This window comes from Delphinus delphis, chromosome 3 (genome assembly GCF_949987515.2).
Source record: "Delphinus delphis chromosome 3, mDelDel1.2, whole genome shotgun sequence".
Classification (NCBI taxonomy): Eukaryota; Metazoa; Chordata; class Mammalia; order Artiodactyla; family Delphinidae; genus Delphinus; species Delphinus delphis.
Genome location: NC_082685.1, coordinates 5,222,417 through 5,343,135, shown reverse-complemented (window position 1 = coordinate 5,343,135; position 120,719 = coordinate 5,222,417). Strand labels below are relative to the sequence as shown.

At 49.7% G+C, this 120,719-nt stretch overlaps 3 protein-coding genes and 2 long non-coding RNA genes across 9 annotated transcripts; 3 read left to right on the top strand and 2 right to left on the bottom strand.

Annotated features, from left to right (window-relative positions):
* Positions 1-4,216: 4,216 nt before the first annotated feature.
* On the top strand, positions 4,217-27,936 carry PLIN3 (perilipin 3). 3 transcript variants are annotated; one of them, XM_060007509.1, is made up of 8 exons: positions 4,217-4,278; positions 6,848-6,929; positions 10,722-10,920; positions 11,087-11,169; positions 15,897-16,194; positions 22,146-22,345; positions 24,143-24,268; positions 27,130-27,936. In XM_060007509.1, exons 2-8 carry the CDS (start codon positions 6,864-6,866, stop codon positions 27,469-27,471), a joined length of 1,314 nt encoding a protein of 437 aa, XP_059863492.1. In that variant the 5' UTR covers positions 4,217-4,278; positions 6,848-6,863; the 3' UTR covers positions 27,472-27,936. The 3 variants fall into 3 exon arrangements, with proteins under 3 accessions (XP_059863492.1, XP_059863490.1, XP_059863491.1); XM_060007507.1 differs by having other exon boundaries at positions 27,127-27,936; XM_060007508.1 differs by lacking the exon at positions 4,217-4,278 and adding an exon at positions 6,687-6,711 and having other exon boundaries at positions 27,127-27,936.
* Positions 6,943-10,710, top strand: LOC132422665 (uncharacterized). Its single transcript, XR_009518872.1, has 3 exons — positions 6,943-8,081; positions 8,988-9,023; positions 9,311-10,710. It is a non-coding gene; the product is annotated as an uncharacterized lncRNA (long non-coding RNA).
* Positions 27,937-32,682: 4,746 nt separating the features above from the next.
* On the top strand, positions 32,683-60,493 carry TICAM1 (TIR domain containing adaptor molecule 1). 3 transcript variants are annotated; one of them, XM_060007523.1, is made up of 3 exons: positions 32,683-32,814; positions 46,793-49,062; positions 60,432-60,493. In XM_060007523.1, exon 2 carries the CDS (start codon positions 46,935-46,937, stop codon positions 49,056-49,058), a length of 2,124 nt encoding a protein of 707 aa, XP_059863506.1. In that variant the 5' UTR covers positions 32,683-32,814; positions 46,793-46,934; the 3' UTR covers positions 49,059-49,062; positions 60,432-60,493. The 3 variants fall into 3 exon arrangements, with proteins under 3 accessions (XP_059863506.1, XP_059863505.1, XP_059863504.1); XM_060007522.1 differs by lacking the exon at positions 60,432-60,493 and adding an exon at positions 54,509-54,789; XM_060007521.1 differs by lacking the exon at positions 60,432-60,493 and having other exon boundaries at positions 32,683-32,818; positions 46,793-51,321.
* Positions 60,494-68,569: 8,076 nt separating this feature from the next.
* On the bottom strand, positions 68,570-72,318 carry FEM1A (fem-1 homolog A). The gene has a single exon (XM_060007506.1). The coding sequence runs from the start codon at positions 72,190-72,192 to the stop codon at positions 70,198-70,200; it is 1,995 nt and encodes a 664-aa protein (XP_059863489.1). The 5' UTR covers positions 72,193-72,318; the 3' UTR covers positions 68,570-70,197.
* Positions 72,319-90,555: 18,237 nt separating this feature from the next.
* On the bottom strand, positions 90,556-92,737 carry LOC132421739 (uncharacterized). Its single transcript, XR_009518767.1, has 4 exons — positions 92,711-92,737; positions 92,540-92,631; positions 92,015-92,272; positions 90,556-90,884 (listed from the first exon to the last, which is right to left on the bottom strand). It is a non-coding gene; the product is annotated as an uncharacterized lncRNA (long non-coding RNA).
* Between the last annotated feature and the right edge of the window lie 27,982 nt (positions 92,738-120,719).

Here is a 120,719-nt window from a genome sequence, read left to right as displayed (position 1 = left end):
AATGAATAACCATCACTGTTTCTGGAACAGCCTCCTGCACACCCCCCTTCCACCTTTCAAGACTTACCTGAAGCAGGTGGGCTCGTGTTCCTCTCCCAGGTTTCCTTTATCCACAGGATGGCCCAAGATAGCTTTCGAATGCTCCAACATGCCCCTGCTGACCTTACTGCAGAACCTTCTGTGGCTCCCCAGTGCCCACAGGACTCTGTTAGCCTGGCCCTTGCCAACCTGTCTGGATCCATCTCTCCCCCACCAATACTCCCCATCCCCTGGCCACGGTCTACCCTCCAGCCTCACTCTGCACCTTCACCCTCTCTGTTCCCTCAGCCTGGAACAGCTTCTCTAGTACCTTCACCTGACTTCATCTCTCAGGCCTCAGATTAGACATCACCTCCTCCTAGAAGCCTTCCAGGACCACCACCCACACCTAAGTCCAGCACCTCTTCTGGGCTCCACCATGCCTGAGCATCCCCATCACAGCCCTGACCACTTCTATTTTAACCACCTGGTCACCAGAGGCAACTTGTCATCAGACAAAGGAGACCCCGGGTCCACAGCACTTTCAGGAACCCACAAAATGGCTTCATTTTAATTTCTCTTAAAATCAAAAGAAACAATGAATAAAATAATACCAATTCAATTGTAAGAGATCATTTGTAGTATCTTTTCATGAAGGGAGGCGTCAAGTGCCTCAGGCCCGTGAAGGTTTTTTGTTGCTGTTGTTGTTTTGTTTTTTGGGGGTTTTTTTTTTTTGGTCGCGCCACGTGGCATGTGGGATCCTAGTTCCCTGACCAGGGATTGAACCCTGCAGTGGAAACCTGGAGTCCCACACACTGGACCGCCAGGGAATTCCCCCCGTGAAGTTCTTAAAGGGGCCCTGCTGATCCCATGTGGGTCTCCCCACTGGACTATGAGTGCTGCAAAGGCAGAGGTCGAGACTGGGTCCCCACGGCTGCCTGGCAGTGGCCTGGCATACAGCAGGCACTTAATAATTGTTGTGTTGAATAACTGAATATCCAGTGAATCGCTGGGTCCTCACAGCCAGGCCTGGCTCACACATCATAGGAGATGCTTGATAAACGGATGGATGGATGGATGGATGGTGGATGGATGGATGGATGGATGGATGGACGGAGGGAGGGTCAGAAGGCAGATTGACCAGGACACCAATCTGGGACCAGCAGCGCCGCCTTGTGGCACACTGCTTGCCTGCCTCTCCCTCTCTTAGGTTCCAGTGGAAAAGTTCTGGGGAGTTTTCAGAGCCTTTCCACTGGAAGGGGATGGAGAGGAGGAAAAGGAGGAGGAGGAAGCAGCAGGCAGTGAACTTAGAAACAAAGACCTTGGGTCCAAATCCCGCAGCCACCTGTTTGTGGCTGTGTGTCCCAGGGAAAACTACATCACCTCTTAATTCTTCAGCTTCCTCATCCAGAAAATGGGGGAAATCCAAATCTGGCCTCTGAATAACGTAATGAAATAGCTCAGAAACAGCAGCTATTTCTTACCTCCCACCCTAGGACTCCTGGACAGGTGCTGTCCTCAAGGAGCCCCCCAAGGCTGGGAAGTGACAGAGTTTTCATGAAGACATGGCTGGGGCAGAGAAGTGGACATGGGTTTGGGGGTAGGGTTGTCAGGTTTAGTAAAAACAACAAAATAAATAGGATGCCCAGCTCAATTTGAATTTCAGATCAACAATGAATAATTTTCTAGTATAAGTATATACCAAATATTGCATGGAATACACTTAAACCCCCAAAAGGTATTTGTTGTTGACCTGAAATTCAAATTTAATCAGGAATTCTGTATTTTATCTGGCAACCTTAGCCTGGGGGAGCCTGGGGAGGCAGGCAGGAAGGCTTCCAGGAGGAAGGGGCAGTGGTGCTAAGAGCTGATGGTGTGGCCACCTTTCCTTCCCCTCCCCCACCTACACATGCACCCTTGACTGGGTTCACAAGGGACTGGAGGTGGGGTTGATCTCCACACCAGGGAAGAAGGTGAGTGAGGCTGCTCTCGTTTTGTTCAGAAGATGTGGGGCAAAATCATCAGGACTTTATATTCCACATCAAAATTGAGTTACATCCCCTTGACCAGGGATATTTTGACCACATCCCAGCACTGAAGGCCACTTGGAAGCTGAAGGCTACCAGGCATATCTCCTGGTGACTTTCCAGCTGTGTGACCTTGGACAAGTCACTTTACCTCTCTGAGGTCTACACATCGCAGACCTGTTCTCCTCCAGTGCTCTCCCTACCTCTCACTCTGCCTCAGCCACATAGGGTTTTGGCTGCATCTCCAATTCACCAGGCGTGGTTCAGCCTCAGGGCCTTTGCACGTGCTGTTGCTATCATGAGGAATACTCTTCTCCGGATCTCTATGGGTCTCCCTCCTCTCCTCCCTCATTTATGTGCTCAAACGGCACTCTGAAAGGCCACCCTTGACCACCCTACTAAAAAGTGTAGCTCCCAGGGCTTCCCTGGTGGCGCAGTGGTTGGGAGTCCGCCTGCCGATGCAGGGGACACGGGTTCGTGCCCCGGACCAGGAGGATCCCACATGCCGCGGAGCGGCTGGGCCCGTGAGCCATGGCTGCTGGGCCTGCGCGTCCGGAGCCTGTGCTCCGCAGCGGGAGAGGCCACAGCAGTGAGAGGCCCGCGTACCACCAAAAAAAAAAAAAAAAAAAAGTGTAGCTCCCACATTCTCAATCCCAGTTCTTTGCTTTTCTTGGTAGCATTTACTAACACCAGACCCGTTATGCATTTCACTCATTTATCTAGTTTATCATCCATTTCCCCACTGGGTGGTTAGCATCACAAGGCTGGGATCTATTTTACTCACTTCTGTGCTCCCCTCCCCAGCACAGCAGCTCAGTAAGAATTGTTGAATGAATGAGTAGGAAAAATGAATGAATGAGTGAGTGGGAACAAAGGCCTGCCGCAAATGTGAAATTTGTATCTGCTATAATTTTATATAATTGCTTTAATCATTTGGGGGTTTCAGAGTCACTTAGGAATCGGACAGGCTGCATGTGGTTACTTAAATATGTATATTCAATTTCTTAGTGGGCAACAGCCGTATGGTGCCAGGGGCCACTATACTGTGTGGCACAGAGTTCTAGAACATTCCTCTGATCTCAGAAAGCTCTATCACACAATGCTAGTATAGACCCTTTCAAAAAAAAGAAAAAAAAATGCACTAGTCACAGACACCCCATTTTTTCCATGTTCTTTCCGGAGGTTCCAGAATTCCCACCCCAACACAAATAATTTAGCAGAGGCGGCAAACTTGTGGCCCCTGGACTGGATATGGCTCCATTGGGTTTTATTTGGTCCAGAGGTTTTTTTTTTAAAGAGGCAGGACACTTTGTCTACAGTCTGGAATCCCCATGGATCTGTGAATACGTGGGTGGGTCTCCCCCAAGGTAAAGCTCTGCTCCCTCTAGGCAGGACATGCTGTCACTTTTTTAGCAGAGGCATTTACCTCCTGCCTGGCCCTTGGGGCCATCTGAGTTTGAGATCTTGGTTTATAGACGAAGAGAATAAAGGATTTTTTTTTTGGTGGGGGGTGGTGAAAATCCAAGTGAGCACCTTCAGGAAGGGGTTGATCCAGGAGTCAGAGATCCAAGAGTTGGCCCCTGCACTGTCCCTGGATGACTGTCTCTGGGTCTCGGTTTTCTCATCTGTAAAATGGGGATGATAAAGGGATATACACAGTGTTGGGAGGATAAAGTGGCGTGACGCTGGTCTGGGCAAGTTGCTCATAATGCTGGGTCCAGGTTGGCTCCATCACCCTCTCGCGGAGTGGGGAGAGGGGGAGGAGGGGCGGAGGGGGAGGAGGGGGGAGGGCTGGCCCCTGACACGCAGGAGGCATCACGCAATGCTCTCTGAGTTCCCACTCCTTGATCTGGCCACTGGAGAAAGAAGGGCGGGGGACCCCAGGATCGCACTCACCTCCCAGGGCCGAATTCCTAGGGTCCCTGGCAGGGAGGGGCGTCCCTTGGCTGGATCCAGCGTCGTACAGGTTTCGCCCACTGGGTGCACAGTTGGCAGGGCGCGCGCCCGCGAAATTCCAGCCCTTCCCGGACTTCACTTGTTGCTCCAACGTCCGGAGCCGGGCGAGGGGCGTGGCCTAGCGGCGGGCGGCCCCCCCAACCAGATTGGTCCTTCAGCCCGTCAGTCCCGGGTGCCCGCCCCCAAGCATAAAAGCCTGCCTTGGGCTGGCCCAGGACGGTTTTGGAGCTGGCCTTGGAGTAGTGGTGACCGTACCCTGGACGTCCCGTTGACCACGGTGAGAGGCGAGGGCCCCCGATTAAGTGGGGGCGGGGGCCACCGAGTCCTGGGGTGCCCCAGAGGAGGAAGGGCAGGAAGGGTCTTCCTGGGGGCTCTGCTTGTCTTCGCGGCCTGGGGAAGGGTCTCCAGCCTGGGCTGAGCACACCTCCCCCCCCCAAAAAATACAACTTCTGGAACAGGCTCAGACTTTCAGACTCTCTTCTCTCAATATCTAGGACTTTCGGGGTGGGGTGCGCGAAAGAGCCCCCTAGAAGTGGCAGTATCAAGCGGTGGGGGAGGGTTAAGTCTCCAGTCCCAACCACATACTCTTGCTTTGCAAACGCACTTTGGAGGCAAGCCACAGCCCATTCCGCCCTCTCTGGGTCTTCAGAGCGGGCCCCCTCCCTCCCCGCACCAGGGGGCAGTCCCTCTGCCTAGCAAAGCCCTTTCCCTTCCAAATAGTTTTGCCGCCTGGGGACTCGGCCCCTCCCTTGATCTTCTGACACACCCAGCTGACCCTGGCGAGGTCTTGGGGCAAATCCCGCCCCCTTTTCCTGGGTGGGTATGGCCAGTGGATTGCACAAAGTGGTGGTGGGAAGGCCTATCCCCTTATCTGAGTCCTTGGGACCTTTGTAAAACCAGAGCCTAGGCCTGGGGTCCGTCCCTGGGAACTTCGGAAGTTGGATCTTCACATTCCCTGGCTGCAGCTGGACGACTGCGTGACTCCAGCCAGCTTCAGCCAGTTCTTGCTCTCGCTGCTGGGGCCAGCTGCAGGCAGGTTGCTGACCCCAAGGACTTTAATGGGGGTGCTGACATCTGCAATGGGTGTCCTTGGTTAAACCATTTCCAAAGGAGTTGATGGACAAAAGGGATGGGAGGGAGGACCTCTGAGCTGCCCAGGTGAGCTCAGGCTGCAGGGAAGGTAAGGGGAAGAACAGGGGTCAGGTGATGATCACTAGGGGTAGGTGTGCCTCCTTGCCCCACTTCCCAGTTGGGGGACCTTTGTACCAAGCAGAAGCTCAATCCTGGCTAGTTTCACCCATTTCTTTGTGGCAGGCAGAGTGGTGTGAAATGGATCTGTTTATTGAGCACCTACTGTGTGCCAGGCACCAAGCTACGTTCCAGACTCTCCTCCAGTCTACAGGGACTCTGTGCTAGGAACGGTTATATCCCCATTTCATAGACGTGGCAAGTGAGGCTGCGGGAGGGGGTGCTGCCTTCCCAATCTCCCACAGCTAGGGAGTTGCAAAGCTGGGATTAGAACCCAGTTTGGACTGTAGAACTGGTGCTCTCAAAGCATCAGTTTGCTGGGTTCCACTTGGGGGATAGCAAAACACGGTGTCTGGAAGGAAATGCTCAAACCCAAGGTCAGGGGTTCACCACAGGCTTATCCCAGAATGATCTGGGGTGGGCTGGCTTCCATGGCAGTCCAGTGGTTGAGACTCTGTGCTTCCACTGCAGGGGGCATGAGTTCGATCCCTGGTCAGCTAAGATGCCATATGCTGCGTGGTGCAGCCAAAAAAAAAAAAAAAAGGACCTGGAGAACCAGACTTAAGGCAGGTTTAGCCCCATTTTACAGATAAGGAGACTGAGGCTAGGGGCGAGGAAGCTCCTTGCCCAACATAGCACAGCATGGGTGGAGCTGGGACTCCTGAAATCTAATCTGACAATGCTCTAGGTGTCTCATCTCATTTGGCCAGGAAAATGGAGCATACCTGTGGCTGCCATCTTGCCTGCAAATGTGTGCATTAGATTCACCCAGGGAGCCTCCCTTGCCTTCCCCACATCCCTGAGACTGAATTGACTGTCTGCAGAGGGGCCAGGAATAGTCTCTCTTTTTTTTTTTTATTTAACTTAAAAAAAAAAAAAAACTTAACTTTTTTTTGAACAGGTAATGTTATCTACCTGGCTCAAAAGTCAGAGGCCTGCCCCAGCTACCCGATCTTCCTCCCTGAAAGGTGGCCACTGTAACAGTTTCCTGTGTCTCTTTAAAGATTCTGTCAAATACAAGCAAAAACTTTAGCCCCACTCCCACCTTTTTGTCTCTTAATATCTTGGTCCCAGTCAATTACATGTAAGCTTCCACACTTAAGCCACTGCCCTGGGCTACCACTTTAGTCCCCTTCTGTTGGGCCACCAGATTGTTTCCAGTGTCTGTGGCCAATACAGGTACACACATCTCTGTCCACGTGGCAGTACCAGTGTGGGACTGTCCCCGCAGTGAGGTTTCTGGGTCAAAGGCAAGATGCCTCTTAAAACCCGGTAGTAATCGACAAATTGCCGTCTACAGGGGTTTTGCACCATAGTATTGATAGAGGTGAGCCCTTGGAGGGCCGCACACAGGCCTTGCCCTTTAAGGTGTGGCCCCCGGGATCAGATGCATGAGCAGCAGCTGGGAGCTTGTTAGACTTTTGCTCTGCTGAATCAGCACCTGTTTTGAACAGGCTCACAGGTATGTGTCAACAGTTGAGAGGCAGGGCTCTAGGAAATTGGGGGCGGGGGTGGTCAGAGGGCAGGTGTGAACCCGGACATCCCCCTGGAGGGAAGAGAGGAGCAGGCTGTACCCTGACTGGTCCTTCTGTTCACAGTGCCTGCTTCTGAGAAATGTCTACCAACGAGACAGAAGCCACTGCCAGCACCCAGGTGTCAGCGGAAGAACCGGTACAGCAGGTGAGGAATTTCTGAGATCTGTGGGATGAGGCTTCCCACCTGGTGGTGCCTTGGCAGGGAGCTGATGCCAGCACAGGGCGGGGGTCAAGAGACACCCTTCTGAGTGGGTTGGGCAGAGCCATTATACTAGCCCCTAACAGGTGCCCCTCTAATAGGTGGAGGTGGGAGAGCTGGGGATTCCAAGGGCTCTTGGGAGAGCAGGGGTACAGCTCTGTTTGAAACTGCCTGGCTCCCCCCAGGCAGACCTTCCCTGTCTCTGCAGGTTCTCTTAGGGTCCTCCTTTTAGGAAGCCAGTTTCCATCTCACCTCCTTTCCCCAGTTTAAATAAAAGCCCATTTTAATAAACAGCTTTTCAAAAGTTAGGTATCATTCACATACCATAAAATTCACCCTTACGAAGAGAACTATGCAGTGATTTTTCAGTAAACTGCCCAGTTATGCAGCCATCACCACCACACCGGAACTTTTCCGTCTCCCCACAAAGAGACCCCATACCCGTTAGCAGTTGCTCCCCATTTTCTCTCCTCCTGGGAACCCCTGGGTTCTGTCTCTGTGCATTTGCCTATTTTGGACATTTCATAGAAATGAAAACATACACGACGAGACCCTTTTGTATCTGGCTTCTCTCACTGAGCGTCATCTTTTTGAGGTTCATCTGCATTGTAATGTCTGTGGTGCTTTGTTCCTTTTTTATTTATTTTTATTTTAAAATTAATTTTTATCGGAGTATAGTTATTTTTACAATGTTATGTTAGTTTCAGGTGTACAGCAAAGTGATTCAGTTATACGTATACATAGATCCCCTCTTTTTTTAGATTCTATTCCCATTTAAGTCATTACAGAATATTCAGTGGAGTTCCCTGTGCTGTACATTAGGTTCTTATTAATTATCGTGTTCCTTTTTTAAACTTGTGGTAAAATACACATAACATAAAAATATACTATTTTAACTGTTTTGAAGTGTGTAGGTCAGTGGCAGTAAGTATATTCACAGTGTACAACCATCATCACTATCTAATTCCAGAACTTTTTCATTACCCCAAATCAAAACCCCATATCCATTAATAGTCACGCCCATTCCCCTCTCCCCCAGCCCCTGGCAACCACTAATCTGCTTCCTGCTGATGGGTTTACCTTTTCTGGGCATCTCATGTAAGTAGAATAAGTGGAATCATTTTATAAAAGTAGAACCTTCTGTGTTAGGTGCCACGTAAGTGGAATCATACAGTAGTTGTCCTTTCGTGTCTGGCTTAGTTCACTGAGTATAATGTCCTCAAGGTTCTTCCACATTGTAGATCTTGTCAGGAGTGCCTTTTTTTAAATAAATTTGTTAATGTATTTATTTTTGGCCGTGTTGGGCCTTCATTGCTGCCCACGGGCTTTCTCTAGTTGCGGCAAGCAGGGGCTACTCATCGTTGCAGTGCGCGGGCTTCTCATTGCGGTGGCTTCTCTTGTTGCAGAGCACAGGCTCTAGGCGCGCAGGCTTCAGTAGTCGTGGCACACGGGCTCTAGAGCACAAGCTCAGTAGTTGTGGCACACGGGCTTAGTTGCTCCGCAGAATGTGGGATCTTCGCGGACCAGTACTCAAACCTGTGTCCCCTCCATTGGCAGGCGGATTCTTAACCACTGTGCCACCAGGGAAGTCCCTACTTTTAGTTTTTTGAGGAATCACCATAATGTTGTCCATAATGGCCGCACCATTTTGCATTCCCACCAACATCATACAAAGGTTCCAATTCCTCCACATCTTCACCATTACTTTTTAATTTCTGTTCATTTGATAGTGGCCATCCCAGCGAGTGCGGGGTGTGAGGTTGTAGCTCATTGTAGTTTTGACTTGCATTTCCCTAATGATCTGTGATGTGGAGAATCTTTTCTTGTACCTGTTAGCCATTTGGAGACTATATATTTTTAAAAACATGCTTTAGACCACATTTTCTTTATCCATTCACCAACTGATGGACATTTGGGTTGTTTCCACTTCTTGGCCATTGTGAATAGGCAGCTACAAACATTCATGTACAAGTCTTATGTGGACGTGTGTTTTCCTATCTCTAGGGTAGAATCTTAGGAGCAGAATTGCTGGATTGTGTGGTAAGTTTGTCATTCATTTCTGAAGAGACCTCCTGGGCAAACACTGGAGGAGGACTGCCTGAGTCCAAGGTCCAGCTTTGCCACTGGCTTGTTTTGTGATCTTGGGTGGGGGGTGACTTCGTTAGCCTCTCCATGCCTTAGTTTACCCTTCCATAATGTTGGAATAATATTCCCAGTCTCCTGGGACTGGCGATTAAGTGAGCTAAAACAAATTCTACAAATAGCCCCTGTGAGAGTTAAGTCTTCTGCCTGCGTCTTCACACGGGTCATCTTTGCAACTCCTTCAGGACAGAAATGACTTCCCATTTTATGGATTGGAAACTGAGGCTCAGAAGGCCTGTCCTGAGTACTCAGTCCTGCTCTTGTAGGGTAAGAGTGGCCATATTCAATATGTAAATGAATGGGTGTGGCCATGTGTCAATAAAACTTTATTTACAAAACCAGGTAGCATAGGATATTTTTCAGCCATGTAACAGAATGAAGTACTGACACACAATGCAATGTGGATAAACCTTGAAGATATGGTCAGTGGGAGAGGCCAGACACAAATGGACAAATCTTGTGTGATCCCACTCACAGGAGGTCCCTAGAGGATTCAAATCCATAGAGACAGGAAGTAGATGGTTGGGGGCCAAGGGCTGGGGGAGGGGCTTGGGAGTCAGTGTTTCATGGGGACAGAGTTTCAGTTTGGGAAGATGAGGAAGTTCGGGAGACAGATGGTGGGGATGGTTGCACAACAGTGTGAATGTACTTAATACCACTGAGATGTGCGCTTAAAAATGATTTGAATGGTAAATTTTAAGTTACGTGTACTTTGCCACACTTTTTTTTTTTTTTTTTTTTTTTTTTGCGATACGTGGGCCTCTCACTGCTGTGGCCTCTCCCGTTGGGGAGCACAGGCTCCGGACGCGCAGGCTCAGCGGCCATGGCTCACGGGCCCACCCGCTCCGCGGCATGTGGGATCTTCCCAGACCGGGGCACGAACCCGCGTCCCCTGCATCGGCAGGCGGACTCTCAACCACTGTGCCACCAGGGAAGCCCTGCCACACTTTTCTTAAAAAAGGAATGAAGCACTGAGACACGCTACTACGTGGTGAACCTTGAAGATGTTACTCGGTGAAAGAGGCCATACACAAAAGGCCACATGTGTGATTCCATTGTGTGAAATGTCCAGAACAGGCAAATCCAGAGACAGAAAGTGGATTCCTGGTTAGCAGGGGCTGGGAGGCAGGGGCGTGACCGCCAGTGGGGACAGGGTTTCATTTTGGAGTGATGAAAAAGTTCTAGAATTAGACAGTGAATGTTGCACAACCTTGTGAATACACTAAAAACTTCTGACTTGTGCATTTCAAAATGGTGAAATTTTATGACGTGTAAACTAGATTTCAATAGTGCTGCTAGGAAAAAAAAAAACAGGCAAGAAGAAAAAAATCAGGCGGTGGACGGGACTTCGCCCCCAGGGGTCCGTAGTTTCCTGGCTTCAGTTGTAGACCCTGAGCTCCAGGACAATGGGGTTCTTGCGTCATGTCACTGCCTGGCGCACGGTGGGTGGCAAGGTCATGTTCAAACAAGTGGGCTGTGGGGACCAAGATACAGGAAGTGCCTGGCGGAACCCCAGAGTTCCTGACTTGTGCAACCGCGTGGGTGCGAGGGAGGGGAGGCGAGCTATTTCCCTGGCCTGAGCTGCCCTGCCCGTAGCCCAGCGTGGTGGACCGCGTGGCCGGCATGCCGCTCATCAGCTCCACCTGCCACATGGTGTCCGCCACCTACATGTCCACCAAGGAGAGCCACCCCCACGTCAAGACTGTGTGCGACGCGGCCGAGAAGGGCGTGAAGACCCTCACAGCGGTCGCCGTCAGCGGGGCGCAGCCCATCCTGTCCAAACTGGAGCCTCAGCGTGAGTGAAGCCTGGGAGAGCCTGGACCCGCCCCTCCTGGCTATTTCCCAGGCCGGGGTGGGGGGAGGAGGAGGCAGGCGGTAGGCTGAGGACCTTCCCACCCTGGAGGGATGCGCATGCGCGGTAACATCAGCTGTCTGTCTCCCCGCCCCCCGCTGCTCCGCAGTCACATCGGCCAGTGAATACGCCCACAGGGGGCTGGACAAACTGGAGGAGAATCTGCCCATCTTGCAGCAGCCACCGGAGAAGGTGACCGCCAGTGGGGGAAGGTGAGGGGGGGTGGGATGCTCAGCTGAGACGGGGGCCTGCCTAGGTATCCAGTCTGTGGTCCCACCTTAACCAGAGCAGATGAGTGGGACAGCTTCCTCCCTGACCCCTTCTTTGTCTGTCCCCAGACCCCCACCAGGCAGCTGCAGGAGCATTCTGAACACCAGCCAGATGGGCCCTAAACCCCCTCGTGTCTCCCAGCTGGTGCAGAGCAAAAGCTAAAGCCTTCCTCATGGCCCTGCCAGATCTGGCCCCGCTGCCTCTCTGCCCTCCCTGCCCACCTCACTTGCTCCATTCCATCTGTGCTGGCCTCCATCCTCCTGTTAGTCACATCAGCGCCCATAGGTACCAGACACGGTGATGGAAACAGAGTCCTTGCCCTCATGGAACTTTCATACCAGGGAAGCAGGGAAAGCAAATACAGTGAACACACCCATCTCAGTGCTACCCGAGGATCTCTGCACCTGCTGTTCCTTCTTCATGGACCAGGATTCTGGGACTCTGTTCTAATCTCACCTCTTCAGAGGCCTTCCCTTCCCTCTTAAAGAAGGTCCTTCCAGTTCAGCTCTGCCCAGTAGAACTTTTTCTGTACACCTTCTTTCTGTGCACCATCCAATATGGAAACCAACAACCAGATGTGGCTTCTGGGCCCTTAGAATGTGGCGAGTGTGACTGAGGAACTCGAATACTAATTTTAATTATTTTAATTATTTTTTTTAACATTGAGATTATTCTCTTTTTTTATTTTTATTTATTTATTTTTTTGCGGTCCGTGGGCCTCTCACTGTTGCGACCTCCCCCATTGCAGAGGACAGGCTCTGGATGCGCAGGCTCAGCGGCCATGGCTCACGGGCCCAGCCGCTCCACGGTATGTGGGATCTTCCCGGACCGGGGCACGAACCCGTGTCCCCTGCATCGGCAGGCGGACTCTCAACCACTGCGCCACCAGGGAAGCCCCATGCATTAACTTTTAAAAAACGTTTCAGATAGTGTGTTACATAACTGCTTATTTGTCTCCCCAGCTGGGATGCGGGCACAGACTGTCTGTTGCTGTGCCAAGTGCCCATCATACAGCCTGGCATGTAGGAGATGCTTATTAAACACCCACGTACTTCATCGCCCCTTTTTCCTGGTGGGACGGAAGTGCCGCACTAAGGCAAATCTGTTCACGTTGAGAATCTTCCCACCGGAAATAGGTCGGGGGCAGTGGGACACGCCAGCCACTCCTCCGGTTCCCTTAGGCTTTCTGCTGAGACCACCTACTTTGTCAGGCAGCTTATTCACTCGCTAGCTCTCAAGCGCCTCCTGTCTGCCAGGGACCACGATATGTCCCCCAAGGGCAGCCCCGTTACACAGAAACGGAGTGGGCTGGGGAGAATTGGAACAGAACCTGAACCCATGTCTTACCACAAAGGATGTTAACAAGTTGGGCATGTGGAAGGTGAAAATGGCCACATCCAAAGAAGGATGGAGAATCATCGCCCAGGAGCCACCTCCTTAGGGCTGAGTGCTTGCATTCTCCTCCTGTCCTGCCGGTGTCACCAGGCCAGCATTCCTTCTGTTTATAGACGGGATGAGCTCAGGGTGACATTGGACAAGGTTGTCCAACAGAGCGGGAGCTCTGAGCTCCTGACTTCCTGGGAGGCTCTCTTCTTTTTCTTTTTTTTTGGCCCTGCCTTGCATTTTGTAGGATCTAAGCTCCCCAACCAGGGACTGAACCCAGGCCCTTGGCAGTGAACGCCCCAGGTCCTAACCACTGGACCGCCAGGGAATTCCCATCGTGGGAGGCTCTCCTGATTCTGGGCCTTGTGAGGTTCCCCTTCAGAATGAGGTAGCTCTCCCTGGTCCTGTGGGACAACAGTGTTGTCAGAGCTGGGATTTGAACCCGGGCCAGCATGAGCTACGTGACAGCCCCACTGTGTGCTCAGTGAGCTTAGGGCTGGTGTTCAAATCTGACAACCGTGCCCTCTCCCCCCAAAAAGTGACTGATTCCCATGAATAGGAGGGTTTAGGTGTTAAGAGGGGCGCCAGCTTAGAAGGGTAGGATGGGAGGGGGCATGGTTTTTAACTTTCCAGAGTGCTCTGTGGGTAGAGATCTATTTAAAGACTTAGATTCAAGAACACCAGGCATGGATCAAGCAGTACCCACTGTGTGCTGAAGCGGCTTCTCCAAGGATGCAATGCAAAGCTAGTCCAGAGGAGGGCAAATCTGGCCTTCTGCCCGCTTTTGTAAATAATGTTTTATGGGCAAACAGTGGCTTACGCATCGTCTCTGGCTGCTTTTGCCTGAACACCGGCAGGTTTGAGTCGTTGGGACAGAGACGCTCTGGCCTGCAAAGCTGAAAATATTTACCATCTGGCCTTTCCTGGAGAAAGTTGCTGACCCCTTTTAACCAGTCAGGGTTACAGGCAGGAGAATCAAAATACCAGGTTAAAATTCAGGCTCTGCTCCTTAGCAGCTGGACAGCCCTCAACACAAGCTGTTCAGCCTCTCTTGGCCTTGCTTTCTCTTCTGGGGAATGTGTACACTCCTGTGTCTTGGAGATTTGCTGAAGTGGGTTCATCACCTGAAGGCCGAGAACATACTAAGTGTTGGTTCTTTTTTTTTTTTTAATTAATTTTCATTGGAGTATAGTTGATTTACAATGTTGTGTTAGTTTCAGGGGTACAGCAAAGTGAATCAGTTATACATATATCCACTCTTTTTTAGGTTCTTTTCCCATATAGGCCATTACAGAGTATTGAGTAGAGTTCCCTGTACTATACAGTAGGTCCTTACTAGTTATCTGTTTTATATATGGCAGCGTGTATACGTCAATCCCAATCACCCAATTTATTGCCCGCCACTGAGTGTTGGTTCTTAACGTCTTGATACGAGCTTCGGGGTCCACAAAATGCTCTGATGTTTTGGGCACGTCACCAGTTTACAATGGGGAGTTTAAGGTAGTCAACGTGTTAAATTGGCAGTTAATGGAGACAAAACGTTTGGTTATTTGGGCCTGTGCATAAAATCCCTCCTGTTGCTTTATTTTTGTTTGTTTGTTTTCTTTTGGGTTTTTTTTTTTTTTTGCGGTATGCGGACCTCTCACTGTTGTGGCCTCTCCCGTTGCGGAGCACAGGCTCCAGACGCGCAGGCTCAGCGGCCATGGCTCACGGGCCCAGCCTCTCCACGACATGTGGTATCTTCCTGGACCGGGGCACGAACCCGTGTCCCCTGCATTGGCAGGTGGACTCTCAACCCCTGCGCCACCAGGGAAGCCCCTGGGTTTTTTTTTTTTTTTTTTTTTTAGGTTGCATTGGGTCTTCGTTGCTGCACGCGGGCTCTGTCTAGTTGTGGTGAGCGGGGGCCACTCTTCGTTGTGGTGTGCGGGCTTCTTATTGCGGTGGCTTCTCTTGTTGCGGAGCACGGGCTCTAGGCGTGCGGGCTTCAGTAGTTGTGGCTCGTGGGCTCTAGAGCGCAGGCCCAGCAGTTGTGGCGCACACGGGCCTAGTTGTTCCACAGCATATGGGATCCTCCCAGACCAGGGCTCGAACCCGTGTCCCCTGCATTGGCAGGCAGATTCTTAACCACTGTGCCGCCAGGGAAGCCCTGCTTTTGCGGTTTTTTTGACCGCACCATGTGGCTTGTGGGATCTTAGTTCCCCAGCCAGGGATTGAACCTGCCTCCTCGGCAGTGAAACACGGAGTCCTAACCACTGGACCACCAGGGAATTCCCCTCCTGTTGCTTTAGTGTAGCTCTGAGCGTCTCACTCTAAAGCGGGGTCCCTCTCCCTCAGCACCACTGACACTGGGGCCAGTCATTCTCTGTGGGGGGCCATCCCAGGAGCTGTAGGGTGTTGAGCAGCATCCCTGGCCCCCACCTGCTCAATGCCAGGAGCCCCTCCCCCCGCAAGCAAGTCGTGAGGACCACAGATGTCCCCAGACACCGCCCAATGTTCCCTGGGGGCAGAAACACCCTGGATGAGTAGTGCTGTCCTGAGGGACTTAACATACTGATTACCTGTTCAAACAGGATTGCAGTTCTTAGTACAGGATTGGAGTGGTCCCTTCTAGGGATGTCGCTAGTTTCCGGTGTCACACAGGTTCAGTGCTCGAGCCAAGCACTGTCTAACCCTGTGATTTAGCCGATTAGGGCTGCTGTAACAATTACCCCTAACAACAGACGTTCATGCTTGCACAGTTCTGGAGGGTGGAATTCCGAGACAAGGTGTCGGCAGGGCTGGTTTCTCCGGGGCTCCTCTCCTTGGCTTGTAGATGGCCATCTTTTCCCTGTGTCCTCACGTGGTCATCCCTCTGTGCGTGTCTGTGTCCTAATCTCTTTGTATAAGGACACCAGTCAGACTGGATTAGGATCCACTCTAATGGCCTCATTTTACCTTAATTACTGTTTTAAAGGTCTCATCTCCAAATACAGTCACATTCTGAGGTCCTGGGGGTTAGCGCTTCAGCACTGTTCAGCCCATAACACCATGGGGAGAAGAGGTGGAGGCCCAGAGAGGTCGAGTGACTTGCTTGAGGCCACACAGCTAGGATATATCAAGCCAAGGACTCTAACCAGGCTGTCCGGCTCCAGAGCACATGATCTTAACTGCTTTCACCCTTCAGGGTCATCCTGGAGCTGGAACTCCTCCCTTCGGCCGAGGGTGCAGGGTGGGGGTACCCAGGTACAAAGGGAGGACGGAGATACTGATGCTGTCCTTTCTCGTAGGTCCTGGCAGACACCAAGGAGCTCGTGTCGTCCAAAGTGTCGGGAGCCCGAGAAGCTGTGTCCAACACCGTGTCCAGCGCCAGGGACACCATGGCCTCCCGGGTGACCGAGGCGGTGGAGGTGACCCGGGGTGCTGTGCAGAGTGGCGTGGACATGACCAAGTCCATGTTGACCAGTGGCGTCCACTCGGTCATGGGCTCCCGCGTGGGCCAGATGGTGCTGAGCGGGATGGACACGGTGCTGGGCAAATCGGAGGAGTGGGTAGACAACCACCTGCCCATGACGGACGCTGAGCTTGGTGAGTGCAGCCCACAGGGCTGGGACCCTTCCCCAGACCACCCGACGTGTGGTCCCTCTCAGCCACGAGGAGTCAGTCCATCACATGCTGTCATCTCATCCCTGCCCCCTCTTCCCGTGTCTATCTTAGCCCACCTGGACCAGCTCCGTTCCCTCTGCCCTGGTCTGTGGTGCCTGTCCTCCCTGAAGCAGCCTCCAGAGGGCGCCTGTGAGCACTCAAGTCAGGCCCCTCCAAGCCTCCCACCTCCCGTGGATAAAAGCCCAAATCCTCCTGGAAGCTCCCTTGTACTTACCTGCTTGCCCTCATTCATTCTACTCCAGGCACACTAGCCTTCTTGCCCATCCTGGACCGTGTTCCCACCCCAGGGCCTTTGCACTGGCTGTTTCTTCTACCAGGAACTCTGCCCTGACATCCAGATGTCTCGTTCTTTCTACCTCCAGCTCTGTGCTCAAATGCCACCTCCCAATAAGGCCTCTAAAATTGCACCGTCCCTCATGCATGTTGTGTCCTGAAACCTCTCCCCAGGCCCGGCTCTGATTTTTCTCTTCAGCACTGGTCGTCAGTTCCACAAAGCAGAAGCTGTGTCCTTTCTGAGTCTAGAACGGGGCCTGGCACTTAGCAGGTGCTGAAATCCCCAAATAAAATCACTCAAACTCTTCTCTATCATTCCCCCACCACACCCTAGGCATATATTTGTTTGTTCAAATGTTCCTTGAGCACTGGCTGTATGCCAAGCCCTGTCTAGGTCCTAGGGATACGTCAGTGAACAAAGTTCTGCCTTCATAGAACCTAAAGTCTAATGTGTTCAGAAATCAGATTTAAGGAGATGTTTCTGAGGAGGTGACTTTTCCCTGTCGTGCATGGAGGGAGGGAATGAGCTGTGCAGATGTCAGGGAAGAGACACAGGGAACACAGACCCGGGTGCAGGGGCGTACCTGGTGTGTTGGAGGGACAGCAAGGAGGCCCGTGTGTCTGGAGCAGTGAGCGAGGGGGAGAGAGGGAGGAGGGGAGGGCAGGGAGGGGATCGGGCAGGTCGTGCAGGGCCTTGTGGACCACGGGGAGGACTTGGGCTATTACCCCAGGGAGGTGGGACCCTGGAGGGCTGTGGGCAGGGGGCGGGGGCGGCGGGGCCTGACTCGGCACTCACTCACGCCCTCTGGTGGCTGCTTTTGGGAGGATAGACTCTGGGTGAGGAGAGGGTGGGAGCCAGGGGAATCCGGGTTCAGGTGAGCTGTGATGGGGCTGGACCAGGTGGTGGTAGGAATAAGGAGAAATAGACAAACTGGGGATAAAAGTGTTGAGACAAAGCAGCCAGTCTTATTCATGATCTCATACCCATGGCTCTTGGGGTTGGCCTTGACCCCGCCTTCTAGAGACGGCCTTCCTTTGCATACGTACTGGGAACTTCCAGCCTGGCCAGCAGCTGCAGACTCCAGTGCCCACAGCAGCAAGGGCCCACGAGGGCCACGTGTAACCAGACACCATGCTCCGTCCAAAGGGAGCAGCCTCTCGGCTCCGGCCAACTTTACCCAGAGCTGGTTTGTTTGAATGAGATGCCAAATATTTGGGATGACTGGAAAGAAATGACGACAGACTAGATCAGGATTTCCCAACTGTCATTGGAGTCAGGTCATCCTCTGTGGGGGGCTGTCCTGGGCACTGTGGGGTGTGGAGCAGCCTCCCTGACCCCACCCACTCGATGCCAGGAGCACCCCCAATTGTGACAACCACAGATGTCCCCAGACATCGCCCAGTATACCCTGGGGGCAGGATCACCCCCAGGTGAGAACCAGTGCTTTGCCTGTTCTAGAACTTCATATAAAGGGAATCATGGGAATTCCCTGGCGGTCCAGTGGTTAGGACTCCACGCTTTCACTGCCGAGGGCGTGGGTGCGATCCCTGGTGGTCGGGGAATGCTACAAGCCACGCGGTGCAGCCAAAAAAAAAAAAAAAAGGGAATCGTGATTCCCTCATGGGTAGACAGCGCCTAATCATTATCTCTAATCTCTTTTCCCATTGGGATTGCAACGTGTCACTGTTCTAGCTGTTAGCTGGAAAACTTCCATGGACAAAGTTCTCTGTTGCAATCTTGATTACCCCAAGGTACGGTTTATAGAGGAAAAGCAGGGCAAGTAGTTAACGTTCCCCCTTTTTATTTATTGTGGCATCACAGGCTGGTTCACCAGCACCCTCCAAGAGTGCGTAGTGAGTCTTTACATTATAGGTTTGAACACGAAGATTAACACAACGTATTGCGATCCGAGGTATTTATTTTATTGACGCTTCACTTGTCCTATTATTTTCGATTGCTTGGAGCCCTCCTTGAGCTGACTCTGAGACCCCATGATTCTCCCTGGGAATCCTCGGCAGAAAGTCATGGTCCCTTGCTCTCTGGAGAACCTCGATGTTCTAGGTGGGGTGAGGTTCCTGGTGGGGCAGGATGGGACAGTGTTCCCAGTGGGGCGACGTTCCAGGCAAAGGATCTTAAGCCCTGCAGTGTGTGGCTTGAGCATAGCGTGTCGCTTGTCCTTTGTGTTTTCAATACCTGACTCCAAACCTCTTGAAGGAAGGGACCTGGCTGATGTCTTCCGTCCTGTATCCCAAGTTCAGTGCCTGCTGGCTTCTTGTAGTGCTCAGACCAAGTCACACTTAGCTATGGGTCTTGGCCCCCAAAAGTAGGGGGAGAGGCAGGGTTTGCTGGGAGGCAGGTTGTGAAGCAAGCCTGGGAGCCACTTCAGAGAACAGGTCTGTCTGAGCAGCTTTGACTTTCCGCTTTCCTTTGTGTCCATCCACTAAGGGTGAAATCACTGTGCACAGTGGTGCTGGAGGTACTGGGGAGGTCTGTGAGTAAAGGTGCCATGTTAGAGCTAGGATATTACTCGTGGGCTCGGGGCGGGAGCACAGCCCTGCTCCCCCTCTCTCCCAGTTCTCCCCTTTGCCAAGGGCACCGCCCCCTCCAGGGGCCCTGCCAGCTTGCTCTGACATGCCTAGGCTCTGCCAGACATCCTTGGCCTAAATAACAAAGCTGCTTTCACTCACAAGGGCAGAGCTCCCGGGTTCCCAGAGGGCCGTGGAGAAGTTCTGGCCATTAGGATGGGTTCAAAATGTTGCTGGTTTGGGTTTAGTCTTTGCAAACCTGCCTTTGGTGGGAGAATGGGGCAGAGTCTGTTTTTCCCAAGATTCCAGCTTTTATTTTCGCTGCCTCTAAATGTCCCAGGTGTTCGGGGGTTTTGTTCAGTTTTTAATTTATTTTTTAATCTTTTTGTAATTCATTTTTTTTAACTAAAATAATTTTTTAAATTGAAATTTAGTTGATTTACAATGTTGTGTTAGTTTCAGGTGTACAGCAAAGTGATTCAGTTATATCTATTCTTTTTTAGATTCTTTTCCATTATAGGGTGCTACAAGATATTGAATATAGTTCCCTGTGCTATACCGTAGGTCCTTGTTGGTTATCTATTTTGTTCAGTTTTTAAAATGTCATCATGAAATGACCCTTCTGTGACATCCTTGTCCCCCAGTCGACTATGTTAGACTACCTCCGGCCCACCGCCTGCTTTTGTAAATAAAGTTTTATTGGCACACAGCCACGCCCATTCATTTACATTTACTCTATGGCTGCTTTTGAATACCAATGGCAGAGTTGATTAATTGCACAGTAGAGCCTGCAAAGCTGAAAATATTGACTGAACTGGCCTCTTACAGAAAAAGTTTATTAATCCCTGGATAAGAGTATGTTCTTCCAAAATTTTTAATGTTTATAGTGTCAACGAAAATCAATAAACAGCCAATAATAAGAAGAGAAAAGAGTTTAATTTGAGCCAAACTGAGGACTATACCCCGGAAGCCTGCTTCCCAGATAACTCTGAGAAACTGCTCCTGAGAAGCAGAGTTTTCAGCAGTTTTTTATCTTGTCAGAACAAAAAACATTAAACAAGTCAGGGTTACATTTCTTCAAGGTTTCAAAAAAAGAAAGAAAAAAAGGAACAGACCAGCATGTACACGAGTCAGTATGGCCTTGGCACCTAGGAAGGAATCTTATCATCAAAGGAGGACCAGCATTTTGGTGTCCCAGGAAGGGAGGCATTTAATCTTGATTTTGAACATGGACATTCTTTACTTCTGGCCAATGTGCCCTTTTCTTTAATAATTGAAGCAGATGCACAATGTAGGTTTGATAGGCCACAAACAGGCTATTTTAGGTAGCATCAAATTCAAGTTAACTCAGGTATAAGCCAGAATGACTTCCCTATCTATATCTTAATATGTGAAAATTTCTTTTTATCAATAGAAACAACCGAATTCCCCTGACTGAAGTCTTACCTTGATCGAGCAAGGGGTCGATGGCACCATGTGGGATTTTGTTGCGTGATTTTCCCCTTTCTTTCATTTCTGGAACAGTGCCCAATCCAAAGGAGAGGCATATTTAGGTGGCTAAAGTGGAGATCTCACTCATCAGACCAGCCCCACTGTTCCTGCCTGACCAGAGCACATTTCTTGCGTTATCTTGGTCATGTGTACTCCCTGTTCTGTTTATTTGCTGTTCTTTCAATCAACTTTGCCAGATTCTTTTAGAAAGGGAACTTTATCACTTACTATAAACAGATAAACCACAAATAGGTAATAAGAATAGCTAAACACTCGTTCATTTGCATGCCTTTCCGAAGGCAGTGAAATCTCGGAGTCCTAACCCCTGGACTGCCAGGGAATTCCCCAGATTTCAGGAAACTGAGGCTTATTGGCCAAATCACTTCTGCATCCAGGGGGCCACAAACATTTTCTTGACAGGCCAGGTAATAAATAATTTTGGCTTTTTTGGGCCATACAGTCTCTGTCGCAACTATGCAATTCTGCCATTGTAGCACAAAAGCATAGACAGTAGGTAAATGAATGGTTGTGATTTTGTGTCAATAAAACTTTATTGATAAAGGCAGGTGGCATTCAGCCCAGGGGCTATAGTTTGCAGACCCTGCCATAGGGCCTTACAAAGCCAGTGATTTATTAGGACCGGATTTAAACTCAGATCGGGTTACTTACAAAGCTCGAACTTTTATCACTACTATAGTAAAGTCTAAAGGGAGCAGGATAAGATAGGATCAAATTATCAAGACAGGTGGATTTCCATCCTGTTGCCTTGTAACTTTATGAGTATTTTCTGGACTAGATAGTCCGGACTTTCCCTTAACGGCTGTGAAGATGGTTCTCCTATGGCTCAGACTTCTCCTCCCGTCAAGTATCGTGGTTAAGAACATGGGGCCTGGCTTCAAATCCTGATTTGTGACGTCCCAGCTGTGTGCCCTTCGGCAAGTCGCTTAACCTCTCTGAGTCCCTGTTTCCCCGTCTGTAAAAATGGGATAACGGTGTCTCCCTCTTAGAACTGTTATGATTTAACAAGAATGCCCGCAAAGCACCTAGAACATTGTGAAAGATTGGCCACTATTAATATATGTTAGGCGCTAATACAGGCAGGATTGGCAAACTTTTTTCTGTAAAGGACCAGATAATGAATATTTTAATCTCTGCAGGCTAAGAAGCCACATATTCCAGAGGCCACCTCTGTTGTTTGAGAGCAGCCATAGGCAACATATAATAAACATAGACGGTTGTATTCATGGGTCGGATTGTCCCGAGGGCCGTAGTTTTCAGACTCTCACGCCAGTCTCAGGCCTTTTTTTTTTTTTTTTTTTTTTTTTGCCATGCCTCACAGCATGTGGGATCTTAGTTCCCTGACCAGGGATCGAACCCGTGCCCCTTGCGTTGGAAGTGTGGAGCCTTAACCACTGGACTGCCAGGGAAGTCCGTAGTATAAGGCCTCTTAATCCTGGGATATTCAGTCCCTATCATACCCATTTCGCAGATGGGGAAAACCAAGGCAGGGAAATCCTTTTACACTTGCAGACCCGGGGCACAAACTCGGCCTTCACAGTGCTTCTCCTGCCTTCCCCCCGCAGCCCGCCTCGCCACGTCCCTGGAGGGCTTCGACATCGCCTCAGTGGCCCAGCAGCGGCAGGAACAGAGCTACTTTGTGCGTCTGGGCTCCCTGTCAGAGAGGCTGCGCCAGCGTGCCTACGAACACTCTCTGGGAAAACTGCAGAACACCAGGCAGAGGGCCCAGGAGGCCCTGCTACAGCTCTCACAGACGCTCAGCCTGGTGAGGCCCGCGGTGACGGGGGCGCTGGCCAGCAGCGTGTGTGCCAACAAACCCCTCCGCAGCCTGGTGGCTTATTCCTCCCCACACATCCGCCTGGGCTCACTCACGGGGCCGCGGCCCTGGATGAGTTTGCTGGGGCTGCTGTAACAAAGTCCCACACACCGGGCAGCTTAAACACAGACGTTTATTGCCTCACAGTTCTAGAGGCTGGGAGTCCAAGATCAAGGTGTTGGCACAGTGGTTCCTTTTGAGGCTTCTCTCCTTGGTGTGTGGACGACTGTCTTCTCTCTGTGTTCTCACCTGGTCATCCCTCCATGCATGTCTATGTCCTAATATCCCCTTTTTATAAGGACACCAGTCATATAGGATTAGGGCCCACCCTAAGGACCTCATTTTAACTTAATCACCTCTTTAAAGACCCATCTCCAAATACAGTCACATCCTGAGGTCCTGGGGGTCAGGGCTCCAACCTGTGAATTTGGAGGGGTCACAGTTCAGCGCATGACAGGTTGGCTGGAGGCTGGGTCTCTCGGTCTGGTCTCCTCCTCCATTAGGGTACCTCAGGCTCTCCCCTGGCTGTGGCCTTAGGGATCCAGGTACAGCGGGAGCACGTGAGCACTTTTTTTTTTTAATTTATTTTTGGCTGTGTTGGGTCTTTGCGGCACGCGGGATCTTTCGTTGCGGTGCGTGGGCTTCTCTCTAGTTGTGGCACTCGGGATGAGCACGTTTTTTGTTTGTTTAAAGTCAGTTTTATTTGAGGTATAACTTACATTTTACATACAATGAACATCACCCCTTTTAAAGTATACAGTTTGAGGAATTTTACAAATATAAACAGACATGTAACCACCACTGCAGTCAAGATGTGGAACATGTTCATCACCCCAAAAAGTTCCCTCCTGCTTCTTTGCAGTCAAATCCTGCCCCCTGAAGTTTTTAATTTTTCTGTTCTCTAAAGAGGGAAATTTCTAATTTCTTTCCCTGTTTGCTTAGCTTCTACTCAGTATTATCTCCTGTCTCTTTTTTAAAAAATTTTAATTGTGGTAAAACACACATTTTTAACCAATTTTTAACCAATTTTAAGTGTATAGTTCAGTGGCATTCAGTACCTTCACATTGTTGTGCAACCGTCCCCACCATCATCTCCAGAACTTTCTCATCCTCCCAAACTGAAACTCTGTCCCCACGAAACACTCACTCCTCAGCCCCTCCCCCAGCCCGTGGCCCTCACCATCTACTTCCTGTCTCTATGGATGTGACTCCTCTAGGGACCTCCTGTGAGTGGAATCAGACAGTATTTGTCCTTCTGTGTCTGGCTTCTCTCACTGAGCATCCTGTCCTCAGGTCCATCCATGTTGTAGTGAGTGTCAGAATCTCGTTCCTTTTCAAGACTGAGTAAAATATTCCATTGCAAGTGCTTTTTAAGCCTCTGCTTGGGCTCCATCTGCTTGTGTCCCATTGGTCAAAGCCCGTCACGTGGCCAGGCCCACTTGCAGGGCGGGGTGGTGGTGGTGGGGGGGGGAGAAACAGGCAAGATGGGAGGAGCTGCAGAGAATCTGTGGCCACTTTCTTTGTAAGTACCACACGGGGCACAAGCATGTTGGTGACCCTGAAACCCACAGCCTGTGGAAACATTCTGAGAAAAGCAGTATGCCTCCCCCTTCTCTCCCCATCCCAGATGAAAGGACCACCCCCGCTCCCTCTGCAATCCCACATCTAGGATTCCTGTGGATTCCCATGCGCTCTGCTGGTTTTGGTCAAGGGCCAAGGCAGCCACCCTCTCTCTCTCTGCTCCAGATGGAAACCGTCAAGCAGGGTGTCGACCAGAAGCTAGTGGAGGGTCAGGAGAAACTACACCAGATGTGGCTCAGCTGGAACCAGAAGCAGCTCCAGGGCCCAGAGGAGGATGCAGCCAAGCCAGAGGTACCCACCGTGGGGGAGCATGGGATACCTGGGGCCCTGACTTCCCTCTCCCCACCTCTGCTTGATGGACCTACCTGCTCGGAACGCTTTCCCCAGCCTCGCCTCCCATTAACTGCCTTCGGGACCTGATGACACCTCCTCCAGGAAGCCTGCCTGGATTTCCACTCTTGGGTATAGGCGTTGCTTCTGAACCATGGGACGCCTGATAGTGATGGGTCTCAACCTGCTGAATTCTAAGCCATGTCCCATTTACTTGAGTCCTGACTCCTTCCCTGCCCCATCCCAGTGTCCCGTCACATCCTTCAAATTCACCTGCCCGGTTCTGAGTGTCAGCTTCTCACTAACGTGCTCTGGCCCCTCCAATCTATCCCAGGCATTGGCCTCTTGAACGAGCCCTGACTTTTGCCACCTGTGCTGTCACTCATCTAAGCTTTCACTGAATCAGTGCCTTAGACAATTCTCATGCCTCATTCTGAACCATAGTCCCTCTCTCTTAGGGACTCATAATATCCTAGCACAATAGCTTCTCAGCTTTACCTCTCTGGGCCTCGATTTCCCCATCTGTGAATGGGATATAGGACCGTCTGCCAGGTTGTTAAGGTGAAATGAACACGCATGTTCACAGCAGCATGAGTCACGTCAGCCAAAAAAGTGGAAACGGCCCAAATGTCCATCAACAGATGATGGACAAACAAATGTGTCCCTCCACACACGGGAACATCACTCAGCCACGAAAAGGAGAGAAACCCTGACACTCACTGCAACGTGGTTGCAGCCTGAGAACACGATGCTCAGTGAGAGAAGCCAGACACAGAAGGACACACAGGGTGTGATTCCATTGATGGGAAACGTCCAGGACAGGCAAATACATAGACACAGAAAAAGTGGGTTAGTGGTTGTTGGGAGCTGGGAGAGGGGGGATGGAGAGGGAGTTTCTTTTGGGGTGATGGAATGTTCTGGAATTAGAGGTGCTGGTTGCAGAACCTGGTCAACGTACTAAAAACATGTACACTTAAAAGGGTGAATTTTCTGGTATGTGAGTTATTTTATACACACACACACATTGACATGTAAGGCACATAGTAAGTGCTAAAAAATAATATTTATAAGGTATGGTGAATGTCTCTATAAATGCAAAACTGTTCAGCATTCAGACCCCAACCGCGGAAAACCGTCTCCCTTCCCCCCTCAACTGCTGAACGCAGCAGCCAGAAAATAGATATTGATTCTGTCGGCACCTCCCTGCCAGGTCCAAAGCCAGAGTCCTCAGGTGAGCAGGCTCAGGGCAAAGTCTTGCCTCCCAGCCTGCTTTGATCTCCTCCCCGGCCCCGGCGAATTTTCAAGGACCCGATCTCAACTGCAGTCTCCCCCACTGCTTACAACTTCTGCCTAGAAAGTTCTTCCACACCTTCTCATTTTTTTAAACTTAAAAAAAACCAACAATTTGGGCTTCCTGGTGGCGCAGTGGTTGAGAGTCCGCCTGCCGATGCAGGGGACGCGGGTTCGAGCCCCGGTCCGGGAAGATCCCACATGCCGCGGAGCGGCTGGGCCCGTGAGCCATGGCCGCTGAGCCTGCGCGTCTGGAGCCTGTGCTCCGCGACGGTGAGAGGCCCGCGTACCGCAAAAAAAACCAACAAAAACAATTTTATGGAGATATAAAAGTCAGAATCTTGTACTTTAAAAAAGTTTTGAGGTATAATTCACACACGGTACAATTGACCCATGTAAATTATACAATTCATGGGTTGCGTGACTATCACTGTAATTCAGAACATCCCCATCACCCCCAAAGGAGATCTTCTCCCCAACAGCAGTCAGGCCCCATTTCCACACCCTCCTCCATTCCTGGCAACCACAAATGTACTTTGTCTCTGTGGACATTTCATGTAAACAGAATCACACCCTGTGTGTCCCGTGTCTGGCTTCTCTCACTGAGCATCGTGTTATCAGGGTCCATCCACGTTGTAGTGAGTGTCGGTGCTTCACCCCTTTTTATGGCTGAGAGATGTGCCCGTGTGTGGATGGACCACCTTTTGTGTCTCCATTTGCCAGTTGATGGGCATTTGGGTTGTCTCCACTTTCCGCTACTGTGAGTAACACCCCTTTAAGCCTTTGTGTACAAGTCTGCATGGACGTGTATTTTCATTTCTCTTGGGTGGATGCCTAGTGGAGTTGCTGGGTCATATGGTAACTCTACAGTTTACCATTTTGAGGAACTGCTAGACCATCTGCCAAAGTGACTGCACCACAAGATACAAGGGTTCCAGTTTCTCCCCAGCATGGGGGTGAGGGGGTATCTGCCTGTGGGTTTGAGTTGCACTTCCCTGATGATTAACGACGTTGAACATCTTTTCACGTGCTTCTTGGCCATCTGCATATTTCTTTGGAAAAATGTCTATACCTGTTTTTTTTTTTCTATACCTGTTTTTCAATTTGATCAGTGATTATCTCACACAGTTTGAAACTCAAAGAGCCCATATTCTTTTTTTTTTTTTTTTTTTTTTGCGGTACACGGGCCTCTCACTGTTGTGGCCTCTCCCGTTGCGGAGCACAGGCTCCAGATGCGCAGGCCCAGCGGCCATGGCTCACGGGCCCAGCCGCTCCGCGGCATGTGGGATCTTCCCGGACCGGGGCACGAACCCGTGTCCCCTGCATCGGCAGGCGGACTCTCAACCACTGCGCCACCAGGGAAGCCCCAAAGAGCCCATATTCTGAACCACCTGTGCTCGACATCCTCTCCTGGGGAAAGGTTTTCCCCAAGGTGGGCGGTAGAACCCCCATTTTCTCTTTCCCGGGCTTTGGGTCCAGTTACCCCCCAACTCAGAGGGCCCTGATGGTCACCCTCCACCCCTTCTCAGCAGGTTGAGTCCCAGACGCTCACCATGTTCCGTGACGTCGCCCAGCAGCTGCAGACCACCTGCGCCTCGCTGGGCTCCAGCCTCCAGGGGCTGCCAGCCCACGTCAAGGATCAGGCGCTGCAGGCTCGCCGCCAGGTGGAGGACCTCCAAGCCACCTTCTCCGGCATCCACTCCTTCAAGGACCTGTCCAGCAGCATCCTGACACAGAGCCGCGGGCAGGTGGCCAGGGCCCGAGAGGCCCTCGACCACGTGGTGGAGTATGTGGCCCAGAACACGCCCATCACGTGGCTGGTGGGACCCTTTGCCCCCGGAATCACCGAGAAGGCCCCAGAAGAGAAGAAATAGGAGAAGCAGGAGGGAGGCTCCTAGGGCCCGGGACCCCTCACTGGGAACACACGTCTCTAACCCTTCCAGCTCACCTCAGCTGCCACCTTGGGAAACCGAGGTCCTCAGAACCAACCAGTCCCTCACCCTGTCTGAGCTTGGAGGAAGCATGTCCTGAGCATCACAGCGATCATTAGAACGAGATTTCCAGAAAAAAAAATGTTTTTTTCTAGAAGGTTCCAAAACTTTTTTTTTTCTTCCTCCAAAACCAGGAATATAGTTCTTATATCCACTCCTTTTTCTACGTCAAGGCTCCTGGATATCAGCCTTGAGCTAAGGGACTTGGACTTCTGTGAAGCGGGCCTCCTGGGGATGGGGTTAGGGGTAGAGCAGCTGATACTCATTCTAGAGCTGAAGGGGGTGAGGCCTGCCTGGTGGGGCTTCAGTGTTGCCTTAATAAATTTTACCTGCAGCTAAGTCCAGGTTTGTGTGTGTGTGTGTGTGTGTGTGTGTGTGTGTGTTTATTTTTCAGCAGCTAAACAACTCTGGAGTCTCTGTGTGACCTTCTCAGCCCCTTCTTTGCTTTGCTCCCAAGGGCGTGAACGGGACAGGGCCGGACCTGAAGGTCTGTACCCAGTGCCTCGGACAAGGCCTGTCTGGGTTGTCAGAGATGCACTCACCACACTTGCTCGGCTTGGAGAGAACCAGGTAGTGGGGGTCTTTCATCTCCCCGCGCCCACGTGCCAGAGTTTTACCCCCGTGTCGTGTTCTGTTCAGCCAGCAGAAGCGAGAAGCCTGCTGCTTTTCCTGTCCTGGGCCTCCCCGGCCATGTTGGGGAACCGTGTGGCAGGCCGACCCCCAAAGATGTCCACGACCTGATCCCTGGGCCCTGTGACGACATTCCCTCATGTGGCAAAGGAGATTTTGCATGATGGGATTCAGTTAAGGATCTGGAGACAGGGAGATGGTCCTGGATTATCTGGGTGGACCCTAAACATCATCACAAGGGTCCTTTTAAGAGGGAGGCTTGGGGACTTCCCGGGCGGTCCAGTGGTTAAGACGCCGTGCTTCCAATGCAGGGGGCGCAAGTTCGATCCCTGATCGGGAACTAAGATCCCACATGCACACCGCAACTAAGAGTTCGCATGCCACAACTAAGAAGTCCGCGTGCTGTGACTAATACCTGGTGCAGCCAAAAATAAATACGTAATAAATTAATTTTTTAGAAAAAGATGAACGAGTCTGGGGTTATAAAGTACAGCTTGGTGACTGCAGTTAACAGTCTTGCATTGTGTATTTGCTAATTTTTAAAAAAAAAATAAATTTATTTATTTATTTTTGGCCATGTTGGGTCTTTGTTGATGAGCGTGGGCTTTCTCTAGTTGCGGCGAAGGGGGGCTACTCTTCCTTGCGGTGCTCGGGCTTCTCATTGCGGAGCATGGGGCTCTAGGCATGCAGGCTTCAGTAGTCACGGCAGGCGGGCTCGGTAGTTGTGGCTCATGGGCTCTAGAGCTCAGGCTCAGTAGTTGTGGCGCACGGGCTTAGTTGCTCTGTGGCATGTGGGATCTTCCCGGACCAGGGCTCGAACCCGTGTCCCTTAGCATTGGCAGACAGGTTCTTAACCACTGCGCCACCAGGGAAATCCCTGCATTGTGTATTTGAAAGTTGCTAAGAGGGTAGGTCTTAAAAGTTCTCATTTCAAGAAAAGAAATATTTGTAACTATGTGAGGTGATGGATGTTAACTAGACTTATTGTGGTCATTTCACAGTGTATATTGAATACATACATCAAATCATTATGTTGTACACCTAAGACTAATGCTATGTTGTATGTCAATTACATCTCAAAAAAACAAACAAAAGGTTAAACATTTGGGGGAAATTGTATGAAAAAGCACATGCAATGACAAATTCAAAATTAGGTGCCACAGAAAACCTGCCTGCCGACACTTAGTGATAGATACTTGCTGTATGTCAGGCACTGTGGTAAAATGATCTAGACTAAAAGTCTGCAAACTATAGCCTGAGGGCCAAAAGTACCCAAAGAGTTTTTTGTTTGTTGGCATGGCTAACAAGCTAAGAGGGTTTTAATGCAAAGGTACACAACAGAGACCTCCTGTATCCCGCAAAGCTGAAAATATTTACTATCTAACCCTTTATAGGAATAGCTTGCCTACCTGTTTTGAGACCACTGTACAGGACTTCTTCCTGTTACATCTTACTGCTTAGACTTAAATATTTCTCCCAGTCCATAGAAGATGTGAACAAGGGTGAATTACTGATATTCACAACAATGTGGCTGAAACTCACAAGCATGATGCTGAGTGAGAGAAGGCAGACACAAACGCATCCGCACGCTGATTCTCCTTTGATGAACAAAACTAAACTATGGGACTTTCCTGGTGGTGCAGTAGTTAAGAATCTGCCTGCCAATGTGGCAGGGGACATGGGTTCAAGCCCTGGTCCGGGAAGATCCCCCATGCCGCGGAGCAACTAAGCCCATGCGCCACAACTACTGAAGCCCCCTGGCCTAGAGCCCGTGCTCCGCAACGAGAAGCCACCACAATGAGAACCGCTTGCACTGCGACGCAACAGAGAGTAGCCCCTGCTCGCCACAACTAGAGAAAGCCTGCGCACAGCAACGAAGACCCAACGCAGCAAAAATAAATAAATAATTCAATTAATAAAAAAAATAAAAACCTATACTATGATGAGAAACCAGAAGGGTGGTTTCCCAGTGGGTAGGGATGGAAAAGGGGCCCTTGGGGAATTCTAGGGGATGGAAATGACCTCTATATCTCAATCAGGGAGTTGGCTACAGGGAGTGTGTACATACCCAAAAAAAACCACTGAGCTATCTGTCCCTTTAAGCTTTATAGACTTTGGTGCCTATGAATTATACATCAATACAAATTAAGACAGAGAAAGTAGCATGAGGTGGCGGTGGGGGAAATGAGCTTTTTTGTTCGCTTCCGGGGGGAGTGCAAACAGGTACACTGTTCTGGACAAAATCGGGCGGTGTTTAGTAAGAGTGAGAATGTACTCCACGTCTGAAAAGTCCTAGAAGTTCCCTTTCTCTTCAGCCACCCTAGAGAAACCCTGTCAACGGAGTCACATAATCCTTTTTTTTTTTTTTGGTCCCAAGGCATGCAGGATCTTAGTTCCCAGACTAGGCGTGGAACCCGTGCCCCCTGCAGTGGAAGCACAGAGTCTTAACCACTGCACCGCCAGGGAAGTCCCATCACCTAGTCCTTTCTATCAGCTCCAATAGGCAGGTGCTGTAATGATCGCTGTGTTACAAGAGAGTGAAACTGAGGCAGGGTTCAGCGGGCCCCCCTGTGGCCCCACCTCACGGCAAGTGTCAGAATAAGGATTTGAACCCAGCACTCAGATTACCCTCCCCCTCACGCCATCCCCGCACTGTTCATAACCACCAACTTATAAGGTGTTAATGCCTGCCTGGGGGGAAGAGTGGCAGGAACCAGCATGTCCAATGACAGGGGACTCAACAAACTGTGATATGGCAATGCTTAGTGAGACCATAATACACTTAAAAAGAACAACGTTGGGGGACTTCCCTGGAGGTCCAGTGGTTAGGACTCCATGCTTCCAATGCAGGGGGCACGGGTTCGATCCCCGGTCAGGGAATTAGGATCCCTCAAGCCGTGTGGCACAGCCAAAAAAAGAAAACAAAGAGCAAGGTCGGGCTACATATATTGGCTTAGAAAAATGTTGGAGACATCTTCAACAGAATAAAGCTAAGTATTGATAACATCTATATCCAGGGTCAGCAAACCAGCAAACCACGGCCACTGTCTGGCCTGCGGCGTTGGGTCTTTGTTGCTGTGCGCCAACTTTCTCTAGAGCAGGGGCTACTCTTCGTTGTGGTGTGCAGGCTTCTCATTGCAGTGGCATCTCTTGTTTCGGAGCACGGGCTCTAGGCGCGCGGGTTTCAGTAGTTGTGTGTGGCGCACCAGCGTAGTTGTTTCACAGCATGTGGGATCCCTAGGGATCAAACCTGCATTGGAGGGTGGATTCTTAACCACTGCGCCACGAGGGAAGTCCCTGCCACCTGGTTTTGTAAATAAAGTTTTATTGACACACAGCTGACACCCATTTACTGAGGTATCACCTGTGACTGCTTTGGGGCTACAGCGGCAGCATAGGTAGTTGTAATAAAGACACTATGGTGCCTAAGACCGATAATATTTTATATATTTATATATAGTAGTGTGTATCTGTTAATCCCAGATTCCTCATGTATCCCTCCCCCCACCCCCTTCCCCTTTGGTAACCGGAAGTTTGTTTTCTATAGCAAACGGTATTTTGACAAGAGGTTCCGGGTGACAAAGGGGCCCAATCAAAGGTATATTATTTATGGCTTTTGTGGGCCTCTTCCTCCACTAAAAAAAAAATTAAATTACATTTTACAACTGTGTTGGTATAAAGACACATATAATTCAGGCTGGATTATATTCATTTTCTTTTTTTTTTTTTTCCTTTCTGATTTTAAGAGAAATGAAAACATTTTCGTGGGTCCCAGAAGTATGACGGGCTCTGAGCACCGTGATTTAACTATGCCCAATAGATATGTAAGCCCTGGGTTCAGGACCCCTGTGAATTTTATTTTATATATATATTTATTTTTTAGTTACAGGCTTTAGTTAGTTCTGCTCCCTGTGAATTTTAAAACGTCATGTTTGCAGCTTCAAGATATGCCATCTTGGGAATTCCTTCCCGGTCCAGTGGTTAGGACTCTGCGCTTTCATTGCGGAGTGCCCAGGTTCAATCCCTGGTGGGGGAACTGAGATCCCCCAAGCTGCACTGCGCGGCCAAAAAGGTATGCCATCTTGCTGTCCCTTTTCCAACCACATGGGCGTCCCCAAATCCCTCCAGGGTGGCCATGATTCCCACCCCCGTTCCCCCCAATTATCCCATCCCCTCTGTTCGGTGTCCTGGAAAACATTAATTACTAATTGAGATGAACTAATTTAAACGCTGTGGTTCTTTCTCACTAGACGGTGGGCTTTCGAGGGCTGTCGTCACCCTTGACCCCTGTTGTGGTCCCCAGCGCCCGGGCACCCCGGAGGTGCGCAAACGTCCCCTAAGGGGCAGCCGGCGGAGGGACAGAGGGCGTCGCTCGGGGCGTCTCAGGGACTTTCCCGGTCCCGCTGGGAAAGCGTGATCTCATCCCCTTCCTCCCTCCCCTCCGGACGCGGAAGGGGCGGTCGGAGGCCGTGCGCCTGGAGGCACCAGCGTGCCTTCCGCGCTCTGCCATCCGCTGGCACCGCCGCCAGGCCGTCCGGCCGCCAGCCCCAGCCCCGAGGACACGAGCGGCGCAGCCAGCCGCCCCCGCGATCCCTGGTAGGTGAGGAAGGGGCGAGGGCCGGCTGGGGAGGGGCAGGGGACCCCCGCAGGCCTGCAGGGGGCCCGGCTGCCCACGCCCCTCGCCAGGGTTCGAAGCCAGCTGCCCCGCACTGGGAGCTTTGGACGTCCTTGCGCCGCGTGTTCAGTGCCCCTCGCCCCCCAATGCTCCAACACCCCTTCCTGGCCCAAGTCCTCCCCACCCCCCCAACTCTTCCCCAACACCCCGAATCCTCCCCAACATGACGTACTACTTTCCAATACTGCTTTCCTCCTCCGCGTTTCTGATTTCTTCCCCAAACTGGGCACTCTCTCTGCCCCAGCCCCGGTTCTTCCCGCCCGGTGATCGCCACCCCCCACTGCCGCTCCCCCAGCTCCTCCAGGGCCCCGAATCCCCACTTTATCCAGGGGCTTCCGTGACCCCCCTCCCACTGGGGGAGTGCACTTCCCTCAGCGGGTCCCATCCATCAGCTGAGATGGGTCTCGGGGAATCTTCAACCCCCTGTTCCCCACCCCTTCCCGTGGGGAACGGGGTTGGTTGGTACCTGCCCAGGAGTCGATCCAAGTCTGCCCAGGCCGCTGGTACCACTCGGCTGGGCCCAGGACTTCTTCAGGGTACCTGTGTTCCTTTCCGCTCCTTGCGGCTGAGGCAGGGGTTTGGGGGAGGGGACACCACAGTGTGACCCGGGCAGGCTGAGGTCTGGGTTCCAGAGTTTGGGGGAGGGTTGCCCCAGGCTGCAGAACCTGCCTGGGCCTCTGTGTCCTCCTCCGAATAAGGGCCATTCATTCATTCCTCAGCAAACATTTATGGAGCACCTGCTGCGTGCCAGGAGACACTGTTCAGTACACTGGGCACACAGTAGGGGCCAAATAGTGTCCTCATGGAGCCACAGGGAGCAAAAGTGCGACCTGTCACAGTAATGTGTGCCAAATGCAGAGGGCAGCTATCCGGTACCTTGGCCAGGCTTGAGGATTCCTCAGATCCAGGCATGGGAGGGGTACTGCACATAGTAGGTGCTCAGTGAATAAAGGCAGGGGCCCTGCAGCCACGCTGCCCTGTTTAAATTACTGCCCCTTTACTTTCTACCTGTGTGATCCCGGGCAAGTCACTCTACCTTTCTGTGCCTCCCTTTTCTACTGGTAAACAGGCAGTCAAAATAGTCTTAACTCGCAGCGTTGTCCTTTGCTTTGCACAGTGCCCGGCACATAGTAGGTGCTCAGTAAACACTTATTTTTTAAAAAAATATTTATTTGGGTGCCCCGAGTCTTAGCTGCAGCACATGGAATCTTCATTGCGGCGTGCGGGATCTTTAGTTGTGGCATGAGAACTGTTAGTTGTGGCACGCATGTGGGATCTAGTTCCCTGACCAGGGATAGAACCTGGGCCCCCTGCGTTGGGAACATGGAGTCTTAGCCACTGGACCACCAGGGAAGTCCCCTGGAACATTTCTTAATTAGCCAAAAGGAGTGAAGTGCCCCTACTATGTGCCAGTCCTGGTAGGAGCCGATTAGGCTGTCTTCTTGGGGAGGAAGGATTCAAGCAGAAAACATTTATTGGGTGCCTACTGTGTGCCAGGCACTGCTCTGTCCACTCACTGATTTATTCAGCCAATAAGTATTTATTTATAAGGTATACTTATTTATTTATGTAAGTATACTGTGTGCTGGTCTCCAGAGATCCTTCCTGGAGATCACCACCTGGTCTGGATCCCATCATTGCTTGCTTGAGCCAGTGGTCACCTCCACCCATGTCCCCTCCCCACCCTCTCTCCTGCCCTCACCACCCCACCCCCGAATCTGTCCTCGCTGAAGTAGCCAGAGGGCACCTGTGAGCACCTGAATTAGGTCCCCTCCCAGCTCTGCATGCAGCTCCCCAGGGCTCCCTCCTCCGTCTCACAAGGCCCTGCCTGACCTGCCCCATCCCCCCTGCCCCGCCCTCCCCTCCTCCCTCTCTCCCGTCGCTCACTCTGCTCCAGACACGTGGGCCTCCTCGTTGTTCCTCCAACACATCAGGTCCAGTCCCACCCCAGGACCTTTGCACATGCTGTCCTCACTTCCTGAAACTCTCTTTCCCCAGATATGCACCTGAGTTGCTCCCCCACCTCCTTCAGGTCTCAACTCCCGTATGTCACTTCCTCCCAGAGGTCTCCCTTGATCTCCAGTTCTCGGCAGCGTTTCCCCCAGTCCTTGCCTTTCTCCCCCACCCTGGCTCATTTTCTTGATGGCTCTATCCGTTCTCTGCAATGAACTACTTTCTCATTCATCCCGGGTCTCCCCCAACTAGACTGTGAGCTCCAAGAGGGCCGGGGGTCTGCAACAGCACCTACAATAGCTCTTGGCACACAGTAGGTGCTCAATTAATATTCCCTCTGTGTGTGAAGAGATTGCCCAAGAGTGTAGACAGGAGAGGAGGGGGTAGGCAGATTCCAGATTTGGTGAACAAATATAAAAGAAGAGAAAAAAGAAATTATGCCAGTATTTATTTCTGATTTGTACGGTTTCTTATATTGTTATTCTGAACTCTCGCTCAGGACGAGGTCCACTCTCCTGCTGGTTTTACACACGAGGAAACTGAGGCTGAGAAAACAGGCTCCGCCAGCTGGCAGGTGGCAGAGCCGGGTCCCTCACCCCAGTGGCTGCTTCCCCACCCCCACCCCGCTGTCCCCGGCACCCACTGTCAGGTGCAGAGTGGACTTTGCCCTGGAGGCTGTGGAAGGTGGGCAGAATGAAAGCCAGGTTTCCAGAAGGTTGGGGTGGTCGCTGGGCAGGGCAGATGGAGTGGACGGGGGACATGCCAGGGCACAGTGTCTGGGGAGGGGGCGCTGCATCGGGGCTCAGGCTGGCCGGCGGGGAGATGGAGGAGAAACACGGTGTGACTTTAGGCAGTTTGCCAGAAGTGCAGGCGTGGGAGGGCCTGCCTGCATGATTCTTTTTTTCTTTTAATATTTATTTACGTGGCTGCACTGGGTCTCAGTGGCGGCACGTAGGATCTTTAGTTGCGGCACGCGGATCTAGTTCCCTGACCAGGGATCGAACCTGGGCCCCCTGCATTGGGAGCGTATTTTTATTTATTTATTTATTTATTTATTTATTTATTTATTTATGGCTGCGTTGGGTCTTTGTTGCTGCGCGTGGGCTCTCTAGTTGCGGTGAGCAGGGGCTACTCTTTGTGGCTGTGCACAGGCTTCTTATTGCGGTGGCTTCTCTTGTTGCGGAGCACGGGTTCTAGGTACACAGGCTTAGTTGCTCTGCGGTATGTGGGTTCTTCCCAGACCAGGGCTCAAACCCGTGTCCCCTGCATCGGCAGGCGGATTCTTAACCACTGCCCCACCCGGGAAGTCCCCGGGAGCATAGCGTCTTATCCACTGGACCACCAGGGAAGCCCCTGCTTGGCTAATTCTGAGTCTGGCTGTGAGCTTTTCCACAAGCCCAGCCCTGAGCCTCTGCTGCGGGGGCCTCCAGCTCGGGTACTGCTGGGGGCAGACAGCTGTCAGGTACCCTGAGGCTCACGGAGCACCGAGGGTGTGGTAGCCACGGCTCTGTACCATTTCTACACGGATTAACTCATTCGACCTATGGCAGTCCTCGCAGGAAGAGGTCATCCTTGTACCCAGTCCACAAAGGAGGAGACTGAGGCACCAATGTGCTTGTGGCCTGTCCAAGGTCACAGCCTGGAAGCCATACGGCTGAGATTTGAACCCCAAGCGCATGCTCCCACCCACTGCTCTCTCTTGCCCTGGAGCTGACTCATTTCGGGTGGGTGTCCCATAAAGGGGGGAGGCTGTGGCCAAGGGCAGGACAAGGGCAGCTGCCACTCTGTTCTTGCTGACCGTCTGGATTCCAAGAGAACCCAGAACACCAGAGTTTCACACAGCACCTCCTCTGTTCAGCGTTGGCAGCTAACTCAAATTTTCTTCTCACACTGCTGCCCGTGGTGTAGTTGCGGGAGTTGGTGAACTTTTCTTCCTTTTAACATTTTATTGACCTAGAACCTGAATTCAGAATAGGACACAGATCCTAAGTACTGAACTTGAATTTTCAGAGTGAACAGTGCGTGATGAACTTAATGTCTGGCCCCGTTCATGCCCCGTCCTTCACGCTTTATCAGCTGTGCCCTTTATTCGTTAAAAATTGGAGGGTGCATGTCACCAGGTGATTGATTTTTCTCTCTTTTTTTAATTGGAGTATAGTTGCTTTACAATGTTGTGTTAGTTTCTGCGGTGCAGCAAAGTGAATCAGCTCTACGTATACATATATCCCCTCCTTTTTGGATTTCCTTCCCATTTAGGTCACCACAGAGCATTGAGTTCCCTGTGCTATACAGTAGGTTCTCATTAGTTATGTATTTTTTTTAACTTTTTTTTTTTTTTGGCTGCAACACGTGGCATGCGGGATCTTAGTTCCCCGACCAGGGATCAAACCCGGGCCCCCTGCAGTAGGAGCATGGAGTCTTAACCACTGGACCACCAGGGAAGTCTTAGTTATCTATTTTATACATAGTAGTGTCTATATGTCAGTCCCAATCTCCCAATTTATCCCACCTGCCCTGCCCCCTTGGTGTCCATACGTTTATTCTCTACATCTGTGTCTCTATTTCTCCTTTGCAAATAGGTTCATCTGTACTATTTTTCTAGATTCCACATATATGTGTTAATATACATGTGTCTTTGTCTCTCTGACTTACCTCACTCTGTATGACAGTCTCTAGGTCCATCCATCTTTTTTTTTAAATTAATTTTTATTGGAGTCTAGTTGATTTACAATGTTGTGTTAGTTTCTGCTGTACAGCAAAGTGACTCAGTGATACATATACATATATCCCCTCTTTTTTCAGATTCTGTTCCCATATAGGTCATTACAGAGTACTGAGTAGAGTTCCCAGCGATTTTTTCTTTTTAAGTTACTATACACGCAGCTGTTCCCAGGAGCCACTGAGAGGTGGAAAGAACAGTTGATCTGAGGGTCATTGCTGTAGAGGGAGATATCTGATACTTCAAGGAGTTTTGATAGTTCGGTAAGTTTTGGCTGACTTGTGGTCCCACCTGATCGTCATCGTTTTTATGCCATTTTGTTGCCGACAGCAAGCTCACATCAGAGATGGGAGAAACTATACACTTTGCCTTTCTCTCTCTTTTTTTAATTAATTTATTTAATTTTTATTATTTATTGTTTGGCTGCGTTGGGTCTTCGTTGCTGCGCGGGCTTTCTCTAGTTGCGGCGAGCGGGGGCTACTCTTTGTTGCAGTGCACGGGCTTCTCACTGCGGTGGCTTCTCTTGTTGTGGAGCACGGGCTCTAGGCTCATGGGCTCTAGAGCGCAGGCTCAGTAGTTGTGGTGCATGGACTTAGTTGCTCCACGGCATGTGGGATCTTCCCGGACCAGGGCTCGAACCTGTGTCCCCTGCATTGGCAGGCGGATTCTGAACAGCTGTGCCTCCAGGGAAGCCCCACTTTGCCTTTCTGTTACTTGTGCCTGCATTATGGCAACAACGTCTGTCCTCCACTTTCTTCCAGTAGTCTGGCCATGAGCTCATTTCAGGGGCTGTTTCAATTAAAACTAGATAAGTCTGTTTCTCAGGCCATATAACCAGGCCCATGTAAGCTGGAATCTCTGGCGATACACTTTGGAGACCACAGGCTCAGTGGGTTCTAGGGCCAGGCAGCCTGGCTTCCAATCCAGCTGCGGCCTTTACATACCTTTTCTCGACTAATTCTTCAAGATCTGGTGTGTATTTTTTCAGATCTCAATTCAGATGCTACATTTTTAACAGTTTAAGTGAAATCTGATCCTACCAAAACAAAGTTGGGTCTTTTTTTTTAAAGAGGAGATAACAGTACTTACAGAATTTATTTTTTAATACATACAATTATTTAAATGCATTGTATTTTACCTTGATAATTATTTTTTTTAATATCTATTTATTTATTTGGTTGCACCGGGTCTTAGTTGTGGAAGGCGGGCTCCTTAGTTGCGGCATGTGAACTCTTAGTTGCGGCATGCATGTGGGATCTAGTTCCCTGACCAGGGATCGAACCCGGGCCTCCTGCATTGGGAGCGTGGAGACTTATCCACTGTGCCACCAGGGAAGTCCCCAAAGTTGGGTTTAATGGGGAAACATTTTTTTTTTTACACTGACCCAGTTTTTCCATTTTAATGAATTAAATATGAATAAAATTTAATATTTACGTTCTCCCCGGTAGCTGTAGCCACATTTCCAGTACTCAGTAGCCACATGGAGCTGGGGCTGCCATAACAAAGTCCCACAGGCTGGGGGCCTTAAAAACCAGAAATGTATTGCCTGACAGTCTGGAGGCTGGAAGTCCAAGATCAAAGTGTCGGCGGGGTTGGCTCCTTCTGAGGCCTCTCTCCTTGGCTTGCAGAAGGCTGTCTTCTCCCTGTGTCCTCACGTGATCCTCCCTCTGTGGGTGTCTGTGTCCTAGTCTCCCCTTCTTATAAGGACACCAGTCTGGGCTTCCCTGGTGGCGCAGAGATTGAGAGTCCGCCTGCCGATGCAGGGACACGGGTTCGTGCCCCGGTCCAGGAAGATCCCACATGCTTGTGTACTGCAAAAAAAAAAAAAAAAAATGGACACCAGTCTTATTGGATTAGGACCCCATCCTTATGACCTCATTTTAACTTGATTACCTCTGTAAAGACCACATCTCCAAATGTAGTCACATCCTGAGGTCCTGGGGGTTAGGGTTTTAACATCTGAACTTGGTGAGGGGGGAACCCAGTTCAACCAATAACAGCCAGTTATCCCCCGTAACAATTATATGGGCTGGAGAGACAGGCATCTGGTCTTAGGGTTACAAACATGGGTGCCATAGGGCTGTTCTGCCCGTCGTTAGCTGTGCAATCTAAGTTTGCCCCTCTATGGAATGGGAAAAAAAAAAAAAATCATATGCCTGTTTCGTAGGCCAGGTGTTGGCAAACTTTTCTCTGGAAAGGACCAGAGAGTGAATATTTTCATCTTTACGGGCTACATGGTGTCTGTTGCAGCTACTCAGCTCTGCCACTGTAGCCTCAAAGCAGCCATGGACCCTGTGTAAATGAGTGAGCGTGTCTGTGTTCCAAGAAAACTTTATTTACTAAAACAGCCCATGGGCCATACTTTGTGACCCCTTCCTAGGGAGCTGTGCGCAGTGTCATCAAGGGCAGGCTTGACCAAAAATTTGAAGGAAGGTAGGGAGTGAGCTGTGGGGATACATGGGGGAAACAGTGTTCCAGGCAGAAGGAGCAGCCAGTGCAAATGCCCTGAGGCAGGACTGTGCCTGGCAAGTTTGAAGGATAGCGGGAAGGCCAGTGGGGCAATTAAGAGATATGATATACTAGGTTTGTATATTATATATACATATACCCACTTTGTTGCCGTAAGTTGCCGTATATTGATATTTGTTTTTGAAAGAAGCAAAGAAGTTTATGAAAAGAAAAAAGGAACTCTTCTCTGCAGTAATATATGGCTCGCATTTAGTCTTTCTTTATGGAAAAATAATTCAGGAGCTAAGAAAGCATTTAAGCAATAATGATCTTCCTTCTTTTTTGCGGGGGGACTGTCAGCTCCAAGAAGGAAGAGTATTCCTGTTTTATTCTTCTCTCTGTCCTGATACATTCAGTGTCCAATACATGGCAGATGCTGGAAAATTACTGCTTGAATGAATGAATGAATGCTGTGTATGTATAACTTTCGCCTCTTCACACACTTCCTTTATTTATTATTTGCAACAAATATGTTCAGAGTTTTTACTCTGCGGATGGCACATTGGCTTGCTTTTTTTTTTTTTTCTTTTAAGCTTATAAGGTCTCTTTAAAATATTTGAATCGATTGCTAACTCGACACAACTGAGCAGATTCCTGAAAATCTGCGTTTCTGGCTTCTCTTGAAAAGTTAGCAGATGTGGTCCCACTGAGCCCATTTTCCTTCTCGGCAACACACATGAGGCAAGACCACGGCATTTAGACAGGTCGAGGTGGTTCTAGGTTTTCAGGTAAAAGCCCAAGTGCCCCCCTTTCCCCCTACTCAGGCCCACAAGTTCCTGCACGACCTGCCCCGTCCCCTCCCTGCCCTCCCCTCCTCCCTCTCTCCCCCTCGCTCACTCTGCTCCAGACATACAGGCCTTCTCGCTGTTCCTCCAACACACCAGGCATGGTCCTGCCCCAGGGCCTTTGCACGGGCTGTTTCCTCTGCCTGGATCTCTCTTCCTTCAGATGTCCCCACTCTCTCCCCATGTTTATGTCCTGTCGAAATCTCTCTTCTCATCAAGACATTCCTAAACTACGTTGTTTAAAACTGCACACAGGGACTTCCCTGGTGGCACAGTGGCTGGGACTACACGCTCCCAGTGCAGGGGGCCCAGGGTTCCGTCCCTGGTCAGGGAACTAGATCCCACAGGCATGCCACAACTGGAACTTTGTGTGCCACAACTGAGAAGCCCACGTGCCGTAACTAAGACCCGGCAAAACCAAATAAACAAAACAAAAAACCCCAAAACTGCACCCCTCCGCCCCCATTCTTGGAGTTCATGACTCTCCTTCCCTCCTTGTTTCTCTGCGGCACTCATACTGTGATATATCATGAATTTCACTCCTGTATCCGCCGATCATTTGTCCCCGCATACTAGGAAGTCAGCTCCATTTTAGGGTCTCTGCTATTTCCTGGTGCCTATCAGCATTTCAATATGTCAGGCCGCTTTCAATTTCGAAACAGCCAGACAGCCGCTCATCTCCTTGCGTCCTTCTTCCCCCCCGCCCCCCTCCCCCTCCCCCTCCCTCCCGCCCCCTCCCCCTCCCCCCCTCCCCAGCACCGCCTCTCTCTCTGATGCTTCTCGGCCACTTCTCTTCTGCCCACTCTGCTCGGTCACATCCCCGTCACACCTCTGGAACCATCGACCTTGGTCCTGGGCCATTTGACATCCACTCAGAATGAATTAAAAAAAAAAAAAAAGCTGAGTCATGTATACAGTGCCGTCTGTGATTTATCAGCAAAGGGGGTTGACGGATGAATCAGCTCTTCATCTAGACCAGGCATCCTCAACGTCAGCGCTTAGCAACGTCTGCGGCTCGGTCATTCTCTTGAAGGGCTGTCCTGGGCACTGTGGGACGTTGAGCTGCATCCTGGCCCCCACCCACTCAATGCCAGGAGCACTTTTCCCCGCAGTCGTGACAACAGAAATGTCCCCAGATGTCGCCATGTGTCCTCTGGGGGGATAGAGTTGTCCCTGGTGCAGATGCACTGTTCTTGGCTTGGGGGTGGGGCGGGTCCCAACGTGGACACCAGTGGGGAACAGGCAGTAGGCCTAGCTGAGGGGCAGAGAAAGTGTTCTCGGCCCCCTGGACTGGACGTGAGGCTATGCTTTTTCCAAGTCTGAATGTGATGTAAATTGAGCGCCTGGGGATTTAAATTTGGGGGTTTGGGACACTCTCCATGGTGTCTTTGTTCTGTGTCCTTGGGAAAGACCTTTTCTCTGTGTGTGTTTTCTTTCTTTCTTTTAAATTTTTATTGGAGTGGAGTTGATTTACAATATTGTGTTACTTTCTGCTGTACAGCAAAGTGAATCAGTTATACACATACATATATCCACTCTTTTTAAGATTCTTTCCCCATATAGGTCATTACAAAGTATTGAGTAGAGTTCCCTGTGCTATACAGTAGGTCCTGATTAGTTACCTATTTTATATATAGTAGTGTGTCTATGTCAATCCCAGTATCCCAATTTATCCCTCCCCACCTTTCCCCCCTGATAACCATAAGATTGTTTTCTACATCTGTGACTCTATTTCTGTTTTGTAAATAAGTTCATTTGTACCATTTTTTTAGATTCCATGTATAAGTGATATGATATGGTATTTGTCCTTCTCTGTTTGACTTACTTCACTCAGTATGACAATCTCTGGGTCCATCCATGTTGCTGCAGATGGCATTATTTCATTCTTTTTTATGGCTGAGTAATAGTCCATTATATATATATGTACCACATCTTTATCCATTCCTCTGTTGATGGACATTTAGGTTGCTTCCATGTCCTGGCTATTGTAAGCAGTGCTGCAATGAATATTGGGGTGCATGTGTCTTTTCAAATTATGGTTTTCTCCAGGTATATGCTCAGGAGTGGAATTGCTGGATCATATGGTAGCTCTCTTTTTAGTTTTTAAGGAACGTCCATACTGTTCTCCATAGTGGCTGTACCAATTTACATTCCCACCAACAGTGTGGGAGGGTTCCCTTCTTCTCCACACCGTCTCCAGCATTAATTGTTTGTAGATTTTTTGATGATGGCCATTCTGACTGGTGTGAGGTGATACTTCATTGTAGTTTTGATTTGCATTTCTCTAGTAATTAGTGATGTTGAGCATCTTTTCATGTGCTTTTTGGCCATCTGTATGTTTTCTTTGGAGAAATGTCTATTTAGATCTTCCACCCATTTTTTTGATTGGATTGTTGGGTTTTTTTTGTTATTGAGCTGCATGAGCTGTTTGTATATTTTGGAGATTAATCCCTTGTGGGTTGCTTCGTTGGCAAATATTTTCTCCCATTCTGTGGGTTGTCTTTTCGTTTTGTTTATGGTTTCCTTTGCTGTGCAAAAGCTTTTGAGTTTCATTAGGTCCCATTTGTTTATTTTTGTTTTTATTTTCTTTAAGAAGTGGGTCAAAAAATATCTTGCTGCGATTTATGTCAAAGAGTGTTCTGCCTGTGGTTTCCTCTAAGAGTTTTATAGTGTGCGGCCTTACATTTAGGTTTTTAATCCATTTTGAGTTTATATTATTTTATTTTTTTAAGGGATTGGGTTTTTTTGTTTGTTTGTTTTAATTTAGTTAGTTATTTTTGGCTGGGTCGAATCTTCGTTGCTGTGCGCGGGCTTTCTCTAGTTGTGGCGAGTGGGGGCTACTCTTCATTGCAGTGGGCGGGTTTCTCATTGCAGTGGCTTCTCTTGTTGTGGAGCATGGGCTCCAGGCGTGTGGGCTTCAGTAGTGTGGCACGCGGGCTCAGCAGTTGTGGCTCATGGGCTCTCTAGAGCTCAGGCTCCGTAGTTTTGGCACACAGGCTTAGCTGCTCCGCGGCATGTGGGATCTTCCCGGACCAGGGCTCGAACCCATGTCCCCTGCATTGGCAGGCAGATCCTTAACCACTGTGCCACCAGGGAAGTCCCTAATTTCATTCTTTTACATGTAGCTGTCCAGTTTTCCCAGCACCACTTATTGAAGAGACTGTCTTTTCTCCATTGTACAGTCTTACCTCCTTTGTCATAGATTAGTTGACCATAGGTGTGTGGGTTTATCTCTAGGCTTTCTATCCTGTTCCACTGATATCTATTTCAGTTTTTGTGCTAGTACCATACTGTTTTGATGATTGTAGCTTTGTAGTATAGCCTGAAGTCAGGGAGCCTGATTCCTCCAGCTCCATTTTTCTTTCTCAAGATTGCTTTGGTTATTTGGGGTCTCTTGTGTTTCTATACAAATTGTAAAATTTTTTGTTCTAATTCTGTGAAAAATGCCATTGGTAATTTGACAGAGATTGCACTGAATCTGTAGATTGCTTTGAGTAGTATAGTCATTTTGATAATATTGATTCTTCCAGTCCAAGAACATGGTGTATATCTGTCCATCTGTTTGTGTCATCCTTGATTTCTTTCATGAGTATTTTATAGTTTTCTGAGTACAGGTCTTTTGTCTCATTAGGTAGATTTATTCCTAGGTATTTTATTTTTTTGATGCGATTTTAAAAGGGATTGTTTCCTTAATTTCTCTTTCTGATACTTCATTGTTAGTGTATAGGAATGAAACATTTCTGTGTATTAATTTCATATCCTGCAACTTTACTGAATTCATTGATGAGCTCTAGTAGTTTTCTGGTAGCATCTTTAGGATTTTCTATGTATAGTATCATGTCAGCTGCAAACAGTGACAGTTTTACTTCTTCTTTTCCAATTTGGATTCCTTTTATTTCTTTTTCTTCTCTGATTGCTGTGGCTAGGACTTCCAAAACTATGTTGAATAAAAGTGGTGAGAGTGGACATCCTTGTTCCTGTTTTTTTTTTTTTAAGCGTTTTAAAATATATATATTTATTTATTTTATTTATTTTTGGCTGTGTTGGGTCTTTGTTCCTGCACACGGGCTTTCTCTAGTTGTGGCGAGCGGGGGCTACTCTTCATTGTGGTGCGCAGGCTCCTCATTGTGGTGGCTTCTCTTGTTGCGGAGCATGGGCTCTAGGCACGCGGGCTTCAGTAGTTGTGGCACATGGCTCAGTAGTTGTGGCTCGTGGGCTCTAGAGGTCAGGCTCAGTAGCTGTGGTGCACGGGCTTAGTTGCTCCGCGGCATGTGGGATCTTCTCAGACCAGGGCTCAAACCCGTGTCCCCTGTATTGGCAGGTGGATTCTTAACACTGTGCTACCAGAGAAGCCCTGTGCCTGTGTTCTTATCGACAGTATTGGAAGGAAATATTGCTTGCCCCATTCATACATTGATTCATTCATTCAACAAGTATTTGTTAGGTACCTGCTGTGTGGTTCCACAAACCCTATAATGCCCAAGGTGACTGGGAGGCAGACAGATGTGGAAGGTTTAACACACAGGAAAAGGTCACCCAGTGGCCAATTCTGTTGTGGGGGGACATGGAGAGACAGACTGGGATAGAGAACCGGGGTGGTCATGGAGGGCTCCCTGAGGTTGCACCATTGTACCTGGGGGCTAAGGATGAGCTTCAGGTCACTCAAGCAAAGATCTGGGGTCAGGTGCTCCAAGCAGAGGGAACAGTGCATGCAAAGATCCTGAAGTGGGAACCAGCTTGGCATTTTTCAAGAAATGGAGAGAAGAGGAAAGAGCCTCCAAAGGGCTTAGCAGCAGTGTTAGGCATAGATCTGGCCCTTGGTCATGGTTAACTCATTATAGTAATAATGCAACCTGTATCAGTTAGCTATTGCTGTGGAACAAATTACCCCAGAACTTCGTGGCTTCGAAACAACAAACATTTATTATCTCATATAGTTTCTGAACATCAGGAATCTGGGGGCAGATGAGCTGGATGGCTCTGGCTCTAGGTCTCTGATGAGGCTGCAGTTAGGCTGTCTGCCGGGGCTGCCTCATCTGAAGGTTTAACTGGGGCTGGAGCCTGAGATTGGCGCCCCCATGTGGCTGGAGGTGGGGAGCCTCAGTTTCTCCCCTGGTGGGCCTTTCTAGAGGACCACTCACATCATGGTTTACCCCCGACAGAGTGACAGAGAGAGTGACTAAGAAGGAAGCCAGTGTCTTTTATAACCTAATGTCACAGGTGACAGCCTATCACTTCTGCCATATTCTATCAATCTCACAGAACTCTGGGACAACATTGGAAGGACCACCCAAGGCTTGAATACCAGGATGTGGGGTCACTGGGGGCCATCTAGGAGGCTGACCCTTCCTGAGTGACTTCCAGTCATTGGGCTCAGAGCTTTCCATACGTTAACGCAACTCAGCTCCCTGAAACAATCCCATAAGTGGGCTTATTATCATCCTAATAGGCAGTATAGTCTTGTAGTTACGCACATAGCCTCAGCCTCTAGAGCCAGACAGCTTGGGCTCAAATCCCAGCTCTGGGAATTCCCTGGTGGTCCAGTGGTTAGGACTCCATGCTTCCACTGCAGGGGGTGCAAGTTTGATCCCTGGTTGGGGAACTAAGATCCTGCATGCCTTTTGGACAAAACAAACAAATCCCAGATCTGTCACCGGCTGTGTGACTTGGGGCAAATGACTTCACTTCTCTGGCTCACCTTCTTCCTCTGTGAATGGGGAAAATAGTAGCAGCTACCCGCTGGATGACACCAGGCAGGTACCTCTGCTGTCCTCTTGCAGAGGAGGAGAGGGAAGGTGGGGGAGGTGAGAAGTCTTGCCCAAGGTCAAGGTCTGGTGATAGGTCTGGTGAGTTTTGAAGGCATGGGGGGGGCGTTGTCTGGGCCGCCTCCCAGAGCCCCCTTTCTGGTGATAACCATGTCTTTCTGCTTCACAGGTCTGCTCTGCAGCCCCCAGGGGACCTAGTACCCGTGAGCAGGTAGGGACACCGGGCCTGCAGCGCAGGAGGGCGGCGTGTGGAACATGACTCCATCACCCAGTGCTTCTCCTGCCACCGGAGGCCACACCAACCTGTGCCCATGGCCAGCACAGGGCCGTCGCTTTCTGGCGCCTTTGACATTCTAGGCGCGGTGGGCCAGGATAAGCTCTTGTATCTTAAGCACAAGCTGAAGACCCTGCGGCCAGGCTGCCGGGGGGCGGACCTCCTGCATGCCCTGGTGCTCCTAAAGCTGGGCCAGGAGACCGAGGCCAGGATCTCCCTGGAGGCGCTGAAGGAGGACGCCGTGGCGAAGCTGGTGGCCCACCAGTGGGCTGGTGTGGACAGCACTGAGGCCCCAGAGGAGCCCCCAGACATGTCCCGGGCCGTTGCCAGGATGTACCACCTTCTTGCCGAGGAGAGGCTGTGTCCAGCGCCAATGCGGGAGGAGGCCTACCGCGCAGCCGTCCGTGCTTTCAGGTCCAGGGACGACCCACAGCTGGGGGAGCTCCAGGAAGAGGCACGAGACCGGTGCGGATGGGACGTCCTTAGGGACCTGGAGGCCATCCAAACTCTCCACTCCGATCTGGGGTGCCTCCTGCCGTCCTCGGCATCACCCTCCAGGACCCGCAGCGATCCGCGGCCCATCGAGGACCTTTCGGACTGGAGCAGAGGGCATTCCCTGAGATCCACCGGCAGCCCGGCCTCCCTGGCCAGCAACTTGGAAATTAGCCAGTCGCCCACCATGGCCCTCCTCAGCACTCACCACAGCCCCCACGGGCCCAGCAAGCTGTGTGACAAGCCCCGGGCCAGCCCGGTGCCCGAGCCTGCCCCTATGGGCTGCCAGGAGCCCGAGGAGATGAGCTGGCCCCCATCAGTGGAGGCTGCCGGGCCCCCGGTGCGGCCAAACAGCCCAGCCCCCAGGCTTCCCGAGGTGGCCGCAGATGCATGCCCCGCCAGCCTGCACGACCCCCCGGAAGCTCCAAAAACCAGCAGTCACTACTCGGTGGAGTGCACGGATGTGCCAGCAGCTCCCAAATCTCTCCCCTCGCCTTCCAGAAACGCCTGCCCTGTCGCGGATCAGACGCCAATCCAACTTTCAGAGGAAGACACCACTTACCCGGCGGCTCAGCCACGCCCACCGACTCCATCGGCCCCCAAAACGTCCCCTCCCTTTTCGTCTCCATCGACCCCTCCTAAGGCTCACCCTACCGTCTCGAAGCCGGGGCCCCCTCCTCCTGAGCTGGAGTCGCCGGAGCAGAAGTTCTATAACTTCGTGGTGCTGCACGCTGGCGCTGACGAGCACATCGCGCTGCGCGTGCGCGAGAGGCTGGAAGCCCTGGGCGTGAGCGACGGCGCCACCTTCTGCGAAGATTTCCAGGTGCCAGGGCGCGGCGAGCTGCACTGCCTGCAGGACGCCTTAGACCACTCGGCCTTCACCATCCTGTTGCTCACCTCCAACTTCGACTGCCGGCTGAGCCAGCACCAGGCGAACCAGTCGCTGATGAGCAGCCTCACGCGGCACGGGTGGCAGGATTGCGTGATCCCCTTCCTGCCCCTGGAGAGTTCCCTGACCCAGCTCAGCCCCAGCACGTCCAGCCTGCTCACCGCCCTGGTGTGGCTGGACGAGCACTCCCCGATCTTCGCCAAGAAGGTGGCCAACACCTTCAAGTCCCAGAAGCTGCGGGCCCGCAAGGCCAAGTGGAGGAAGGAACAGGATGTCCGGGCCCTGCAGGAGCACAGCCAACACCTGGAGGGTGAGCGGCAGCAGGCAGCGGCGTGGAGTGCCGCACAGTCAGCTTACTTCCATAACTACCTGTCCTACCAGAGGCAGATGGAGAAGCTCCAGGTAGCTTTCAGGAGCTACATGCCATTTGAGACTCTGCAGCCTCCTGTGCTTCAGGCGCCCTTTGGGGGACCGGGGCCCCTCGGAGGCCCACCACCAGCCTTTCCCACCCGGCCGGGCCATCAGCCGCCATCCCTGCCTCCTTGGCTGGCGGGCATGCCTCCACCGGCTTTCCCGCAGCCCCCCATGGCTTTCCCGCAGCCCCAGGCCTTCCCGCAGCCTGCGGACTTCCCACAGACTTCACCTGTGCACCCTCAGAGCTCTGGGCTGCAGCCCCTCATCATACATCATGCACACATGGTACAGCTGGGACTCAACAACCATATGTGGAACCAGAGAGGGACGCAGGCGCCCGAGGACAAGACGCCAGAAACGGAATGACCAAGTGAGTGGACCTGATAACCTCGGCCTTGATTCCCCATCTCCAGGGGTCAGTGGAACATGGGGTCATTTGCTACTTTCAGGACACTGCCGAGAAAATTGACCCCATGACTTTCTGGCCCTCCAGGTAGCCAGAATTGGATTTGTTTACAAATTCTCAGTCAATCCCTCCCTCTCTCTGGACCGTGGTGGTGGGGAATGGGTTGGGGGTATGGGTATGGTGGTGTTTTTTTGTTTGTTTTTTTTTTGCTGTACGCGGGCCTCTCACTGTTGTGGCCTCTCCCGTTGCGGAGCGCAGGCTCGTGACGCGCAGGCTCAGCAGCCATGACTCACGGGCCTAACCGCTCCAAGGCATGTGGGATCTTCCCGGACCGGGGCACGAACCCGTGTCCTCTGCATCGGCAGGCGGACTCTCAACCACTGCACCACCAGGGAAGCCCCATGGGTATGGTGTTTTAATTGTAATAAATATTTATTGAATGCTTTGACAGCGCCATTGTCCTCTGGGAGACCTCTGCCTGGCCATCTGTCAGGATAAAAACGTAGCTGCCATTGCCATAAAAGGGACAGGAGCCAAACAGTTGCGCACGTTTGCTTTCATTTCATTGGTCAGGATGTAGTCACATGGCCCATCTCCGGCTGCAAAGGAAGCTGGGAAATGTAGTCCTCTGATGGGTCACGTGCTTTGCCAGAAGTGTTGGTTCTAATGCCAGAGAAGGTGGAGAGAAAAGACATTGTGAGTACATTTAGCTGTTTCTGTTGCAGCCCTTTTTGGGGGAAGCGGGGGTCTGCTTTGATGCTCCCACCAAGGCTGGGCTCTGATCACACTGTGTAATCTTCAGCAAGTGCCTTCACCTCTCCGAGCCTCTGCTTTCTTATCTGAGAAATGGGTTTATGAGGCCATTGTTCCAAGGTCATCAGCAGATCGTGTGCGATAACAGTGAAATACCAGGGACAGTGTAAGTGCTCATTAACTTTGTGCCCGGTATGAAGAGGATTAATCTTTTTCAGGGTCTCAGACCTTTTGAGAATGAGAATAGAATTAATATTTGTTGAGCACTCACCGTTTATCCGTCTTGGAGGCTTTAAATCTAAACCTTTTTTTTTTTTTTTTTAATTTTTGGACTCACTGCACGGTATGCTGAATCTCCCTGACCAGGGATCTCCCCGACCAGGGAATCGAACCCGCGCCTCCTGCAGTGGAAGCGCAGTCTTAACCACTGGACCATCTAAACGTATTTTAATCCTCAAAGATGACCCCCCCCCAACGGTAGAAGCTTCTGTTGCTGGTCCCCATTTTACAGATGGGGAAAACTGAGGCAAAGAGAGGTGAATTCTGGTCCCCAAAGTCACACAGATGGGAAGTGGGGAGATTGCAATGAAGTAGTCGGATTTCCAAGGGAGGGAATGAAAGCCAGCCCAGGAAGGGCTATGTGGGCCAGGTGATCCGGGAAGCTGCAGGCCTCCTCTCGCCCAACAGCGTGATTTGAACACTGACTTAGCATGCCCTTTCCTCCTCCACCAGCCACCCCAAAGGGCGGGCCTGGTGTGAGTCACCCAGACTGTCACGCAGCACTTACTATTTTAGTCGCTGACTCAGATTTTGTCGAAGGTCTGCTTCCGGCTTCCCTGCCATGACATGAAACTTGGGGAGATTGGATTCTCCGGGTGGGGTTGTGGAAACAGTTTCTTTTCTTTTTGGCCGCTCTGGTGTGGCTTGCGGATCTTATTTCCCCGACCAGGGAACGAACCTGGGCCACAGCAGTGAAAACGCCAAGTCTCAACCATTCGACCACCAGGGAATTCCCAAACAGACGGCTTCGGATCACTAAGGCTAGAGTCAGCTGCAGTTAACAGGGCATTTTTGCAGTTGACCAATATTTATTGAGCTCCTACTGTGTGCCAGGATTGTCCCAGACACTGGGGTGCAGTGGGCGCGAAGACAGATGTGAACCATCCCTTGCTCTCTTTTCAATCGCAGGTAGAGGTGGAGGGAAGGGAGTGGTGAATGAATCATCAAATGAGGAAGCAAGATAATTTCAGAAACTGAGGAGACTTCAGAAGAAATAAACTGGGCATGCACGGTGATGGGGTGCCTCAGGAGGAAGAACTTTGGCCCAGGTGGCCAGGAAGGCCTCTCTGAGGTGGCATTACAGCCGAGACCTGGAGGAAAAGCTTGGGAAGGAAGGGTTAGATCTTCTGGGCAGAGGAAACAGGCAGTGCAAAGGCCCTGGGGCAGGACCGTGCCTGCGTTGTTGCATGAACAGCAAAGATGGGCAGAGTGAGTGAGGAGGAGAGAGGGTGGTGAGGACCGGGAGGGGGAGGGGACGAGGCAGGTCGTGCAGGGCCTTGTGGGTTTCAGGGAGGACTTGGGCTTTTACCCCCAGGGAGGTGGGACCATGGAGGGCTGTGGGCAGAGGAGGGGCGGGGCCTGACTCAGGTGTTCATGGGCGACCTCTGGCCGGGGCGGGGAGGGCAGACTGGGGAGCAAGGGTGGAAGCTGGGAGCCCAGAGGGGACTGGTCCAGGCCAGTGAGGATGGGGGCTGGACCGGGTGGAGGCAGAGGAGGGAGAAGTGGGCCCATTCAGAATGTGAGCCCCTATTTCATCCCTGAGATGTTGTGAGTCGCAAGTCACAGCCCTTTTCTGGGCCTCATCTTCCTCACCTGTACCATGGACATAGTGACCTCCAGTCTGGAACTCCAGTACCTACATGTCCCTGTGTCAACCCAGTATATTTATCTATTTTTATAAATTTATTTATTTATTTATTTAAAATTTTTGGCTGCATTGGGTCTTCGTTGCCGCGCATGGGCTTTCTCTAGTTGCGGCGAGCGGGGGCTACTCTTCATTGCAGTGCACAGGCTTCTCATTGCGGTGGCTTCTCTTGTTGCAGAGCATAGGCTCTAGGCGTTCAGTAGTTGTGGCTCGTGAGCTCTAGAGCACAGGCTCAGTAATTGTGGTGCACGGGCTTAGTTGCTCTGCGGCATGTGGGATCTTCCTGGACCAGGGTTCAAACCCGTGTCCCCTGCATTGGCAGGCATATTCTTTCTTAACCACTGTACCACCAGAGAAGTCCCCAACCCCGTATATTTAAAGGATGATCATTTTGAAATCCCTGGGCTAAGGTCTTTACGTGCTGGATGAACACACTTAATCCTCTCAACAGCCCCAGGAGCTAGAAACAATGCTCCCAATTTACAGATGAGGAAACTGAGGCCAGGAGGAGTGACGTCATTTATCCAAGGTCACACAGCTTATAAGTAGCCTTCTGGGGCAGGAGAAGGAGCCAGGCATCTCTCTACTGGATTCTAGCCCATATGGAGACTCTCCAGCCTGTTAATTGATGACCTCCGTTTTTTATTTTTATTTTATTTTATTTTTTGGCTGTGCTGCACAGCATGTGGGATCTTAGTTCCCCAACCAGGGATCGAACCGGTGCCCCCTGCACTGGACTGCCAGGGAAGTCCCTAGATTTTTAAAATTCTTTGAAATATTCCTGTTCATTTTGTTACTTGTTAATTTGTGGCTTCTCCACTACACCCTGCCCACCCTGAGAGAGCTGGGGGCCCATGTGTCTTGGTCACTGTAGTATTTTCAGAACCCAGCACAGGATGTGGCACACAATAACTGTTCAGTAAAGTAAATCCTTCTGACAAACAATTAGTGAGCACCTACTGTGTGTAGAACATGCTGGGTGCCCTGGACACAGAGCTGGTCCCTGCCCCCATGGAGCTCACTGGGCAGTGAGTGGAGAGGACATGGATTCCTCCATCCATTTAGCCAACCAACATTTATTGAGCTCCTACTGTGTGCAGGCCCTTGGGCACAGGGATGACTGAGTAGTCACCCTCTCAGGTGACCTGAGACACCCCCATTCTGTCCTCTCAGGGCTCACTGTCTAGTGCCAGAGACAGAATTATGGGGAGATCAGGCCTGTGATGAAGTGTACGGGGCTGTGGAGGCCCAAAGGGGACCCTTGACCAGCCTTGGGGGAATTAAGAGAATCTTCTGGAAGGAGGAAGTAAGCTGACACCAGAGGCCTAAGCCGGAATGAGCCATTGGTGGGGAAAAGTGTCCCTGGGAATGGGCACAGCATGGGCAAAGGCCTGGAGGGGAGACCACGTAGGGAAGGGCAACTTCACACACGGCCACAATTCCTGCTGCCCCAGCGCCCCCTGGTGGCAGCCACCACCTCGGAGGCCAGCCTATCCCACATGGCCCCCTGGGCCTGGGGTATTTCCTGGAGAAGTCCCATGCCCCCTCTTGGCCAAACAGCCTTAAAGAAAAATAGGGGGAAATTTTTTGAAAAGTTTCCCCTTTTTTCTTTATATATTTTAGATTGTGACCTTTTTTTTCTTGGCCACGAGGCATGGCACCTGGGATCTTAATTCCCTGACCAGGGATGGAACCCGGGCCCTTGGCAATGGGAGCACAGAGTTCCTACCACTAGACCACCAAAGGAATGCCCTAAAATCCGTTTTAAATTGCACTTCTCCAATCTTCTCCTCTGCTCTGACTTACGTTATATAAGATAATAATAATAACAAGCACAAACACTTCGATAAAACTTACTATGGGCCAAGGATTGCTCTAAGAGCTTTAGTGTAATCCAGACCATATCCTTACAATACCCTTAAGAGGTGGATTTCATTATTCCCATTTTACATATGAGGAAACAGGCTCAGAGAGGTTAAGTAATCTGGCCAAGGTCACACAGCCTATAAGGAACAGAGATTCTAATGAAAAATATAACATGAATTTTTTTTGTTATGAGAATTATGTTATTTTTTAAGTGTACACTTCAGTGGTTTTTAGTATATTTCACTATATTGTGCAATCATCACCACTGTGTAATTCCAGAACATTCTCATCACTCCAAAAAGAAGCCAAGTCCCCATTAGCAGTCACTGGGCATTCCCCTCCTCAGCCCCTGGCAATCACAAATCTGCTTTCTATCTCTGTGGATTTACCCATTCTGGACGTTTCATATAAATGGGATCACACACTATGTGGCCTTTGGCGTCTGGCTTCTTTTATTCAGCAGAACATAAACTTGCATTCCTAGGCCACTCCCATTATCGGGAGCACTGGTCACCACTCTGTGTGTCCTCATTCTTTTTCATGGCTGCATAGTATTCCACCTCCAGAGAGCCCCTTCATAACCAGTAGGAGAAACACCCTTGGAACCTGCATTGCTAGAGCAGAGGGGTGCCTAGGGGTCAGTTAGGCAATCCACTGCAAAGCAGAACAAAACTATGAGAAATCCTACTTTTATTTTTATTTTCTGGTTGCACCATATATACCTGGTGTGCCCAGGCTCTCGGGTCAGTGAGATTATCAATCAACAAACACACATCTGGGCAGAGTTGTTTGCCAGGGTGCTGGTGTGGAGGTTTGCAGATGGCCCGCGATGAGGCAGTGAGCGTCTGTTTATTCTCTTTCTTCTAGAAGCATCTGCTTCCTACCAGAGCCTGGCGCTTGTGCTGGGCCTTTGCCAGGGGTCGTTGTGACACTGGAGCTCAAGGTTACCCTGACCCAGACCCCGGCCAGGCAGGGCCTCGGGAAACTGAAAGTCCAGTGGAGCCAGAAGGAGGAAGTTTCTGCAGGCTCTGCAGCCGACACCCACCTCCACCCCCTACTCCTCTGCCCATGCTAATAAAGGGCCTTCTGAAAGGTAGGGTCAGCCCTGAGAAGGGCCAGTGTGGGATTTTTCCTGCAGCGTTTGCTCCAGTATCAGCCCTCTTTCCTCCCAAGGCTGCAGAAACTGCCCTGGTCAAGGTCATGGGTACCTTTGAGTTGTTAAGTCCAGAGGTCACTTCTCTGTCCTCCTCCCCCTCTCGGAGGCGTCTGACCGGGCCAGTCGGCCTCCTTCTAAGAACTGCATTGTCACATGGTCCCCGGGCCCCATACTCCTCCTCCCTCTCGCCTCACTCTCCCTCCCACCCACTTACCCACCCACCCACCCACCCACCTACCTCTCCCGGACCCCCTCGGGCTTCTCCCCTACCCCACCCCACCCCACCCCTCCCTGGCGGCCTCGTCTATGCCCTCAGCCCTGTCTCCAGCTCGGACCTCCTCTGAGCTCCAGACTCAGGGTGCAGCTGCCCCTCTACGTCTCCACTTGGGGGGTTCACGGGGGTCTCACATTCAACACCGCCACGCGGTGTCTGACCATCCTCGCTAACCTGCTCCTCCCACGTCTCATCTTTGCTGACGGAAGCTCCGTACTGGCAGTTGCTCGGCGAGAACCTGGGAGTCACCCTAGACTGACCTGTCAGCCAGTCCTGTTTCTGCGTTCAAAAAACTGTGCAGAACCCACCCACTTCTCTCCCCTCCTCTGCCCCCACCTGGACCAGCGCTGTCACCTGCACCCTGGTCCCTGGGCTCCCATCCTCGTCCCTACAGCCTGTCCTCCCTGAAGCAGCCACCAGAGGGAGACCGTGAGCATCTGAGTCAGGCCCCGCCCCCTCCTCTGCCCAAGGCCCTCCAGGGCTCCCACCTCTTTTTTTTTTTTTTTTTTGCGGTACGCAGGCCTCTCACTGTTGTGGCCGCTCCCGTTGCGGAGCACAGGCTCCGGACGCGCAGGCTCAGCGGCCATGGCTCAGGGGCCCAGCCGCTCCGTGGCATGTGGGATCCTCCCGGACCGGGGCACGAACCCGTGTCCCCTGCATCGGCAGGCGGACTCTCAACCACTGCACCACCAGGGAAGCCCGCTTCCACCTCTTTTGCGGTAAAAGCCCAAGTCATCCCTGTGGCCCACAAGGCCCTACACGACCTGCCCCGTCCCCTCCCTGCCCTCACCTCCTCCCTCTCTCCCCCTCGCTCACTCTGCTCCAGACACATGGGCCTCCTCGCTGTTCTTCCAACACTCCAGGCATGGTTCTGCCTCAGGGCCTTTGCACGTGCTGTGCCCGCTGCATGGTGTCTTTCCTCCAGATTCCTCCATAGCTCCCTCTCTCACTTCCTCCAGATCTTTGCTCAAATGTCATTGAGCCCCCATTTAAAATTCATTTACAGTAGCACCCACCAATGCCCCTGACTCTGTTTTATTTTTTTATTTTTTTTAAGATTCATTTATTTATTTGTTTCGTTGGTTGGTTGTTCTGGGTCTTAATTGGGGCACGTGGGTTCCTTTGTTGTGGCAGGTGGGCTCCTTAGTTGCAGCATGCAAACTCTTAGTTGTGGCATGCATGTAGGATCTAGTTCCTTGACCAGGGATCGAACCCAGGCCCCCTGCATTGGGACCGCGGAGTCTTATCCACTGCACCACCAGGGAAGTCCTGCTCTATTGTTTCAAAACACTTAGCACTTTTGGACAAATATAAGTCACTTATTCATTGCACACTTTGTTACTGGCCTTCTTCGCGAGGACACGAACTTTGTCTGACTTCACTGCTGGATCTTGGGACTGGCACACAGTAGGCGCTCAATAAATGAACAGGCATACCTTGTTGTATTGTGTGTCACTTTATTGCCCTCTGCAGATATTGCATTTTTTCCATATTGAAGGTCTGTGGCAACTCTGTGTCAAGCAAGTCTATCGGCGCCATTTTTCCAACAGCATTTGCTGCCTTCATATCTCTGTGTCACATTTTGGTAATCCTTGCAAAATTTCAAACATTGTCATTGTGAATATATTTGCTACGATGATCTGTGATCAGTGTTCTTTGACATTACTGTTGTAATTGTTTTGGGGCACCATGTAAGATGGTGAACTTAATTGATAAATGTGGTGTGTTCTGACCGCCCCACCCACTGGGTGTTCCCCCATCTCTCCCCATCTCCTTGGGCCTCCTTATCCCCTGAGACACAACCATACTGACATTAGATCCGTTAGTAACCCTACAATGGCCTCTAGGTATTCCAGTGAAAGGAGGAATCACACGTTTCTTTAAATCAAAAGCTAGAAATGAGGGACTTCCCTGGTAGCGCAGTGGTTAAGAATTTGCCTGCCAATGCAGGGGATATGGGTTCGATCCCTGGTCCGGGAAGATCCCACATGCCGCGGAGCAACTAAGCCCATGCGCCACAACTGCTGAGCTTGCGAGCCACAACTACTGAAGCCCGCGTGCCTAGGGCCCGCGCACCGCAGTGAAGAGTAGCCCCCGCTCGCCGCAGCTAGAGAAAGCCCGCGGGCAGCAATGAAGACCCAAAATAAATAAATAAATTTTTTAAAAGAGCTAGAAATGATTAATCTTAGTGAGGAAGGCATGTCGAAAGCTGAGACAGGCCAACAGCTGGGCCTCTTGCTACAAATAATTAGCCAAGCCGTGAATGTAAAGGAAACGTTCCTGAAGGAAATTAAAAGTGCTACTCCAGTGAACACGTGAACGATAACAGAGTGAAAGAGCCTCCCTGCTGATAGGGTAGAAGTTTTCGTGGTCTGGATAGAAGATCAAACCAGCCAGAACATTCCGTTAAGTCAAAGCCTCATCCAGCACAAGGCCCTAACTCTCTTCAGTCCTTTGAAGGCTGACAGAGGTGAGGAAGCTGCAGAAGAAAAGTGTGAGGCCAGCTGAGCTGTGTTCATGAGGTTTAAGGAAAGAAGCCGTTTCCATGACATCAAAGTGCAAGGGGAAGCAGCAAGTGCTGGTGTAGAAGCTGCAGCAAGTTCTCCAGGAGATCTAGTTAAGACCATTCAGGAAGGTGGCTACACTAAGCAGATGTTCAGTGTGGGTAAAACAGCCTTCTATTATTGGAAGAAGATGTCATCTAGGACTTCCATAGCTAGACAGGAGAAGTCAATGCCTGGCTTCCAAGCTTCAAAGGTCAGGCTGGCTCTCTTGTTAGGGGCTAATGCAGCTGGTGACTTTCAGTTGAAGCCAATGCTCATTTACCATTCCCCAAATCCTAGGGCCCTTTAGAATTATGCCCAATCTACTCTACCTGTGCTCTGTAAATAGAACAACAAAGCCATGAAATGCAGCAGGACCCTGTGGTCCCTCCCCCCACCCCCACTCCCCGCCATGTCCTCAGCCTGCCTTTGTCTGTGGAAAAACTTTAGCCAAAGAATAAGTTTATTCAGAGAAGTGAGAAGATGCAGAAACAAAGGAAAACAGTCCAACAAGACTAACTAATAATAGTCATTAAGCATAGTTAAGGACTTTTAGTTCCTTCTCAAGGGCTGTAGATAATATTTTGAGCCCTATCCCGTGAGCTGTCTTGTAGAGACTGAAACTCCCACCAGGTGGAAGAAGTTAACTACATGATGACCAGACTGTGGCCATGACATAAGCTGCCACAGTTCCAAGAATTAGCCTCAAGGAAATGGGAAAAAACCGACCCTGGAACTAAAGATTAACTGTACTTAAAATAATCAAGATGATACTGATCAGACCACCGCATGATCAGTTTCAAGATGCCTGTCAGAGGTGCCTGTGCTGTTTCTGCATCTAGCCCCCTCCCTCCATCTATAAAAGCTCTTGCCACTGATTGTCGGTGGGGGGCGAGTTGGCCTTTGGACAGTTGCCCCCACCCACCCCCGCACCGTGGTTGCCAGTATCCGAAATAAAGCAAACTTTCCTTTCCACCAAACGTGCCTCTCTATTGGCTTTTGAGCTGCAAGCAGCCAGACCCCACTTTTGGTTACACTACAGCTCAGAGAAAAGGGTTCCTTTCAAAATGTAACTGCTCATCGACAATGCACCTGGTCACCCAAGAGCTCTGACGGTGACGGACAATGAGATTCTTGTTGTTTTCATGCTTGCTAACTCAATATAGCGAAGAAACTTTGTACTCTATTACAAGTTAATCACTAAAGGGCTGTTGCCTGTAAGCTTAAATGATACATAATGGCCCATCTCTGGGAAGCCGGTCTCTCAGGAGCGTTCATTTAAAACACCTTAGTTCAGATCGCAGGAAACCTCCTGACCAGGTCCACCTGTGAGCGGCTGCAGGCAGGAAGAAATTAACACAACCCAGAACCAGAACTTTACCCCCACCCCTTCTAGTATAAAAGAACCCGGAATTCTAACTCGGGGAAGGTGGTTCTTTGGGACACTAGTCCACCATCTTCTCTGTCTGCTGGCTTTCCGAGTAAGATCGCTATTCCCGTCCCCAACACCTCATCTCTTGATTTATTCGCCTGTCGTACAGCACGCAGCACACGCTTGGATTCGGTAACAAAACAACACCCATGCTGCAGCCCATGGAGCAAGGGGTCATTAACACTTTCATGTCTTATTCTTTAAGAAATTCATTTTTGGGAATTCCCTGAAGTCCAGTGGTTAGGACTCCGCACTTTCATTGCCCGCGGGTTTGATCCCTGGTCAGGAAACTAAGATCCCACAAGACGGGCGGTGCAGACAAAACAAAAGGAAAAAATAAAAAGAAGAAGTACATTTTGAAAGGCTACAGCTGCCATGGACGGTGATTCCTCTGATGGATCTGGGCAAAATCAACTGAAAACCTTCTGGAAAGGACTGACCATTCTAGATGCCATGAAGACCATTCGTGATTCATGGGAAGAGGTTAGAGTATCAACATCAACAAGAATTTGGGAGAAGTTGGTGCCAACCCTCATGGATGACTTTGAGGGGTTCAAAACTTCAGTGGAGGAAGTCACTGCAGATGCTGTGGAAACAGCAAGAGAACTAGAATTAGAAGTGGAGTCTGAAGATGGGACAACTGCTGAAATCTCAGGATAAAACTTTCACAGGTGAGGAGTTGCTTCTTATGGATGAGCAAAGAGAGTGGTTTCTGGAGATGGAAGCTACCCCTGGTGAAGGCGCTGTGACGATTGTTGCAATGACAACAAAGGATTTAGGATATGACAGAAACTTAGTTGATAAAGCAGCGGCAGGGTTTGAGGGGATTGACTTCAGTTTTGAAAGAAGTTCTGCTGCAGGTAAAATGCTATCAAATAGCACAGCACGCTACAGAGAAATGGTTCATAAAAGGAAGGGTTAGGGGTTTCCCTGGTGGCGCAGTGGTTGGGAGTCCGCCTGCTGACGCAGGGGACGCGGGTTCGTGCCCCGGTCCGGGAAGATCCCACATGCCGCGGAGCGGCTGGGCCCGTGAGCCATGGCTGCTGAGCCTGCGCGTCCGGAGCCTGTGCTCCGCAGCGGGAGAGGCCACGGCAGTGAGAGGCCCGCGTACCGCAAAAAAAAAAGGAAGAGTCAATTGATGCAGCAAAATTCACTGTTGTCTTATTTTAAGAAATCGTGGCAGCCACCCCAGCCGTCAGCAACCATCACCCTGATCAGTCAGCAGCCATAGAGGCCAGACCCTCCACCAGCAAAAAGATTACGACTTGCTGAAGGCGCAATGATTAGCATTTTTTAGCAAGAACGTAATTTGTTTTTTCTTTTTTCTTTTTTTTTGCGGTCCGCGGGCCTCTCACTGTTGTGGCCTCTCCCGTTGCGGAGCACAGGCTCCAGACGCGCAGGCTCAGCGGCCATGGCTCATGGGCCCAGCCGCTCCGCGGCATGTGGGATCCTCCCAGACTGGGACACGAATCCGTGTCCCCTGCATCGGCAGGCGGACTCTCAACCACTGCGCCACCAGGGAAGCCCAAGAACGTAATTTTAAATGAAGGTATGCACCTTTTTTTTTTTTTTTTTTTTTTGCGGTATGTGGGCGTCTCACTGTTGTGGCCTCTCCCGTGGCGGAGCACAGGCTCCGGACGCACAGACTCAGCGGCCATGGCTCACGGGCCCAGCCGCTCTGCGGCATGTGGAATCCTCCCGGACCGGGGCACGAACTCCTGTCCCCTGCCTCGGCAGGTGGACTCTCAACCACTGCACCACCAGGGAAGCCCAGGTATGTACATTTTTAAAAGACATAATGCTGTGGTACACTTAGACTACAGTGTAGCGTAAACATAATTTATATGCACTGGGAAACCCCAAAATTCATGTCATTCACTTTATTCCGATATTCACTTTATTGCCATGGACTGGACCTGAACCCACTGTATCTCTGAGGTCTGCCTGAATCTGAATTATCGCATAAGTCTGTTTTTATCTTTAAAACAACCTCTTTTTTAAATTATTTATTTATTTTTATTGGAGTATGGTTGCTTTACAGTGTGTTATTTTCTGGTGTACAGCAAAGTGATTCAGTTATATATACGTATGTATATATATATATATATTTCACATTCTTTTCCATTATGGTTTATTACAGAATATTGAATCTAGTTCCCTGTGCTATATAGTAGGTCCTTGTTGGTTATCTATTTTATATCTGCTAATCCCAAACTCCTGATTTATCCCTCCCCCACTCCCTTTCCCCTTTGGTAATCATAAATTTGTTTTCTATGTCTGTGAGTCTGTTTCTGTTTTGTAAATAAGTTCATTTGTATCATTTTTTTTAGATTCCACATATAAGCGGTATCATATGATATTTGTCTTTCTCTGTTTGACTTACTTCACTCAGTATGACAATCTCTAGGTCCAACCATGTTGCTGCAAATGGCACTATTTCATTCTTTGTCATGGCTGAGTAATATTCCATTGTGTGCATACATATATATTTATTATTTATTTATTTATATATGACATCTTTATCCATTCATCTGTCGATGGATACTCAGGTTGCTTCCATGTCTTGACAATTGTAAATAGTGCTGCTATAAACATTGGGGTGCATGTATCTTTTTGAATTAGAGTTTTCTCCATACATATGCCCAGGAGTGGGATTGCAGGATCATATGGTAGTTCTGTTTTTAGTTTTTTAAATTAATTAATTAATTTATTTATTTTTGGGTGCGTTGGGTCTTCATTGCTGTGTGTGGGCTTTCTCTAGTTGCGGCGAGCAGGGTCTACTCTTCATTGTGGTGTGAGGGCTTCTCATTGTGCTGGCTTCTCTTGTTGCACAGCACGGTCTCTAGGTGTGCAGGCTTCCTTAGTTGTGGCACATGGGCTCAGTAGTTGTGGCTCGCAGGCTCTAGAGCGCAGGCTCAGTAGTTGTGGTGCACAGGCTTAATTGCTCCGCAGCATGTGGGATCTTCCTGGACCAGGGCTTGAACCCGTGTGCCCTGCATTGGCAGGCAGATTCTTAACCACTGCGCCACCACGGAAGCCCTGTTTTTAGTTTTTTTAAGGAACCTCCCTACACTCGTCTACAGTAGCTGCACCAATTTATACTCCCACCAACAGTGTAGGAGGGTTCCCTTTTCTCCACACCCTCTCCAGCATTTGTTATTTGTAGACTTTTTAATGATGGCCATTCTGAACAGTGTGGGGTGATACCTCGTAGTTTTGATTTGCATTTCTCTAATAATTAGGGACGTTGAGCATCTTTTCATGTGCCTATTGTCCATCTGTATGTGTTCTTTGGAGAAATGTTTATTTAGGTCTTCTGCCCATTTTTCACTTGGGCTCTTTGTTTTTTTGTTATTGAGTTGTATGAGCTGTTTGTATATTTTGGAAATTAAGCCCTTGTCAGTCGCGTGGTTTGCAAATATTTTCTTGCAGTCCCCACGTAGGTCGTCTTTTCGTTTTGTTTTGGTTTCCTTTGCTGTGCAAAACAACCTCTTGATTCCATGTTCCCTTCTTGCCTGTGGGTGAATGGTTCCATTCATTCATTCTGCCATCCACTCATTCATTTACTGAACAGTGTGCATTGACACCTACTGTATGCCAGGGACGGTTTCAAATCAGGGGACATACTGTTGATTAAAGCAGACCCTGTTCCTACCCTCTTGGGGCTCACAGATCCGTGGGGGAGACATTAGACTAGGCGGTTACAACAGAGGTGGTCCGGGGTGTGATGGGGGATGGTAGGGGGAGGGGAGAGCGGCTGTGGGAGGCTTCCTGGAAGGCATCACTCCAGGGAGAAAGGGTAGTCCAGGTGGGGAGGGGGGAGACACAGCCCAAGGGGTGGGAGGAGCCAGTGTGATCCCACCCTCGTGCAAGACCTGTCCCCCCACCTCCCCCAGAACAGGATGCTTCCTTTATTCGTGGGGACCCAGAAGATACTGCGATGAGCATTTGGTGCCACCAGGGGGCGCCGTCGGACAACAGTTCCTGCCTCTCCTCCTCCACCACCACCCCACCCCCCACCCCGGGCTGGCGACGGCCTTCCTCCTAAGAGAGCCCAGAGGGGCAGGACCCCCAGAGAGTGCCAAGTTCCAGGCCATGCCAAAGGCCTCTCTTCCTGATTACAGCCTCCGTAAATAACAACAACCGCAGCCGTATAAATATAAACACCATTAACTGGGTGTTTAGAAATCCTTCAGTCGAATGCTGTTGGGAACCAGAGCCCAGAGAGGGCAGACAACTGCCTTAGGTCACACAGCAAGTCCTACCCCTGCCTGGCCTACACAGTGTCTCCTCCCAACCCCAAATGCCCCTGGGTGGGGATCTTTATTTTTAACCTGGTCAGTGGACACCGCCTTTTTATAGCCCTGGGAGGCGCCCAGGGTTTCCAATTTCCAAAGGAAGTTTTTAAAAAAATTGTTCCCTTCCCAAGAAAAGGAACTGCCTGACCTCTCAGAGGGGCCTGGCCCAATCTCTTATTTTCCCTGAGGCTCCCCGGGGTCCCTCAGGCCCCTCACCAGGTGCTATGCCCATTCCCACCCCTTGCTGGGTCTTAGAGTCCCCTTCTGTCATTTGGGGCCATCATGCTCTCTGGCAGCCTCCTGAGGATTCCCAAACTTTGCTTACCTGTCTAACTGTCCTCAGCATCTTTACTGGCCATCTGCCCTCTTGTTTACTTAATTTCTTTCCTATTCATTGAGTCCTTTATTTTTAAAATATTTATGTATGTATTTATTTTGGCTGCACTAGCTCTTAGTTGCGGCATGCAGGATCTAGTTCCCTGACCAGGGATCAAACCCGGGCCCCTTGCATTGGGAGCACGGAGTCTTACCCACTGGACCACCAGGGAAGTCCCTCCTTGAGTCCTTTAATATTTTTCTTTAAAGAGGTTTAAAAAACAGCTCTTCCCCACCCCCCGCCCTGGAATTAGATACTGGTGAGGGTTGCAAAACCTTGAGATTATACTGAAGCCACTATGTACGCTTTAAAATGATCCATTTTATCTCAGAAAAAGATTGTAAAAAATACGAACTTGTCTTTATTTTTAAACTTGGGTCATTTTCAGGATTAACATCTGTGAACTCACATGTTGGGAGCAGGGGGCCTAGCGACGCTTTGTTCCTCAAGACACATTCAAATAAATACATAACTACTTAAATTTTTTTAAAGTTCATCTGTGTATGGGACTTCCCTGGTGGTCCAGTGGGTAAGACTCTGCACTCCCAATGCAGGGGGCCAGGGTTCAATCCCTGGTTGGGGAACTAGATCCTGCATGCCGCAACTAAGACCCAGTACAGCCAAAATAAATGAATAATAAATAAATAAATATGTTTTAAAAGGCTCATCTGTGTATCATATGTATAAATGAGTGTGCAGGCAGTAGGTGCCTATAACTATGACAGCTACACTGAACATTTACTGTGTGCCAGGATGTTTTCAGGGGTGAACTCATTTAATTCTTCATACAGTGCTGGTAGGAAGCTGCTACCATCAACACCATTTTACAGAGAGGAAACTGAGGCTCAGAGAGGGGAAGTGACATTCCCAAGGTCATGTGGCCTGTGTCCTAAAGCACCACGCCACACTGTCCAATGAGCATGTTCATTCTGAGTGAGGAAACTGGACTAAATCGGAGGATTGATTGCAAGGTGGTGACCCCGGGGCAGAATCTGGAGCCCCACCTCATCTCCACCAGCACATGTGTTTCATTCAATTCTATTAAACTTTTTAAAGAACCAGCTTTTGGTTTCATTGGTTTTTCTCTATTGCTTGCCCATTTCTATTTTATTGATTTCCACTCTTTATTCTTTGGGCTTAATTTGTGCTGATTTTTCTAGCTTCCTAAGGTGAAACTTTAGATCAGGCATTGGCATGCTTTTGCTGTAAAGGGCTAAACAGTAAATATTTTAGGCTTTGGGGGCCAGATGGTCTCTGTTGCAATGCAATTCTGCCATTGCAGCATGAAAGCAGCCACAGGGAAGGTGTAAGCACAGGAGTGTGGCTGGACTTGGCCCATGGGCCATAGTTTGCGGATTTCGTTTTTCTTGTCTTCTAGTGCAAGCATTTAAAGCTATACATTGTCCTCTAAGCACTGCTTTAGCTGCACTGCACACATTTTTCATATGTTGTGTTGTATGCTCCATTCAAAGTACTTTCTAGTTTTGTTTGTGACTTCTTCGACTGAAGCTGGGTCACAGCTGCCTACCTGCCAGCTCACTCACCTGTGTTACCTGCCTGCCCTGAGTGGTGGCTGAGTTTAAGGCTCTTAGAAGTCAATGTTAAGCTACTTCAGCAACTCAAAGGCCTACCTTCCCTGGGACTGAAAGCCTTCTATTAGTCAACACATACTGATTGAGCTCCTACTATGTGCCAGGCATTTTCCTAAGTACCAGCTATACAGTGGTGAATGAGGCAGCTACAGTAGGGTTCCCACTGGGCCCTAGAGTCACCCCGAGTCAGGAACTCTGCTCCATTTCTCCACAGCCCGTTAAACAGCCCCACCATCTATCTACTTACTGGCTGTGGCCAAAAAACCTAGGAGTCATCTTAGACTTCTCTCCTTCCCCAAACCAATTCATCAAGTCTTGCCAGCCTTTCTCCAAAATGGATCTGAAATCTGTTCACTTCTGTCCATCCCACGACCTCTCTCTAATCCGTTCCTCCAGCGGTAGCCAGTGATCTCAAGGCTTAAATCAGGCCATGTCTCTCCTTGGTGTGAAACTCTGCCATTGCTGCCCATAGCCCTGAGGGTAAAAGTCAAATTGCTCTTTAGGGCCTAAAGGCCCTGCACCATCTGCCTGTGTCCACCAGCTCCTCCTGCACTCCCCTCACTCACTCTGATCCAGCCACACAGGGTTCCTTGCTCTTCTTGGAACAAGTCACGTGAGTTCATTTATTCATTCAACAAATGCTTAATGAACTACTGTGAATCAGGCCCTCCTCTAGGTGCTGGGGACACAGTATGGAATGAGCTTGAGTAGTTGACATTCTAAGGAAGGGACATGATGAAAAAACAAGGAAGGAAACAAAGAAAAAGATGATGAGGACTTCCTCGGCAGTCCAGTGGTTAAGACTTCACGCTTCCAATACAGGGCGTGCAGGTTCGATCCCTGGTCGGGGAACTAAGATCCTGCGTGCTGCGTGGCGTGGTCAAGAAATAAATAAAATAAAATAGAATTTTTTTTTTTTAAAAGAAGATGATGACAGGTGTTAAGATTTTAAGGATTAAGAAGGAAGTACCCAGGAGGATGTGGTGGAGGCTGTCTGGGGCTGCGTTTTTAATGATGATCTGGGAGGGCTTCACGGAGGAGGTGACATCCGATGGAGACCTTTCATTGATGGGCTTTTAATAGAAGACATCAGGATTCAGGTCAGGGGGAGAGGGTTGCACTGGGGGATTTCAAATGTCCCGTCCGGTGTTGAGGGTCACTGTCTCTTTTGCAACCTACTAGAAACACAGGTGCTGGGGTCAGGGGAGGGAGCACTTCTCCCCCGCCTTGCAGGAGGGGTGGTGCTGCCTGCGTCTGGTCTGGGTCTTGCCTAACACATGTTGTGGCAACCACTGGGTGGAATCACCCTTTGTCCAGTCCTAACTGAATTTCCTGAAGGAATCCACACCCTCACCCTTTCTCCAGGGACACAGAGTTAGTGCCCTGCAGTGCCAGCCAAGTGCCACCTTCCCAGGGGCTGGTCATCTCAGCTTTTGGGCCTGTGATGTGAGCCCCTGAGCAGTGCTATCTTTAACCTCAGGCCGGGACGCTCTGCTCACTGTAAACACTGCTCAGATAACAGTCCTGGAATCCCACGGGGGCGACAGGCTCCGTGCATGGCAAAGCCATCGGGGCTGCTCCCAAGTGGTTAGGGGGGGACTGAAAGCCCCAGAGGCAAGAGGCATTCATTCATTCACTCACCACATGGGTCACTCAGTGGGGACCAACACAGACCCTCCCAGGGCTCCAGAAGGTCTGAGAAAGGCATTAACCAAGTAGACAAGCCAATGAGCAGAAAGAACTTCAGGCCCTGATTTCAGTTCTGCAGAGGCAGGAAGTGGGGTAGGGAGTGACAGTGAGTAGGGGCAGTGGCTCCCACTTGTGGGGTGGGCTGCACACTTTTGACACCCTCAATCTTGGGTCTCAGCCTTGACCCCGGTGAGCTCGGGCAAACGCCACTCCCTCTGAGCCCTGGTCTGCTCACCTATCAGCAAGGTGGGTCACCATCCTGGCTGTGTGGCCTTGGGCAGGCAACTGGCCTCTCTGAGCTTGTCTTGTCACTGGTAATGTGCAGGTAATCACTGACCCAGGCTGAGTCAGCCAGCACGACCCATTCCTGGGCTACTACGATTGGTCCAATTCCAGTGACCATCAGGACTTTGGCTGGCGTATGCCATTCTGCCGGCTGCCACGGCGGGACCCAGGAGGAAGCAGATCATTCCTAAGTTCTGAGCTGCTACATCAGTCCTCACTGGAAACCTGCCTGAGCTTTAAGATGGCTTTCTCTGGAGAGTCTCAGGCAAAAGTCACAATTCTCAGGTGTGAGCCTTCAAAGAAAGCACGTGGCCCAGATCGGTTTCCCTCTTCGGCGACTCCCGACAAATACAATCTCTTAATAGCCTCAGTTTCCCCCATTTGCAAGATAGGAATAATGGTACTTATTTTCCAGGGCTGCTGTTGGCAGCCCACCCAAGCACACAGAATGGTGCCTGCCATCCAGTCAGGGCTCAATAAATGCTGCTGGTCTACATGTTTCCTGAGAGCATCTGCTGACTCAAAATCCACTCTTTCAGGGCAACAACCATATATTCACACCATAGCTGAGTGGGTGTTAGCTGGTAAGTGTGGTTGGGGCCCAGTGAAACCAGGAGTTGGCGAGACCACAGCATGGTCTCCCCACTGTCCCAGGAGCTAAGGACGCAGGGGAGATGACTGGTCTCAAGTATAGCTGGCTCAATCCTCCCCCCGCCTCCAAGGGGGCTCGAACCCTGCCTGGCACACAGTGGGCCCTCAGGAAACACTCAATGACCCACCACCAGGGCACTGCTGTTGGGGAGGGTTGACACTGTGAATGTGGGAGAAAACCAATTTAACCAGCGAGACGGCAGGACAAAGGGAGGGGTAGGGGCACGTCAACTTCATGCACAGACCTCCTGGGCCAGAGGGTCCATGGGCTCCATTGGGGTCTCTGCGAAGCAGGGCTGAGCTAGGGGCCTTCCTGTTTCCTGAGCCCTTCCTCGCCTTTCCTGAAGGTCAAGCCCTCTTTTCTGTGGCAACCCTCCTGAAAAGCAGGGCTTTTGACTAAGGCAGTGGGTTTTTTTTTTTTCCCTGCAGTAATACATCTTCCTAATGCACTCTGACACAAAGCCCCAGGACACAAACCGAAACTCGGGTGGGAGCCATTAGCCTTTACGTGGACCTTCTACACCCGGTGGCACACTCTCCCTGCCTTCTCCCCCATCTAGCCTGTGCGGGACTGCCAGGCGGCCCCCTCCCCGTGTCATCCTTTTAACAACATCAGTAAGAGACTCGCAATGGACACTGCCTCGTTTCTTTATTCCGGCCTTTGGGAGGGACAGTGACAGCATTTCCCACCTTGACGGAAGGCGAAACCTGGTCTTTCCTTGTAAAGAAAGAATGTCCTAACTAACACTGCAAATCCAAACGAGACCTAGGTCCCTCGGTGGGGCGGGACATCCAGGGACCCGATGTGGCTTCTGGAGGCTTCTGTGTAGCTGCCCCTCGACAAGGCTGCGGGAGAGGCGCGGGGTGGGAACGACCTCTCTCCTGAGTCGGCGGGCAGCTGCTCCCGTCCTCTTCTGCTCTCCCAACATGCCAAGATCACTCTCCTGCTGGCAGCCGGGGCGGATGGAGGATGCCCCCGAGGGAATCTCGCTGGGGCGGGTTCTCTGGCAGGGGCGCTGGACGCCCCGAAGGATGGCAGACCAAGACTTTGTACCACCTTAGTTGGCAACCCATTCCCAGCATCCAGCGTCTCATCTAGCTGACTTAGTGGCTTAACGGTGTACTTGGCATTGTCTCAGGGTCACCTGGATCCAGTTCCCCAAGCAGCTAAAAAATGGCTACAGCCACTTGGGTTGCTCGCCACACACCTGTGCCCTCCGGTGTGATTTGTGAGGCAGAAGTGACCTGCAGTTTTAACTTGGAAATTGTGAAAACCAAAGCCCAAACCAACCACGCTAGCTCTTGCTGGGTGGGAAGCGGCCGGCAGCCCTGCTCCTTCAGTGTTTGGCCGGCTCCTCGTTTGGAAAATTACTTCTTCTAGGGTGAACGGGAAGTCGGGCGGCCCAAGTAAAAGGCCAACGAGTGAAGTGTTCAGAAAGGTACCGTCACCCTCGTTTTGGGGACTGATAGGCCGGGATGGCCCCTCCCTCCGTCAACTCTTCACACAACGAAGCTCACTCCTCCTGCCGGCCGTGGCCATCTCAGGCACGACAAAACTCTCGCTGCGTCAAGTGAACTTAGCCCGACAAACCAAAATCTTACAAAAAAAAAAAAAAAGTATATGGCAGCAAAACCTCAGGACTCCTGAGCCACACCTGTAACCTGCCCGCTTAGTAAATAAACGGAACACCAAACCACAAAAGCCACGCAAAGGGCAGGCCGCCCCCCGCAGAGAGCCCGGCCCACAGCAGGGCGGAGGGAGCTGGTGCAAACGTGCTGTAGGGGGCGAGTCTCCCACTCCCCCTCCGCCCGGGGACCCCCAGTCCTAACACTGCACTGGGCGGCTGGGTCTATCCGGCCATGTAAGGGGCAGAGGCCTGACCCGACTCTCCGTTTCTTCTTGCATTTCTAGCAGGGGAGGATGGCGATGGCTTCAATCCCTCTGCCTCCGGGTCAGGAGACCCTCAGACCCTCAGAAACCCAGGCAGACAGGACTAAGGTGCGGGAGGTTGAGCGTCTTCTCCCTGTTAAGGATGGGCGCGCGTGCGCGGGCTCCTCGAGAAAGTCCTTTCTCCTAGCGCGTGATCCTGAAGGCTTCTAGCACCGACAGCTCGCTGACTCCTTTCCCCTCTCCCTGCGGAGGGGAGGGGGCCGTGGAGGCGGGAAAGCCCTTCCCCCCGTTCCAGCTACCGGAAGTGCTCCCCGACGGGGCGAGGACAGATGCAGGTCCCGCCCCTCCCAGGTTCTCCTCTGGGCCCTGTTAGTGCAGCTCGATGAAAGCCTCCAGCTCCTCGGGGATGAAGCCCTTGTAGGGGATCTTGTTCTTGTCCAGGGCGCGGGCCGCAAGGCACTGCAGGGTCACGTAGTTGAAAGGCTGAATGGTGCTCTTGGCTAGCAGCTTCTCGTCCAGCAGCTCGTAGGCTGTCTTCTTGAAGGCGTTGGTGGCGTCCATGTGGGCCCCCGCCTCGATCAGGGCGTTCATGATCCCCGGGCAGTTGTTCTGCGCCGCGATGTGCAGCGGGGTGTTGTTGTCAAAGTCCCGGCTGTCTGGGTCGGCCCCGCAGTCGAGCAGCACCTTGACCACCTGGAGGGAGGGGAACCTGCCCACCGGGTAGCGGCCCACGTTCGTGGTCTCCGCGTCCACGGCCATGTGCAGAGGGGTGAAGCCGTTCTTGCCGCGGGGGGCGCACTTGAGCAGCCGGTAGACCTTCTGGTGCTTCAGGTGCTCCTGGTCAGGCGTGCACTCCACTTTCTCCAGCAGGTAGAGCAGGTGGAGGATGATGGCCAGGGCCTTGGTGAACTGGGCCGAGTCCCCGGGCTCCTTGGGCAGCTGCAGAGCCCGCTCCACTTCCCGGACTCCTTTGCACAGCACCCCCATGAGGTCTGCAAAGCCGACTGGAGTGCCCAGGCTGCCCTTGGCCGAGCGGTCCTGGAGCACGTAGGAGAAAAGTTCGGCAAAGGAGAGGAAGCTGCTGGCGGTCATGGGGCTCAGAGGCTCGAGGTTGTTCTGCTGCATGTCTAGGGCGTACTTCCACAAGCGGATGCAGCGCTCGAAGTTGCCTGAGTCGGCGTACACCGCACCCCGGTACCGAATATAGTAGGAAGTGTCTGGGTGGGAGGGACCCAGGATGCGCTCTCGGATCAACAAGGCCTGCATGCGCATCTCATCCGGGTCGGTGATAAGCGCCTCCAATTCCTCGGCGGTGTTCACCTCCCTGGAATAGTCATAGGCGAGGACCAGCTGCGAGGGCTCGGGTTTGGGCAGATACGCGCCCCCCTGGTGACGAAGCTCCATGGCCCGTCTCCAGTGTTTCAGGGCCCCGAGCAGATCTCGCTTCTTATCCACGTAGGTGGCTCCCAGCAACTCCAAGGCTTCCACGGCGGCTTCCCGGCTGGTGGGGCAGCAGCTCTCGAACGATTCCTCACTCAGGGATTCCTCTGGGGAGGAGCTGCCGCAGCGGGCGCCCTGGGGCTGCGCGCACGCCACGCCGGCGGAGGGGCCTTCTCGGGCCAGCCCTGGCCTCGCTTCCTCCCCAGCGGGCTGCTCCTGGATGAGGTACTCCACGATGTTGGTGTGGCCCGTCACGCTGGCCGCCAGCAGCGGGGTCATGCCGTAGCCGTCCCGTTCCATGCGGGCGTTGCACCCGAGCAGCAGCTGCAGGATCTCCAGGCTGCCGGACTCGGCGCAGTCGTGCAGGGCCGTATTGCCTTTGGCGCTGCGCCGGTTTACCTGGGCGCCCTGCTCTAGCAGGTAGCGGGCGATCTCGCGGTGACCCTTGTAACAGGAGATCATGAGGCACGTGTGACCGTGCCGGTTGGCCACCTCCAGGTCGGCCTGGTGCTCGCCCACCAAGTAGCGCACCACCTCCAGGTGCCCGTCGAAGCAGGCGGCGCGCAGGGGCGTCGAGTTGGTGCGCGTGGTACGGTTCACCGAGGCCCCACGGCGCAGCAGGCTCCGCACCACGTCCAGGTGGCCGGCGGCCGAGGCGGCCCACAGCGGCGGAGCACCCTCGATGGTCTCGCCATCGAAGTGCACCGAGCCGCCCGCCTCCACGCTCGCGCCGCACCGGTCCACCAGGTACTCGACCACGTCCAAGTGGCCGTAACGGGCGGCGATGAGCAGCGGCGTCCCCCCGCTGGCCACCTCGCCCGTCAGCTCTTCCAGCTCCTCCCGGCTCCGGCCGCTGAGCAGCTTCTGAAGCAGCTGCAGCTTGCCGTCGCGGGCGGCGTTGTACACGGCGGTGTGGAGGTCCATGGTCCGGGCCTCCGCCAGGCCATGGGCCAGCCGCCGGGGTACTGGGGGACGGGGCGGGGGACAGCGGACTAGCGCCCGGAGGAACACGGGGCAACCTTCACCGTCTCCCCCGCCGCCATCTTAGGGGCTTCTGGGGCGGAACAAAATGGCTGCCGCGACCTGGTTCCATTGGAGGCTGGAAGGGTGCAGGGAAATGTAGTTCTCTAAGCCGGCACACTCCATGAAACAGAAAAGGAACGGTAAGGTATTAAAACTACAACTCCCAGAAGGCCGAGGGCCAGCGGCGGCGAAGTGGTATCACGATGCATGGCGGGAACGGCAGTTCCAATCACAGCCAATTGTGGCGGAAACTCCTCCCTCGAGGACTACCACTCCCGTCATGCAATGCTATCGCGATGGCTTGTGGGACCTGGGAAAGTTTGGCTACGTACTTCCTGTGGCTGTCACTGTACCGGAACCGACGGAAACGCAGACGCAGGCCAAAGGAGTACGTTCCGCAAAAGGCAGGGAGAGCGACTCGGAGCCAACCAGGAGCGAGAGCAAAGGCGAAGTCAGGCGAGTGGTCCGATTTGGGTTTCGCGAGGCCGAGCCGCTCACCGGCAGGGGGCGCTCGGGAGAGGCAGGAAAGTGGGGCGGGGTGGGGACGTTAGGAGAGCAGGGAGTACAGGTGGCCCTAAGGTTCAGTGTCCGGCGCTCGTTCACTTCTCATTCATTCGTTCATTCATTCACACACTCATATGTTTATTTGCTCACTCATTAATACCCTATTAAAAATTTAGTTTTCCTTCCTTCAACCCTCAACATCCTCAATACAAAATCTAAATTAATTTGCCTCAGCCCTTGGTCATTTGGCTGGGGAACTTCTCCAATATCATTGTGAGTAAACCTCTGGGGTTGGGGGCTTTGAGAATCTCAGTTACTTGCTCAAGGGCACAGGGCAAGTAAATGGCCTGGTCGGGATTTGAACCCAGGCAGAAGTGGCTATGTAATTTGCAGGGCCCAGTGCGATAGGAAAATGTAGAGCTCCTTGTCCAAAAGTGATGAAGAACTTCCCAACAAGGACAGCAGGGCATTAAACCAAGCGTGGGGCCCTTCTGAGCATGGGGTCCTGGGTGACTGCACACGTCGACACCTCCGTGAAGCCTGAGCCCCACCTCCAAAATCAGACCCTTACCCCCAACACTGTCTTGCCTCTAATTTGCTGCTGCCTGCTCCAGGGTTATTGAGGATTACTGGAAAGATGAAGGAGGTTGCTGTGTCCAGGAATGTTCGAGAAATGCATGGTGTTCTCTACCTCCCGACTTTTGTGTGTGCTGTTCCCTCTGCTTGGAATGCTGTTCCGTACCTTCTTCCCTTGGCTACATCTCGGGCCTTCTTCAGGCCTCAGCTGAGACTTCAGGTCTTCTTGGATGATTCCTTGACCTGGAGCTTACTGGGTGCCCTCCCTGGCACCACTGACGTTCTGCTTCGTGAATCTTAGAGAAATACTCTGTTCTAGTCAGTTCAGGGTGTTGTAACAAATACCACAGGCTGGGTGGCTATATTAGTCGGGATTCTCTGGAGAAACAGAACCCAGTAGGAGATAGGTAGACAGATAGATATGTTACTGAACTCAGGTTCAGGTGCTCGCCGTTCAAAAGCTAATACTCTAGTGGCAAATGTCAGTAGAAAGGAAAGATGCTTTATTCAGAAAAGCCAGCAATTTGGGGAGAAGGTGGACTCATGTCTGGAGACCAACTCCAGAGATTCTGCTCAGCCATGACAATTTTTAGAGGGAAAAAGGGGGAAATCTCAGTTAATCATTACGGTAGGATGTCAGCTTCTTTGTCCATTTTCCATTGTATGCAGACTGCTGACTTCTCCTGATCTTATTTTGGATGGTGTCTTGCACGCGTGGTCCACCTGCCAATTTGCTATGGGGCAGCTGAGGTTAGAGAGTCAGTCATTCATTTTTTGTTGTTTTTTTAAGATAGATTTTATTCATTTTTAAAATTTTGTTTATTTTTGGCTGTGTTGGGTCTTTGTTGCTGCACATGGGCTTTCTCTAGTTGCAGCGAGCGGGGGGCTACTCTTCGTTGCGGTGCGTGGGCTTCTCATTGCGGTGGCTTCTCTTGTTGTGGATCACGGGCTCTAGGCGTGCGGGCTTCAGCAGTTGTGGTATGTGGGCTCAGTAGTTGTGGCTCGTGGGCTCTAGAGCGCAGGTTCAGTAGTTGTGGTGCATGGGCCTAGTTGCTCCGCGGCATGTGGGATCTTCCCGGACCAGGGCTGAAACCCGTGTCCCCAGCATTGGCAGGCGGATTCTTAACCACTGCGCCACTAGGGAAGCCCTAGTCAGTCATTCTTTAATCCTTCATTCTTACTCCTTCTAATCTAGGAAAGGAATCAACAGGTCAGGCAAGGCGTTATGTACACTTAGTAAAGCAAAAATCAGGAGTTAGAGTAAATGTTACCTAGTGATCTCATTTTTATGATTAAGGTTTAAAGGGAACAGAAATAGACAAACAGGAAAGGGGCCAAAGAGCTGCTTACAAATTCCCACTTGTCAGACATCATTCCATTTCTGTGGGATTAAGGGCAAAGGTCCATCTTCCGTAACTTCTTCATGCTGACATAGGACTCTGTGTTTTCAGAGTGAAAGATGTCGACATGGGTCTGCAGCATCACTTTGCTGACAATTTTAGTCTCCTGCTTACATATAGGGGCAGAGCAAGCTATAATTATTCTAATGCCCACACAGATATAGATTATTGTGAACAATAATGTTAATCCCATTCTTTCATCGGACATTGAGTCTGTGACTCTAGTGTCCTAATCGTTAACTGCTTGAGCCCGCTGTTTTGTGACTCAGGGAGGCCTGGGAGACTTCAGCTTTTCCACAGACAAGAGGCAGGGGACATAAAGGGGCCTTTGTGTTTGGGGAGGGCCCTGCAGGGTTCTGCTCAGTTCCATATCTATCTATCTATCTATATGTATATATGTGTGTGTATATATATATATATATATATATTAGGAATTAACTCATGTGATTATGGCATCTGAGAAGTTCTATGATCTACCGTCTGTAATCTGGAGAACAAGCAAAGCTGGTGGTGTAATTCAGTCCAAGTCTGAAGGCCTGAGAACCAGGGGCTCTGATGTCTGAGGGCAGGAAATATGGATGTCCCAGCTCAAGAAAAAAGAGAATTCACCCTTCCTCCACCTTCTTGTTTTATTCAGGCCTTCAGTGGATTGGATGACGCCCACATTGGTGGGGCTGATCTTCTTTTTCTTAGTCTACTGAATCACATGCTAACCTCTTCCAGAAACACCCTCATAGACACACCCAGAAATAATGTTTTACCTGCTACCTGGGCATCTCTTAGCCCAGTCAAGTTGACACATAAAATTAACCATCACAGTGGCTTAAACAAACAAACGTTTATTTCTTACAGTTCTGGAGGCTGGAAGTTCAAGATCAGGGTGGCAGCATGATCAGGTTCTGATGAGGACTCTCTTCCTGGTTTGTAGACAGCTGTCTTCTCAACTGTGTCCTCACATGGAGGAGAGAGAAGGAAAGAGAGAGAGAGAGCTGTGCTCCCTTCATCCCTTTATAAGGGCATCAATCGCATCCTGAGGGCAGCACCGTCACAACCTCATCTAAACCTGATCATCTCCCAAGGCCCCAACTCCAAATACCATCCCGTTGAGGCTTAGTGCTTCAACATATCGGGGTTTTTTTGGTGGGGAGGTGAAACATTCCATCTGTAACATACTTTAAAATGACTTCCTGAGATTCAGGGCTTGTTAATGGAATTCCTGAATTGTTGAACATAAAAGAGGGAGAATTGAGGGAGCTCCAAGGAGCGGGAGGGGTGGGGGGGGACAGACCCTCTCCCACAGGCTTGGTGGGGCAAGTTTCTTTTGGAAGCAGGGGGGCATGCCTGAATGTGGGGACCAGAGGCAAAGGCAACTGGGAATGCCCCTTGATTCACACATGGTGCTTTGAGGATTTGAACCCAGGCTGTCTGTGCCCATAGCCACAGCACTGTGGGTCCTGATGAACTTATATCCTTTACGTCATTGAGTGCACTTAGTTTTGACTGTTTCTGATTGCATAAATGTTATGTATTCTCATCAAGAAATACAAGCAAAGGAGAAAGAAAAATCGTGAAAACCCTTCCTAGCGTCCTGCAGCCAGAGACAAAACCGTCACTGATCTACAAGCACTTCTTTCGTTTTGCATCTTTCTGGTCACACATCTGAATTTCTTCCACTCTTACCTGCCACAGACTGTTGAAAAGAACACCTTCGATTAATAACAGCTCTTTCAGAGCTGTTATTATGAACAAACAAAAACCCACACCATGCTAAACATACGCATGGCTTTTAGTTAAATATGGTTCAGTTTTTTTTTGGTTCCTGAAACACAAAAGCATGGAAAAGTGATCATTTTGGGGATCAAGGAAATACAGGTATTATGCTACCTGCCTTTTGACAGTATAGCTTGAATATTTCCCATGGTACTCCCATGGTACTCAACAGGTACCATGTTTTAGATAGACAGTCTCCTGTTGGTAGACATTTATTGCATGCCCACTAGGTACCAGGTACTGCTCTGGATACTAAAGCTACGATCGTGAACAAGAAAGACAAAATTCCCAACCGTGGCAGAGCTGACATTCTAATCACATTTTTTCCCTGATAGTATTTTTCATGGCTGTATAGTATTCCATGGTGTGGACTTGTGCCATGATTTATGTAGATAGACCCCATCTATTAAAACCTCCACTCTAGTGCACATGCTGGTAGCAAAATTTTTGTATTTTCTTTATTTTTCTAGATTGGGGTAAAAGATACATAACATAAAATTAAGTGTACGGTTCCATGGCATTAAGTACATTCACATTGTTGGGCAACCATCCCCACCATCATCTCCAGAACTTTCTCATCTTCCCAGACTGAAACTCTGTCCCCATGAAACACTGACTCTCCATCCCCTCCCCCAGCCCCTGTCCCCATCATCTACTTCCTGTGTCTATGGATGTGACTCCTCTAGGGACCTCCTGTGGTGAGTAGGATCAGACTGTATATGTCCTTCTGTGTCTGGCTTCTTTCACTGAGCATCATGTCCTCAAGGTTCATCCATACTGTAGTTTCTTTCCTCTTTAAGCCACTATAGTTGTGGATTTTCTGACACACAATGGGAATGTGTCCTAACCGGCCCAATCTTAGGAGGGAGAGCTGGGGAGAAGAAGGCCGGAATTGGAATGAGGTTGGGGATAATTGATAGGGCAAGATAGCAGAGGAATTTGGGAGGGGCATCAGAAAGTGGGAGGAGCTCCCCTTGCACTCATCTACCTTCCAGAGAAAAGACTGAGAACAGGATGTGGGGATGGAAATGGGGAGATTTTGGGACCCCCACGTCATGGAGTGTCCCCAGCTGTGCTCCGCTGCAAGCAGAGTAAAGACACACACTCACAGCAAGTTCTAATTTCACTCGCCCAGGCTCCCAACTTCGATTAATAACAGCTCTTTCAGGGGCAAAAATCAGCCATGCTGATTTATATTCTAAGCACTTACTACCTCAGTCCTGTTCAGAATTCTCCCCTCCAGGCTGTGCTGAAGCCGGCATGCCCTAGCTTACAAGGGCCAAATTTTCTAGATTTTTGACAACCAGAGATTAAGCCCAGCCAGTACTGAACACTAAATTATAGAGATTTAACACTTAACAGATCATAAAAAAACAAAGGTGATACGCAAATACTCATCACGTCCCAATTATTCACGCAAATACTCATCACGTCCTAATTATTCACGCAAATACTCATCACGTCCTAATTATTCACTAAGCATTACTGTTATCTATGCTTTCGAGGTAACATGCCTATGAAGGTACATGGCGGAAATACCATATGATGGTGTGGACCTGCCCATCTCCTCCCAGTTTCCCACTCTGTGACGCCATCAGGTAGCTTGAAACCATCCTTGATGGGGTATCTGCATCCTCAGCAACCCTCCCCCCCAAGGCCCCCCGACCTTGCTCTGTTTTCTTCCCACAGCACGTATCAGTTTGCAACCTGACTTCCTATATCGCTGACTTGTTTACGACCTTTATTCTCAGTGTGCTTGCTTACCATGTCAGCTCGGACAAGGCAGGGATTTTGGTCTGTCATGTTCACTGCTGTGTCCCAGTTTCTAGCAGCGCCGGGCACTCAGTAGGCTCTCAGTAAATATGGGGGATGTGAATAAAAGGGTCACTCCAGGAAGCGCATTTTAACCACAGTTCCACCCCGCCTAATTTTCCGTGGCCTGGGCACCATCCACCTTCTCCTCCTTCATTCTGATTTATTTCTGACGCCCCGCAGGCTTCTAGGGAGGCAGCCACGAGGAGACACGGTGGGGGCCGCTACTTGGGTAGCTCCACCCAGGCGGCGGCCCCCTCCCCAGACCCTCTGCATCTGGGGAGCCTGTTCTCCCAATGCCTGTCCCCTCGCCAGGCCCGGGAGGCTGCAAACGTCCGGCCCCCATGCGCCGGCACATCCCCGGGCCGCCTGCCAGGTGCGCATCGCGGGGCGCCAGCAGCTGCGGCGTTTCCCCTCCCGCGCAGCAGCCTAAACGCGGCAGCCGATGCGGGGCCACGGCGCAGCCACCTGCGCGCTATGGGCGCACCAAGAACCAAGGAGGCCACGGGGACCTCTAGGGCCGTGCCCAATCCCAGCTGGGGGGCTTTTCATCGTAGGGCGCTTTAAAATCTTTTTAATGAGAAAATATTTTAAACATTCAGGAAAATAGGGAAAATAATATGACAGACCCCCAAGATAGCAATGCCAAAGAGTAGGCATCCTCATTCATCCCATAAATATTTCATGAGGTTACCAGTGTGTCTGGCACTGTTTTAGGAGCTGGGGTAGAACTGTGAGAAAAATAGAGCAAACCCCCTTAACTCTGGAATCTGGTTCAAGGTGGGGTGGAGGGGAAGGCTGGTAAGAAATTAAATCAGTGTATTCATTTGCTAGGCCTGTGTTACAGGCTGAATTTTTGTGCCCCCCCCCAATTTATTTGTGAAATCCTGCCCCCAAAGGTGATGATATCAGGAGGTGGGGTCTCTGGGAGGTGGTGAGGTCATGAGGGTGGAGCCCTTCCTGATGGGATTAGTGCCCTTATAAAGGGACTCCAGAGAGCTCCGTTGCCCCTTTGCCCAACGAGGACACAGCAAGAAGACGGCTGCCTATGAACCAGGAAGGGAGCCCTCAGTGGACCATGCCGGCACCCTGATTTTGGACTTCGCAGCCTCCAGGACTGTGAAAAATAGATTTCTGTTGTTTGTAAGCCCTTGGGTCTCTGGTATTTTGTTATAGCAGCCCAAACTGACTAAGACTTACTGGGTGGTTTAAGCAGCAGGTATTTATTGTATCACATTACGGAGGCTGGAAGTCCAAGGTCAAGGTGTTGGGGAGTTGGTTTCTCCTGAGGCCTCTCTCCTTCCTGCTCCTCCTCCTCCTCCTTCCTTGCTAGTTTAATAGGTGTTTGTGGCACTTTTGAAACATGGCCCCCACGTTCACTGACCCTTCTCTCATCGAGAGCCATGGTCTGTGTCTGCTACACTTGAATGTAGGTGGGTGCGTGCCTGCTTCGATCTCTACGGTGAGGCAGAAGTGACGCTGGGATTTCTGAGGCTAGGACAGAAAAGGTCACCAGCTCCCCCTGGTTCTCTTGAGGTGCCCCATCTGGGAAGTCAGCCACCATGAAAGAAGTCAACTACCCAAAGACCATCATGCTGTAGGCACGTGTAGACCCTCTGGTCCACTGTCCCAGCTGAGCTCCACCTTCCGGCCCTCCCCTCCACGGTGTCCCCTAGGTGACTGAGGCCATCTAAGACCTTCCAGACCAGCCATCCACCTGACCCTACCCACAGGCCACAGAAGCTGAGTCTGCCCAGAGTCCTGACCTGAGACGTACAAAAATCCGTGAGATATACAAAAATGATGGTTCTAAGCCTGTACGTTTTGGAATAGATTGATGCAGCAGCAGTAACTAGAACAGCGTTAAGTGTAGCTTGTGGCTTTAATTTGCGTGTGTATAATTACTGAGCAAATCACACAGTTCCCCTGAGAGTTTGTTTACTGTCTGCTCCCTCTCTGGGGCACTGCCTGTTCATCGGGGAATATGCCATAGTTGAGTTTCTAAGAAATAGCCTGGATATGTCTCCCCTCCCTGAAGGGACAGATAGATTGATTTTGTTTAGCACAGCCTGAGGTATTGGTATATGTCTTCATTTCATTCATTCAGCCATGCTGATTTATATTCTAAGCACTTACTACATGCTGCGCCATGTGCTGGAAGCTGGGATGCAGCAGTGAGCAAGAAACACAGCGTTCTCAGGAGCCAGGAATCTGGTGGAGGGAGAGAACTTAAGTCAGGGTGTGTAGTCAGGGATGCGGGAGCCCAGGGGACCCATAAATTGTGCCTGGCTGGGGAGGGAAGGAGGAAGTTGAGAGTGGCTTCATTCATGGACAGGGATTTTTCAGGTAGAGTGTTTGAATGGAGCAGTGTTTCAGATCACTCTAGTTGTCTATTTTGGCTTAACATACTACCCCAAGCTTAGTGACTGCTGGGACGGAATTGGGTCCTCCCCAAATTCTTACGTTGAAGCCCTAACCCCGCAATGTGACCGTATTTGCAGATACAGCCTTGGAAGTCACACAGTGTCACTTCCTCCCCATTCTCTTTGCTCGACGGAAGTCACTAAGTCTTGCCCACTCTAAGGGGAGAGAAGCAGACACCACCCTCTCAACGGAAGGGAATTAGTTGTGGGAGGGATGTCAATAAATTTGTAGGTATGTGTGTGGGTTTGTTTTTGTTTTTTGGTTGTGCCGGGTCTTAGTTGTGGCAGACGGGCTCCTTAGTTGCAGCTCGCTGGCTCTTTAGTTGTGGCATGCATGTGGGATCTAGTTCCCTGACCAGAGATTGAACCCGGGCCCCCTGCATAGGGGAGTCTTAACCACTGCGCCACCAAGGAAGTCCCTGTTGATATGTTTTAAAGTCACACACACACACACACACACACACACACACACACACACACACACGGTTGCAAAGATAAGACTGCAGGGTAGGCGCTGTGCATTCAGTGCCTCATTGAATCACCCCACATCCACAAGACAGCAATTCAGGTAATTTCTCCACCAAAGATGAGGGAACACTCCCTTCTCCTTAAAAGCCCTCAAATTAATCACACAATTGGTTCTTTTTTAACACAATGAATGAGAGATTCAGAGGTAAACACATCTGTCCAAAGGACATTTCAACAAAGTCCTCTTAATTTTTCCCTCAAGACAAGACATTGCTGAGTAATAAACAGATGTCATCCGCACTACTTTCCTAGCTGTCTATGGTGAAGTGTCTTTTTTTTTTTAATTGCACAAGTCTTAACTGTAAAGACCACCCCCTGACATATTAAAGTGTATTACGTACATTTAGTATATTCACAATATTCTGGAGCTGTCATCTTTATCTAGTTTCAAAATATTTTCATCAGCCTCGAAGACAACCCCATCCCCATTAGCAGTCACTCCGCGCCCTCCTTCCCCAACCCCTGACAACCACGAATGCACTCTCTGTCCCTGTGGAGTTGCCTGCTTTGGACATTTCATGTAAATGGAATCACACACCATGTGGCCTTCTGTGTCTGGCTTCTCTCACTGAGCATCATGTTTTCAAAGTTCATCCACATTGTAGTGAGTGTCAGGGCTTCTCTCCTTTTCATGGCTGAGTAATGTTCTGCCATATAGATGGACCGCATTGTGTTTATCCAATCATCCATTGATGGACACTTGGGTCGTTTCCACCTTTTGTCTGTTGTGACTAGTGCTGCAATAAATATTCGTGTATAAGAATTTGAGTCCCTGGTTTCAGTTCTTTGGGTATAGAGGTAGGAGTGAAATTGTGGGCTCATATAGTAATTCTATGTTTAACTTTTGGAAACATCACCATACTGTTTTCCTGTGTCTGTGATTTTTTTTTTTAAAACAGCTTTACTAAGGTAAAATTCACTTACAAGAAACTAGACATAGGGCTTCCCTGGTGGCGCAGTGGTTGAGAGTCTGCCTGCCAATGCAGGGGACACGGGTTCGTGCCCCGGTCTGGGAAGATCCCACATGCTGCGGAGCGGCTGGGCCCGTGAGCCATGGCCGCTGAGCCTGCGTGTCCGGGAAAAAAAAAAAAAAAAAGGAAACTAGACATATTTAAAGCACACAATCCTGTCACCCAGAAATAAAGGCAGTTTTGCTTCTTCCTTCCAAAGAAAATACTGTTCACCGTAGGTTTTCATAGGTATCCTTTATTGGGTTGAGAAAATTCCCCTCTATTACTAGTTTCCTGAGACTTAAAAAAAATCAAGAATAGATGTTGGATTTTGTCAAATGCTTTTTCTTCACTTATTGAGATGATCATGTAGTTTTTCACTTAATTGTTCATATAATGAATTTCTTTGATTCGTTTTCTTTTTTAGAAAAAAAGATTTATTTATTATTTATTTATCTTTATGGCTGCATCGGGTCTTAGTTGCGGCATGTGGGATCTTCATTGAGGCATGTGGGATCTTTTGTTCTGGCACGCGGGCTCTTCTCTAGTTTGGCGCACAGGCTCCAGGGCGCATGGCCTCTGTAGCTTGCAGCTTGCAGGCTCTCTAGTTGAGGCTCGCGAGCTCAGTAGTTGTGGCACACGGGCCTAGTTGCCCCGCAGCGTGTGGGATCATAGTTCACTGACCAGGGTTCGAACCTGCGTCCCCTGCATTGCAGGGCGGATTCTTTACCACCGGACCCAGGGAAGTCCCTACTTTGATTGGTTTTTCAAATGTTAAGCCAACCTCGCCTTGTTTGTAACTTTTTATTTTGGTATAATTTCAAACATATAGAAAAGCTGCAAGAAGAGGTGAAGTATTTTTGCATATTCTTTACTCAGATTCCTCAACTGTTTGCATTTCATCACATTTGCTTTATCATGCTCTCTCTTTCTCTCTCCCTATATAAACACTATTGTGTTCTATAGTCTAATTATATAGACTGTTGTCTATATAGTATATATTTTTGCATGTAACATATTGTAAGTGTATAAATATAATATCCATAATATTCATATTATATAATACATAATATTTTATAACATAACTTGACAAAATATAATAATGTATTATAAATACTATGTTACATGTTATGTATACATATTATACATAATAATATATAAAATAATATATAATGTATAAATATATTATATCTTCATGTAACATATAAAGTAAAAAAATATATACAAAATGTACATGTAATGTTTCCTGGACAATTTGAAGAAATAAGTTGGAGTCTTGGCAAGCTTTACTCTGACGTCTGTCAAATATCCCTTCTCTGCCCTGAAGAGCATATTCTGTGTAACCTGTCGGGTCACTGTTAGTTAATAAGTCTCACCTTTTCGAGCCCTGTTAACCATTTCCACCTCAGAGCTTTCTCCATCCCCTTGGTTGGCTAGATACATGTCTGGGAAACCTGGGGTGACGTGGAGGCCCCTGGGACCACCTCTTCACCGTGCCCTGTCCCTTCTACTTTGCTTTGCACGTGTGCCTGGTGTGTGCTGTTTCCGTCTGTCCCTCCCTCCCTCACTGGGCTGGGGCTGGGCCGAAGAGAGGGAGCTCTGAGCGTACCCAGGGGTGTGAACACTGACCACCCACGTGGCTATCTGCTTGGGTCTGGGCCTGGGCACCGGCTGGGTTCCCGGGATCCAGAAAGGCAGAGATGGAAGGGGACAGATTCCAGAGCCAGATGTGGGTTGGGGGAGGAAACTCAGCCATCTCCTTGTGATGCTGCCTGCCTGTTGTCATGGAAACCCAAGCCATTCTCTTTTGAAGGAACCATTAAGGTGCAGGATATAATCAACGGTGTCTCTGGCAGACCCCCACGCTCCCTGGTGGGAGGCGACCACCATTTGAACAGCAGCTCCTGGATGATGAAGCATCTGAGTTCTGCCCTCACCATCTGTTTCCAGCACTGGCTGGAGACAATGCACTGTGTGACCATAAGTCTCTGCTCCTGTCAGCACTTTAGCATCCTCCCCTGTGGAAATGACAGAGGGACACATCACAACTGCCATGTTGTCTCTGCGTACCAAACTATGATAGGGGTGTAAGGTAGTGGTTCAACATGCACATCCTGGCCACAGAGTGCTCAAATTCAGCTCCTGACTCTGCCACCCACTAGCTGTGCAACCTTGAACAACTTGCTTGACCTCTCTGGACCCCAGTTTTCTCTCCTATAAAATGAGGTATAACGATGGTACCTACCTTATAGGAGGTAATGTAGCTAAAGCTATCCAAACAGTGTCTGGATAAAGAAAATGTAGGATATTCGTGCAATGGAATATTATTCAGCCATGAAAAAGGAACAAAGCACTGACAGGCTACAACGTGGAGGAACCTTGAAAGCATTATGTTCAGTGAAAGAAACCACACACAATGGGATGCGTGGTGTATGATGCCATTTATATGAAAATTCCAGAATAGACAAATCCAGAGAAACAGAAAACAGACTGATGGTTGCTGGGGGCTGTGGGAAGAGGGAAATGGGGAGTGACTGTTTAATGGGAATGGGGTTCCTTTTGGGGTGATGGAATGTTCTGGAAGTAGGTAGTGGCGATGGTTCTGGACCTTTGTGAATGTACTAAGTGCCACTGAATTGTCCCTTTAAAATGGTTGAAATACAAATTTTATGTTATGCGTATTTGCTTTATAAAATTTCAAGTTTTTTTGATGGTGTGATACACACAGTGACACTCAGATCGAAGAAAGACAAAACTCTTTATGTTACTTGGAGCTCCAAACTAGAGGATACAGGGCTTGCACTGGACAGGGTAACAGCAAGCTGGAACTGTAGTGCGGTTAGCTAGGTTTCCCAGGCTTCCTGGGATTGGCTAATTTGAATAATTTCTTGGGTTCCAAGACCATGGGGCTGTCCCTAGTTGCCTGGTTCCTGGCCCTGGGGCAATCAAAGCAGGTGTGTGGTGGCCCTTAAGTATGAGAGCTGATAAGGGAAGTGGTCCAGGTGTGGACTTAGGCAGTTTCTCAAGAGGAACTGATCAGCCTCTGTCCAGGGCCTCAGAAATGGGTCCCTCCCTCCCTTCCTTCTTTCCTTCCATCTTTCTTCCCTCCCTTCCTCCCTCTCTTCCTTTCTTCCTTCCTTCCTTCTCATTTATCTATCAATCCATTATTTATCCACCTTTATACTTTTGTCATCATCATTTCCTGAGCACTTACTGTCTGTGGTGCCATGCACATACATACACCATCTCCTTGATCTTTACAACAGCCTGAAGAGAGAGGCCATAATCACCCCACTTTACAGACAGGGAAACTGAGGCTGAGAGAGGAGAAGCACTTGACCAATGTCCCTGCTCAGCATCCTTCACCTCCCTGCCCCACTGCCCATCACAGAATAGAAATTATTTTAGCATCCACCTTCCTGGTGCCCAAAACATTGCATGTGGGTCTCTAACCCTCACCATCCTACAAAGACTTATTATGATGCCAAGAAACAGGCACCAAGGTTGGCTAATTATTATTATTTTTAATTTATTTTTTGGCTGCATTGGGTCTTCATTGCTGCGTGTGGGCTCTCTCTGGTTACAAAGAGCAGGGGCTACTCCTCGTTGTGGCGTGCGGGCTTCTCAATGCGGTGGCTTCTCTTGTGGAGCACGGGCTCTAGGTGCACAGGCTTCAGTAGTTGCAGCACGAAGGCTCAGTAGTTGCGGCATGCAGGCTCTAGAGCACGCAGGCTTTAGTAGTTATGGCACGTGGGCTCAGTAGTTGTGGCTCACGGGCTCTAGAGCGCAGGCTCAGTAGTTGTGGCGCATGAGCTTAGTTGCTCTGCAGCACGTGGGGTCTTCCCGGACCAGGATCGAACCCATCCCCTGCGTTGGCAGGCGGATTTTTAATCACTGCACCACCAGGGAAGCCCAAAGTTGACTAATTTTAACTTTCAACCCAGATAGTGCCTCAAAGGCACAATCTCATATGCCCCCCATGATCCTCTGAGGCATTTCATTCCTGTAGTGGATAACTCCATATTTCAAATCCCCTGTCTTCTCACAAGTGCTTTTACCTTTTGGAACTGTGTTGCTGCCACTGTGGGCTGGATTGTCTGTTTTATTTGTTCTGTCCTTGTCTGTCTCTCCAGGGTCTTGAAGCAGCCGCCAGGACATGGGTGTGTTTTAGGTAACTCTTCCCACTAGCTCTGCCATGTTACCCATTCGTACGCCTTCCCTCTTCAAGAGCTTACAACTCTATTTTGAAATATGAGCCTGGATATACAGGCTTGTAGGAGGTCTCAGGTGGAAACTGGCTTGGAAAACGTGAGCAACATTGGGTGGATTTACAACTGTTTGAGATATCTGTGGCAGAGATTGCCAGCTGTCCTCAAAACTGTTCTTCCCTTCTTTCTCACAGCACTAGAACCCCCAAATTTTATCTGAGCATATCTGGTGGTGTAAAAGATAGACAGTATTTTAACAAATGGCGCAGCACACCATGGGGATGAATGTGACACACTAAGGATAGCAGAGCAACAGTATAGAAGGAGTCCAGGTCCTGCCATCATGGAGCTCCATACCAGCCCTGAACTGCGTACACTCAGTTTTGTGACATAAAATAAATGTATTACATTTTTTTTACTTAAAGAAGTTGAGCTGGGGGGACTTCCCTGGTGGTGCAGTGGTTAAGACTCCGCACTCCCAATGCAGGGGGCCCGGGTTTGTTTCCTGGTTAGGGAACTAGATCCCACATGCATGCTACAACTAAGAGTTTGCATGCCACAACTAAGCAGCCCGGAAGCCACAACTAAGGAGCCCAACTGCCATAACTAAGGAGCCTGGGAGCCACAACTGGCACAATCAAAAAAAAAAAAACAGGAGTTGGATGTTTCATATAGTAAAATGCATAGACCTTAAGTGTACAGATCAATGATTTTTGACAATTGTAGACACCCATATAGTCGCTACCCTAATTAATGGATAATGTTTTCAGAACCCTAAACAGTTCCCACGGACCCCTTCCTAGTTGATTCCTACCCTCCCCCAGGGGCACCCAAAATTCTGATTTCTATCAACATAGATTAGTTTTGCCAGTTTTTGTTTGTTTGTTTGTTTGCCACACCGCATGGCTTACGGGATCTTAGTTCCCTGGCCGGGGATCCAACCCGTGCCCCCCTGCAGTGGAAGTGCGGAGTCCTAACCACAGGACCGCCAGGGAATTCCCAGGGAATTCCCTGCTGGTTCTTAAATGCCGTATAAATGGAATCATGCAGTATGTATCCTTTCGTGTCCAACTTCTTTTGTTCAGCATGACCTTCAGTCATCTAGGCTGCCGCTTGTATCATCAGTTTGTTCCCTTCTTTTTTTTTCTTGCCCATAGTGTGGATATACCAGTTTGTTTATCCATTTGCCAGTTAGTTTTTGGCTATTCCCAACAAAGCTGTTGTGACTGTTTTTGTAAAATTTGCTCTGTGGAAATAGATATTCTTTTCCCTTCTGTGTAGATCCAGGCATAGAACTGCTGAGTCAAAGGGAAGAAAATAGGGACTTCCCTGGTGGCACAGTGGTTAAGAATACACCTTCCGGGCTTCCCTGGTGGCGCAGTGGTTGAGAGTCCGCCTGCCGATGCAGGGGACACGGGTTCGTGCCCCGGTCCGGGAAGATCCCACATGCCGTGGAGTGGCTGGGCCCGTGAGCCATGGCCACTGAGCCTGTGCGTCCGGAGCCTGTGCTCCGCAGCGGGAGAGGCCACAACAGTGAGAGGCCCGCGTACCACAATAAATTAATTAATTAAATTAAAAGAAAGTTACCTGGCCTTAAAAAAAAAAAGGGAAGAAAATAAACTTCCACTTTGTTAGAGTAACCCCACTATCTCCCTATATATTGATGTTCCCTCCTTCTTTGCCTCACTCTCTGGTTTCTTCACTTCTGCTTTCTTGGGACCACCTTCCAAATAAACCAGACTTGTCTCAGACTCTACTTTCATGGATTTCCCAAGTTAAGATAATTGGACACTGACCAGATAATAAGATAGCTCCATGGGTTGTACCTTCAGTTCAGTTGTCCACAGCACCTCTGAGGGTGATGGCTCTTCCTTATAGGTGCCTGTGGCCTCCATGCTCCTGTGTCTGATGAAGGGGTTCAGGCATCAGCATTTACATCTCAGCTGAATACTTATCGGGTACTAGCACTGAGCTGGGCATGGGGGTGGGTACAAAGATCAAACTGCTGAGATTAACTGAGGTTTCCGGCCCCCCAGTGGTCTATGGGAGAATAAAAGATCGGAGGTTTTTTTTTTTTAAACGAAGGATTCCCCTAAATGACAATCAGTGGGGATGCTGGTCAAAATGCAGATTCCTTGGCCTGCCTCACCTCTGGATTATTGAAACTGAGAGGGCCCTGGAATGTGCATTCTCTATGATTTTCCTAGGGGAATCATCCTCATAATAAAATTGGAGAGGGCTTTCCTGGTGGCACAGTGGTTAGGAATCCGCCTGCCAATGCAGGGGACACGGGTTCAAGCCCTGGTCCGGGAAGATCCCACATGCTGCGGAGCAACTGAGCCCGTGCACCACAACTACTGAGCCTGTGCTCTAGAGCCCGCGAGCCACAACTACTGAGTCCACGCGCCGCATCTACTGAAGCCCACGCGCTCTAGAGCCTGTGCTCTGCAACAAGAGAAGCCTGGCCACCGCAGTGAATAGTAGAAGAGTAGCCCCCACTCGCCGCAGCTAGAGAAAGACTGCGCGCAGCAATGAAGACCCAACACAGCCAAAAATAACAAATAAAATTTTAAATAAATAAATAAAATTGGAGAATTCGGGGACTTCCCTGGCAGTCCAGTGGTTACGACTCTGTGCTTCCAATGCAGGGGTTGTGGGTTCAGTCCCTAGTCAGGGAGCTAAGATCCCACATGCCGTGTGACGTGGCCAAAAAATTTTTTTAAATATTGGAGAATTCAAGCAAGAGATGGTCGTGAGTGAGCTAGTTATTGAGTGTCGCTGGTGGGGGAAATGATAGGCAATTACGCTCAGCACGGAAGGGCCAGATCATGCAAGTTGTGTGAGGATATTTGAATTTTGTCTTCAGGCAGTGGGAGTCTTGGAAGTGTTGAAGGCAAGGGTGGGACTTGATCAGATTTGTGTTCTAGAAAGACCCCTCACTGTATGTGGCGAATGAATTGGCTGTGTGTGTGTGTTTTGGGGGAGGAGGGAAGAGACTATGAGACGACCAGGCAGTGATGGAGGTAGGGGGCTGGAGAAGAGGACAGATTTGATGAGAATGACTTGCCTTGGGGAATATGGGAGGGGGAGGGTCTCTGGAATGTGGAGAGCCTGCCGCATGATGGGGGCATGGAGGGCAGGGGCAAGTTGGGGCTTGGGTGGACTGGGCGTTCACCTTGACATTATTAATTTGGAGTGATGGTGAGACACCTAGGGAAAGATATTCATAGAAATACCAGGGGGCTTCCCTGGTGGCACAGTGGTTGAGAGTCTGCCTGCCAATGCAGGGGACATGGGTTCGATCCCTGGTCTGGGGAGGTCCCACATGCCGCGGAGCAACTAGGCCCGTGAGCCACAACTACTGAGCCTGCGCATCTGGAGCCTGTGCTCCGCAACAAGAGAGGCCGCGACAGTGAGAGGCCCGCGCACCGCGATGAAGAGTAGCCCCCGCTCGCCGCAACTAGAGAAAGCCCTCGCACAGAAAAGAAGACCCAACACAGCCAAAAATAAAATAAATAAATAAATAAGATTTAAAAAAAAAATACCAGGGCAGAACCTCCTCTTTCATTGGTGTCCCTAAAGGGCAGTATCTGGGTGCCTTTTCGTATCTGAAAGCGCTCCCATTCCCAGAGAACAATTCTAAATATACCAGAAAGTCTCTCACAGTTAGAGGATTAGCCTTAACCCAGATGTTGAACTCTCTCTCCGCTCCTCATTCATGAAGAGCCTCTGGCATTTAGGTGTCTTGTAATCATATCTTCTCTGCTTGTTAATGGACCCACTGAGGCAGTACTCCCGGGAGAGAGAAAAATTTCGTTTGTCTGGGGCTGAGGAGGGAGACAGGGGTTGCCAGAGCTAATGAGGAATCAATGCCTCATAATTGCTAATTAAACGAGTCTGGCTGTCTCCTGGGGCATTAGTTGGTTGGCCGGCCCTTGAGTGTCCACAAATTTAATTATACTTCCCAATAAACACCTGCATCAACCATCACCCTGTGGTATCTCTGTGGGGGAGACCGAGGAGAAGTAGGATCTTCGTGCGCCGAAACCATCAATTCATTTATTGATTGATGTATTGGTTTATTCCCTTATGCCTTTATTGAGTCAACAAATATTTATTGAGCACCTGCTGTGTACCAGGCCCTGGATTGGGTGCCGGGGACTCAGCAGTGAAAATACAAACACAGTCTCTGCCCTCATGGAGCTCACAGTATCATGGGGGAGACAGTTCTGTAAATAGTAACACAAAAATAATTAGACTAAGTGCCAGGTGGAAGATATCCCGGGTCTATGAGAATGTCTAATGTAGACTTGACGTGGGGAAAGGTGAGGCAACAAAGAAAGTTTCCCTCAATGAAATGAGACTTGGATGAGGAGGCAGAATGTGCCATGGGGCACTCGGGGTGGCGGCATCCATTCCAAGCTGAGGGAACAACAAAGGCAAAGGCTGTTCGTAGGCTGGGCTGAGCCGAATGTCGTGTCTGTGACTTGATTAGGGTGTCACAGAGAATTGGGGGTGAGCCTCGATGATGCCACAGCCCACCTACTAGACGCAAGTTTACACGTGTTCTGTAATTGGTCCATGGAACTGATGGTAGGGTGGGGGGAGAAAAAAAATCATTCCACAGAACTTTTATTGAAAAGTCTCCCCAGAATCCTGATCTAGGAAGGCCTTCAAAGGTTGTTCCCTCATTGATCCTCCAGGAAAGTGTAGTGAGATGGTTAAGAGTCCTGGGTTCAGAGTCAGATATTTTGTAGTTCCAGGCCCGTGGGGGCATAGGAGTGACATGGCCAACACCACACACTGCTGTGTATTCATGGGGTGCATGCCCCTATTCTGTTCCCTCCCCTGCCTTTATTCTGTGGAATTAGTCAGCCCAACCCCTGGGTGGAAGTGATTCCTCCCTGAGCCCCCAGCCCTCACACTTGCTTGTTCGTCTTGGGCGGGGGTCGACGGGAGTCCACGCTATGAGGAAGCTGTGACTTGTTGTCATAGTACATCAGAACAACAAAATCACTAGTCTTCCACACAGCACTAGACCACAACCGTTCCAGTCGTCTTCGCCACCGTCTGCCCCACGTCTGAGATCCCCACCCAGCTCTTTCCCCTCACCTGAGCTAAGCCATAACACCTGTTCTCCACTGCCCCCTGTTTCTTGTTCCTGGTCCTCCTGGAGAGAGGCAGGGTCTGATCTCCAAGGGCCCAACTCCCACCCAGCCATATCAGAAACATGGATTTTGGAGTTGGACAAATGTGGGGTTGACTTGCAGCTTCACCCTTGGGCTGAGAGCCCTTGGGCTTCTTACGTCCCTGCCCCTCTCTGGGTCTCAGTTTCCTCACCTGTCACCTGAGTGTAATAACACCCATATCCTGGGGCTGAAGATGGCATGATATAATGTATGTAACATGCTTGGCACAATGCTTCTCACAGAAGTCTGGAAAGAGCACAGTAATGCCATCTTGGCAGGCGCCTGTCCCCACTCCGTCCTACGGATTGGCCATTTCACCTGTTGGGAATTACAGATTTTTTTCTGTGTGCGGTTTCATCTCACCTGCTTATCTGGAAAACAATTCGTTGAAAGATCCATTAAATGAGGGTCAAGTCTCCAGAAACGTCAGACACTTCAGACCACCCTCTGTTCCCCCGTCAGGGGACAGGGGCTTCCCGGTACCAGGGAAGCTGTCCAGTGTCCTGGTTCTGAAATGAAGTCGGCTCCGGGAACCCCCTAGGAGCTGTCCGAAGCCCTGGTGCTGAAGCAGATTGTGGCTCCCTTCCTGGACCCCGAGCGGCGCTGTCCTGAGTCTCGGTGCTGAAATAAATAGCAGTTTCCTTCCTTGTTGGTCGGAGAGCTGTCCTCAACCTCGGTGCTGAAGAAAACTTGATTTGCTTCCCTTTCTTCCCCAGGTCACCCTAGTCCCCTCTGTTCTCCCTCTTGGGAACTCCCCTCCACTACAATTCTTTCCCCTCCGATCCTCTTCCAGGTGCGCCTCCCGGCACAAGGCGGGGGAGAGACGGAGAGGTCAATAACTAGGACTCATACCTTCTCCTCACCTAGTGGCATGTTTCCAGAACTTACCTCCCAGGTAGTCAGCGCGGTTGGTCTCCGTTTTCCAGACCGTCAAACTTCACAGTCTTTGTCGCTTTCTGGGAAACTGTCCATGCGCTGACCTGCAAACCAGCGCCATTCACAGGGGCCCGGATCCCTCAGACCACCCCTCCCCCCACGCGGCTTCGGCGTGTGCCTCACCTGCTTCCCGTCTTGCAGGCAGATGCAGGTGTCCACTGGCTGCCTAGGCGGGGACTTGCGCTTTTATGGGCTTCAGGGGAGGCGGGGCGCCGGGAACCCAGGGAGGGGCTTCGCCAGCCTTCCAATGGGACTCCGCCTCGAATGCAATTCCAAAGATTACCTCATAGGTTGTGGCCTCAGCTTCAGAATAAAAGTCTGGCATCTGCCCAAAACCTGGGTTAGGGGTTTTCTGGAGGGGGAGGGAACGCTCATTGTGTTCCTCAGGGTCTTCCCACAGGGTCTAACCCCCTCCTAGGTCTCTGAACTCCGTGTTGGCTCAGGGACGCTGGCCAGTACCTGCTTCTCCCCATCCCCAGCTTGTGCTATTGCTGGATCAGGAGAGAGAAAGCTAGTAAACTGTGTTGGGGTAAAAACGGCACAGTGCAGAATATTTAAGTCCAGTTCCAGATAGGGAAACTGAGGTCTGTGGGACTGGAGGGCTTAGAGGAGGCTGGGGCCGAGGTGAGACTCTAGCCTAGATCTTTTGAGTCCTTGATTCAGAACCCAACTCATAACTTAGTGTATTGTTTTGCTTTATGGAGCAGGGTCTGAGCCAAAAAACACACGAACTTGGGTTCAAACTCAGATTTTTCTCCTCCTTGCTGTGGGTATTTGGGTATAATCAAACATCTTTGTGCTTCAGTTTCCTCAGTTGTGAAATGGCAATGATGGTAGTAACTTCTCAGAGCATTGAGATGAGGAATTAATGATATGGTGTGGATTGCATGTTGAAATAAATAATCAGGACTGGGGCTAGGGTGAGGGAGGCACTGGCCTCAGGTGCAAAATTTAAGGGGCTACAAAAAAACCCCTCAGTAATCAAGATAAATAATATTTCAATGCAATGTTTTAAGAAATCAGAATTATTGCAAAAAATCCACAATGAACAAAATACCAAACTTTATCAGTAAAGACAGGATCGGCATTACTAATTTTTCCTTTTGCCTCAGGCTCCAGTGCAGCATGGCATGGCACTAGAAATAATCTGAACATGATAAGTTTCCCAATAATGTAGCTATTTATTATTTTCTGAGACATTCCACTCATTTATTTACTCAACAGACTTTTATTGTATTAGGCACCAGGGACATATACATGAATTCAGCAACCCATCTTGCCTTTGGGGGGGTGAAGACATGAAGTTATAACTATGCTCAAATGTAGTATGTGTGACAATAGAGGGATTTGTGTCATAGCTTGTGCTGTCCCTAGTATGAACGTCCTATGAAGGAGCTGCTCATTTTGTGGAATTTGACCTCACAAGTGAGCTGCCTGTAGATCACCCATGGATCCAGGAGCATCAGATAAGGTACCTAGCGTTTGTCAGCAAAGTGCCAAACCAAAGATTAGCCCCATCCACACACACTGGGGGAAAGTTCAATCAAACCTATAATGATGCGTGCAGAAGCTGTAGGGAATCCTAACACATAGTAGGTACTCAACAAATTCACTGTCAGCTATGTGACTTGTGGGAGTTCGTCTGAAACACTCTGGCTTAATTCTTCCATCCTGCCTCCCATGCGGAGGCCAGTTCTGGCTTCCCACCTCCAAAGGAGGAGCAGGGAGCCTGATACAAAAGGAAGAGGAAGAAACAGGAATGCAGCCTGGGGGTGGCTGCCTCATTTATTTGTTTCCCTCTTTAAAAAAAAAAAAAAAAAACTCTATTTTTTTAAAAAGAAATTCACACCCACAGGAAAGTTTCAAGAACAAGGCAATAAACTCTTATATCATCTTTACCTAGATTCACCCACCAATCGTTAACATTTGGCCACATTTGCTTTCTCTTTGTCTTTTTCTCTATAGAGATCTTTGCCTCTGTTCTAATCATGTAAATTGCAAACACAACTGCCCCTTCATCCTAAATACTTCAGTACGCATTCCCCAAGATCAAGTCTGCTATGTAACTTAACGCAACGATCTCAACCAAAAAGTTAAAGTTGTTAAAACACCACTGTCTAATCCAGAGTCTATATTTCAGTTTCACCAGTCATCCCAGTCCTGTCCTTTATGGTATTTCTTCCCAAGCCAGGATCCAATTCAAAATTATGCATTGCATTTCATTGTCCCGTTTTCCATCTCTTTTGCAGAGGGGTGGGCTTTGTAGTAACAAGAAGACTCAGACCCCAGGCTCTTCCTTTCAACCCTGAGATCTGGCTCCGTCACTGTCTTCTACAAGGCTGTGCAGTGTACACAGGGTCTGACCCCCCCTTATTTACAAAAAGAGTTTGTTTACAGGATTTCTTAAGCCCCCTCCTCCTCCAACATTCTGGAAAGATTTGGCCAGATCTGTTCCCCCCGCCCAAGCCTACTTTATGCATTCGTTTACTCCACACACAAAAAAATTTTTTGAATGTCTGCTATGTGCCGGGCACTGGGAAATACAACAGGGAACCAAGCTGATGTGATTTTTGGCCTCCATTTAGTGTAGAAGATAATAAACAAGTAAACAAAGGAACAAGATAACCTCACACAGAGATGATGGCTATGAAAAAACCAGACTGGGGGATTGTGATAGTGCTGGAGTCAGCAAACTTTCTGTGAAGGGCCAGAAAGTAAATATTTTCAGCTTCGCAGACCAACCGGCCTCTCTCGTGGCTACTCCCCTCTGCTGTTGTAGCTCAAAATCAACCTTGGAGAATATATAAATGGATGAATGTGACTGTGTGCCAATAAAACTTTATTTGTAAAAACAGTTGCAGCTCATTTAGCCCAAGGCCCACAGTTTGCTGGCCCCTGTGGTAGAATGGGATTGGCTGGTGAGAAGGACATTGCTTTAGGCTGGAGGTTGGGGAAGATCTCTCTGGGGTGGGGCCATCTGAGCTGAGACCTGAAAGGTAGGGAGGCGATGACTGTGGGAAAATTTAAAGGACAAATATGGGGCTGAAGGGACAGTTGGTGTAAAAGCCCTGGGGGCAGGGGTACCGGCCCTGATGGATGTGTTGGAGGATGGTCAAGGGTGGTAATAGATTTAATCAGAGAGAGATGGCCAGGGGTCTGGTCACTCAGGACAGGAGCAGATCACAAACACAGAAAAACCTTTCCCCCTTTCTTTCTCTCCCTGCTCAAGCTTTTACTCTGTGCGGGGCTCTGTGCCCAACACTCTACGTGCCAAGTATTCCTAAGGCGACCCCGTAAGATACCTATACCATTGTTGTCCCCAATTTACAGATGAGGAAACTGAGGCCCAGAGAGGCTAAGAAACTAACCCAAGGCCACCCGGAAAGCAAGTGAGCAAGCAACAAAGCTGGGATTTGAACACAGCTCTGACTCTTGGTTCCAAAGTTCACGGTCCTCACCACTTCCCCCAACATTGCCTTCTTTTGGGGCTCCCCCTCATACCTCCAGGAGAGCAGAGAACGTCTTTACACCTAGAATTTTGAGATTCTCCTGCCAATTCTTCCAAGCTGCAGAGCAGATACGAAATGCCCCATTTTACAGATGTGGCAGAGGCAAACCCCTTCTCCACAGACTGCAGTGAGCGGGGGCTGGAGCTGGGATGGGGACCCCGGTCTGCTGACTCTAAGGTCTAAGTTCTTGTCAATGTCCATTCTGTTCCCTGTTCCCTTCCAGAGGTCCTGTATGCATATTCGAATTTATACATCATCCTACACACACATCTTTTATGTTTTTAACCTTTTAAAGAATTCATAAAGCAGACATATTAAGGTATAATTTATATACAGTAACATTCACATTTTTAGGTATATAGTTCTATAAATTTTAGGTGTACGTTTCTATAAATCTTTTTCTTTCTCTCTTTCTTTTTTGGCTGTACCGGGTCTTAGTTGCAGCACACAGGATCTTCGTTGCCCCGTATAAGATCTTCATTGAGACATGCAGGATCTTTTAAGTTGCAGCATGCAAGATCTTTAGTTGTGGCATGTGGGCTCTTAGTTGCGGCATGCGGGATCTAGTTCCCTGAGCAGGGATGTAACCCAGGCCCCCTCCATTGGGAGTGCAGAGTCTTAACCAGTGGACCACCAGGGAAGTCCCCAGTTCTATAAATCTTGACAAATACATAGTCATGTACCCAACACCATAATCAAGATACAGAACAGTTCCATCATCCCCCAAAGTTCCCACTGCCCCCTAATTAGGGGTGGGGGTGTGTAGTCTATCCCCTCCCCCACCCATAATTCCTGGTAACTGATATCCATCATCACAATTTTGCCTTTTCCAGAACGTCATTTAAATGGAATCACATAAGGGAGATGGGGGGATGCTGCAAAAAAAAAAAAAAAAGGAATAACATGGTGTGCAACTTTCTGTGACTGGTTTCTTTCACCAGCATAATACGTCAGAGATTCATCCATGTTGTTGTGTATGTTGGGAATCAGCTCCTTTTTTATTACTGAGTAGCATTCCACTATGTGGATGGAGCACAGTTTCCTTAACCATTCACCAGTGCAGGGGCGATGGGTTCAGGGACATCTCTAGGTTTTGGAGATAATGAATAAAGCTGCTCTAAACATTCATGTACAGGTGTTTGTGTGGACGGTATGTTTTCATTTCTGTAGGGTAAATACCTAGGAGTGGGATGGCTGGGTGACCTGGTAAGTTTGACTTTATAAGAAATTGCCAAGGGACTTCCCTGGTGGTCCAGTGGCTAAGACTCTGTGCTCCCAATGCAGGGAGCCCAGGTTCGATCCCTGGTCAGGGAACTAGATCCTGCATGCCACAACTAAGACCCGATGCAACCACATAAATAAATATTTTAAAAAAAGAGAAATTGCCAATTTTTTTTTTCCAAAGTGGCCACACCGTTTGGCCTTTCTGTGAGCAGTGGATGGAAGTTCCAATTGCTCCACATCTTCGTCAGCACTTGGTATTGTCAGTTTCTTTTTCAGCCACCTAATAAGTATGCATTTTCTTCTCTTCCTTTTTTTTAATACATAAGGAAGCATTCTATTCATACCTTGCAAAATGCTCTTTTTCACTTAATAGTATGTGTAGAAGAACAAGACATAGTCTTTTTTAAAATTAATTATTTTTGGCTGCATTGGGTCTTTAAAAATATATATATATATTTATTTTTGGCTGCGTTGGGTCTTCGTTGCTGCAGGCGGGCTTTTGCTAGTTGCTGCACGCGGGCTCTTGCTAGTTGCGGCGAGCGGGAGCTACTCTTCGTTGCTGTGCGAGAGCTTCTCATTGTGGGGGCTTCTTGTTGCGGGAGTATGGGCTCTAGGTGCACGGGCTTCAGTAGTTGTGGCGCGTGGGCTCAGTAGTTGTGGCACGCAGGCTCAGTAGTTGTGGTTTGTGGGCTCTAGAGTACAGGCTCAGTAGTTGTGGCGCACGGGCTTAGTTGCTCCGCAGCATGTGGGATATTCCCAGACCAGGGCTCGAACCTGTGTCTCCTGCATTGGCAGGCAGATTCTTAACCACTGAGCCACCAGTGAAGTCCAGGAACAAGACATAGTCTTTGACAAAATGTATAGTAAGAGAGATAGACAGTCCCAGGCTATTACAGTTCCCAGTGAACAAAGCTGTGATGGAGGAGATTTGGGGCACTGTGGGAACCCAAGGGAGTCACCTGCCCCCATCCAGGTCGAGGAAGGAGGGGTAAATCAAGGAGGGCTTCCTGGAGGATGCAACACTGTCTAAACTGAGACCTTAGGCTGAGGAGGAGTGAGCTGGGTGAAGTTGCAGGAAGTGTGTTCTTGACAGCAGGAACAGCATGTGCAAAGGCCGGGAAAGAATCTGGACTTGGCACATTTGGAGTCAGGACCACTGGTTGCAGAATGTTTCCTCCTTTTGCCTGCCTTTGGGTCTGACTGGTCCATTTAATCAGATGGAGTGACTTTCTCTTGCAAACAGTGGCACCTTAGGAGGCTCCATTCCACCTTCCAGAATAGAATCATCATAGCTGGCATTTAAAAATCACTTACTGTGCCCTTGCTAATTCGAGCTCTGCCCTTGTCATCTCGCTGGGAATCTCAGCTTCACGGAGAGTCCCCTTTGTTCATTTTTCTCTCCCTGGGTCCCCAGGATCTGCAACATTTGCCTGTATCCCAGGCAGGTGCAGGTGGGCAGAAATGAATGAATCTCTTTAGAAAATGTTCCCCAGGAGACTCCATTTAGGAATAGTAGCTAATTATCTCTGGGGATAATAAGCCAGCAGTGAGTATTAATTAATAGCGCATCACGGCAGAAATAAAGGTTTAGGAGTGAGAGTTAAGGGTCTGGGATGATTCTTCCTCCCTGTCCCCTGCCTTACACACACACACACACACACACACACACACACACACACACACACACACACACACGCGCACACACACGCAGCCCCTTCCTCAGCCGTTACTATAGAGACCTCCTTCCTGCCACCCTCATGAGCATTTACAAATCGAGAATGCACAGATGGTGGCCTCAGCAGGCCTGTTGTTCTCTCTTCTAAGGACAGTTCCTGGAGCCCCAAGGATTAAGGAAACAGGGCTACTCTGGACAACATCTGCCTGGAGCCCTGAAACCTGACCCTCAAGCCCAGGCAGGGGGAGATTAATGGAGGCGTTTACCCAGAAGGGGCAGAGCGCACAAACAGGACCACACACAGGTTGCCCTCCCCACCTGAGGCCGCCAGGGAATCCCTAATGAAGGTCTCAGTCCTGAGGGAGAATCACCCCAAAGGTCAGGCAATTTAACACTTCAGACCCTGTGACAGAGGGGAGCATCTTGCAGTGTGTGTCCTGGAACTATTGCAGTAATATGACCTAGTGTTTCCTGAACATCTATTTTGTGCCAAACACTGCCACTTTATATGTAATAAGTACATACTGGAGAACTTTATGTATAATATAATTATGATGATACTAATGCTTAATTATCTGTCATTAACTATAAGCTTAGAGCTTTAAAATGACAAGGATCTTGCCCATTTTAATCCCCACTGTATTTCCCAGTGCTCGGAATTGATAGCCATTGAGTGAATGAATGATCTCATTTACTCCTCACAGCCACTGCAGAATAACTGAATCCCATTTTTCAGATGTGGAAACCGAGGCCCAGAGAAGTGGAGAGATTCCCCCAAGGACACAAAGCAAGGAGGGAGCAGAGGAGGGATCTGAAAGGAGGTCTTCCTATTACAAAGACCGCCCCCCCCTCCTTTTGATGAGGCCCAGAGAGCGAAAGCAACTTTCTCAAGCTCACACAGCATGTCAGGGACCCAGCCAAGATTAGAATCCGCTTTCCCACCCCTCTCTTGGATGCTCTTTTCCTTGGCTCTACCATAGTTCCTTTCAGTCCTAGCACCAAACGCAATGTCTGGAACACATTGGGCCCCAATAGATATTTGTGAGTGATGCTGTGGGTACCAGGTTGGGGCGTTCCAGAACCTTCCAGAACCCTTCTGAGGTTGTTATCTGCTCTGATCTTACACCCTTGCCCTCCAGGAGGCCAGAACTTGGAGTTTTGTTCCTGTTTGAAAGATGAGGGGAAAGGGAAGCACAGAGAGGCCAGATTGCTAGCTTAATGTTATACCAAGAGAGGGTGGTTGGCTGGGGCTGGATGTCTCCTCCCATGCCATCCTGACGCTCCCTTGAATGCCTCCTCTCTCAGTATCTACCTGTTTTCAAAACCAATTTTCTATTTATTGAGCACCCACTAGGTGTGGGATCTCTCTACCTCATCATATCCTCACATTAACATCCCTAGCTCCCTGCTATTAGCACCCTTTCCCAGAGTCAGAAGCAGGCACAGAGAGGTTGAGACGCTTGCCCACACCAGAGCAGGGAAGAGGAGAGGGCTGCCATTTGAAACCAGAGTCCCCATGTGTAGCCACATTCCGTGGTTGGTGTCTGTATCCTGAGTGGGACCAGCCCCCGGTCTGTGAAGGGTGATTCTTGAGCTGCCAAGCTGCCAGTCTGTATAGACCTGGTTTCCTCTCCAGCCCTGAGTCCTGGAAGGACCCTGAATGAACGCCGTGTTCTCCCTTCTAAGCTTTCAGACATGCTTCAGAAACAGTATTGATAAAATTTCCAGTACAACCCTCCCCTGCAACTGTCCTTCCTCTGACTGCTTATCCTAGTGGCAGAGAAGGGGACAGGAACAGAATTCAGAGGAGGGGACAGGAACAGTATTCCTGACAGTCACAGTGGTGGAGGGCAGCACATCCGTAGCTGAGGCGGAGAAAAGTTGTGCGTGTATCAGGGAGGCCTCTTTGAGGCTGGGCTATTTGTACCGGGACAGGAAAGGTGAGAGTTAATCAGCGGAAAGAGCTGTCCAGGCAGAGGGAACAGCAAGTATGAGGCTGGAGGTGGGAACCAGCCCTGGAGAAACTGAAAGCAGGCCAGATATGCCCTCCTGTCCACTCAGATCCTGGGCCACATCCTGTGGTCAATGATATATATATAGTCCTTGGAGCCTATGTTCTCTGTTATGAGGCTGAGCATTCAGACCCACAGCGTGGCTCACTACACAGTAGGTGCTCAATTAATGTTTGTTGATGAAAGTATGAACAAAGCAAAGAACTGGAAGGAATTTAAAAGATCAGCCAGTCGAAGGATGGAAAACTCAAATGCCCACAGGAGAGTTTCACGTGAAAGCCCCTGATTTAGGCTTCTTTAAAAAAAAAAATATTCAAGGAAACAAACGCCAGTGACAGCCAACTTGGCACGAGGCCCCTTATCTAATCCCTTCATTTTACCTATGGAAGAAACTGAGTTCGGAGCCATTAAATGACACTTGGGAGGCCTCACAGCCCATTAACTGAGAGCTGGGACAATGACGATGATTAGCTTCTGTTTACTGAATGCCTACTATTGCCTCACATACATTCTCTCAATAAATACATCTCCCACGAATAGATATTGGGATCTCCCGATTTGTTTTTTAACTAATGAGGAATCAGAGGCTCAGAGAAGTTAAGGGACTCAGAGTCACGCTACGGTAAAAGGCCGAAATGGGATTCGAACCCCTGTATCCAGAGCTAAGCCTTTATACACTCCCTTCAAGAGCGTATTTTCCGTAGTTTTCGTACCGGCGGAAATCGAGACTTGGCGGACTGGGAGGGCTGGTTGTGGGGAGGTGTGTGTGTGTGTCAATAAAGCCAACAGCGATTGAACAGTTCCTCTGAGACCACGAATCTTAGGAATCAAACCCATTGATCTGATTCGCGCCCCCAAACCCAGAAATACCCAAGCACGTGTATCTCCAACCCTGCCGCAAGCGCGCCGACTCTCCTCCCCTACAGTAGGTGTACACAGTAGGCGCTTAATGGCGCTTTGATGGCGGTTATGGAAGCAAAGGCGAGGCTGCTGGAGTAAAAGGGTCCTGCTTCCGTGCCCTCCCTGCTCAACCCCTCGGGGCCTGCCCAGCCCCCAGCCCCAGCCCCCTCGCAACCGGGAGCTCTCCCACAGCAATTACGGTAATTAGCTCCGAGCTGCTGGCGGTGGGGGAAGGAGGGAGGAGGGAGGGAGGCGGACTTTGGCCCAGACTGACCCGCTTCCGGGCGGGCGCTCGGATTGGTCTGCCCCGGGCACGTGACACGCGCCGTGGACTTGTTGCTGGGCATCCCGGCGTTGCCAGGGCAACGCCTGCCGCGTGTCCTCTCTGCCAAGTGCCGGGGAGAAGTGGCTGTGCTGAGGGTCTCGAGACTCGCAGGAGGCGAGGAGGGGGGATCCGGTGAGCGAGGCGAGCTGCTTCCCTCCCCCAGCTCTCCCCAAGCCCATCGCCCGCAGCCCAATCGCCCTTGGTCCCCCGTGGACGTGTCATCTGTGAAGGTGGACACAGCAGATTCAGGGTCGCAGATGGAGCCGGGGGTACACGCAGAAGAGTCCCTTGCCAGGAACTCCCCCATGCGCAAACAGGGTATACAGGCAGAACAGAGGGGCACAGATCTAGCATTGACAAACAGTTGCTGAAAGCTCACCAACCTCAGAGCCTGTGTTCAGATGGGGCAACACTAGACAAGGCAGAGATGAGACAGTCCCTGTGCCCCCAATCATCATCCTCATCACAGGAGCCCCTGCACCTGACAGCTCCCACGTAGAGGGCCTCAGCTAAGTAGTGTACCTGCATTTCATCCTCATTACACTCCTAAGTTATTCCCATTTTACATATGAAGAAACTGAGGCTCAGAATAGGGCAAACATCTAGCCAGGAGGAAGGTACTCCACCCTTCAAAGGTATGTCTATTAAAGCCCACATACTTAATTCACTTTATAAAATGTAAGCCAGTAATAATAATGATAATAGTATGTTAGCTATTGCTGTGTAACAAATTACCCCAAAACTTAGTGGCTGAGAACAACAATATTTATCATCTCACAGTGTCTGTGGGTCAGAAGTTTGGATGTGACTTAGCTGGGTGCCCTGCCTTAGAGCCTTTCTGGCTGAATTCAAGGTGTTGGGCAGGGCTGTGGTCTCATCTGAGATCTGACTGGGGAAGGATCCACTTCCAACCTCATGTGGTTCGTGGTAGGACTCAGTTCCTACAGGGCTGTTGCTGGAGGTGGCTGTCAGTTCTTTGCCTTGCGGGTCTCTCCAACATTGTGGATTGCTTCATTAAAGCATATTAGCCCATGGTGGGAATTCCCTGGCGGTCCAATGGTTAGGACTCCACGCTTTCACTGCCGAGGGTGAAAGTTCAATCCCTGCTCAGGGAACTAAGATCCTGCAAGCTGCACAGCGTGGCCAAAATAATAATAATAAAAATAAAAATAACTTAAAAATAAAGCATATTAGCCCAGGAGACAACAGTCTCCTAGCAAGATGGAGGTCACAGTCTTTTATAACCTAATCATGGAGATGACATCCCATTACTTAGTGTGTGTGCACTTACTTATTGTGGTAAAATATGTATAACACAAAATCTGCCATTTTAACCCCTTTAAGTGTACATTTCAGTGGCATTGAGTACGTTCAAAATGCTGGGCAGCCATCACCACTATTTCCAAAACTTTTTCATCACCCCAGACAGAAACTCCATGTCCATTAAAGCAAAAGCTCCCCATTCTCCCTTCCCCTCAGTCCCTGGTAACCCCTAATCTACGTTGTCTCTATGAATTTGACTATTATAGGTACCTCATGTAAGTGGAATCTTACAATATTCTTTTGTGTCTGGTTTATTTTCTAGGCTAATATTTTCAAGGTTCATCCATGTTGTAGTGTGTGTCAGAATTTCCTTCCTTTTAAAAGGCTGAATAATATTCCATTTTATGGATGGCTCACATTTTGTTTATCCATTTATCTGTCAATGAACATTTGGGTTGCTGTCACCTCTTGACTACTGTGAATAATGCTGCTATGAACATGGGTGTGATAATATCTCTTTGAGACTCCGCTTGCAATTCTTTCGGATAAAGACCCAGAAGTAGGATGGCTGAATCATATGGTAATTATATGTTTAGCTTTCTGGAGAACCTACATACTGTTCATAAAGTTTTCCACAGTGGCTGTACCATTTTATATTCCCACCAAGAGTTTGCAAGGGGTCCAACTTCTCCACATCCTCAACATCACTTGCGATTTTCTTTTTTCTAAATTCTAACAGGGTGTGACAGTTGGGTGCATTTTGTAACAAGGTCTTGCCAGGTGAGTTTGAGAGGCTTGAAGGACAAAGAGCGATTAAGGACTGAGGGACTCAATCAATCAATGTGTTGGTTATGAAATGAGAGTTACAGGCTTACCCCAAAGCTTTGGGGTCATGGGGCAGGATAGCAAGAGGATTATAGGAGTGAAAAGCAGAGAGGAAAGTGGTTGGAAGAGCTTGGAGTGGTGTGATATTGTGATTTATAATAGGATAGATATAGATACAGATATAGATATATTTGGACTTTTTCTCTGTTCCTGGCACAGAGCTCCTAAAACCCTTGGAATTTCCTAAGTGATAAGAGCAGTAAAGATGAAATGGGTGTTGTTTGTTATCCAATAGCCAATGATTTAATCAGTTTTGCCTACATAATGAAACCTCCATAAAAATCCCTTAAAGTATGGGTTTGGAGAACTTCCAGGTTGATGACCGCATGGAGGTGCTGGCAGGGTGGCGCACTCAGAGAGGGCATAGAATCTCCGTCCCTTTCCCCATACCTTGCCTTTTTTTTTTTTTTTTTTGCGGTCCGCGGACCTCTCACTGTTGTGGCCTCTCCCGTTGCGGAGCACAGGCTCCGGACGCGCAGGCTTAGCGGCCATGGCTCACGGGCCCAGCCGCTCCGTGGCATGTGGGATCTTCCCGGACCGGGGCACGAACCTGGTCCCCTGCATCCCCAGGCGGACTCTCAACCACTGCGCCACCAGGGAAGACCTGAGTTGTATTCTTCTATAATAAATGTGTAATCTAGTAAACTGTTTTCCTGAGTTCTGTGAGCCATTCCAGCAAATTTTCCAAGCCGAGGAAGGTATCAAGGGAGCCTCCCATTTACAGCTGGTCAGTCAGAGGCACAGGTGATGGCCTGGGCTTGTGATTGGCATATGAAGTGGGAGCAGTCTTGTGGGACTGGGTCCTTAACCTATGGGATCTGATGCTATCTCAGGGTTTGTAGTGTCAGAATTGAGTTGAATTCAGGGTACCCAGCTGGTGTCTGAGAACTGTTTTGTGTGTGGGAATAGCCTACACCTTTTGGTGTCAGAATTGAAGTATTAAGAGCAATCATAGAGAGGAAACACAGGAGTGTTTTTTTCCTCCAGTTGGAGTTTCAATGGAGGAACTCTGGTTGCCAGCAACAGAAGCCATACCAATGAGCCTTACAGAAGAATTGGGTTGTTCACAGGATTAGCTGAATATAGGACACGGGGCAGTTCTGGGGATCTGGAGAGCAAGACCCAATGGATGTCCCCTTGAGGGAGCTTCAGTTACCACGGTTGAGCCTGTAGCAAAGGCATTATTCATCTTGACCTCCTCCCACTCAGGTGGAACATTCTGAGAAAGTTCCACCAATTGTCTCAAAGTCATGAAACTGTCCCCTGACTGAGTGGGATGTGTGAATTGACAGCCCATCCAAGACCCAAGACCTAGGGAAGGAGGTGTTCCCCGGCAGTAAATCGGGGTGCTACCAACCCTCAAACCTCACCAGTTCACTATAAACAGTGCCTCAGGAACCCAGGCATTGGGACAAAGAAGAATGAGCTGACCCTCACGTGCAGGAGAAAAGTCTCTGTGGTAAGAGTCACCGAACGCATGCAGCCTGGCAGCAAGTTTGACCATGTACTTCCCCTGCTCTAACCTCTTCCGTGGCTCCCTATTTCCCTCAAGATAAATTCCATGCCTCAGTTTGCTCATCTGCAAAACAGAGCTGCTAATAGCATCAACCCCCTTAGGATGTAGTGAGAATAAAAGAGTTAACAACAGGGAGGGCACGTAAAGGGTGTCAGGCATATAGTTACCACTCAAGAAATGACAGTGACCATGATGATAATTATCTTTTGTAAGCCTTCGCCTCTCCCCTCGCATGCCCCCAGAGATTCTGATATGCTTTCCTTCTGCTCAAAAAACTCTCATTATGCCTCAGAAATGGTTTCTGCATATGTAAAATGGAGGCAGTGACAGGATCCCCCTGACAGGTTGTGGCGAGTATCTTTCTTTAAACCCACATGTCACGTGCTTAACCAGTGCTGGGGGCATGATAAGTGCCCAGAAAATTTTAGACAATATTATATATCTTCTACGAAAGTTTTGAGATAATTGTAGATTCATATGCATTTCTAAGAACACGGGAGGATCCAGTGTATCCTCTACCCAATGATGACATCTTGCAAAACTATTGATGCACGTCCGGAATATTGACACTGAACATTTCTGTCACTGCGGGGGTCCCTCCTGTTCACCTTTTAAAGCCACACCCGGTGTCCTCCTACTCCACCCTGTTAACCCCGGGCAACCACTAATCCATCCTCCATTTCTCCAGTTTTGTCATGTCAAGAAGGTCCTATAAAGGGATGCATCCAACATGTAAGCTTTGGGGAATGGCTTTTTTTCATTCAACATAATTCTCTGAAGATTCATTCAAGTTGTTGGTGTTATCAGTAATTTGTTTATTTTAACTGCTGAGTAGTTCCATATATTGGTTTTTCACTTTTTATTTTGAAATGAATATCAAAGTTTACGAGACTAGGGACTTCGCTGGTGGCGCAGTGGTTAAGAATCCACCTGCCAATGCAGGGGATACGGTTCGAGCCCTGGTCCGGGAAGATCCCACATGCCGTGGAGCAACTAAACCCGAGCGCCACAACTACTGAGCCTGCGCTCTAGAGCCCGTGAGCCACAACTACTGAAGCCCGCACGCCTAGAGCCCGTGCTCCGCAACAAGAGAAGCCACCGCAATGAGAAGCCCACGCACAGCAATGAAGAGTAGCCCCTGCTTGACGCAACCAGAGAAAAGTCCCCGCACAGCAGAGAAGACCCAACGCAGCCAAAAAAAAAAAAAGTTTACAAGACTAGTACCATGACCTCTTGGGTACCCATCACTTCACTTCACATTTTGTTATTCACGTTTTAATATATATATCCTGTCATTGTCACCGAGCCCGTTAAGGGGTTTGGCACCTCTAAGAAAAAGGCTGTCCTCTTACATAATCATACAATGAATTCATGAAATTTAATATTGAGTCAATGTTATTATCCAATATGTAATCCATATTCAGATTTCTCCAACAGTCAGCATGGTGTTCATTAGAGCTCTTTTCTTTTCCGATCTGGGATGTAGTCAGAATCACATGTTGCATTTGGTGTTCCTGTCTCAACAAGCTGTCGTTGCCTTCCATGACATTTGAAGAGAGCAGAAAAGTTGTTCTGTAGATGGTTTTGCTTTGAATTTGTCTGATGGTCTCTCTAATTCATTTCATTCATCCAACAAGCATTTATTGAGTGTCTACTGCATGCCAGGTGCTGGCATCATACAGCAAATGGGACTTCCTAGTTGTGTAGTGAAACCATCAAGTAGATGGGCTGTAGCGTTGCTTTGAGATTTCCAGCCCTTCCCGGCCAAACATCCGGCTCTGCCGTTCACTCGCTGTGTGCCCTTGCACTGGACACTTTCCCTCTCTGGGCTTCACTTTCCTCACGTGGAAAACATGGCCAATGTTAGTCTTTACCACTGATGGGGGTTCGGAGAATTCAGTGGGACTTCCCATGGCGAGACTGGTAGATACCGAATGCATGATAAACAAAGTTAACTTGTGATTTTCATTATTGTGTGACTCTAGGTCAGGGTCTCCCAACTCCGTACTTGGGGCCGGATCCTTCTCTGTGGTGGGTCCATCCAGTGCACTGTAGGGTGCTGAGCAGCGTCCCTGGCTCCCACCCCCTTGATGCCAGGAGCCCCTCCCGTCATGACAACCACAGATGTCTCCAGACATTGCCCGGTGTCCTCTGGGAAGGAAGGACCCTGCTGCCCCACTGGAGTGAGGACCGCTGATCTGTGATAAGTGATTCTGAAGAATGATGATGATTGAAGCAATCCATGATTAAGTGACCAAGCCCTCCACACCTACTCAGCCAAGGGTTGAGCGACGCCGAGGAATATAAAGTCACATTCTAAGAATCTAAGGGGCTCTGGTTTCACAAGGGTAAGGTTTCCCGAGGTGTGGTCAGACACTGCTTGCTGCTCAGCCCGCTGGGCCCCCAGAGCTCCACCCCTGGCTCATCAGCTGTGTCTCCATGGGTCCGGGCGCGCCTGCCCACCCAGCCTCTGTCGCCAGCCTCAGCCTGTGAGAAGAGGGGCTCAGGTTTCAGCTCAGGGCAGCTGCTGGGAGGCCCCGGTCAGGTGAGGGACTTGGGAGCAAGGCCTCGCAGATGAGGACGGAGCCCGATAATCCCCGTGTCACTCTTGTCCCTTGCAGTGTCCCAGCTCACCTGTGAGAGCCAGCTCAGGGGCCCAAGAAACAGGGAGAGTGTGTGGGTGGGCGAGCATACAGTCAGTCGGTGGCAGTCATCTGGGTTGGGACCTTTGCTCCCCCAGGGGACATTTGGCAATGTCTGGAGACATCTTTAGATGGAGGTGCTGCTGGCATATAATGGGTAGAGGCCAGGGATGCTGCCGAACATCCTGCAATGTGCAGGACCGCCCCCGAAAGCAAGACTGATCCGGCCTCAAATGTCATTAGTACTGAGGGGGAGGAACCCAGATCTGTGTCGATGGAAAGGGGTTCATTTCATCTTTTCAGAAATTGTCTTACTTGTTGTCTTTTTCTTATTATGTGAGTGCATATTACCTGCCGATAAAGGTTAGAGAAAAACAAAAAAGTAAATAAAAGTCACCCACGACTACCCCATGCAGAGGGAATTGCTGCTAGCAGTTTTTAATATCCTCCTCCCTGATATATCTGTGTTCTCATTTGTATATTTACAAAAATGGAATAATTCAGCACAGTATTTCACATAACAGATAGGAAAATCTTTTTGTATCTTGAAATTCCTCCGTTATATTTTCTGATACAGCTGCCCCACCGTTTAAGTAAGAGCCTCATCATTGGACATACTTACTGGTTGCTCACAGTTTAGGGCTAAAGCACGTTTGTGACAGAGCTCTTCGGGACTCATTCTTTGTACAGGTTCACATTTATTTCCTCAAGATAAGTGGTTGGAAGCAGAACTGCCATATTAGCAAACACGCTCATTTTAAAGTTTTTTTTTTTTTTGCGGTCCGCGGGCCTCTCACTGTTGTGGCCTCTCCCGTTGCGGAGCACAGGCTCCGGACGCGCAGGCTCAGCAGCCATGGCTCACGGGCCCAGCCTCTCCGCGGCATGTGGGATCCTCCCAGACCGGGGCACGAACCCGTGTCCCCTGCATTGGCAGGCGGACTCTCAACCACTGTGCCACCAGGGAAGCCCTAAAGTATTTTTTAAATGACAACTTACCTATTACCTACAACTACAAGGCAGTTGATAACTGCATTATTCACTACAGTGCAATTTGAAAATGCAGTCTGTAAAAAAGGTTGAAGAAGGATGTGAAGAGGGAAAGTACACTTCTCAGTTAGCCCCACCACTCAGTACCATCTCTCTTGACAGTTTGGAGCACACCCTGCCAGAGCTTTTTCTATGTGGACACAAACCTATGTTCATGAATTGCACTTCTACAAAATGCGAGCTGCTCTGTTCCTAAATGTAAAATTCCTTTTAAAATGAGTAAGACCATCTCCATCCCCCCGGCTTCTCCTGTCCTAATCAGTTCAAAATCACGTAGACCCATCTGATTCTCATTTTTCTCAGGTGGTGTGGCCTGGGGGTTGGAAATTTCCTCACTCATTTGTTTATTCACCACGTATTTATTGAGCATCTGCCATGTGCCCGACATTGTTCTAGGTGAGCAATGAACAAGACAGACAAATATCCGTGCCCTCACAGAGTTTATAACCCAGAAAGGGAGACAGACAGTAAACGAGGAAGCATTCTAACACAGGGCATTGGAGAAAAGTACAGAGTGATATGAGATGACCAGGGCAGGCTTCTCTATGGAGGGGTTGTGTGGGCTGAGACAGAAAGGTGCATTGGCACAACTAAGAGACCCAGAGAGCAAAGAATGTTACTGGAGGTGAGCACAGCATGTGCAAAGGCCCTGAGGTGTGAGGGAACATGACCCGTTCTAGGCACTGCAACCAGGTCGGTGTGGAACAGAGTGAGTGAGGGGGATCCTCGTTCGGGATGTCGCTGGAAGGGTCCTGCTTTTGAATATGGCTGAGACTAAGCTGGGTGTGGGGAGGTGGGAATTGGGTAGGGAGCACAGGAAGTGTCGAGGGGACTCCCAAGACCCTGGCAGGATGGATGGTGGTGAGTCTTGATGAGGACCAGGTCTGTAGGGGACAGAGTACGGGGTGGGGTCTGTGAAGGTTAAAATTGCAGGTCTCGGTACAGCCTCCTTTCTCCCCTTCTAGAACTTTGAATATATGTCCATGTCTGTTAAATCCAAAGCCAGTAAAACTTATACCGAGGTAGCAAATGTTTTCTTTAAATAGGGGTGGGGAGGAAGAGAGAGAGAGAGAGAGAGAGAGAGAGAGAGGGAGGGAAACTGGCGAATGCAGACAATGTCCTCCTGAAACCATGGTGACTAGAATGACTTAGGAGGGGGGCTGCTGAGGATATTAATAATAATTTGCTGTGTGGATTTTTCCAGCATGGGTTATTGTGTAGGCAAGGCAGTGTGTTTGCCTCTGTGTGCATACGTGTGTGTGTGTATGTGTGTGTGCGTATGCATGCATGGGTGTGGCTGTGTGTGTGCACTTTTGCATAGGTTCCTGAATGTGTGTGTGTGAGTGACTTGCAGATGTGTGGCTGTGCATGTGTTGCGCATGGGTGTGACTGTGTGAGGTGCACTTTCACACAGGTGTGCAGAGTCCCATGTGTGTTCAAGTGTCCCTTTCCAAGCACTTGTGTGATTGATCAGCTGTGTGTATGTGTGCATCTGTGAAGGCATCTGAACTGGCTTGCACACGTGTGTGCATGCAACGCTGTGCGAGCGACTCATGCCCATGGATGCAGGTGTGTCCCCATGTGCATGTGTATGTCATGTGTGTGCAACTCTAGAAGTGCGTCTGCACACGCTTAGCTGTGTGCACCCGAGGGGAGCTTAAAGTGAAAATCGGAAAAATGAAGAGTCACAGTCTACCTAGCAGTTGGTGCCGATGTCAATTTCCTGATTTTGAGAATGTACTAGAGTTATGTAAGATGATACTACTGGGGAGGAAGCTGGCAGGAGGGTACAAGAGACCGTCTGTGCTATTTTTGCAACTTCCTGTAGAGCCTATAATTATTTAAAAAATAAAAAGTTTTTAAAAATCTGAGGATAAGAAACACGAATTTCATACATTTTCGTGTCTCCTCAAAACAAGGAAGAGAAAAATGGAAAAACAACCTAAGCAGCCGACCACTGATTTCTTTTAAGTGAGCTTTTTATCTGAGAACATGGTCGATGTCCCCAAGTCTCCTGGGTGGGAGGTGACGATCCAGGCATGTGTGCTGGGGGCTGGGGAGGGGGAGGTGGGGAGGCTCAGGCTGGACCCAGGCAGGTGCAGTTGGTGTTAGTATGCATGTGGCTGTCTGGTGACCTAGGAGGACCCGGGAGGGGACCGGGAACCTGCAGAGTGAAGGGCAGGATCGGCCGCATCAGCTAACGCAGGGCACTTCACAGGTGAAGAGGAGGAAATTTAATCAAGGTGGAGAGGACGAGTCAGTGGTATCAAATCTCTTGGGTTGGCAGGGGAGGGAGGGGCAGAGCAACTAATCCCTGGGTTTCAGGTTGTCTGACCACCTGCTGCTGTGGAGTTCCTCCTGAGACCCCAGGGTCCCAGGTTGAATGGGTGTGGGGGGAGGGAGGGAAGCAGAGACATGGAGATGTGAAGGGAGAATGAGGACGAGAGGGAGAGAGACAGAGGCCAGGCAGAGCAGAGAGACAGACAGAGAGGCAGAGACATAAAGAGAGACAGAGAGGTGGAGACAGAGAAAGAGAAAGAGACAGACACAGACACCTAGAGGTAGAGAGGGAGAGAGAGACGGAAACTAAGCCTTTGCTGCCTCTGTTGAGCCTTTGTCTGCTTGCCTAAAAGGATGGATCAATTAATTGGTCCACTAATGGCATTCTCTCAACAGGCCAGTAATGTATCAGTTATCTATTGCTGCATAACAAACAACCCAAAAACTTAAAGGCTTAAACAACAACAATTTATTATTTCTAAAGATTCTGTGGTCTGGCCAGGTGGTTCTCGCCTGGGCTCATTCACGTAACTGGGTTCAAAGGGCAACTGAGCTGGGCTGGAAAGTCTAATATGGTCACATTCACATGTCTGTGTTATGGGGGATCTGGAAGGCTAGGATCTATCTCCTTCTACATGCTGTACTGCTGGGGCTGGAAGCCTAGAAACTACATTTTTCAGAATCTCTTGAAGCTAAACTTTGGGTGCAATTAAATTCTGTTAAGGGAATATAGTCATGCAGTGTTTGATTCAAAGGCTATGTTTCTGCCCCATCTGTGCTGTGTTTCTTGGCAAGCAGGGTGGTGATGTGATATGAACAGAGGCGTGAAGGTCCAGGTACCATTTTTTGTGGGCATAGAAAGGCAGGGAATGGGGGATCAATTTCTGTTGCTGTTTTCATTGACAGTTGTTGTTGACCAATAACAACGTGTTTGAGATGGGTTTTCTGTTAACTTGCAACCCAGAGAATCCTAACTGATGTGGTCAGGAAGGTGAAGTCTTCATGGATGAACGTTTTATCCAGAAGGAAGCAGAGGATTTAGTTTAAGGAAAATGATTTCCATGAGGTCATGTTCCCAGCTCAGCCAAAGCAAAGAGCAAACATGCTGGAGCCAGATAGAATAGCAGAGCCAGAATAGCCCACAGAAAAATGTTACTTGAACCGTAGCAAGGTAAACTGAGTCCAACAGGGACAGAAGGGCTTGCCCAGGATGACACAGTGATGCCAGATGAAGCTCTTTTCCCGCTGGTGGCTGGGTGGGCGGGTGGGTGGGGGTGGTGCGGAGGAAAGGTGTGGGGAGGGAATGGGAGAAGATTTCTCTGTGTGCAGAATTGCTTCTAGAACAGGAATAAAAAATGAGTCATCAGCAAGATGGTTGAGAGATAGAGCCTTAAAATGTCACTGGTCTGGGAAGGGCCAGCTCTGAGAAAGGATGGAGAGATGTACAGACATCAGGGGAGATGGTGGCATAGATAACAATTTTTTCAAGCCCTCAATTTGGTCTCAATTTCTGGATGAAGAAGTGCACAGTAGCTGATGTCGCCAGGGTCCTGGGGTGCAATATTACCTCTATTGTCCTAGGTATGGGCATACCAACAGTTACGGCATGGCATATTGAATCAGGTACTACAAAATCTCTGCTTGTCTCTGTGGTGGAAACAATGAGGTTTCAGAAACCAAGGGTGTACCAGTTAGGGAAGACTAAGTTTATGCTGCAGTAACAAACATCCCCCAAATCTCAGTGGTTCAAAACCCCAAGATGTATTTCTTGCTTGTGCTAGCCCCTCTGCTGGGATTTGGCAGAGGGCTGTATGTGTACTCCTCCAGGATACAGGTTGATGGAGTCACAACCATCTCAAACTTTACTGGTCACTGTAGCTGAAGGAAAGAGACTAAGTGATGAGTAGTGCCCTGGCTATTAAAGTTTCCACCTAGAAAGGGCACATGTCACTTAAACTCACATTTAATTGGTCCAGGGCAAATCTCATGTCTCCCAGCTGACTTCATGGGCGGCAGGGGAGTGCAATTCTGCCTAGGAGAACACTGGACATTTTAGGAGGACAGCATTAATGGATAACTTGGGAGATGGGGGAGGGGGAATGTTCTCTAGAAATGAGATACTCATACCAGTTTTTTTTTTTAATTAATTACTTAATTTTTGGCTGCATTGGGTCTTTGCTGCTGCATGCGGGCTTTCTCTAGTTGCAGCGAGCAGGGGCTACTCTTCATTGCTGTGCGTGGGCTTCTCATTGCGGTGGCTTCTCTTGCTGCGGAGCATGGGCTCTAGACGTGCAGGCTTTAGTAGTTGCGTCTCGTGGGCTCTAGAGCACAGGCTCAGTAGTTGTGGCACATGGGCTTAGTTGCTCCACGGCATGTGGGATCTTCCCGGACCAGGGCTCGAACCCGTGTCCCCTGCATTGGCGGGCGGATTCTCAACCACTGTGCCACCAGGGAAGACCCACCAATTTTTTAAAAAAGAAAATAATGGCATACTAGCAAAGTCAAACTATGTCTAATGCTAATGGATACTGGCACTATTCTAAGCATTTGATATGACTTAACTAATTTAGTCCTCACAACAACTCCATTTGACAGATAAGGAAACTGAGCCCAGAGAGGTTAGATAGTTTTTCCAAGAACCCAAGCTCTGAAGTAGCAGAGGTAGGGATTTGAACCAGGCAGTGTGACTCTAAAGCTGGTGCTTTTAAACACTACACTATAATGCCTCAAATCCAGAGAAGGTTTTATTATTATTATTATTATTATTTTTATGGTACACGGGCCTCTCACTGCTGCGGCCTCTCCCGTTGCGGAGCACGGGCTCCAGACGCGCAGGCTCAGCGGCCATGGCTCACGGGCCCAGCTGCTTCGCGGCACGTGGGATCCTCCCAGACCGGGGCACGAACCCGTATCCCCTGCATCGGCAGGCGGACCCTCAACCACTGCGCCACCAGGGAAGCCCCCAGAGAAGCTTTTAGGAAAAAAAAAAAAGAGGCCAAGAAATGTCAGTGGCTGCTGGACCACATGGGAGCCCCTAAGGACTCTCAAAGTGACAACCACTCCAATGACAAGGGAATCACACTTGAGAATGTTAGAACAAGCTTTGGGAACACTGAAGCATTTCTGAGCAGTGCAGCCACAGGAAAGCTGTGAAAAGATGTCTGTGTTCACCTAATATGTGGAAGACATTTGTGTAGAGGCCATGGACCAAGAGAGCTTTGAATATGGGACTGTGGTTAGATGCAGGGGCTCTGGACCATGCAGCCTAGACTCAAAACCTGACTTGTCTGCCTCCTAGCTGTGTGACCTCGGGTCAGCAACTTACCCTTTCTGTGCCTCAGCTTTCTCACCTGTAAAATGGGGGTGATAAAACACATTTCATTGATTCTAAGCCATGCATTTTTTAACATCTGTGAAGGTAGGGCATGCCTTATGATCAGTAGCAGTTCAAGGCTTGACTGGGGTATATTTTCTTTTTTTAAATGGCACATGGTTGGGTGGGCATCATTGGAGATGCTCCTCCCTCTCAGGACCACAGGGTGGGATATGTGACCCAGTCTGGCCAACATCCTATCCACTTGGCTGCAGAGATTGGTTCAGGGATGAGCAGATGATCCAGGCTGAGCCAATCAGATCCTTCCCTGGGACTTTCATGCTAGATCTAATGTTAAAGATTCTCTTTGTCCACTGGAGTTGCTAGGAGAGACGAGTGTGTGTCTGGGGAGTGGATGATAGCGTGGAGAGTTCAAAGACAGAGATGTTGGTGTTTGAGCCCCCGGATCTATCCATGTCTGAGGTGAGTTAATCTTGTTCTTCCTAGTTCCACAAACCAGCAAGTTCCCTTTATTATATATTTTTTTCCTCAAGACAGTTTGAGTTGAGTTCCTTTTACTTATAACCAAAGGATTCCTAAAGAGGACAGGTATCCTTTTGCAGACCCCCAGGAAAATGGCTCAAAATGAGGAGACCCTAGCACCCTGGAAAATGAGTTTATCTCTAATATGTCATAGGTGTTGATGAGCCTATGCTTCAGAAGAGGGAAGTCAAGCCCTCCAATTTGGTAGGTGTGGTAGCCAATCTCCAATATGATCCCCAGTGACCCCCACCCTTTGGTATTTACACCTTTGGGTGGGCTTCTCCGTCACTATACCAACGTTGGTCTGTGTGACCAATAGATCTCTCTCTCTCTCTATCTCTCTCTCTCTCTGATCAAGCATTCTGGGGAAAGCCAGCTTTCATGTCATGAGGACACTCAGGCAGCCCCTTGGAGAGGCCCATGTGATGAGGAACTGAGGCTTCCTACCAACAGCCATGCAAGGGAACCATTCTCCAACCCCAGTCAACTCTTTAGCTCTCTCTGACAATCTGACTGCAACCTCACGAGAAACTCTTAGCCAGAATCATCCCATGAATCTGTCCTGGACTCACCCTCAGAAACAACAAGATCATAAATATTTTTTGAAGCTTCTACGTTTGGGGGTAATTTTTTTTTTTTTTTTGCGGTATGCGGGCCTCTCACTGTTGTGGCCTCTCCCGTTGCGGAGCACAGGCTCCGGACGCGCAGGCTCAGCGGCCATGGCTCACGGGCCCAGCTGCTCCGCGGCATGTGGGATCTTCCCGGACCGGGGCACGAACCTGTGTCCCCTGCATCGGCAGGCGGACTCTCAACCACTGCGCCACCAGGGAAGGCCTAGGGGTAATTTGTTACACAGCCATGGATAACTAATATACTGGGGAAGGAATGGGTTCCACATGGGCTGAATTGCAGGACTGGCAAGTGAGTTTGGGTCTAGCTGGTGCAGGGGAGATGGGAGTCAGGAAGGTCGAGCTGGACTTGTGGGGTACCATCTTTGAATCTCAGGGAAGGCCAGTCAAACCTGCCTGTGCCATCCAAAATGTTCCACCTTGAAATGATGGTGGCTGCACATAGGGTAGTCCTTGAAGGGATGGCCTGCTGCTCAGCTACCCAGCCCAGCTGCTCCAACTGCCCCTAAGAGCCTGGGAAGGACCTGGCTCCCCTCTTCTCATCCACCTCCTTCCAGGGTACCTAAGGGGGTCAAGGAGTCCCCCACATCTCTGCTGTAGACCTTCAGCACAACCCTGAGTCACATTTCTTATCAGTTGCCAGGGGTTCTCCTTCCCCCTCCCAATGCTTCTCCATCCTCCCACCGCGGCTGTGGTTCAGGCTGACATCATCACTTGTTTGGATGGTGCCTCCGTCTCCTCTTGGTTCCCTGTGACACTTCCACCTCCCCACTCCCACGCCCCCAGGGAGCTCTTGGAAACATCAGCCTGAGAAAGTCACTCTCCTGTATAAAACCTTCCCGTGAGAACAGAAAATGGTACAATCTCTCAGAAAAACCATTTGGCAGCTTTTAGAAATGTTAAACATATACCTCCCCTAGGAGCCATTCTGCTCCTTGATATTTACCCAAGAGAAATAAAAACATATGTCCATATGAAGATGTGTCCATACACGTTTATAACAGCTTTATTTGTAATCGCCAGTTGAAAGAAAGCTGTTTAAAAATGACGACAACGTCCCCTGAGGGCAATCTGATGACATCTACCAAAATTACAAATAAGCATGTCCTTGGACTGTATAACGCCACTGCTGAGAATTTACACTCCATCTGGAACCACACATGTGCTACATGACACACGTAGAAGACTTTCTCCCAGCACTGTGTGTTTATAGAAAAAAAGAGTGAAAACCACATAAATGCCCATCAACTGGGAGCTGGTTAAATCAATTATGAGAAATCCACGCAATGAAATATTATACAGTGAGTAAAAGCAACAAGAAAGTTCTTTATTTACAGAGAGAGAAATACCTCAGAATGTTATTATTAAATGAATAAAGCAAAGTGCATAATGGTTTGTTACCAATTGATCATGTGTGTATGTGCATGTGTGTGAAATATGTTTCTGTTTAGAGTCTTTACACTGGCTATTTGCTCTGCTTAAAATGCCTCATTCCCTCACTTCTTTAAGCCTCTGCTCAAATGTTGGCTTCTCAGTGAGGCCTTCTTTGGGCACCTTATCTAAGATTTTTCACACAACCCCATCTTATATTCCCCATCCGTTTCCCCTGATTCATTTTTCTCCTTAGCATTTAACACCATCTAATATGATATAGTTTATGTACTGATACTGTTTCTTAACTATCTCCTCCAGGACAGTGTGAACTCCACCAGGGCAGTGATTTTTTTACTTGCTTTGTGCATGCTGTGTCCCTGTTCCTATAACGGTGCCTGGTACACAGTAGGCACTCAACAAATGTTGGTTAAATGAGTGAGTGGATCTCTCTCTGAGATCTGAAGCTGCCCATAGGCATGTTCTAGATGGACCACCACAAACAAATGGATTTTTTTTTTTTTTTTTTTGCGGTATGCGGGCCTCTCACCATTGTGGCCTCTCCCATCGCGGAACACAGGCTCCGGACGCGCAGGCCCAGCGGCCATGGCTCACGGGCCCAGCCGCCCCATGGCATGTGGTGTCATCCCGGACCGGGGCACGAACCCGTGTCCCCTGCATCAGCAGGTGGACTCTCAACCACTGCGCCACCAGGGAAGCCCCTACAAATGGATATTTAAGTGTCCCCAAACTCTTAGAGGCTGCCTTTGAAACACTTCCTATGTATTGGTCCATTTCTTACTGTATCAGTCAGCTATTGCTGCATAACAAATTATCCCAAAGTGTAGACATTTAAAACAATGAACATGTATTATTTCACAGCTTCTGTGGACCAGGAGTCCAGAGCCTCTTAGCTGGGTGGTTCTGGCTCAGTGTCCCTCGTGATGTTACAGTCAGATTCTTGGCCAGAGCTGCGTCATCTGAAGGCTTGACTAAGGCTAGAGGAGCTGCTTCTGAAATTACTCACACAGCTGTTGGCAGGAGACTGGAGTCTAGTCAGATTTTGTTTCCTTTTAGTTTATTTTACTTGGAAATAATTTTAGACTTATAAAATGTTGCAAAAATAATACACAGAAGTCCCATCTACCTTTGACCCATCTTCTTTTATTTATTTATTTATTTAAAATTTTGGCTGCATTGGGTCTTCATTACTGCACGTGGGCTTTCTCTAGTTGCAGCGAGTGGGGGCTACTCTTTGTTGAGGTGCGTGGGCTTCTCATTGCAGTGGCTTCTCTTGTTGCGGAGCATGGGCTTTAGGCGCATGGGCTTCAGTAGTTGTGACACACAGGCTCAGCAGTGTGGCTCGCGGGTTCTAGAGCTCAGGCTCAGTAGTTGTGGCGCACGGGCTTAGTTGCTCTGCAGCATGTGGGATCTTCCCGGACCAGGGCTCCAACCTGTGTCCCCTGCATTGGCAGGCAGATTCTTAACCACTGAGCCACCAGGGAAGTCCTGACCCATCTTCTTTTAATTTAACGTTGTTGATAACTGCAGGAAATGAACATTGATGCAACACAATGAACTAATTTAAGATCTTATTCAAGTTTCCCTGATTGTCCTATTGAATACTATTTAACTGAACTATAGATCTTATTCAAATTTCACCATTTTTTCCTCTTAATGGAATGAATATCATTGGATTATTCATCCTATTATAATTATTAACTTAATCTTATTAAATATTAATAGGATGCTGGTCCAGGCTCCCACATGGCATTTCATCTCCTCCAGTCTTGTCTTCCACGACCTTGACAATTTTGAAGAGCACTGGTCACCTTTTTTTTTTTTTTTGCGGTACGTGGGCCTCTCACTGTTGTGGCGGAGCACAGGCTCCAGATGCGCAGGCTCAGCGGCCATGGCTCACGGGCCCAGCCGCTCCGCGGCATGTGGGATCTTCCCGGACCGGGGCACGAACCCGTGTCCCCTGCATTGGCAGGCGGACTCTCAACCACTGCGCCGCCAGTGAAGCCCGGTCATATATTTTGGTAGAATGTTCCTCAGTTTGGGTTTGTCTGATGTTTGCTCATGATAAGATTGAAGTTAGGCATTTGGGAGAAGGATGCCATAGAAATGATATGTTCTCAGGGCAACTGATAGAGGGAGGTACATGATGTCAATGTGTGTCATCACTGATGATGTTAACCTTGATCACCTGGTTACAGTGGTGCCAGCCAGGAGTCTCCACTGGAAGGTTACCATTTTTCCCTTTGTAATTCACAAGTATCTTGGGGGAGATTCAGTGAGATGATGCACATACCCTGCTTCTCCTCAAACTTTTGCCCACTGACTTTAGCATGTGGATAGATGTGGAAGATCAAACCAACAGGACAATTCCCAATTTTCTAACTTAGGCACAGTTGATGCCCCATCCACATCCCCTCAGCGCACCTCAGACATCACCTATTGTCAGTTCCTGAATCTTGTAAGTTTTGGGTGTTCTCTGGGTGGGCACTGAACTTGGTCAGCACGTGGGGGAGCCATTGCCCCAGGAACGGACCGTCAGGTATTGATGGATAAAGGGAGAGACAATTCCGAGGTATGTCCTATAGGAACACCTTCTGCGTCGCCCCCTCCCTGCTCTGTCTCACTTCCCTCCCCTGTCTCACTTCCCTCCCACCCCTCCTGGGGCTTCCTCTGCTCCTACATGAACTATCAATTCCTAGACCTTGTCTCCGGGGCTGTGAAAAACTGGTGTTCAAGGCATTCTCATGAACTTCAGCTTGGATGCAAGGATGCTTTTTTTTTTTTTAACAGCTTTATTAAGATATAATTCACACACCATACAATTCACCCCTTTAAAGTGTACAATTCATACTGTTTTGTTTTGTTTTGATTTTTGCGGTACGCGGGCCTCTCACTGTTGTGGCCTCTCCCGTTGCAGAGCGCAGGCTCCGGACGCGCAGGCTCAGCGGCCATGGCTCACGGGCCCAGCTGCTCCGCA

What these genes read in the sequence shown, in the direction of transcription:
- PLIN3 (XM_060007507.1), top strand. Translation starts at nt 6,864, where the DNA reads ATGTCTACCAACGAGACAGAAGCCACTGCCAGCACCCAGGTGTCAGCG. An exon ending in TGCAGCAGCCACCGGAGAAG is followed by an intron (nt 11,170 to 15,896) that starts GTGACCGCCAGT and finishes CCTTTCTCGTAG; the next exon opens with GTCCTGGCAGACACCAAGGA. An exon ending in TCTCACAGACGCTCAGCCTG is followed by an intron (nt 22,346 to 24,142) that starts GTGAGGCCCGCG and finishes TCTCTGCTCCAG; the next exon opens with ATGGAAACCGTCAAGCAGGG.
- TICAM1 (XM_060007523.1), top strand. Translation starts at nt 46,935, where the DNA reads ATGGCCAGCACAGGGCCGTCGCTTTCTGGCGCCTTTGACATTCTAGGC.
- FEM1A (XM_060007506.1), bottom strand. Translation starts at nt 72,192, where the DNA reads ATGGACCTCCACACCGCCGTGTACAACGCCGCCCGCGACGGCAAGCTG.